The following is a 125,340-nucleotide window of genomic DNA, read 5'->3' as shown; positions in this document are numbered from 1 at the left end:
TTTCCTGCCCACAAGGAACTTTACAGTCTACAGACGATGGGTGCTCACTGGTCACTGACCTGAACGATTCTGTCCCTGACTGTATTCCTCTAATGGTGGACAGGACCTCATGGTATGAAGTCCAGAGGGGGCCGTGACCAGGAGTGTGATCTTTTGTCCAGGTTTATTTTGGACAGTCTGGTTTTCTGCCGATGTGTCAAAGCAGCATGACCTCGTGGAAAAAGAAAGGGCCCGGAAGTCTGAGGACGTGGGTTCTAATCCTGGCTCCACCGTATATTTGTTGCGTGGTCTTGGGCAAAGTCACTGAACTTCTCTGTGCCTCAGTGATCTCATCTGTAAAATGGCGATTAAGATTGTGAACCCCATGTGGGACAGGGACCCAGTGACCTTAATAATAATAATAATAATGATGATGGCATTTATTAAGTGCTTACTATGTGTAAAGCACTGTTCTAAGCACCAGGGGGGTTACAAGGTGATCAGGTTGTCCCATGGAGGGTTCACGGTTTTAATCCCCATTTTACAGATGAGGTAACTGAGGCCCAGAGAAGTGAAGTGACTTGCCCAAAATCTCATGGCTGACAGTTGGCAGAGCCGGGATTTGAACCCATGATCTCTGACTCCAAAGCCCAGGCTCTTTCCACTAAGCCACGCTACTTTTCGTATCTTGACCTTGTATCCTTGTATCCACCGTGCTTCTTGACCTTGTATCCATCCTAATGCTTAGATCAGTGCTTGGCAAATAGTAAGCGCTTAACAAATACCACAATTACTACTGGCTGGGATCGATGTGACACAGGGTTCTTTGACACCTGATGTTCCTACTTTAAGTGCTCAGCCTCCCTCTACCTCGGCTTCCATCATCAAGTTGCCCGCTGTTGGGTAGGGACCGTCTCTATGTGTTGCCAATTTGTACTTCCCAAGTGCTTAGTACAGTGCTCTGCACACAGTAAGCACTCAATAAATACTACTGAATGAATGAATGAAAAGTTGCACAGTGGGGAAACAGTTCTGGTGTTCAGAGAGAGCGGGGAGCTCGGGTTGGGGGCATGTCAGGGATCTCCTGGGAGAAACACTCTAGGTTCAGGTGGACTTCCACCAAGTTTTCCAGAGAATGTCGTGTCATTATCCAGTATGCCCGATGTCATGTCATGTTCAATGCTTAGAACAGTGCTTTGCACATAGTAAGCGCTTAATAAATACCATCATTATTATTATGTAGGGAACACCATATGTGTCAGTATGTCTGCTCCTCAGTTTCCTCATCTGGAAAATGGCGATTCAATAACTGTTCTCCCTCCTTCTCTACTCTGAACCTCATGCGGAACAGGGGCTGTGTCTGATCTGATTAACTTGTATCTACCTCAGTGCTTAGAGCAGTGCTAGATACAGACTAAGCGCTGAACAAATATACTAAAAATGATAGTATATAATGAGTGACCCCTGGATGCTATGCTTTGTACTAAGGTGCTTGGGAAAGTATAACCAAAGCACACTACATTCCCTGTCCACAGAGTGCTAATGGTGACTTCCCAAGTGCTTAGTACAGTGCTCTGCACAAAGTAAACACTCAATAAATACCATCTCAGTGGAAAGAGCATGGGCTTTGGCGTCAGAGGTCATGGGTTCAAATCCTGGCTCCTCCAATTGCCAGCTGTGTGACGTTGGACAAGTCACTTCACTTCTCTGTGCCTCAGTTACCTCATCTGTAAAACTTGTACTTCACAAGCGCTTAGTACAGTGCTCTGCACACTGTAAGCACTCAATAAATATGATTGAATGAATGAATGTAAAATGGGGATGAAGACTGGGAGCCCCACGTGGGACAACCTGATCACCTTGTAACCTCCCTAGTGCTTAGAACAGTGCTTTGCACATAGTAAGCACTTAATAAATGCTATCATTATTATTACTGAGTGAATGAATGAATGAATAATGCTTTTGGTTCTGATCACTTTGAGCCATCCCTCAAGGTTCAGTTCTGCATCCTCTCCTATTCTCCAATGACATGCACTCCCTTGAAGCGCTCATTTACTCCCACATCTTCAATCACCACCTCTATGTGGATGATTCCCCCCTCCTTCCCCTCCCCATCCCCCACTGCCTTACCTCCTTCCCCTCCCCACAGCACCTGTATACATGTTTGTACGTATTTATTACTCTATTTTATTTGTACATATTTATTCTATTTATTTTATTTTGTTAGTATGTTTTGTTCTCTGTCTCCCCCTTCTAGACTGTGAGCCCACTGTTGGGTAGGGACCGTCTCTATATGTTGCCAACTTGTACTTCCCAAGCGCTTAGTACAGTGCTCCGCACACAGTAAGCGCTCAATAAATACGATTGAATGAATGAATGATTCCAGTCATGACCACTCTGCTTATCTACACTTTTGCATTTTCCTCCTGCCTTTAGGACATCTCTACTGGGATGCCCTGCTGCCACCCCAAACTTGCATGTCCAGAACTGAACTTCTCATCTGCCCACCCAAAGAATGTCCTCCCCAAGACTTTCCCATCACCATAGACAACACCACTATCCTCCCGGTCTCACAAGTCTGTAACCTTGACATTAACTTCAACTCATCTTTCTCCTTCAACTCAAGTATTCAGCCTGTCACCAAATCCTACCAGTTCTACCTTCTCAGCATCTGTAGAATCTGCTCCTTCCTCTCTCTCCCAACTGCTACCAACTTGATTCTAGCACCTCTCGTTTTCTGCCTTGACTACTGCATTAGCCTCCTCTCTGATCTCCCTCTCCCCTCTCCAGAGCTCACCTCCTCCAGGAAGCCTTCTCAGACTGAGCCCCCTTTTTTCTCTCCTCCGCCCCATCCCCCCTGCCCTACCTCCTTCCCCTCCCCACAGCACCTGTATATATGTTTGTATAGATTTATTACTTTATTCATTTTACTTGTACATATTTACTATTCTATTTATTTTGGTAATGATGTGCATCTAGCTTTATTTCTATTTATTTTGATGACTTGGCACCTGTCCATATGTTTTGTTTTGTTGTCTGTCTCCCCCTTCTAGACTGTGAGCTCGTTGTTGGGTAGGGACCGTCTCTATATGTTGCCGACTTGTACTTCCCAAGTGCTCTGCACACAGTAAGTGCTCAATAAATATGATTGAATGAATGAATGAATGCATACCCCTCTTCGTATATGTCAGACCACCATTCTCTCCACCTTCAAAGTCTTATTAAGGTTATATCCCCTCCAAGATGCCTTCCCCAACTAAACCATCTTTTCCCCTACTCCTCCTCACCACCTGTGTTGCCTATATACTTGGATCTCTGTCCCTTTCAAACACTTGATATTCACCCCACACTCAGACTCACAGCACTTATGTACAAATCCATTTGTACTTCCCAAGTGCTTAGTACAGTGCTCTGCACACGGTAAGTGCTCAATAAATACGATTGAGTGAATGAATGAATGAATGAATGAATGAATATCCAACTGTACTTTATTTTAATGTCTATCTCAGTGTTAAGATCATTGTTGGCAGGGATCTTTAATACTGATAATGAAACTTGTTAAGTGCTTAATATGTATGGAGCACTGTTTTAAGCACTGGGGTAGATACAAGTTAATAGGTTGGACCCAGTCCCTGTCCCCCGTGGGGCTTACAGTCTTAATCCCCATTTTACAGATGAGGTAACTGAGGCCCTAAGAAGTGAAGTGACTTGCCCAAGGTCACGCAACTGACACGTGGACGATCCGGGACTAGAACCCAGGTCCTTCTAACTCCCAGGCCCGTGCTCTAAGCACTAAGCCACGTTACTTCCCCAACTTTCCCAATTTGATTATAGTATACTCTCTTAAACACTGATTACAGTCCTCTGCACAATGTTGGTGCTCCACAAATACCATTGATTGATTGATTGATTGATTGGTCGATCCAGACCTCATTCAGTGTTTTGGTGTCCTGACCATATCTTGCCCAGTAGTTTCACCCATCACCCTTCCTTGCATTGATCTTCCAAGAAGCTCAGCCCCCAGGGAAAAGATGTTCTCTAGGGTGCATGCAGAAGTTTCACCGAAATGTTTCTCATTTCCCTTCCTCGGAGAATTAAGGAAGACTTCTCCTTCACTTAGCCTCCCTCCCACCCTGCCAAAATGTAATAATAATAATGACTAAGGTATCCGTTAAGCGCTTACTATGTGCCGGCCACTGTACTACACGCTGGGGCAGATAGAAACAAATCGGTTGGACAAAGCCCCTGTCCCTGTCTTAATCTCCATTTTACAGATGAGGTAACTGAGGCTCAGAGAAGTTAAGTGACTTGCACAGAGTCACATAACAGACATGTGGCAGAGCCAGGATTAGAACCCAAGTCCTTTTGACTCCCAGGACTGTGCTCTATCTACAAAGCCACACTGCTTCTACTAAACCACATCCTGATGGGATGTGGGGTTCACAATGTCTGTGGTATTGACTCAATTTAAAAGCCAGGTCTAGACAAGCAACGCCAACCCGGGTTCTGAGCAATTATTTGTTGATTATAGACAGTTAAACATCACCCCTGATGGATCAGTGGGTTTATGTTTGAGTCACTGATAAATGCTCTGCCACTTACCTTGCCTAAACAGTAGGATAAGGTAAGTAGTATAAGATAAACTGGGTAAGCAGCGGGCTCTATTGGAAAGAGCATGGGCCCAAGAGTCAGAGGACCTGAGTTCTAATCCCTGCTCTTCCACTTGTCTGTTGTGTGACCTTGTTTCTTCATCTGTAAAATGGGGAGTCAATGTCTGTTCTTCCTCTTATTTAGACTCTGAGCCCCATGTGGCATAGAGATGGTCTGACCCATTTATCTAGCATCTATTCCACCACCTAGTCCACCACTTGGCCCATAGTAAGTGTTTAACACATAGCACAGTTTTATTATTAAGGTTCTGGCTTCTGGGTCTAGCCTTTCTCCACTGTGGAAGGACCAGGGGTACAGCAGAGAAGCAAGTTCATTGTGGGTAGCATATTTGTCCACCGACTTTGTTATATTGTATTCTCCCAAGCTCGTAGTACAACGCTTTGTACACAGTAAGTGCTTAATAATATGATTGATTGATCAATTAGGAGAATAGAGAGAGGAAGAAGGAATCCCACTTAAGGATTTAGTAGTAATAATAATAATAATAGCATTTATTAAGCACTTACTATGTGCAAAGCACTGTTCTAAGTGCTGGGGAGGTTACAAGGTGATCAGGTTGTCCCACGGGGGGCTCACAGTCTTAATCCCCATTTTACAGATGAGGGAACTGAGGCACAGAGAAGTGAAGTGACTTGCCCCAAGTCACATAGCTGGCAATTGGCGGAGGCGGTATTTGAACCCATGACCCCTGACTCCAAAGCCCGGGCTCTTTCCACTGAGCCACGCTGCTCCTTGTGTGAGACTGTGGAAGGAAGCTGGGGTTTCACAGTGAGTTGAAGTATGAAGATGGCCAGAAGAGGCAGCTCTTCACTCCAGGCTGTATTCCAGGGAGTGAAATCTTCTTTACTTCTGCTGGTGCCTCTTACCTCCTGGCCACAAGCTAGGGAGGGGCACAAAAGATCTTATTGTGGCACTCTAAAAGACTCTTTGTCCCTCTCATGTGGCTGGAGGGCTCTTGCCACGTGCTGTTTGAAAATTCCATTTCCTCATCAACTTCCGCTTCTTCCTCCTTTGTGGATTTGTAGCTGGCCAGGTGACTTGGACAGGGGATGCTGTCCAAAACAAACTGCTCTATAGCTGCTCAGAAAGTCCTCTCTTTCTGGGGGGTGCCTCAGGTAGCCTGGTGCACTGATTGGACTCCTCTCAACCCATTACTCCATCAGTCAAAGAATGGCATTTTCTGAGCTCTTCTTGTGTTATTTGGAAGAGTCTTCATTTCCCCCACCCCTTCTCCCTTCTCTGTCCCCCTAAGCACTTGGATCTGTACTATTCCCCCCCATTCTCAGCCCCACAGCATTGATGTACCTGACAATCCATACCCAGAACTATCCCCCTCTAGACTGTACGCTCCTTGTAGGCATGGAATGTGTCTACCAACTCTGGTGTATTTTAATCACCTAAGTGCAGTGCTCTGCACACAGTAAGCGCTCAAAAAATAACACTGATTGACTGATTGAATTGATAGACAAGCCTTCAAATCTTTGCCTTGACGGAGCTAATTCCAGCAACCAAACCTTACTTGGATAAATGGTTTCCCTCCTCTGTGGTCTGGGACTATGAACACCCTCCACAGGAAGTCAAAGACTTCTGGATGGCTGAAATCAGGAATTGGGGCACCCAGACTTGGGATATTTCAGGTATATAGAGAGAGTATCCAATGTTTGGAAAGAGGCAGAGAACTACGGTTAAAACTTGCTGGGAAAGCAGGAGCAAAAAAGCATTCAGAGGCAGGCCAGAGGAGGGATTAACAAGCACGATAATAACGAATGTGATAATACCAATTTTGGTGTTTGTCAAGGTTCCATTTGTTATGCAATTCGTAAAACACTGGAGTAGATGTAAGATACACAGTCTGTAGCCCACCTGGGGCTCACAGACTATGGGAGAAGGAAGGCAGATATTTATTCCCATTTTACAGATGATGAAATTGAGGTACAGAGAAGTTAAGTGACTGGCCGTAATTCATATAGCAGGCAAGTGGTAGATACTATTGGGATGAAGGATGCTGATGGCCAAGTATTCATTCATTCAGTTGTATATATTGAGTGCTCACTGAGTGCGGAGCACTGTACTAACCACTTGGATGAGTACAAAATAATAATAAGAACATTCCCTGCCCACAGTGAGAAAAGGAAGGCAGGAAAAAGAAGGGAAACCTATTTGCTTTTCAAAAATTATCAATGCAACTTTGCTTGCTTGAATGTTTTTAATGGACTATTTTGGTGTTTATCAAATAAAGAAAACCTTCTCTTTGCAACAACCTATTTATGGGAAGCTATTTAGAGCAGACCATGGGAAGCTAGATGCTGTGTGCAGGGCACTGTACTAAGCACTGGGATGGAAATCACCTTGCCCCAATCACTGCCTCCTCCTCCTTTATCTCTCTGATTTTCCACTATCATCCAGTGAAAACACTTCACTTCTCTTAAGCCAACTGTATTCATGGTACAATGATCTTGTCTATCTTGCCTCTGACCCTTCCCCCATTTCCTGCCTCTAGCTATGAGTTCTTTCCCGCTTCATATCTGACAGACCATCATTCTCCCCACTTGAATGTTAACAATTGTTAACATTTAAGTCTGAAAAACCGTGACATAGTGAATTTCTACAACAGCTGTGGACAGGATAAATTCATTTGGAGGCTTTCACACTTTGGGCATTACCAGGTTAATAACAGTGTACTAATAAAAACAAAACAAAACAAACAAACAATCAAAAAGAAACCTAACTTTGCCTCTAGAAAAAAAATCACTGTAAGGCTTAGATAATTTGCTCTAGCTTGCTTGCCAAAAGGTATTTTATCTGTCATTGAGCAATGCAGATACAAGCAGCATAAAACACTTTGCAAAACTCCATGTAAAAAAAGCCCTGAAATTCATTCATTCATTCAATCATATTTATTGAGCGCTTACCATGTGCAGAGCACTGTACTAAGCGCTTAATGCAGAAAAGAGTCATAATGATATTTGGTGTTCTGTGCAAGAGAGACAGATATTATTTTTACAAAACAGGTAAGATAGAAAGCTTTCTAAGGGCAGACACATTTACTTAGCAAATAAACGAGACTATACCATATGGCATTCATTTAGGAGTCTTTCACATGCATACTTCAGATTACTTTCTAAGGATTCCCCTCCATAAGAACTGTCTGACTACTTGCTTTCTTTTTTCTTGACTCTGTTACTTACTGTGGCCTTTCTTTGTATCTGTCTACTTCCATTTAGGTTGAAAGCCAATGTAAGACAGGGGTGCTGTCCTTCGCCTTATATAATTATCTTGTACTTGGGTGATAATAATAATTATGATGGCATTTATTAAGCGCTTACTATGGGCAAAGCACTGTTCTAAGCGCTGGGGAGGTTACAAGGTGATCAGGTTGTCCCACGGGGGGGTCACAGTCTTAATCTTCGGCTTCAAGGCTCTCCTCGGCTTCAAGGCTGTCCATCACCTTGCCCCCTCCTACCTCACCTCCCTTCTCTCCTTCTCCAGCCCAGCCCGCACCCTCCGCTCCTCCACCGCTGATCTCCTCACCGTGCCTCATTCTCGCCTGCCCCGCCGTCGACCCCCGGCCCGCGTCCTCCCCCTGGCCTGGAATGGCCTCCCTCTGAACACGTGCCAAGCTAGCTCTCTTCCTCCCTTCAAGGCCCTACTGAGAGCTCACCTCCTCCAGGAGGCCTTCCCACACTGAGCCCCCTCCTTCCCCTCCCCATCACCCCGCCTTACCTCCTTCCCCTCCCCACAGCACCTGTATATATGTTTGTACATATTTATTACTCTATTTATTTATTTATTTATTTTATTTGTACATATTTATTCTATTTATTTTATTTTGTTAATATGTTTTGTTTTGTTGTCTGTCTCCCCCTTCTAGATCTTGAGCCTGCTGTTGGGTAGGGACCGTCTCTATATGTTGCCAACTTGTACTTCCCATGCGCTTAGTACAGTGCTCTGCACACAGTAAGTGCTCATTAAATATGATTGAATGAATGAATGAATGAATAATCTCTATTTTACAGATGAGGTAACTGAGGCACATAGAAATGAAGCGACTTGCCCAAAGTCGCACAGATGACAAGGGGCAGAGCCTGGATTTGAACCCATGACCTCTGATTCCAAAGCCCATGCTCTTTCCACTGAGCCACGATCCCATGGATTTTCAGATGGGGAAACAGTGGAACGTCTCCAATCCTCAGGGGGCTTTCTCCCACACTCCGAACTTGGTGTTAAATCTCTCCTCTAGACTCTAAATTCACTGTGGGCAAGGAACATGTCTACCAACTCATATTGTACTCTCCCAACCACTTAGTACAGGATATTTACTCAGGGCTAATTGAAAATCTCTCTCCCTTCTACTTCTAGTCATACCGTGAAACTGTTCCAACTAGTTTTCATTGTCACTCCCTTGGATTACCTGTGCTCTCCTGGTCTGTGTCTCTCCATGGCTCCTGCTGGAACTCGGGGTTGGCCTGTTATGGATGAAAGACTCACCATGAGTGGGGATTGGGTACAAACTGAGTTATGTTCTCACTCCATGGTTTCCATAGAGGCCCTTAGCTGTCATCCTTGTCCCTCTCCCAATTTTTCATACCTCTCCCCTGTTCTTTTCCCTGGAGTGGTGGCCTCCTGGCACCTGGAGAAAATTGTATGTAAAAAAAATGCCAGAGACCTGGTGTAATGGTGATTTTTTCATTACAGACAACACGTCATTTTGGGCTGATGATGGAATCTGATGGAGTCTCCCTTTGGAAATGATGGATGAGTCACAGAGACTGTGATGCTGTACATTGACTCCCATTAGATTATAAACTCCATGTGCGCAGGGATCTTGTCTTCTATCTCTAACGTACTCGCTCTAGCACTAAATTCAGTGCTCTGCACTCGGTAGGCACTCAGTAAATTCATTCAATTGTATTTATTGAGCGCTTACTGTGTGCAGAGCACATTCCCTGCCCACAACAAGCTTACTAATGATTGATCGATCATCATCTAGACTAAGCTCATTATGGGCAGGGAATGTGAGTGCTAATCCTGCTGTAATGTCCTCTCCCAAGTGCTTAGTGCAGTACTCTGCACATAGTAAGTGCTCAATAAATGCCAGTGGCCACTGTGTTCAGGAATGGGTGCTTTCTTTTTAACTTTCACACCCACAGCAGGGATTGATTAATTCCTAAAAATTGTCTCATCCTGATGCCCACTAAATATCAGGTGAGAATTCAGTAGGGGGTGATCTCTATTTCCAGTGGGATTTCTCCTACAGACTAGAAGCTCCTTTTGGGCAGAGATTATGTCTACCAAATCTGTCCCTTTGGGCAGAGATTGCATCTACCAACTCCGTCCCTTTGTAATAATAATAATGTTGGTATTTGTTAAGCGCTTACTAATGATGGTATTTGTTAAGCTCTTACTATGTGCAAAACACTGTTCTAAGTGCTGGGGGTATACAAGGTGATCAGGCTGTCTCACGTGGGGCTCACAGTCTTAATCCCCACTTTACAGATGAGGGAACTGAGGCCCAGAGAAGTGACTTTACGAAAGTCACACAATTTTTTCCCAAGCATTTAGTCCAGTGCTCTGCACATAGTAAGAGCTCAGTAAATACCATGGATTGATCGACTGATTCAGTGATTGATCGCTGTGGTAAAGCTTCTAAATAATCATTTTCCTTGGCAGCCGGTTAGCTGAAGGGAGATGAAAGTAGGGAGCCATTTCACCATTTCCCTCTCTGAGGCGGCCACCCCTATAGACATGGTCCCTGGATTGAGAAGATTGGGGAGGTCATAGGTACTAGGCTGCTCTGGATTCATCTCTTTCCCCGAGGTCCCATGTCTCTGTTTTGAGGCCCTGAGGGGTCAAATTTGGCTGAGACCCTCCTGGGAGATAGGTCCAAATTTGCCTGAAAGACTCAGATTCTCCTGGAGAGTTCATAGGTCTGGGCTGACTCAGACCGTCTGGGCCAACAAGTTGGGCCACTGACCCACTGACCTGCTGGTCTTGGTTCATTTTTTTTTAGTGGCTTTTTTTAAGCACTTACTGTGTGTCAGTCACTGTTCTAAGCACTGGGGTTGATACAAGAGAATCTGGATAGATACAGTCCCTGTCCCACATAGGGCTCACAATCTAAATTGGAGGAAGAAGGATTTAATGTCCATTTTGCGGACGAAGTTTATTGAGGCCCAGAGAAGTGAATTCATTCACTCATTCATTCATTCAATTGTATTTATTGAGCGCTTACTGTGTATAGAGCACTGTACTAAGCACTTGGGAAGTACAAGTCAGCAACATATACAGACAGTCCCTACCCAACAACGGGCTCACAGTTTAGAAGGGGGAGACAGAATAATAATTAATAATAACAATAATAATAATAAGAAGAATGCTACTTGTTAGGCACTTTTCATGTGCTAAGCACTGTTCTAAACACTGGAGTAGATACAAGTTAATCTGGTTGGACACAGCCCCTGTCCCTCATGGGGTTCACAGTCTTAATCCCCATTTTACAGGTGAGGTAACTGAGGCCCAGGGAAGTTAAATGACTTGCCCAAGGTCACACAGCAAACAAGCAGCAGAGCTGGGATTAGAACTCAGGACCTCCGACTCCCCAGCCTGTGCTCTTTCCATTAGGCCATGCTGCTCCATTTTGGACAAAGCATTTCCAAGTGGATGAGCTGGGAAATCCTTTTTGACTTCTCGATACCCCCAAATTCCAAGGGTTGAGTTTCTGTTGTAGTTAATACAGGGGAGCTCTGTGATCTTTGGGCTGTGAGATGGGAAGAGTACCGTAAAAAAACAAAAAACAAACTCGCAGTGGTACTTGCTCCTGAGAGAACCTGCTTTCCTGGCTGCTGCTGAGGAGATCTCTCCAGGGGTGAATACACCTATACTGGGTAGAAATGAAGCATCTGATTGGAAAAAGCCAAAAAACCCCCCAAACAAACCAAAAAGCAGATATTTGTATGGGATTAGAAGTAGATTGAGTCAATTTTGTTTGCCGGCCCCATGGAGTCACTGGCCACTTTAGTGCCATCAGTTTTTGGATCAAAGAACTACCTGTATGGGTTCACAGAGTGGAGATCTGTTTGCTTGCTTTGTTTCATCCTATTTGTTAAGTGCTTACTAGGTGTCAAACAAGTTAATTATGTTGGACACAGTTCCTGTCCTGAATGGGGCTCACAGTCTAAGTAGGAGGGAGAACAGGAGAACTGAGGTATAGAAAAGTTTAAGTGACTCCTCAAGGTCACACAGCAAGCATTTGACAGAGCTGGGATAATAGTAATAATAATAATAATAATAATAATAATAATAATAATAATAATAATACTGGCATTTATTAAGCACTTACTATGTGCAAAGCACTGTTCTAAGCACTGGGTAGGTTACAAGGTGATCAGGTTGTCCCATGGGGGGCTCACAGTCTTAATCCCCATTTTACAGATGAGGTAACTGAGGCCCAGAGAAGTGAAGTGACTTGCCCAAAGTCACACAGCTGACAATTGGCCGGGCCAGAATTTGAACCCATGACCTCTGACTCCAAAGCCCATGCTCTTCCCACTGAGCCACACAGCTTCTCTAAAGCAGGAGGATGACTACCTGAATAGCTTAACTAGATAAACATAATTTGAAAGAAACCAATAGAGGCTCAATTCCGTCCATATTGGCTTTCTTACGCAGGTCCTCTGATTCATTCAATCGTATTTATTGAGTGCTTACTGTGTGCTGAGCACTGTACTTAGCGCTTGGGAAGTACAAGTTGGCAATATATAGAGACGGTCCCTACCCAACAGTGGGCTCACAGTCTGGAGTGGCCTGTGCTCTTTCCAGTAGACCACACTGCTTCTCCAGCAGGATTTCTGAAAAAAAAAATAGTTTTTTTTCTCTCTCTCTCTCATTCTCTCTCTCTCTCTCTCATCTTTCCCAGGCTCAAGCTGTATCCAGTAGACCACACCGCTTCTGCATCAGACTGGTATCTGGGTGATATCAGCTTTAATCCATAGTGTAGTGGCATCACCCAGCCCCTTCCAGACCTTGCTCCCATTTCTCCATGCTTGGTTTGGCCCCTAGAGTCACCTAACTGATATAATAGACAGTCAGTCAGTCAGTCAGTCAGTCGCCCTCAGTCAGTCGCCCTTGTCTTAGATAAATGGGGTCGTAAAGAATACCTTATGCAGAAACACAAAATGGCTTTTAACCATTTATGAAAGAAGAGCGTCAGAAATCGAAATAGTTTTTTGAGTCAATAGGAAAACGTTACCGGTAATAATCAAATATGATTTTAATTTACCTGTCCTTGGTCTTGAGGAACCAAGCTAGCTCTCTTCCTCCCTTCATGGCCCTGCTGAGAGCTCACCTCCTCCAGGAGGCCTTCCCAGACTGAGCCCCTTCCTTCCTCTCCCCCTCGTCCCCCTCTCCATCCCCCCCATCTTACCTCCTTCCCTTCCCCACAGCACCTGTATATATGTATATATGTTTGTACATATTTATTACTCTATTTATTTATTTATTTATTTTATTTGCACATATCTATTCTATTTATTTTATTTTGTTAGTATGTTTGGTTTTGTTCTCTGTCTCCCCCTTTTAGACTGTGAGCCCACTGTTGGGTAGGGACTGTCTCTATATGTTGCCAATTTGTACTTCCCAAGCGCTTAGTACAGTGCTCTGCACATAGTAAGCGCTCAATAAATGCGATTGATGATGATGATATAGGAAAATATATAAGGTGACATCTATTGGTAGAATAAGAGGAATGAGATTAAATACAAAATTATGGAACACATCCTTTCTTTTCCTCAAGCTACTGAAAAGGTCATTCAATGTAGCTTGTAGATACATTGGTCATTTAGAGATTTAGAGAAGCAGTGTGGCTCAGTGGAAAGAGCACGGGCTTTGGAGTCAGAGGTCATGGGTTCGAATCCCGGCTCAGCCACATGTGTGCTGTGTGACCTTGGGCAAGCCACTTCACTTCTCTGAGCCTCAGTGATCTCATCTGTAAAATGAGGATTAAGACTGAGCCCCACATGGGACAACCTGATCCCCTTGTATTCCCCCCAGTGCTTAGAACAGTGCTCTGCACATAGTAAGTGCTTAACAAATGCCATTATTATTATTATTATTATTATTTAAAGATAGATGGATAGATGGTGATAGCTATCACCATCTCCTGAGGAATTTTCCAGATCTCTATGAATGTCTTGGAATTGGGACTGTTTCGGACAAACTGGTATGATTCTCTTGTGGTCTTAAATGCTTGGATTGCCACATTTAGTGGAAATATGCTCAGTCTGCGATCAGTTTGGGCCTCATAGTATCCTAGGGCTCAGACCAGTGTCCCATATTGCTGGGGAATGTGAAACGCACTCAAGAGAGAAAGATTTCTCTCTTTCTCAAGAGAGAAAGATTAGATATAGATAGAGGTGATGTCCTGATGTTACAGTTTTCAACAAAAACAAAGCTGTCCACAGTGGTTGGACTTGCATGAAGACGCATTGCGATTTCCTGGACTTCCCACTCCAGAAAGTGAGATGTTATTTCTTTTCATTCATTCAAACGTATTTACTGAGTGCTTACTGCGTGCAGAGCACTGTACTATTTCTTTTCTGCCATATATCCCAGAACACAGCTGCACCACACTTCTAAAACTCCTTCATCTTGTGTCTCTGGTCTGCTAGTATGGATTGAAGATTTTTTTGTGTCAGGAAAGAGACAAAGATCTTGGCTTTAGAAGAGTGTCAGTAATAATAAAGCACATTTATTGAGCTTTCACTGTGTGCAATGCAGTGTGCTGCGTCTTGGGAAAGTACAGTAGAAATATGACACATTTCCTGCCCCAAAGGAGCTTACAATCTAATGGGGCATCTTCTATGATGAGCAGCAGTGAACCACAATAATAATAATACCAGTGATTCCCATTGACCCTGATTTAGCATTTCCACTCAAACATAATTAAAAAGCAAGTCTTACTTGGTGAAGGTCTTAATAATTTTCTTGAGGTGGCTGATGTTGGAAGGGCTCTTGCTGAACTTTGTGAGTTCCCTGGATCACCTTAACCTTTCCTGGATTAGGTGCTGAATTTGGAAATCATCCTTTAAAGAGATCTAGAGCTGCAAATGGAATGAGAGGAAGTTCGGGCAGCTGAAACATTCATTCATTCATTCAATCATGTTTATTGAGCACTTACTGTGTGCAGAGCACTGTACTAAGCGCTTGGGAAGTACAAGTCGGCAACATATAGAGACGGTCTCTACCCAGCAACGGGCTAACACGTTGTGGCTGTTGCAGGGCTACAGAAAGAGAAGAAATCAACTGATTAATGGCACCCTACGAAAATGAAATGACGAGAAGAAGAAATCAGGGCTAACTTCTCTGTGCCTCAGTTACCACATCTGTAAAATGGGGATTAAGACTTTAAGCCCCCCTGTGGGACAACCTGATCACCTTGTAACCTTCCCAGGGCTTAGAACAGTGCTTTGCACATAGTAAGTGCTTAATAAATGCCATTAAGAAACAAAAAGGGCTGTTAAGTCAAACAGAGAACAGAGAATCACCAAGGACAATTTAGGAGAGTACAGTAAGGTTGATACAGAACAACTGCATATCTTGACCCGTGCCAAATGCTCAAACACTTTTTCTTTCACCTTCAATTGATCACTAATGCTTATGTAATAATAATAATAATAATAATGGTATTTGTTAAGCACTTACTATGTGCCAAACACTGTTCTAAGTGCCGGGGGGGATACAAGGCCATCAGGTTGTCCCACAATGGGCTCACAGTCTGAATCCCCATTTTTCAGATGAGGTCACTGAGGCGCAGAGAAGTCAAGTGACTTGTCCAAAATCACACAGCTGATAAGTGGTGAAGCTGGGATTAGAACCCACAACCTCTGACTCCCAAGCCCGGGCTCTTTCCACTGAGCCACGCTACTTCTCTATGTAGACATCCTTTGTACTTTCCCATTTCCCCACCTGTAATTTTTTCAATGTCTGTCTTCCCCTGTAGGATGAAAGCTCCCTGTGGGCAAGGATTGTGACTACCAACTCTATTGTAATGAACTCTTCCAAGCACTTAGTATAGTGCTCTAGACACAGTAAATGCTCAGTACATACCATCCACTGATTGAGCATCAGTGCTCTGCACACCATAAGCGCTCAATAAATATGACTGAATGAATGAATACTGAATGCGGAGCACCACGTTATACACTTGAGCAAGTACAGTACATAGACAAGGTCCCTGCCTTCAAAGAATTATAATCTCACAGGATTAAATAAATTGAGGTGTCAAATTATGCCAAACTGTGGATCTTGTCAAGCCCAGAAGAGAATTCCCAAATTATTCCATCATGTTCTATCCAAATCGTGTAATGAGAACACATAGCAAAAAGGGGTGTATTTCAATCAATCACTGGTTATTTATTGAGCACTTCTTGTGTACTAAGCGCTTGGGGAAGTACGATACAATAGTGTAGGTGGACACAATCCCTGCCTGTAAGGAATTTACAGATAGAGGGAGAGACAGACGTAAAACTGAATTACAGATATATCTGTATATAAGTACTGTGGGGCTTTGGGAGGAGTGAGTATCAGACTTCTTAAGGGGAACAGACTCAAGTGTATAAAGTGACCAAATAGGGAGGGCTAAGCCAGGGGAATGAGGACTTGGTTAGGGAAAGAATCTCAGGAGAGATATTATTTTGGTAGTCCTTTAAAGATAGGGAATTTGGTGGTCTAATAGATAATAATAATAATAATAATAATAATAATGATTATGGTATTTAAGTGCTTACTATGTGCCAAGCACTGTTTTCTAATCACCGGGGTAGTTACACAATAATCAGGTCATCCCACGTGGGGCTCACAGTCTTAAACCCCATTTTACAGATGAGGCTACTGAGGCCCAGAGAAGTGAAGTGGCTTGCCCAAGGTCACACAGCAGGCGAGTGGCAGAGCTGGGATTAGAACTCATGTCCTCTGACTCCCAAGCCCGGGTTCTTTCCACTAAGCAACGCTGGGGAAGAAGTTTCGGATTGGAAGGAGGATGTGGGCAAGGAGTAGGGGAGTGAAAGATGAGAGTGAGGTACCGTGAGGAGGTTGGAATTAGAGGAACAAAGTGTGTAAAGTGGGTTTTTTTATAGCATTTATTAAGCGCTTACTATGTGCAAAGCACTGTTCTAAGCGCAGGGGAGGTTACAAGGTGATCAGGTTGTGCCACGGGGGGCTCCCAGTCTTAACCCCCATTTTCCAGATGAGGGAACTGAGGCCCTCACTTCAATCAATCAATCATATTTATTGAGCGCTTACTGTGCAGAGCGCACACTTCACTTCCCTGAGCCTCAGTTCCCTCATCTGTAAAATGGGGATTAAGTCTGTGAGCCCCACGTGGGACAACCTGATTACCTTGTATCTACCCCAGCGCTTAGAACAGTGCTTTGCACATAGTAAGCACTTAACAAAACAGTGCTTTGCACATAGTAAGCGCTTAACAAATGCCATTCTTCTTCTTCTTCTTCTTCTTCTTCTTCTTCTTCTTCTTCTTCTTCTTCTTCTTCTTATTATTATATGCCTCCCGGATGAGGTGAATCATGCAGATGGTGGATTTGAAGAGGGCAGGAGTTTCAGACAGCAGAAAGATGGTGAGCAAGATGATATTGACTCCCTATTCAAATCCAGAAGTTATTTCCACCTCACTGATGGGGAACTTTGAACAATTCAATCTTATATACCAAGCTAAATCCCGCACAGCTATTGACTCCCTATTCAAATCCAGAAGTTATTTCCACCTCACTGATGGGGAACTTTGAACAATTCAATCTTATATACCAAGCTAAATCCCGCACAGCCTCAGCCCCTGTTTTATTCCTTTGTGGGGATGATACGTCACCATTTCCTTTCCATTTGCCCCATCATTCACCAAGAGATAAGCAAAAGCTGTCCAAATGTTCTGGCTTCAGCCAAAATATCGGAGTCAGTTTGCTTACTATGACAGAGGAATGAAATATCAGAAGAAAATCTCCCCCTCGAAGACTTTCTAAGACTCTCTGTACCAGAGGCTGAAATGGCAGAAGATCAGCACTGGTCAGGCCCAAGAGTAAATAGCTACCGCTGGAAAGAAAATTGGAAAATCAATTTGTCAAAATTCAGCATACTTTCTTGACCACAATTTGATGTTCAAATTATGGTAGTTCTCCATCTCAGTCAACCTTTATCTACCAGTAATTAGAGACCTAAGCCAGTCCCCTGTCCACGCAACCCACTCCCAATCAGGAGTTCACACTTTTCCCAAGGAATGGAGTTCTAATAATGTCTTTTCTTAGAATGTTTCACAATCTACTAGAACTAATAGAACTTCCTTTTCTGAAAGAGAAGGAGAGAATACCACTCTTCAATACTGAAAGGGAAGCAACGTGACTTAGCCGAAAGAGTGCGGGCCTCAGGTATCAGGTATCAGACGATCTGGATTCTACTCTTGGTTCTGCCACTTGCTGGCTGTGTGACCTTGGGCAAGTTACATAACTTCTCTGTGCCTCAGTTTCTGCATCTACTAAATGAGGATAAATGACCTCTCCTCCCTTCCCCTTTAAATTGTGAGCTCTGTGTTTCTAAACTGGTTACCTTGTTATCTTCCCCAGCACTTAGTACAGTGCGTAGCCCATAGGAAGTGCTTCGCAAATATTATTATTATTGTTAATTATAGTAATGATCATTTGTCTCTCCCACGTAAAATTCAAAGGACTACTGGTATCAATCAATCAGTCAATGGTATTTATTGAGTGCTTACTACATGCAGAGCACTGTTCTTAGCCCTATGGAGAGTACAAGAAGCAGCATGGCTCAGTGGAAAGAGCCCGGGCTTTGGAGTCAGAGGTCGGGGTTCAAATCCCGAATCCGCCACCTGTCAGCTGTGTGACTTTGGGCAAGTCACTTCACTTCTCTGTGCCTCAGTTACCTCATGTGTAAAATGGGGATGAAGACCGTGAGCCCCCCATGGGACAACCTGATCACCTTGTATCCCCCCAGGGCTTAGAACAGTGCTTTGCACATAGTAAGCACTTAACAAATACCATTATTATTATTATTACAAGAAATTTAGCAGACAAGTTCCCTGTCCATAATGAGTTTACAGACTGTGAGCCCACTGTTGGGTAGGGACTATCTCTATATGTTGCCAATTTGTACTTCCCAAGCGCTTAGTACAGTGCTCTGCACATAGTAAGCGCTCAATAAATACGATTGATGATGGAGGGGTGCAAGGACTCAGATCAATTGGTGGCGCATTGTGGTGATAGTGCCTGCACCAGGGAACCAATTGAGAAGTAAGATGCTGGGTCTCAGTGTAAATGTTGAACGAAGCTCTGAATCCCTCTTGTGTCTCCCTTATCACATCTGTGAAAGGGGAATATCCCGACTTCTCCTCAAGAGGATTCCACACGGTGACACAGGAAGCCATTTGAAAAGCAGCATGGCCTAGTGGAAAGAGCACAGGCTGGGAGTTAGAGGACCTGGCTTCTAGTCCTGGCTCTGCCACTTACCTGCTGTGTCGCTTTGGGCAAGTCATTCCACTTCTCTATGCCTCATTTCCCTCATCTATAAACTGGGGATTAAGACTGCGAGCCCCATTTGGGACATGAACTGTGTCCAACATGCTTATCTTGTATCTACCCCAGTGCTTAGGTCACTGCCTGGCATGTAGTAAGCACACAACAAATGCCATGAAAAAAACCCAAACAAAATAAGCCATTTATGGGAACTGCTTGGCATTCTTTAGCAAAAGGAACTCAGCAAAGCTGAAGTAGGATTTTCCTTTTCACTCAGCCGTGTCTAGCACATTTTTGTTGTTCCGCAAGCAGGTGAGTTATAGGATTTACAGAGTTTTGTCATTTCTATCTCTATGACTTTGAACCCTCAACCTGTTTGGGCCTGGACAATACCCTGTGTGATTGTATATAACCTGGCAATTGCAGTCATAATGGAGAACTTCTGGTTAGTTTTAATCCAAAGGAGATTACACGTGGTCTGTTGCGAAGATCAAGAGAAATGAAACCGTTTTCTTAGGCTGTTTAGTTTGTGGTTTATCATAAAAAGCATGTTACTCTTCAGGGCTGATAGACCAACCAGGAGATGCAAACAGCAATGTCAGCGAACAAGGGGCAGTTTAGTTTTTGTGTGTGAATAATAATAATAATAGTGAGCAAGCAAGGTAGAATATAGAGGGAGAAGAGTGTATAAACAGAAGGAAGAAAGACCTCAAAGCTGATGGTCAGGAGTTTCTGCTTGGTGCAGAAAAGAACTGGGGAAACTGGAGGTTTTTGAGACATGAGGAGACATGGAGAGAATGATGTTTTAGAAAACTGATCAGGGCAGCGGAGTGATGTATGGACTGGAGAAGGGAGAGACTGGGAGGCAAGAGAGATCAGTGAGGAGGCTGACATAGTAATAGCAATAATGGCATTTATTAAGCACTTACTATGTGCAGAGCACTGTTCTCAGGGCTGGGGAGGTTACAAGGTGATCAGGTTGTCCCACAGCAGGCTCACAGTCTTAATCCCCATTTTACAGATGAGGTAACTGAAGCCCAGAGAAGTGAAGTGGGTGCCCAAAGTCACACAGCTGACAAGTGACGGAGCCGGGATTTGAACCCCTGACCTCTGACTCCAAAGCCCGGGCTTTTTCCACTGAGCCACGCTGCTTCTCAGTAGTTAAGCTGTGAGAGGGCAAGTGCCTGGACCAGCGTCGCGGCTTTTAGGGTGGAAAGAAAAGAGCAGATCCTGGAAGCATGGAGAAAGAACTGCAGGAGAGGAGTCTCGTGTTAAGAGTACCAAAATTTTTCTAGGATTCCTAAAGAAATGAAGGAACCCTTTGCATACTCACTGTTGGGGAGTGAAAACAAGCAAACAAAAAATAAAACACAAATTTTAAAGGTGGAGGATAAATTTGAGCATTTAATTGTGTTAGAAAGGTGTTATCATCTACAAGTGCTGCAGTAGAGCATCCATGGAGGTGAAACCTTCTGAGCAATTTACTTCCATTTTCCTTGTGGCTCTTTAAGTACCGCATGTGGAGGATAAATTTGAGCGTTTAATTGTGTTAGAAAGGTGTTATCATCTACAAGTGCTGCAGTAGAGCATCCATGGAGGTGAAACTTTCAGAGCAATTTACTTCCATCTTCCTTGTGGCTCTTTTAGTACCGCATGTGGAGGATAAATTTGAGCGCTTAATTGTGTTAGAAAGGTGTTATCATCTACAAGTACTGCAGTAGAGCATCCATGGAGGTGAAACTTTCAGAGCAATTTACTTCCATCTTCCTTGTGGCTTTTTTAATACCGCATGCGGAGATAAATTTGAGCATTTAATTGTGCTACAAAGGTGCTATCATCTACAAGTGCTGCAGTAGAGCATCCATGGAGGTGAAACTTTCAGAGCAATTTACTTCCATCTTCCTTGTGGCTCTTTTAGTACCGCATGTGGAGGATAAATTTGAGCGTTTAATTGTGTTAGAAAGGTGTTATCATCTACAAGTGCTGCAGTAGAGCATCCATGGAGGTGAAACGTTCAGAGCAATTTATTTCCATCTTCCTTGTGGCTCTTTTAGTACCGCATGTGCTGAAACAGCGCCCTCTTCTGTCTGCAATTGTACCTGGCACATTGTTGGTCAAAGATCGCTGGTTAAAATGATGATGATGATAATAATAATAATGACATTTATTAAGTGCTTACTATGTGCCAGAACACTCTACTAAGCGCTGGGGGTGGATACACGCAAATAGAGTTGGACTCAGTCCCTGTCCCATGTGGGGCTCACAGCCTCAATCCCTGTTTTCCAGAGGAGGTAACTAAGGCCCAGAGAAGTTAAGTGACTTGCCCAAGGTCACACAGAAGACAAGTGGTGGAGCCGGGATTAGAATCCTTGACCTTCAGACTCCAGGGCCCAGGCTGTAGCCACTATGCCGTGCTGCTTCTAATCTGGAGGTGAGGACTTGACACTGATGACTTGACACCTGTCCACATGTTTTGTTTTGTTGTCTGCCTCCCCCTTCTAGACTGCGAGCCCGTTGTTGGGTAGGGACCATCTCTATATGTTGCCGACTTACTTTCCAAGCGCTTAGTACAGTGCTCTGCACACAGTAAGCGCTCAACAAATACGATTGAATGAATGAATGAGCATGTTGGAGATACTGGAGATGAGGAGTATGGTACACACTGCATCGCCCAGTGTAACAGAAAATTTTCAACACTAACTGACTTTCCTTGCAACTTGCAGGTTCAGGAAAACTTTATTTCCTCCTCCCTAACCTCCCTGCAAACATTCTTGACTTTTTGTTGTGGTGGTGGTGGCTAGCCCCTCCCACATTAATAATAATAATAGTAATAATGAATTTGTTTTGTTAAGGACTTACCAAGTTTCAGGCACGATACTAAGCACTGGGGTGGATTGGGATGGAAATAGTCCCTGTCCCACAAGGGGCTTACAGTCTTTTCCCCCATTTTACAGATGAGGTAATAGAGCCACAGAGGAAGTGAAGTGACTTGCCCAAGGTCACACAGCAGACAACTGGCAGGGTAGGATTAGAACCCAGGTCCTTCTGACTCCTAGGCCGGTGCTCTATTCACTAGGCCACACCTTTATCCCATAAAGCTCCAGTCCTAGAAACTGCAAGTACTTAATAATAACAATAATAATAATGGTGTTTGTTAAGCACTTACTATTTACCAGCCAGTGTATTAAGCACCAGGGTGGACACAATCAAACAAGCAAACAAGCAAATCAGGTTGGACACAGTCCCTGCCCCACGTGGGGCTCACAGTCCCAATCCCCATTTTAAAGATGAGATAAATGAGGCCCAGAGAAGGGAAGAGACTTCCCCATGGTCACACAGCAGACACGTGGCTGAGCCAGGATTAGAACCCATGACATTCTGCCTCCGAGGCCCACTGTATCCACTAGGCCATGCTGCTACTTGATGGAACCAGAACACTGGTAAGGAAAGCCTGATAATCCATTTGGAAGAATGATACCTTATTTACCCCAAACTCAGGAAGTAGCTAGTCACACTTGCCGAAGAAGTCTCTTTTCTGCCCAGTGACAACATGCCTGCTAAGGGAATTGGATGGTTTTAGGTTTAGCTTGACAAATATCATCATTATTATTATTAGTCGTAGTAGAAGTATTTACTAACTGCCCATTTAGTGCAATGCACTGTATTAGGCATTTGGGAAGTACAGATTGAAGAATGGGATTCCTGCCCGCAAGGAGCTTACAATCTATAGCGGGAGATAAACATTAAAAAAATTCCAATTAGAGTGAGCAAAATAAATAATTGAGGATATATATATATATATATATATATATATATATAAGGGCAGGGGGTGGGTATAATTAAGTTTGTAAGTGTTAGACTAGGCCAGTGGGTTTTTAGGACTCAGGGTGTTGGAGATGGATTGGGGAAGACTTGTTGGAGGAGGTGGAATTTTAAAAAAGTTAAGGATTTAGGGAGAGCGGCCACCTGTCTACCATGAGGATGGAGGGAGAACAAAATGAATGAGTGTGCAAAGGGATTCACGGCTGGAGGGCTGACATCTGGGTGTCTAAAATCAAGGATTAAAAGGTGAGCAAGGAGATGAACCATGGAGTATGTGTGTGTGTAAAACCTCATGATGAGGACATTGACCAGGAGCTCTGAGTCCTTTCATCATATTGGATTTCTGTCATATTGGAACCCAGGATCCATGGTAGGATGGTTATTTGCTTTTATACCAGACAACCTGGTTTTAATCTATTTTTCCACCATCCAGTATGGATACGACACTGCATGTCTTTATGTCCTGTATTTTGATTTTCAATGCTCAGCCAAGGGAGACCATATCTATCTATCTGTCTGTCTGTCTGTCTGACTGTCTGTCTGTCTGTCTGATTGTCTGTCTATCTATCTATCTATCTATCTATCTATCTATCTATCTATCTCATCTATATCTATCTCTATCATCTATCTATCTATCTATCTATCTATCTATCTATCTATCGCCGACTTGCACTTCCCAAGTGTACAGTGCTCTGCAGACAGTAAGTGCTCAATAAATACAATTGAACGAATCTATCTATCTAGCATATATTTATCTGAATATAGTTATATGTAGGTTAATGTAACAGACAGGGAGACAGAGATGATGGAAAAGGAAGAGAGAGAGAAGGAGAGGGAGTGGGGGAGAAAGTCAGAAATAAAGAGAGGATGAGAGAAAGAAATGAAAAGAGAGAGAGAGAGAGAAGAGAGAAAGAGAAAGAGAAGAGAGAGAAGAGAGAGAGAGAGAGAGTTGCAAATGGTGAAATCCTATCAGTGCGCAGGTGAAGGTGGTTGAAAAGATGGGACATGTGACTGACACTCCCTTCTGCATTACGTGCTCTTAAAGTTCACTGGTTTGTTTGTTTTTTTATAATGGTATTTGTTAAGTGATTACTACCTTTCATGCACTATTCTAAGTCCTGGGCTAGATACAAGTTTATCAGATTGGACACAGTCCCTGTCCCACATGGGGCTCACAGTCCAAATAGGATATGTATTAAGCACTTACTATGTGTTAAACCTAGATTCAATATAATGAGATTGGACACAGTTCCCGCTCCCCCCGGAACTCGCAACTGAAGATGTGTTTCCTTGAAACACAGTCTATCTCTGTTTATTCATTCACTCAATCGTATTTATTGAGCGCTTTCTGTGTGCAGAGCACTGTACTAAGTGCTTGGGAAGTACAAGTTGGCAACATATAGAGATGGTCCCTACCCAACCGTGGGCTCACAGTCTAGAAGACTCTGTTGTCAAGGCATTCTTTTTTAAGCTACTCTTCTTTTTGTCCCCAAGGGACAAATGTTTCACTGGCTAGGGAGGGGTGTCGTACAGCCATCTGATGCTGGGCTGAAGGGGTTGGGGCCCTGAGAAGGGGTCTGGCGTGCTTGGGGTAGGAGTGAGGTCAGGAAAGGTAGGGAGAAGTTTCTCTCCACTTCTGTACTGATGTGCAAAGACTATGAACAAGAGCCTCAAGGTGAGGTTATCTACAGAGGCAGTGTGGCTCAGTGGAAAGAGCCCGGGCTTTGGAGTCAGAGGTCATGAGTTCAAGTCCTGGCTCCTCCAATTGTCAGCTGTGTGACTTTGGACTCGTCACTTAACTTCTCTGTGCCTCAGTTACCTCATCGGGGATGAAGACTGTGAGCCCCCCGTGGGGCAACCTGATCACCTTGTAACCTCCCCAGTGCTTAGAACAGTGCTTTGCACATAGTAAGTGCTTAATAAATTCCATCGTTATTATTATGCCAGAGATGCCAGTCAATCTATCTATGATATTTTTTGAGCACTTACTGAATGCAGAGCACTATACTAAGCACCTGGGAGAGTACAATATAGCAATATCACAGACATGTTCCCCGCCTGCAATGAGCTTATGCTGCAGAAATTTAGAAAGGAAGTGTAGGTTTCAGCATGAGGGGCTTCAGCTATGGTCACATGGAACTATGAATCTGCCTCTGCCTTAGACTCTTGATTAATCATATTTAATAATAATAATAATAATAATGGCATTTATAAAGTGCTTACAATGTGTAAAGCACTGTTTTAAGTGCTGAATAATAATAATAATGATGATGGCATTTGTTAAGCACTTACTATGTGCAAAGCACTGTTCTAAGCGCTGGGGGGATATAAGGTGATCAGGTTGTCCCACGTGGGGCTCACAGTCTTCATCCCCATTTTACAGATGAGGGAACTGAGGCTCAGAGAAGTTAAGTGACTTGCCCAAGGTCACACAGCAGACATGTGGTGGAGCCACGATTCAAACCCATGACCTGTGACTCCAAAGCCCATTCTCTTTCCAATAAGCCACGCAGGTGCTATTTCTTAAAAGTTTACTATGTGCCAAGCGCTGTTCTATTTATTCATTCTTTCAATTGTATTGATTGAGCACTTACTGTGTGCAGAGCACTGAACTAAGCACTTGGAAAGGACAATCCAGCAACAGATAGAGACAATCCCTCCCCATTTATGTAAGTCCTTCATCCTTCATCAGCCCGTGACCCACATAGAGCTCCCAATCTAAGCCATAGGAAGAGAGGGGGGATCTTATCCCCATTTTACAGATGAGGAAACCGGTTCAGAGAGGTTAAGTGATGATGATGATGATGACGATTGTGGGATTTAAGCCCTTACTGTGTTCCCAGCACTTGCCCAAGGTCACACGCCAGAGATGGGTTTAGAACCTAGGTTGTCCCTCTCCCAACCTTGCGTTCTTTCCACTAGCCACATCGCCCGGGCACCGATAAACTGCCATTTGCCAAAACAAAGACAGGAGGTAACGTTTAACATTTAGTGAGGAGGACGAGACCCTCCAAAGCACACATAGACAAAGCAAGTTACAAAGGAGGAAAAGAGCCAGAGGAAACAGAGACATGGGCTGCAGGGCAGCATTAAGGTAAGCTCCGTTCACCCAAAATAAACCCAGATCGGTTGATGCAATGCCTTGCTCAACTTGAGCAGGTGCTGAGAGAGAGAACTTTAAAGTCAAAGAAGATAGAAGCCCTCAACTCTCTCTCCCCACCAAACACCACATGCTCAATCTATTTCCCCATGCTTCCACAGCTGTTTATATTCTTCTATTTCCCCTATATATAATTTATTTTAATGTCTGCCCTTCCCCACCCATAGACTGTGATCTCTTTGAGGGATCATATCTACCAACTCTATTGTATTATACTCTCCCAAGTGCTTAGTACAGTGTTCTACCCACAATAAGCACTGAATAACTGCCATCGGTCGACTGATTCGCCGATTGTTTCTTGTCGCAAGTCTGCAGTGTTGGGGGAGCAAGCTGAAATTCCCTCCAGACCCCCTTGAGAGATACTTCAGCACCCAAGAGCCAATCAAAACATGGATTTATACTCACCCTGACACTGGTGGATACGTATATGGAACCAGTAGGTCAGGAAGAAAAACGAGTAATTCAGAATAAATAATTGAATGAACAAGATGATTATTCACCCAGACAAGTTCATTCTACTCTCTATCTTATCCTGTTCTTCCCACTGCTTTCACTATTTGTAAATAGTTTTGTCTGTCTCGTCCATAAAAGTGTGAGCTCCTTGGGAGTAGGGAACATGCCTTTTCTGTGGTACTTTCCAAAGAACCTAATAATTCATTCTTTCATTCAATCACCTTCCGGGAGCACTTACTGTGTACAGGGCACTGTACTAAGCGCTTGGGAGAGAACAATACAATAGTAAACAGACACATTCCTCACCACAACAAGCTTACAGTCTATGGGAATGAGTTTACAGTCTAGAGGGATAATAATATTGATAATGATTATGTTACTTGTTAAGTGCTTACTATGTGCCAAGATACAAGATAATCACTTCCTGTCCATATAATAATAATAATAATAATAATAATAATTTTGGTATTTGTTAAGCTCTTACTATGTGCAAAGCACTGCTTTAAGCGCTGGGGAGGATACAAGGTGACCAGGTTGTCCTGTGTGAGACTCACAATCTTAATCCCCATTTTACAGATGAGGTACCTGAGGCCCAGAGAAGTGAAGTGACTTGCCCTAAGTCACATAGCTGACAAGGGGCGGAGCCGGGATTTGAACCCATGACCTCTGACTTCAAAGCCCGGGCTCTTTCCACTGAGCCACGCTGCTCACAGTCTAACTAGGAGGGAGTAGGAGCTAATTCCCATTTTACAGACAAGGTAACTGAGGTACAGAGATGGAAAGTGACTTGCCCAAGAGCAGAGAACAAATGAGCAGTGGAACCGGGATTAGAACTCAGGTCCATTGACTCCCAGACCTGGACTCTTTCCACAAGAACACACTGCTTCCACATAGTGCCTGTGGTTTGCTGCACTCAGAGCTAACTAATTACTCTCATTAAAATAAATACTATTATTAGAACTATTTCTACTGCTGCTGCTCCTCCTCCTCCTCCTCCTCATCTCTACCTTTTAACCCACATACTCAGTTTGTCACCAAATACCGTCAGTTCTACTTTTACAACAGCTCTCGACTCTGCCCCTTTCTCTTCATCCAAAAAAACTACCACGTTGATCCAAACTCTAATCATATCCCGCTTTTACTACTGCATCAGCCTCCTCACTGACCATCCTGCCTCCTATCTCTCCCCACTCCAGCCAATACTTCACGCTGCTGTCCAGATCATTTTACTAAAGAAAAATATTCTATCTACGCCTACCTAGTCCTCAAAAACCTCCATCCATCGCCACATCAAACAGAAACTCCTCACCGTCGGCTATAATCAATCAATCAATCATATTTATTGAGTGCTTACTGTGTGCAGAGCACTGTACTAAGCTATAAGGTAGTCAAGCAGCTCTCCCCCTCCTACCTTATCGCTCTGATCTCCTACTAGTGACAATAATAATAATGATGGCGTTTGTTAATAATAATAATAATGATGGCATTTGTTAAGCGCTTACTATGTGCAGAGCACTGTTCTAAGCGCTGGGGGGAGATACAAGGTGATCAAGTTGTCCCACGGGGGGCTCACAGTCTTAACCCTCACTTTACAGATGAGGTAACTGAGGCTCAGAGAAGTTAAATGACTTGCCCAAGGTCACACAGCAGACATGTGGTGGAGCCGGAATTCAAACCCATGACCTCTGACTCCAAAGCCCAGGCTCTTTCCACTGAGCCACACTGCTTCCCCATGCATTTGTTAAGCACTTACTATGTGCAAAGCACTGTTCTCAGCACTGGGGAGGATACAAGGTAATCAGGTTGTCCCACGTGGGGCTCACAGTCTTCATCCCCATTTTACAGATGAGGTAACCGAGGCACAGAGAAGTTAAACGACTTGCCCAAAGTCACACAGCTGACAATTGGCGGAGCTGGGATTTGAACCCATGACCTCTGGCTCCCAAGCCCGGGATCTTTCCACTGAGCCATGGTGCTTCTCCACCCCACAGGGCACACTTTACTCTTCTAATCTTGCCACCAACCCGTTGCCTACGTCCTGGAATTCCAAACCCCTTCATATCTTACAGATAGTCATTCTCCCTATCTTCAAACTCCTACTAATCAATCAATCAATCAATCAATTGTATTTATTGAGCGCTTACTGTGTGCAGAGCACTGTACTAAGCGCTTGGGAAGTACAAGTTGGAACGCTCAGTCTAAAATCACATCTCCTCCTAGGCCTACTAAGCACTGCAGAAGATTTAAGGTAATCCGGTGCAGGGGACCTCAGGGGTGTTGCACCCCCTCAGCTGCTCTATAGGACAGATGGGGAGGTGGGGAAGGGGAAACTGAGTCATTGCAGAAGTAAGGGAGCTGGGGAGGAGCGTGGATCCCAAAATGGCCCTCTTCCCTTGTCCCCAGCCTGGCCTCTTGGCTAGGCCAGTGACTACAAAGTTTAAACCAATTAGTCAGTCCATGAGGTGCTGACATCTGGAGACCGATTATCGGGTCTGGGTCCTGTTGAAGGACTTTACCTGATAAGCAGGTTGAAGTTGAAAATGACACAAGTCCTTCAAGCAACCAACAGAAGGTTTAATTTGATGCCAACAGTTCCTGAAAGTCTCCGAAGACTAATTCTATTTATTTTATATTCTATTTATTTTATTCTGTTACTATGTTTTGCTTTGTTCTCTGTCTCCCCCTTCTAGACTGTGAGCCCGCTGTTGGGTAGGGACTGTCTCTATATGTTGCCAACTTGGACTTCCCAAGTGCTTAGTACAGTGCTCTGCACACATTAAGCGCTCAATAAATACGATTGAATGAATGAATGAATGAGGGACAGCGTTGGACTGTTGCTTGCTGAAGGGCTCGTGCAACTTCGTGTGAGATCAGTTGCATTTCTCTGCCCGTTTCCCTGTTTAAAATGTTAGCCTCCTGTGTGCCGGGAACTTATATCTCTCACTGGACTCAGTAGATGCACAATTAACAAGGTTATCAATCAATATGTCAATGGTCTCTATTGAGTTCTGTGTGCAGAGCACTGTACCGGGTGCTTAGAACATAATATATTTAGTAGACTCTGACTGACTGATTGATTGATTTATAAACAGGATTTATGTCCTCAAGGAGATTTCATTACTCTTATTAAAATGCCCAAGAAAAAAATCCCTACTAGAAATAACAGCTTTTTATTTCTCAAGTCTCTCTGATACATATTTTTGAAGCCGAGAATTATATTTCTCATCGACATCCTCAATATTTTTGTGGTATTTGTTACCATGTCACCAGCTCAACATATTCTTTTCACTGAACGAATAACTCAGTATTTTGGAAAATGCCGTTCACGATCCAAGCTGTGGCTTTTTGCACTCTGTTGGATTGCTGAGTTTTGTTTTCTAGCATTTCATATTGGAATAGTAGCTGATCTCAACTGTTGGCTCAGTAATTGCAGGATGCCAACTCCTTTCTGGATGGTAATCAATTGATGAAAAAAGGAGAATAAGTTGAGGAAATGATTTGAGGGATTTAGTGTTCTCTGAGATGGTGGTTTGCTTCTGAGTCCTAGACTGAGATCAGCTGTCTCCAAAGGCTTAGGCACATTTTTGCCTGAAGGAAGACATGTGGACCAGGAAATCTGCAGAATCCTTGTCCATATTTATATTTATGTTTTCTACTCTGGGTTTGTGAAATTCAAAGCCTCTCTTCAACCAGTGATTGCTGTGAGAAGAAACAGACACGCAAAGCCAGCGTATGGAAGCAGAGAGGATTTACTCAAAAGCCACCAAAGTGTAAAATTTTAATGACAAAGCAGGTTTTCCAGCTTTATTTGTGAAGAAAAAGAAGAAAGTGTTAAGTTATTGTTTTAAAGGGATAAAAAGCCTTTTTCCTTTGTCCCTTTCGTGGCCGGGGATGTGTTAGTTGCTAACTATTTTCAGTAGCAGAATTGGAGACAAAGGTTAGAAATCGTTCATCTTTCATGGTTCTCCGTGCAGTTTGTGTTCACGAGTGGAATTTTCCTGTCATTTCTGTCTTTGTTTTTTTGTGAATGCAGTCAGGTGCAAGGTATCTAGGTGTGCATTTGGAGTGCTGCAGTATATGAAAGTCACTGGGCTCAGTCCCTGGTCCCCAACACCTCAAGAAGGGCCACCCTGCTCCTGCCCTCATTTTTTCCCCTCTCCCCCGGGGACAAATCTACCATGACTGGCCTTAATCTCCGTGATAGCAGGAAAATCTGCCATCAATCAATCATCAATCCTATTTATTGAGAGCTTACTGTGGGCAGAGCACTGTACTAGATGTGTGGGAGAGTTCAAAACAATATAACAGACACATTCCTTCTATTCATGGACCTTCCCATTCTTTGGAGGAGTTTAAAGCATTTCACCTTCCCTGGGGTTTTGGTGGGGGTTAGGTTGTCTCTGCACGGGGGAGAAGATTGGAGGCAGTTTCAGGAATTCCTTGCCGAATGGAGAGGGTTTCAGAATAATCCTGCGCAGCAGGAACTGATGCAACTTCCGTCATTGCTTCAACCCAGGATCCCACGTGTGCCTGAGAAGTTCCCCCAGTGTGGTCTAGTGGATAGAGGCCCGGATGTCAGAAGGACTGGGTTTTAATTCCAGCTCCACCACTTGTCTGCTGTGCAACTTTGGGCAAGTCATTTAACTTCTCTGTGCCTCAGTCCCCTCGTCTGTAAAATGGGGATTATGACTGTGAGCCTTATGTGGGACAGGGACTATGTCCAACACGATGATCTCATATCTAGCGTGGCTCAGTGGAAACAGTACAGGCTTTGGAGTCAGAGGTCATGGGTTCAAACCCCCGCTCTGCCAATTGTCAGCTGTGTGGCTTTGGGCAAGTCATTTAACGTCTCTGTGCCTCAGTTACCTCATCTGTAAAAATGAGGATGAAGACTGTGAGCCCCCCGTGGGACAACCTGATCACTTTGTAACCTCCCCAGCGCTTAGAATGGTTCTTTGCACATAGTAAGGGCTTAATAAATGCCATTATCATTATTATTATATCTACCTCAGCACTTAGAACAGTGCCTGGCACATAGGAAGCACTTAATGAATATGATTATTATCATTATTAGTTTTCTTTTATGGAGATGCCACTTACCCAACCATGGTAACGTCACTATGCTGTGGGGGCTGCTGGGGCTGGATTAGTGGGGGGTACGTTTGGTGCTGGGTCTAGTGGGTGCATTCCAGGGGCTGGAGGGGCAGGGGATGCCCCGAGTCCTGGGATGGCAGGGGGTTCTGGGGGGGCAGGGGGAGTCGGAGGGGCAGGGGGCAGTGGAGGGGGAGGGGGAACCGCTGGACAGGGGGCCTAGGATGGAAGGGGGGTTTATGATGCGATCCAGAAGGCCCCGGTGGTGGTGGTGGTCGTCTGTGGCCATGGTCCTAAGGGAAAAGCCAATAGAACAATGATGAAATATGACTTTTACCACAACTCCCCTGCTCTTATCATTCTATGTGGACACGAGCACAGACCTCAATGCATAATTCCAATTGCTGATGAACACGGCCTATTTGTAAAAAGATTCTGTCTCTCAGGGTTCCGTTCATTGCCGTGATCAATATTTGGAGCCAGAATTCAAAGGAAACTCAACAGAACCAACACCACCATTCTTATCATTATATTCTCCCAGACCTAGAGAAAAGTGATCTAGCAGTACTGGGAGAATATAATGATAAGAATGGTGGCATTTGTAAGGTGCTTACTAGGTGCCATTCACTGTATTAAGCACTGGGGTCAGTACAAGATAATTGGCTTGGACAAAATCCCTTTTTCCCATGGGGCTAGAGGTCCAAAAGTGAGGGAAAACAGGTATCTTAACCCCAATTTACAGATGAGGAAACTGAGTCATGGATATGTTAAGTGACTTATCCAGGGTTGCCCACCAGGCATGTGGCAGAGCAGAGATTAGAAACTGGGTCTCCTGACTCCCAGTTCTGTGTCCTTTCTGCTAGGCCATGCTACCTCCCCCAAAAAATGAGAAGTGCCAATCTGAATCAGATAAAGGTAAACCACCATCCAGTCCAGGATTCTGGGTTTGAATTTACCAGTTTCAGCTTTTCTCAATTATCACTGTTTGATTTCTCCTCGATGGTTCTCTTCAAGATCATGAATGGACACCCTAATCTTCCTACAGGAACTTGTTACTGTCTCCTCTTCTCCACTTATTCCAGAACCACTGATTCTCTTCCCAGGTTCCTCTGAAGGTGGGCATCATTTCTGAGTAGAATTCAGCTTCCCTGAAGCATAAAGAAGGGGCTAGGCCAAGGAAAAACGCTGGGGAAGGCAGTAGCGATGGCTGAGTTCAAGGCTGATAGTATAACATGCTGAGTCAAGCCAAGGGAAGGGAAATATTATGTTCTTTCCATTAGGCTATTCTGCTTCCATGGTCTAATGGAAATAGCACAGGCCTGGGAGTTAGGCGACCTGAATTCTAATCCCTTCTCTGCCACTTCATCATCATCATCATCATCAATTGTATTTATTGAGTGCTTACTGTGTGCAGAGCACTGTAGTAAGCGCTTGGGAAGTACAAGTTGGCAACACATAGAGACAGTCCCTACCCAACAGTGGGCTCACAGTCTAAAAGGGGGAGACAGAGAACATAACCAAACATACTAACAAAATAAAATAAATAGAATAGATATGTACAAGTAAAATAAATAAGTAAATAAATAGAGTAACAAATATGTACAAACATATATACATATATACAGGTGCTGTGGGGAAGGGAAGGAGGTAAGATGGGGGGATGGAGAGGGGGATGAGGGGGAGAGAAAGGAAGGGGCTCAGTCTAGGAAGGCCTCCTGGAGGAGGTGAGCTCTCAGTAGGGCCTTGAAGGGAGGAAGAGAGGCCAGGGAGGCCACTTTGCCTGCTATGTGAACTTGGGCAACCTACTTGACTTCTCTGGGCCTCAGTTTTCTCAACTGTGTTGAGGATTTCATCCTGTTTTTCCTCCTGGGACAGGGACTGTGTTTGACCTGATTAAGTTGTATCTACCCCAGTGCTTAGAACAGGACACGACACACAACAGGAAAACTGTTTTCCCACTTAAATACCATAATCACCATTTTTTAGAGAAAATTTAATCTGTATAAGAAATCATCATTTTTAGACCATTTCTTAAGCTATCAAAAGGAAATTAATGATTTGGGGATATTGGTATTCTTAAAAGGTGAAGAAAATGCTTATGAAAGGAAGGTCATCTATTTTAAATATTTAAAACACATTTCATGGGATTGGAAGATAAAATGATAATGGCTTCTTCACTGGAGGAAGAATGTTTCTTCTAAAGCAAAGAGAAAGAACGACAAGTTTGCTTTTCAAATGTGAATTTGCTTCAGGAACCAGAATGGGCTGGATCTCTGAAGCCAAGGGGGTGAATGACATAAGGAACTGAATAATCCAGGTCCTAAAATCGTAATGATGTACACTATTCAGTGGACAGTTGGGGTTTTGCACGAATGATCAATCATTCGATGATATTTTTTGAGCACTTTGTGCAGAGCACGGTTCTAAGCACTTTGGTATTTCTGTACATATCTTTCATTAGTACTTGAATACTACATCTTATCTATATCTCCTTTTCATTCTTCATTTTGTCTATCATTTATTTTACTGCCTGCCTTCTGTGCTATATCGTAAGCTCTTTGAGGGCAGGGATCATGTCTTCTAATTCTATCCCCCTTCTAAACTGCAAAGTCCATCTTCCCTGAAAACCATTAGCGGCCTTGCCATTTCCTCAAAGCCTGGTTTTGGTCTGTGTGATTGAGTGGGGGTCTGGGGAGACTGAAGGGGGTGTCTTTGCAGCCCCATTGCCTGGCCTCCTTTGGGGAGAGATAACTTTTTCTCCTTCGTTCTTCATCAGAGTGAGAGGAAGCTGTGACTTCATTCAATCCATTTGGTTCAGAGGCAAATAACTGGCACGGGAGTCCGCAGGAGCCTTCACGGTGAGCATACAGGGCTGTTATCTGGAGCAGCTACAAGCCCTGTTCTGGTTGTGTGTGTGTGTCAGGGGGTGCGGGGATGTCACTCCACTGTGGGCTGTGTCACACTGGACACTCTGAGGGAAAGATTGCTTGAAATCCAGGTCTGGATGAGATGATCCCAGTACGAAAGACTGTGGATTGTAATTCACAGCTGGAACAGGGAGCTTGGGGTTTTCTCCTGGCCTGAAGGAATAATCTTTGGTCTATTGCTCTCTGGCCTCAGGGAGAGGATTAATTTGGAAAAAAATCCAGGGAATACAATGACATAGGTTTCCAGAAATACCAGGGAAGATGATCTTCTGGATAGACTCTGGTTTCAGGGGCTTTTGTAAATTTAATTCTTTATTCCCTTGGAGCCACAATCTGCATGTAACAGCATCTCTACAAAAGCCAGAGTTGCTGTTAAGATTTTCTCTCTGCTCCATGACTTACGTTCTTGGCCAAAACAATGCACACGAGGCAGGCCCAAAGAAGGAGCTTCATTTTGTGGGTATCTATCAGAAGACAAGGAATGGGAAAAAAAGAGTTGAGCTGGCATAATATTTACCCAATTTTATTGAATCCCTCAATTTGATCACTGAATTGATCAATTAATCAATTAAAGTTACTGATTGAGCACTTGATACTAATGGCATTTGTTAAGCACTTACTATGTGCCAGGCACTGCATTGAGCACTGGGACAGAGGCAAGATAACTGTGTCAGACACAGTTCCTTTCCCACATAGAGAAGCAGTGTGGCTCAATGGAAAGAGCCCGGGCTTTGGAGTCAGAGGTCATAGGTTCCAATCCCTACTCCGCCAATTGCCAGCTGTGTGACTTTGGGCAAGTCCCCAGTGCTTAGAACAGTGCTTTGCACATAGTAAGTGCTTAATAAATGCAATCATTATTATTATTATTATTATTACTTAACTTCTCTGTGCCTCAGTTACCTCATCTGTAAAATGGGGATTAACACTGTGAGCTCCCCGTGGGACAACCTGATCCCCTTGTAACCTCCCCAGCACTTAGGACAGTGCTTTGCACATAGTAAGCGCTTAATAAATGCCATTATTATTATTATTGTTATTATTACATAGGGCTCATGGTCTCCATCTCCATTTTACAGATGAGGTAACTGAGGCACAGAGAAGTGAAGTGATTTGCTCAAGTGGCAGACAGAGCTGGGATTAGAACCTAGGTCCTCTGTCTCCCAAGTCTGTGCTCTTTCCACTAGGCTTTGCTGCTTCTCATGGCTTAACTGAGTATTCCCTCCTACTGAGACTGTCAGCCCCATGTGGGACAGGGGCTGGTTCCAAACTGATTACCTTGCATCTCTTCCAGTGCTTAATACTCAGTCCTTGGTACATAGTGAGAGCTTAATGAATATTATTATTATTACTCTATGCAAAGTACTGTACTAAAAGTTTGAGAGTACAATAGAGTAAGAAGACCTGATCACTGCCCTCAAGGAGCCTGAAAAGTCATAAAGCCCTTGGATTAGAGTGGCTATTTATGGTACTGAAGACCAGTGGACATCCCTTGACCCACCTGGAAGCAACGGACAGGTTTACCATTGAGTTGCTAAAGAATATTGTACCATGATGCAATGGTGCCACGGGGATACACCCAAGGATCTTTGTGGATTCCCCCTGATCTAAAGTCCTGGATCATTTCCCTTTCTCCTGAGTTCATTCATTTTTTCATTCAATCGTATTTATTGAGTGCTTACTGTGTGCAGAGCATTGTACCAAGCATTTGGGAAGTACAAGTTGGCTGTGAGCCCCCTTCTAGACTGTGAGCCCACCGTTGGGTAGGGACCGTCTCTGTATGTTGCCAACTTGTACTTCCCAAGCACTTAGTACAGTGCTCTGCACACAGTAAGCACTCAATAAATACGATTGAATGAATGAATGAACATATAGAGACGGTCCCTACCCAATAGTGGGCTCACAGTCTAGAAGGGCGAGACAGAGAACAAAACAAAACATATTAACAAAATAAAATAAATAGAATAAATATGTACAAATAAATAAATAAATAAGTTGTTGCATTTCCTTTCCAGGTCCCAATGGGGGAAGTGGTGGGAGTCTGGAGTGCTCAGAATCAATCCTGGCTGGAAATTGGGCTGTCCAGTTGGAAGGTGCCATGTAAGCTGTAAAAGCATCACTCAATACCTAGGCGATTCAATCCACGGACACCCAGAGGCAGGTCCAGGAGACGTAGACTTTAGAGCAGTAAACGAGCTTTTATTCTAGTGTCTTGGGGTATGAGGGATCAATGGGGTCCCGAGCGGGGGTCACCTCAGAAACAGAGGGTCTCTGAGCTTTGCTGACAGGGATTGGGACTCTGTGACCATGACAGAGGAGCAGGTGGTCACCTCCCCAAACTGCCCACTGTCCCCTCCCCCCATACCTCCACCCGTGTTCAACTCCTACGAGAGACGTTTTGCTCACCAGAATGTCCTATAACAAACCTCACTGCCCACCTATCTACAGAGCGACAAAGAGAAGAATATATTGACATCCAAAAAAGAAGGTACCTTTTTTTCCCCTGATGGGAGATGAACAACACAAAAGAACTCCTTGGAGCCAGGCAGTGGGTCTCTCACCTGTTTCCCAGCTATTTATACCCTCTACCTAATTGGGTGACTATTCCAGAGTTAGTGATAATATCTGCTGGTTGTAAGGGCCTCCTGCTGTGATGGACAGGCTTCTTACCTGCTTGTCTCTACAAGACTTCATTTCCAGGAACTTGCCACCACCTGCCCATGGAAGCCAAATGGGGTATTCGACTAGACTCCCTCCTAATCTGAACATGGCTGACATCCACCCCTTGAGAGGACCTTGGCAATCCCTGCGAGGCAGGGTTTTGGTAGGATTATTCCAAGCCTTTTGACTCTTACAGTCTAGCATATTTTCGTTTTCCGGTCAACCGGCATGGAAGTAGCATAAACAGAGATCAGATCCAGCATCCTGATCGGTTGCGTGGTCTTCCACCCATTGCACAAGAACGATCGAGAAGTTCTGCCAAAATCAGAATTTTTAAGGAAGATACCCTTAGGTTGTATTGCCATAAAGTAAAAGTCATCACAACAGTCAAGACTCAGTAGAACGATGAACATGTCCATTGTTCATCGGTAGAGGAGCAGTGCGGTCTAGTGGCTGGAGCCTGAGAGTCAGAAGGACCTGCGTTCAATTCCCCGCTCTGCCTCAAGTCTGCTGTGCGACCTTGGACAAGTCACTTCCCTTCTCTGTGCCTCAATTTCCTCAACTGTAAAATAGGGATTCAGTACCTGTTCTGTCTCCTACTTAGAATAATAATGATGGCATTTGTTAAGAGCTTACTATGTGCAAAGCACTGTTCTAAGCACTGGGGGGATACAAGGTGATCAGGTTGTCCCACATGGGGCTCCCAGTCTTAATCCCCATTTTACAGATGAGGATACTGAGGCACAGAGAAGTGAAGTGACTTGCCCAAAGTCACCCAGCTGACAAGTGGCAGAGCAGGATTAGAACCCATGACCTCTGGCTCCCAAGCCTGGGCTCTTTCCCGAGCCACGCTGCTTTTCCAGCAGCGTTTTTCACATTTTAGAATAGTTTTCACATTTAGCATTTTTTCACATTTTAGAATGTGAGGAACTGTATCTGACCTGATTAACTTATGTCTCCCTCAGTGCTTACAGAAGTGCTTGACATGTAGTGAAAGCGCTTAACGAGAACCATGTTTTTAAAAAAATACTGCAACAGACTAAATGCCAGTCAATCAGTCAGTCAAACATATTCATTTAGAGCTTACTGTATGCAGAGCACTATACTAAGCTCTTGGGAGAGCACAATATAACAATCCACAGACACATTCCCTGCCCACAACGAGCTTACAGTCTGGAGGGTCCCAGAGTTTGACAAAGCTGAAGGGGCACATGGAGCTCATTATAAACCATCCATTTTAATTGGACAAATTCATGTCAGACATCCACCGTGTTGCCAACTTCATCAATAGCTTTACTACACCTCTGAAATCCAGAGATTACTAACACAGGACATGAATTCCGAAGGGGCAGGGAAGGAATGCCCTGCTTGTGTTGTCTTCACCAAGAATTCATTTCACTCCCAACAAGTGCGCTTTAAAAATTAAATAGCAGTGATAATGATGATGATGATGATGATTCCAAAATGGAAAATGGATGTTCTGCTGGATTGGGTGAAATTCTTGGAAAACATGCTTCAGGATGAAAATTAAGCACTCAGATCCTCCTATTCTTTGTAGTCATTACTGTTCCAGAAATGTTTTTCCTGTCCATGTTCATCAGCAAATTATGAGTTTGGGGCTCCCGACTCTTGTTAGGGGAATTGGAAATGTTCTACTAGCACTACATTCTTTCAGCCAGAAAATCCAGTTCTCAATGTGACCTTTACTTTGGTCAATGAGTTTTGAGGTGTAAACTTCATGTGCGACTGTGTCCGAGCTGATTATCCCAACTCTACCTCAGTATAAAGCAGTGTGGCCTAGTGGAAAGAGCTCGGGCCTGAGAGTCAGAGGACTTGGGTTCTAACCCTGTATCTTCCAATTGCTTGTTGTGTGACCTTGGGCAAGTCATTTCACTTGTCTGGGCCTCAGTTTCCTCAAATGTAAAATGGAATTAATCATCAGTCACCCTCTTACTTAGACTGTGAGCCCCACGCTCACAGTCTAAGTAGGAGGGAGATACCATCCTCTCTAAAGTCCTTGAGCGAGTTGTCTACACCTGCAGTCTCAAATTCCTCTCCTTCAATTCTCTCCTTAACAATAAACAGACACATTCCCTGCCCACAATGAAGATATTCAGCTGAACTTACCAGAGGAAGAGGGACGAGGGACATGGAATTCATTTGGGAGTCTGGCAAGAAGAAGGGAGAGACACTGAAGAGGGACTTGGTGGTTAGGAATGAGTCTAAGGGGTCAGAGATTCTAAAAGGAAAAAAAAGCTGTTTTTCAATTATGCAGTCATTTAGGCCATTATGACTCACTTGGGGCAGTGTGAACCTCCTTGGATTTTTCTGAGATCATCGTTGGATTTACACACGCAATCTATCTGGATAATTCAGGCCACTGAAATACACTTTCGGCTGGTAATCCTGGTGACTGAGGCCAGGCTGAGAAGCTGAAACTGAATGGTCACATTGATTTTCTAGTCTGATGGTGAGCTGGCACTGGGGCATAATGATTGAAAGGGAAAACAATGGTCATTCTCAGGGCAAATCACCGTCTGTTCTGGAAATAAACTGATCCCTTCCAGGAGGTGAATGGCCCTTCCTAAAACATGGTTGAGTAAGCACTTAGGACAGAGCTGGCACAAAGTAAACACTCAAGAAATACTACTGACTGATTGAATGAATGAGTAAACAAATGAGTTGAGGGATTTTAGGTCAAGTGACAGAGGTTCTCAAGCCCATAGTCAGATGTGGTATATAAGACAGGGCTGTGAATTGTGTGACGTTTCAGGGAGTATCGGAGTATCAGGGCACCCCTAACTAATCATCCTTCACCTGATTGAAGGGGTTGATTTGCAGTCTGCTAATGAACTGCGTCCTCATCAATCATATTTATTGAGCACTTACTATGTGCAGAGCACTGTACTAAGCGCTTGACCAGTCCTCTGACTGGTTCCTGCAGAAAGACTCCGATTTATTTGCAACAACTGCCAATTATATGACAATCTGATGCAGATAGAGGAGGTAGGGAATGGAGAAATTTCTTCATGAGGCTTACATCTCCTTCACGAGGCTCACTACACTGTATCCCTGCTCCTCTGCCCGTTGTTGGGTAGGGACCATCTCTATCTGTTGCCGATTTGAACTTCCCAAGGGCTCAGTATGGTGCTCTGCACACAGTAAGCGCTCAATAAATATCATTGAATGAATGAATGGAGTCATGTTTGTCTCCATGACCCCCGGACTCTGCAGCCCCCTGCCCATCAGAAGGGGTCCTCAGGGGTGTTGTGCCCCCTCGGTCGCTCTGTAGGACAGAGGGGAAGGTGGGGAAGGGGAAACTGAGTCTCTGCAGAATTAAAGGAGTTATTCAGGAGCGTGGATCCCAAAATGGCCCTCTTCCCTCTTCCCCAGCCTGGCCTCCTTGGGACTAGACCAGTGACTACAAGGTTTAAACCAATTAGCCGATCTGCGAGGCGCTGACATTTGCAGACTGATTATCTGGTCTGGGTGTTCTTGAAGGACTTTGCCTGATAAGTGTGTTGACGTTGAAAATGACATAAATCCTTCATGCAACCACCAGAAGGTTTAATTTGATGCCAACAGTTCCTGGAAGTCTCTGTAGACTTCTGAGGAGAGGAGGGACAGTGTTGAAACGTTGCTTGCTGAAGAATTCATGCAACTGTGTGTTAGATCAATTGTATTTCTGCTACCTGGTTCCCTGTTAAGAATGTTAGCCTCCTGTATACAGGGAACTTGTATCAAGTGCTTAGTACGCAGAAATGTATTCAGTTGGTGCACAATTAACAGTGTTACCAATCAATTTGTCAGTGGTATCTACTGGGCTCTGTGTGCAGAGTCCTATACCAGTTGCTTAGGACAATGCCGGAGGTAAAACATCCCTAAGAGAAATAGCAGCTATTTATTTCTGAAGTCTCTCTGATACATATTTTTAAAGCTGAGAACTATATTTAACATCAAAATCATCAATATTTTTAATGGTATTTACCATATCACCACCTCAACGTAGAACAGTGCTTCGCACATAGTAAGCGCTTAACAAATGCCATCATTATTTTTCCAAGTAGGAGAGAGAACAGGTACTGAATCCTTATTTTACAGTTGAGGAAATTGAGGCACAGAGAAGGGAAGTGACTTGCCCAAGGTCACACAGCAGACTAGAGGCAGAGCGGGGAATTGAACGCAGGTCCTTCTGACTCACAGGCTCCAGCCACTAGACCACACTGCTCCTCTACCGATGAACAATGGACATGTTCATCATTCTACTGAGTCTTGACTGTTGTGATGACTTTTACTTTATGGCAATACAACCTAAGGGTATCTTCCTTAAAAATTCTGATTTTGGCAGAACTTCTCGATCGTTCTTGCTCAATAGGTGGAAGACCACGCAACCGATCAGGACGCTGGATCTGATCTCTGTTTATGCTGCTTCCATGCCAGTTGACCAGAAAACAAAAATATACTAGACTGTAAGAGTCGAAAGGCTCGGAATAATCCTACCAAAACCCTGCCTCGCAGGGATTGCCAAAGTCCTCTCAAGGGGTGGATGTCAGCCGTGTTCAGGTTAGAAGGGAGTCTAGTTGAATACCCCACTTGGCTTCAATCAATCAATCAATCAATCATATTTATTGAGTTCTTACTGTGTGCAGAGCACTGTACTAAGCGCTTGGGAAGTACAAGTTGGCAACATATAGAGACAGTCCCTACCCAACAGTGGGCGGGCAGGTGGCGGCAAGTTCCTGGAAATGAACTCTTGTGGAGACAAACAGGTAAGAAGCCTGTCCATCACAGTGGAAGGCCCTTATATCTAGCAGATATTACCACTAACTCTGGAACCTTCACCCAATTAGGTCGAAGGTATAAATAGCTGAGAAACAGGTGAGAGACCCACTGCCTAATTCCTAGAAGTTCTTTTGTGTGTTCATTTCCCATCAGGGAAAAAAGGTACATTCTTTTTTGGACGTCAATATATTTTTCTTTGTCACTATGTAGATAGGTGGGCAGTGAGGTTTGTTATAGAACATTCTGGTGGGCAGAGTGTCTCTCATAGCGTTTAATAAGTTGTTGAACCATGATGGAGGGAGAGGACGGTAGGCAGTTTTGGGGAGGTGACCACCTCCTCCTCTGTTGGGGTCACAGAGTCCCAGTCCCTGTCAGCACAGAGACCCTCTGCTTTTGAGGTGACCCCTGCTCGGGGTCCTATTGATTCACTCATATCTCAAGTACCCAAAATAAAAGCTCATTTTCTGTTCTAAAGTCTACATCTCCTGGACCGGCCTTCGGGTGTCTGTGGACAGAATTGTCTAATTACTGGGTGATGCTTCCCCCAGTGCTTAGAACAGTGCTTGGATGTCAATATATTTTTCTCCCCGGTCCAGTGGTCAAAGACAAAGACAAAGACAAAGGCATATGATGAATGAAAATGGAAGATTGGAATAGAAGAAACTACGACTACATGGTGCCTGAAGAGATCGTTTATTGGAAAGAGAAGCATGCTTACTGTATACAACTGTGAGAAATGGTAGTGTAAACAGCTCAAATAGTCTCAGCGTTTTCACATGAAATTCCTACTGGGTTGGGACTGACATTTCACGACAGTACATCAAGTATGAATGAAAAGAAAGGATGTTGAATAATACATAGTAAAAAGCGCAAAGAAGCATGGCTTTCTTTCCCATCCATGTTACCACCTAAAGTCTTTTGGAGACGTTTGCAGGTAACATGCTGCTACATCTTGAACGCAGATAGACAGATGAGAGATCGCATAAACCGAATGGAGCTATCAATTGAATCTAGGAATAAAAAGAAAAAGCTTGATTAGTGTTTTGAAATGATCAGATGTCTACAGTTTCAGCTAATAAGGGTCTACAATCCATGGATTATAGTGTTTTTGACTGGTTGCCAAATTCAAATGGTTAAGATCCATTTTCAACCATAGTGACCATTCCATTTTTAGGTAGCTCTCTGCGATGTTAGCTCTGTGCTCGTTCCTGCTTCGACTGTGAGCCTCAAGTGGAGCTGGGATTGTGGTTAATGATCTTGAAATTACCCCCATTGTTTAGTGCAGTGGTAGGTATAAAGTAAGCACTCAACAAATATTATTATTATTAGTGGATCTAATCAATCAGAAAATGATATCCATTCATGGGCACCACTGATTTCCCTGTGCCATCCGAACTTCCATGATCTAAACTGTTTGATCACCTCCAGATTATGTTTCTATACGAGGTGGCCTTAACCTATCTGGACCTGTGGAGAGCAGATTCAGGTACAGGGATAGGGATGAGGACAGCATGAAAAATGGAAAATTCCAAGAAGGAAAAATATTTTATGCATGGAGCTGGAGCGGAATACTCTTCACAAATTCCCCCTCAATCACACTTTTTGTGGTTCCAGATTTTTTCCTGCTTTCTATGTGACTGAGGAAGCTCAATGATAAAAGGATGTAGGCTACCTCAGTAGGCTTAGTTCTTAAGGTGAAGTGGCTTCATGCATGACATGCTTTGTGCAATGAGATTGATTCTGTATCTTTGTCTCAGATAAGCACTTTCATAAATGGAGGTTAAAGTCATCATGGGGAGAAGCCACCCAAATGAGAAAAACACCTTAAAAGGCCTCTGTTCTGGGAAGCTGACCCTGTTCGTGTTTGTGTCTATGAATATATATATATATATATATATATATGTATATATAATATATGTGTTTTTGTCCGAGTATATCAATATTCATTCATTCAGTCGTATTTATTGAGCGCTTACTGTGTGCAGAGCACTGTACTAAGCGCTTGGGAAGTGCAAGTTGGCAACATATAGAGACGGTCCCTACCCAACAGTGGGCTCACAGTCTAGAATATATAATACATTCACATATATGTTCATAACACACACACACACACACACACACACACACACACACACACACACACTCACACACATATATATTCATAGACGCAAATTTAAATACACACACCTCACACACCTTCCCATCTCCACACACAAATCAACACACACATAAGTGCATATAAAATCACATATAAGGATTTCAAAACCCGAAAGCCGGTGGAGACTTACCAAAGGCTAAAAGTGGGAGTTTAATTCATTACACAACCTGTAATTTCAAAAGGAAAAGCAGTTTGGAAACAGATGAAATAATAACAAAAATGATAACAATGATGAAAAAACAGCGAGTGTCATGTAGGAACATGTCTCTTGCATTTATCCTACAACTTAAGTACTGGAGATCTCCGTTGCCTCAAAAGCTATGGCACATCCTAAAAATGGGAGTGAACCTCCGTGGTTTTCAGTCAGTTACATATTGAGCTGCAGTACATGGGAGACTACAAAATAACAGTCGGTAGAAAAGTTCCCTGCCCACTAGAAGCTTATAGTCACAACTAATAGTGATAAGAAATTCATTTTCCCTCTATTTAACTGCTTGTTTTTGCATATGAGGAGGAGGAAGAATGGTTAGAAAAGGGCTGATGCAATTAAATAATACAATTTGTTTTATGTCATTCATTCACTCATATTTATTGAGCACTTACTGTGTGCAGAGCACTGTACTAAGCGCTTGGGAAATGCAAGTCAGCAACAGATAGAGATGGTCCCTACCCAATGGGTCCCAGGCAGAATAACATGGTGGGTAGAAATTTAGACCACTAGATGTATTTATAGAGGTAAAATGAATTGGGGATGTGAGTTATCATCTGGTAAATTCATTCATTTCAACAGTGTTTACTGAACACTTAGTGTGGCTTAGTGGAAAGCACACAGATTTAGTGGAAGTCAGAAGACCTGTGTTCTAATCCCAGCTCCACCATTCATTCATTCATTTACATTTATTATTAATAATAATAATGATAGCATTTATTAAGCACTTGCTATGTGCAAAGCACTGTTCTAAGCCCTGGGGAGGTTAGAAGGTGATCAGGTTGTCCCACGGGGGCTCACAGTCTTAATCCCCATTTTACAGATGAGGGAACTGAGGCCCAGAGAAGTGAAGTGACTTGCCCAAAGTCACATAGCTGACAATTGGCAGAGCCGAGATTTGAACCCATGACCTCTGACTCCAAAACCCATGCTCTTTCCACTGAGCCACATTGCTTCTCTTATTTATTGAGCAGTTACTGTGTGCTGAGCACTGTACTAAGCGCTTAGCCTGTTGTTGGGTAGGGACCATCTCTATATGTTGCCAACTTGTACTTCCCAAGCGCTTAGTACAGTACCCTGCACACAGTAAGCGCTCAATAAATACGATTGAATGAATATAGAGACGGTCCCTATCCAACAACAGGCTCACAGTCTAGAAGGGGTTTGCTGTGTGACCTTGGACAAGGCAGTTAACTTCTCTGTTCTGCAGTATCCTTATATGCAAAATGAGGATTAAATACCTGTCCTCTCTCACTTAGACAATGAGACCTGTAGGTGACAGGGATTGTGTCCAATCTTTTTTTTTTTTTAATGGTATTTGTTAAGCTCTTTGCCAGGCACTCTACTAAGCACTCTAGTAGATACAAGCTAATTAGGTCCCATACGAGGCTCATGATCAATCCCCATTATATAGATTAGATGACTGAGGCCCAGAGAATTGAAGTGACTTGCTCAAGGTCACCCAGCTGACAAGTGGCTAGGCTGGGATTAGAACCCAGGTCTATCCACTAGGCGATGTTGCTTCTCAAAATGTATTATATCTGCCCAGTGCTTAGTACAGTGCTTGGACCATTGTAAGCTAAGCCCCTAACAAATTCCGTGATTTTTGTTTGTGTGTACAGTGGTAGTATGTGCTAAGCACTTAGGGAACATATAAAAGAAATAAAAGACGTGATGCCCCAAGCATTTTATAATCTTCTAGACTGTGAGCCCACTGTTGGGTAGGGACGGTCTCTATATGTTGCCAACTTGTACTTCCCAAGCTCTTTGTACAGTGCTCTGCACACAGTAAGCACTCAATAAATACAATTGAATGAATGAATGAATAATGGAGTAGATTGTAGACCCAAATTGATTAAATCAAGGTATGCAGTTAATCCACAAAATTTCTCAAAGAAGACAGTTTTCCTTATTAGAAATATTTCTGTCAGAAGTTGTTAATTACCTCTACTTTCCTGACAGGTACATAAGTAATTGCCTCTAGTTTTTCTGACATAGGTACAGCCCAAACAGAGGAGATAATTTCATGTCCCTATAATGATAATAATAATAATAACATTTATTTAGCGCTTACTCCGTGCAAAGCTTTGTTCTAAGCACTGAGGAGGTTACAAGGTGATCTGGTTGTCCCACGGGGGGCTCACAGTCTTACCCCCCATTTTACAGATGAGGGAACTGAGGCGCAGAGAAGTTAAGTGACTTGCCCAAAGTCACACAGCTAAGTGGCAGAGCGGGAATTTGAACCCATGACCTCTGACTCCAAAGCCCGTGCTCTTTCCACTGAGCCACTCTGCTTCTCCTGTAGTCAGAACCTCTCCCAAAACCAGTCCTTGTTCATCATCTAAGTTTGTTTGTTCATCATCTAAGTTGTTTGTTTGCTTCCGAGGTGGAAATGAGAACATTGTCCCTCTAACTGCCAGGGGAGATTGGCCCCCTTGGATGCTGAGAAAAATCAATTGGTCTGCAAAGGCCTGGTGGACCTTTGTAGCTGCATCTTGCTCCGAGCAGCTTCTTTCCTACCCAGAGCTGGGAGCAAACTCAGAGCTACTTATCCAGTGAGGAGAGCTGGAAATGGAAGCAAAATAAATTCCTCTCCTGAACCCCACCTCTGTAGGTTTCTATCACTCAACATAATGGCCTACAACCCCACTGGAGAGGAGGAAAGCCTAGAAAAGAATTAATTTCCAAGCTCTTGAGCATTTCCTTTTCCCAAACCAGAATTAGTGCCACTGTTGGGAACACAATGAAGTACCAGGATTCTTGGGGCTGCTGCCCAAGGCTGGGAGCACCCATGTTTTCACTCTGATCTTGGCGGGGGATGCTTTGCCCCAGGGAAAACTTGGGACAGTTCCTCTTGCTCACCTTCCCCTTTCCCAGTCTACTGAACCCTGATCTCTGTAAACTCCTGCCGCAAACCTAGGATTCAACGAAAGCCTAGGAGCTGCCGACTTGCTGGCATTTAGGGGTAATCTGTGCCTCCATTTGCCATCTCAATTGTTTTTGTTATCATAGACACCCCTCCTCCAACACTGGTTGTTTCTAGAGTTCGAGGGCAAGGATTGTGGCTTCTACTTCTCATCATCATCAATCGTATTTATTGAGTGCTTACTATGTGCAGAGCACTGTACTAAGCGCTTGGGAAGTACAAATTGGCAACATATAGAGACAGTCCCTACCCAACAGTGGGCTCACAGTCTAAAAAAGTCTACTTCTCCTCTTCCCCTCCTCCTGCTGCAACTGCTACTACTATTAATAATAATAACTGTGGCATTTATTAAGTGCTTTCTATGTGCCAAGAACTGTAGCAAACACTGGATTCAAGATAAGCAGGTCTGACAGTCTCTGTCTCCCATGGGATCCCCAGCCTAAGTAGGATGGAGAACACTTATTGAATCCCCACTTTATAGATGATAAATCTGAGGCCCTGAGAAGTTCAGCAACTTGTCCAAGGCCTGGAATTAGAACCCAGTTCCTCTTATTCCCAGATCCATGCTCTTTCCACTAGGTAACACTGCTTTTCTATTGTACATTTGGGCTCTGCACAGAGTAAGAGCTTATTAAATACAACTGATTGATGGATGTGATTATTAATCCCAAAGGCAAATTTAGGTTGTTTGCTAATTCCCTTTGACTGACTGACTGATTGGTTGATTACCCACATAGGTCCGGTACTTATATGTAAGTAATTCAGCTGAACTTACCTGAGGAAGAGGGAAGGGTAATTCCACTGGATGAGGGGCCTGGAAGACATTTGGGAGTCTGACAAAAGGGAGGGGGTGTCGTTGAAGTGGAACTTGGTAGTTAGGAAGGTGTCTAAGGGGTTGGAGGTTCTGAAAGGAAAGAAAGCCATCTTTCAATCGTCTGGTCATTGAAGCCATTCTGATTCCCTTGGGGCTGGGTGAACTCCTTTGAATTCTCTGAGATCATCGTTGGATTTACACATACAAACTATCTGGATAATTCAGGCCACTGAAATTCACTTTCATCTGGCATTTTCTGGTGACTGAGGCCAAAAATGTTCTTATGAAATCTGAATGATCACATTGATTTTCCAGCCTGGACACGAGTAGGCGTTGGCGCTGAATGACTGAAAGGGAAGACACGGTCACCCCAGGGTAAATCACCATCTACTCTGGAAGTAAACTGATTCCTTTCAGGAGGTGAACGGTCCTTTCCAAGGCTCCGATAGTCCCAGTAGCACAAGGGTCTCAACAAATCAAGAGTCCCAGCAGCCCAAGCCCAAGGGTTACCCCACTTGGGAGTGATAAAGGGCTTTGATCACAGATGATGCCATGATCATTCATTCATTCAATCGTATTTATTGAGCACTTACTATGTGCATAGCTCTGTACTAAGTGCGTGGGAGAGTACAACACAAAAATAAACAGACACATTCCCTGCCCACAATGAGCTTACAGTCTAGAGGGGTCCTTTGACTGAAAGTTCTCACGAGAGAGGAGGACCTCAAGAGCCCCCAGACAAGCAACTAAACACGGCCCAACCTCGACAGTTTGGCAGTGAATCAGACCAGCCCAGCCTACAGGTTTGGGACTAGTGGCCTGGTCCATATGGGATTGTGCTTTCCAAGCGTTTAGTACAGTGCTCTGCACACAGTAGGTGCTCGATAAATACGATTGAATGATTGTACTGCACAATACCACAGCAAATGGCAAAACAGTTACTCGCCCTGGGAATATGGGAGAGAAGATTAAGACTAGATATGGGCATGGAAAACACGTGACTTCTTTTTATTTCTGTATCCTAAATCATCACTTCTAATTCCTTAAAGAAAGTGTACCTGGAGCACCTGGAGTTTCTTCAGTCTCAGAACATGGTTCTGCTAAAGAAAAAACACATAGTGTAAAAGTAGGGAAGGTACTGCAAAGAGTGGAAAGAGTTTCATTGAAGAGAAAAGTTCTTACTTCAGCGGGAACTTCGACAGGTTCCTTTAGTCAAAACAAAAAGGAACCGATTAGATGCACAAACTGTACAAGTTGCTTTGTTCATTCAGTCAGTTGTATTTATTGAGCACTTACTGTGTGCAGAGCACTGTACTAAGCGCTTGGGAAGTACAAGCTTTGTCAACATAGGCACTTATATTAATGTCTGGCTCCTCTTCTAGACTGTGAACTCGTTGTAGGCTAGGAACATTCCTAACAACTCCTGTACTTTACTCTTCCAAGTGTGTAGTACAGTGCCCTGCCCATGGTAAATGCTCAATAGATACCATCGATTGATTGATAGGCAAATTGTGATGAACGTATGAGGTGAATAATTTCGGTGTCAAAACTTTGTCTCTGAGAAAGAAAAGGGTATATTGTTTTTAGGCTGAAGCAATCGAATGGGCTGTCCAGATAGAAGAGATTCACCTGATAATTTTTCAGTTTCCCCATGGGCCCAAGGAAAAGAGAAAAACAATTCAGCCCAGAGGCTTAGTCTCCACTGCCAAAGGGAACTTGGACAGAATGCCCAAAGCCTGCCCCAATAATATAGAAAAATGGATGCCAGAGCAGAACTCTGGAGTGGTGAGGGGGCATAGGGAATTGACTGGGGTTATCCAGCTAATCTCTGAGCCTCTATTCCATATCTCATGGAAGACTTCAGATCTGGGAGTAAATGATGGGGGAATAATGTGATATATTCCCTCTAGACTGTAAGCTTGTTTGGGGCAGGGAATGTATCTGTTTATTGTTACACTGTACTCTCCCAAGAGCTTAGTACAGTGTTCTGCAATCACTAAGTGCTCAAAAAAAGGATTGAAGGAATGAATGAATGAATGATTTAGGCTAGAGAAATGACAAGTTAGATCACTAGTTGTGTAGTGAAATTGTGGGAATGAAAGGACCTGGGTTCTAACCCTGGTCTCGCCACCTATCTTCTCTGTCACCATGGGCAAGTCACTTAACTTCTCTGTGCCTCAGTTACCTCAACTATAAAATGGGAATTAAAACTGTAAGCCCCACGTGGGACATAGCTCTGTACAAACTGATTACCTCGTATCTGCCTGAGCACTTAGTACAATGTCTGGTGCATAGTAAGTGCTTACCAAATATCATTTTTTTAAAAGAAGTAAAAAACTAAAAGAGTTATCTGGCTAATGTTCAGACCAAAAAAAAAGGTATTTTGTCTGTATGAGCCAGGAATTGAAACAAATTGGATCTTTGGGGGCTGTAATATCCAGAGAGTAGATGTAGTTCTCTGCATTGTTGTGATTTTGAGCGACTAGCAGTAATCTGTAGTACAGTGCTCTGCACACAAGAAGCCCTCAGATATTTCCCCTGATTGATGATCACTGTGAACAGGTGCCATTTCAGGCCAGGAGACTCCAGGAATTGAGGAAAATCAGAAGAGAAGGAAGAACTCTCTGGGTCCAGGATTGTTAGACTATAAACTCTCTCTGTGCCCTCTCATTCTCTCATACTCTCCAAGGTGCTTAGCACAGTGGTCTGCCTTTAGTAGGTGCTCAATAAATACTGTTGAGTGATTGGGTAATGTCAATTCATTGGATTTCCACTTTCATTCCAGTGTCTGGCTGCTCATGGGAGAGAGAACTCCAGGTCTGAGTATAAGCCTCAGGGAAAGTGGAGCGAGGGAGTTGAGGAAGATGAGTGAAAATAGTATTTATGAAGTGCTTATTGTGTACAGAGCACTGTTCTTAGTGCTGGGAAAATTACACAAGGGGGAATTAGACTCCAACCCTTTCCTTCAGGGTCTCACAATCTAAAGAAAGGAATTACAGATTGAAGCAAACAAGATTAAACTCTCTTTAGGCCATCTTGATTGCCCAATGTTGTCGCGTGTCTCTTTTCCACTCACTTCCTTGCTGACCCACTGATTCACTAACCTGCTGACTTGCTGATCTGTTGACTGGACCCTTTGAATCGGAGAGTTAAAGTCCCAGACTGAACAGTTACAGTAGTACAAAGTCTCTTACCTCACTGGAGGAGCTGCTGTCTTCATTCTGCAAGGGAAAAGGCAATCGATTGAAGTTTCATCGGTTAATCATGTTGGGAAGGTGCATCTCCAGTCCCTCCCCCTTCAGTGTCAAGGAGATTCTTGGTGAATTGAGATCCGAAAACTGATCATGTTGGATTTCTTTTTTTGGTGGTATTTGTTGATTCTGACAGTCACTGTTCCTCTTTGTTAAAGATGGGGCAGCCACCCAAGCAAAGAGGGTAAGACATTGACTAGCCCATTATTTTTCTCAATTTGCCCCACCCACACGCAGCATTAGCCTAGTCAAGTCACTTCCAACATCTCTCCCTAGGAATGATCACAGCACAGTCCTTGCTCACTGGGAGTAAGGAAACAAGTGGCTTTTGATGAAGCTAGAGAAACAATAAAGAGAATAAATATACTTTTTAAATATACATTTTCGCTTATCCTTTTTCCTGAAAAATTAAAAATATTACCTGGATAGGTTGATAGACCTTAGGCGGTTCTTCAGAAAAAAAAATGTATTTCAAGGGGCGTCTCTGATAACAGAAAAGGTAGGCATTGTCATAAAATACACCATGAATGAAACACTGAAAGACTGAAATACTTCCTGTGAAAGGAAAGAGGCAGTCTTAACTCTTATGGGAAAGAAAACTAAATTGGTGTTAGTGATTCTCCTCCTTCACATTAGCTAAAGGTCTTTGGAGTGGGAGGGTGAAAGCCAAAGGAAATATTTTTCTCCCATTGCTTGTGGCAAGCAAAAGCAATTTATTCCCACAGGAAATTGGGGAAGTAGAAGATATCAACAGGTGCATGGAGGGTTTGGATAAATTCATGGAGAAATCTAAAGTGGGTCATTAATTTAGGCCTAAAACAAGTTTAGATGGATATGTGGATGATTTCTGATGGCTGATTAGAGAGAAAGTAGAGGTGCAATAGGGCAACTCTGTTATACTGTTATGGTACTCTCCCAAGTGCTTAGTACAGTGCTCTGCACACCGTAAGTGCTCAATGAATGCCACTGATTGATAAAATATGGGGAACAATTAAACCATTACACAGTTTCTCCAGGAATCAGACATAGAATTCCAGGCTGCAGAAACTTCAGGGGGGTGTTTTTTATCTCCAGTGAGCACTTACCTGGCTGGAAGGGGAGAACACTGTTGTACTCTCCCCAGCGCTTAATTTGGTGCTCTGCACACAGTAAATTCTCAATAAATATGATTGATTATTGGTTAACACTGAGGATGTTTCAGAACCAATTGCTGAAACTAGATGTGAGAGACTACACTTCCTCCAAGCCAGGCAGAGTACTTCACCAGAGTGCATCATTGCTGCTAATGCACTCAAAAAACACTGAAACAATTTGCTCAGCCATTGCTTCCTCTCACTACAGCTAGGCTCTCTACATTGAAATATAGCTTTTTAAAATAATATATAACTGAGCTTGTTTGATTAACTTGTAGGTGTCTTTCAGAAATAAAAAGAGCCAGCTCAGGTCAGAGAGGGAGCAGGGTTTGGTGGCAAGAATTTTATTCTGAGAGTCAGAGGGTTTGGGTTTTAGTCCCAGATGTACCCCTGGCCTGCTAGGTGACTTTGGGTAAGTCACTCGACCCCCTAAAGTCCCAGCACCCTCTGTTAAAATGGGGATGATAATGTCTGCCTTGCTGTACCTCACAGGGATGGTGTGGAGACCAAAATTGATATCAGTAATGTGAAAGTGATTTGGAAAAAAAAAATCTATACAAAGTGAAAGTAATATTGAGTCAGACTCCAGGGAGGTGGGAATCAAAATTGAAGTCTAATTCCATGACTTGTGACACAGTAATGCACTCTGGAGAACTTTTTAAAAGAGAACGATGTCTTAGCTTAAATGACACACTGCAGTGGACATGTGAGGGACAGGGAAGAGAGATTTTTTTTTTTTGCAGTTTCCATCCCAAATACTTCTCAACTAAAAATCCGTTTGCTTTTTAATGTCAAAAGAGAAGTTGTACCAGATGGGTAGGCTTGAACGGTCTCAGTCCCTGTTGATATATCTATGAAAGATAGGTAAAACAAAGGTTATAAAATCACCCAGTGCTCAAGAAGATAAAAAATGTGATCACTTAATGAAAGACTTTTCTCAGTTCAGTACACGGCTTGACATGTTCTTTATAGGGAAAAAACTTAAGTTGTTTGCCAAAATGTGAGTGAAGAATACTGAGAGAAAAATAGTTAATCAGAGAAGTAGCACAGTTTAGTTAAAGAGCACAGGCCTGGAAATCAGGAGGCCTGGGTTCTAATTCTGTCTCAGCCACTTGCCTGTGTGTGACCTTGGATAAGTAACTTAACTTCTCTGTGCCTCAGTTATCTCATCTGTAAAATGGGAATTAAGACTGCAAGCCCCATGTAGGACATGGACTGTGTCCAATCTGATTGGCTTATACCTACCCCAGCTCTTCGCATAGTGCCTGGCACATAGTAAGTGCTTACCAAATACCACTGAAAAAGTGTCTCGGTACCTCATTTGCCTCATCTGTAAAATGGGAATTAAATCCTCCTTCCCTCAATTTAGACTGTGAGCCCCATGTGGGACGGGGCAATCTGATTATCTTGTATCTACCTCAGTGGTTAGTACACTGTCAGGTATATAGAAAGTGCTTAACAAGTACCAGGAAAAAAAGAGGAAAGATATTTCTAAAATATCATTTTTACTGTCACAACATATTAAGAGATTTCACTATCACAACACATTAGGAGAATTACCTCAAAGGGCTCGTAAACCATTGGCTGTCTCAGAAGCTGTTCCCACTAAAAAAGAAAATGTTCACTGTGAAATCACTGTAAAATCACCACACACATATTAGAAGATGAATATATATAGGAAAGTGCCTCACCTGTTTTTCATAGTTGATATTTTCCTTAAGGGAAGCAAAATATAAAGAGTTTTACTTTTATGGAGGGAAAAAACTGATTCACTCATTCATTCATTCATTCAATCGTATTTATTCACCATCAATCATATTTATTGAGCACTTATTGTGTGCACAGCACTGTACTAAGCGCTTGGGAAGTACAAGTTGGCAACATATAGAGATAGTCCCTACCCAACAGTGGGCTCACAGTCTAAAAGGGGGAGACAGAGGACAAAACCAAACACACTAACAAAATAAAATAAATAGAATAAATATGTACAAATAAAATAAATAAATAAATAAATACACATATACAGGTGCTGTGGGGAGGGGAAGGAGGTAAGGTGGGGGGATGGGGAGGGGGAGGAGGAGGAGAGGAAGGAGGGGGCTCAGTGTGGGACGGCCTCCTGGAGGAGGTGAGCTCTCAGTAGGGCCTTGAAGGGAGGAAGAGAGCTAGCTTGGTGGATGGGCAGAGGGAGGACATTCCAGGCCCGGGGCATGACGTGGGCCGGGGGTCGATGGCGGGACAGGCGAGAACAAGGTACGTTGAGGAGATTAGCAGCAGAGGAGCGGAGGGTGCGGGGTGGGCTGTGCACTTACTGTGTGCAGAGCACTGTACTAAGCACTTGGAAAGTACAGTTTGGCAACAGATACTGAGAATTCTCCCATGACCAAGAGTAATGGAAAACTGATGCAAATACTTGAACAGTTTAGTCTACAAAGTCAGTTTGGGTGGGTCTAAAATACTCGCGTAGCCTCAATTATCCAGCTAATCTTCCTCGTTTCCATTTTACACAGTGCTGTTTCTGTCAGGTCTGTGAAGGGAAGTTACAAGGGAGCAATATGAGTGGGAGAGTCAGGGTTCCCACTGGCAAATTGAAAGAAAAAAGTTAAAACCATTTTCTGTAGGATTTTTATAATGGTATTTGTTAAGCACTTACTATGTGCCAGACACTGTACTAAGTGCTGGGGAAGAAACAAGACAATCAGGTTGTACACAGTCCCTGTCCCACATAGGATTCACAGTCTTAATCCCCATTTTACAGTTAAAGTAACTGAGGCACAGAGAAGTTAAATGACTAGCCCAAGGTCACACAGCAGACAAGTGGCTGAGTTGGAATTGCATTGGAGACCCCTCTAAAACTGAAGGGAAAGTCATATTTCCAGTTGGGATTGCCAGTGTATTGAGGATTGAAGGGAGAAGCCAGCTGGGCCTCAGACGCTGGGGATCACAAATTCAGCTTGCAGTTGTCTATTCTTACTATTCCTGGAAAATTCCTCCCTCCTCCCTTTCTTCCGGGGGAGAAAATAGTGGCACAGAATAGGGCATCCCAGCAGCAGGAGAAAGGTCATTGCTCTTTCCTGCTCCAAGCTGGAGCACTGGCTGTCTAGTGACTTACCTCGCTAGAGAAGGTGGTAGGAATGTCCTTCTAGGAAAAGGAAAACCCATTTCAGTGGAAGGACTGTCTCAGGGGGAAGTCGACCCCCAGCCCACATCATCCCACTGGCCTGGAATGCCCTCCCTCTGAACATCCACCAAGCTAGCTCTCTTCCTCCCTTCAAAGCCCTACTGAGAGCTCACCTCCTCCAGGAGGCCTTCCCACACTGAGCCCCCTCCTTCCTCTTCCCCTCCTCCCCCTCCCCATCCCCCCTGCCTTACCTCCTTCCCCTTCCCACAGCACCTGTATACATGTATATATGTTTGTACTTATTTATTACTCTATTTTATTTGTACATGTTCATTATATTTATTTTATTTTGCTAATATGTTTTGTTTTGTTGTCTGTCTCCCCCTTCTAGACTGTGAGCCCACTGTTGGGTAGGGACCATCTCTATATGTTGCCAACTTGTACTTCCCAAGGGCTTAGTCCAGTGCTCTGCACACAGTAAGCGTTCAATAAATACGATTGAATGAATGAATGAATGAAGTGGTTCTCCTCCCCCAAACCGGCCCTTCTCCTTGGTTTGGGCAGGCTTTTATAGGGCTGCCAGCCAAGACTCATCACTTGAGGAGCCAGGAAAAACCAGGCCAAAGATGGAAGATGGTCCCACATTAGGAGATTGTAAAGGGAAGGGAAGACTAGAGTTTCTGGTTGTGGGCACTCCAACTGACTAATGGTGAATAGTGTGGTGTCCAAAATCAGCAAGGATGAAGGAAAGCATTTTCCCATCTCCACTTGGATCACTTCTTGTCAGGTTATACCACCCAGTTTAGTGAATAAAGTCAGTGGCAAACAAACTTCCACCCTTGGTCTGGCTATTTGACTTGGAAAGGTGGGTAAAATGCATTGTGAAGCTTAAGTCCCTCGAATTCAATGCAGGAAATAATGATTATGAATATCTTAAAAGAAAATTTACCACAAGAGCTCTGTGTTTCAGGAGGTTCTCCTAAAGAAAAAATATAGAGTGGAAAAGAAAAATCAGTCAATCAGTTAATGGTATTCACTGAGTGCTTATGCTGAGCAAAGAACATTGTTCTAAACTTTGGGGAATACAACAGAGTAGGTAGACAGGATCCCTGCCTTCATGGAGTTTACAACCTCATTTGGGGAGGCAGACACTAAAATAAATGATCAATCAATCATATATATTGAGCAGTTGAGCACTTCTTGTGTGCAGAATACTGTGCTAAGCACTGCCTGTAATTTAGTCTGAAATTACTGGTGTGGGAGGCCCCAGGGTTCAAAATATAGACAAATGAACTACTGATAATGGAGGATTGAGTACTCAAGAAACTTTCAAGAAAGTATCTTACCATAACCAACTGTTTGTCAGTTTCCTAGGGAAGGAAAAAGATAAACAGTTCATGTGCATGTCATAGCAAGGTGGAAACATTGACTGACAAAGTCAGAACAGTTAAAGTGAAGTCGAGAACTGAAGACTTTATCTGTAAAGCTGCCCTGGTGGACTCAATTGACTTGGTCCATCAGTGGGGTGGGAGAAAAGTGGAGGAAGAAGCCCTGGGCTTGAAGAAGAGAATGGAAGAAAAGAGAAGAGAAGAGAACAGAAGGGAATGAAAAAGGAGAGAAGAGAAAAGAAGGGAATGAAAGAGAAGAGAACAGAGAGAAGGTGAGACTATGGGGGACTGAATCATAGAAGTAGCACAGTGAGGGGCCCCTTCCTGGTTTGGGAGAGGGGCAGATCCAGGTTCCATTCATTCATTCATTCAATCATTCATTCATTCATTCATCCATTCGTATTTACTGAGCACTTCCTGTGTGCAGAGCACTGTACCAAGTGCTTAGAAAGTACAATTCAGCAATGAAGAGAGACAATCCCTGCCCACACCGGGCTTACAATCTAGAAGTGGGGAGACAAACATGAAAACAAGTAAATAGGCATCAATATAAATAAATAGAATTATTCCTATATACACATCAAAACAGACTGTGTCCCCCAGGGGATAGGGTGGGCTCAGTGCCACTGGACTAAATGGTCAGAGACCCCAATGAACCATGCTGACCATAAATTCACTTGGTTGTTGTCTCCAGTGCTGCTGGATAACTGCTCCCTCCCCCAACACCTGCATTTGGTGTGTTTGTGTGGACTAAGCCCACTGCTTGAGGTAAGAGGACAAGGGAGCCCGGCCTGGACTGTAGCTGGGTCAGCCAAAGCTGCCCAGGCCCAGGCTCTGGCCCTTCACTGAAGGACTCACCTCACTGGATGAGCTGCTGCTCTGTTGTTTCTGCAGAGGAGAGACAAACTGTTCAGTGTCAGGGCTGATGCAGGGGAGGACACCATATTTCCCCTATTCCCCTTCCCCCGTCCTGCCTGGGAAGGGTCCTCCACTTGGGGATTGAAGGCCTGGGCAGCCAGGGGCCATCACTGCTCAACTCTAAGTAGATCATTTTGTGGCTGAGGGGCAGGATGGGGAGGGGACCTCATAACAAGGATTTCCAGCAGGAAAATCTCCCTGTCCAGGCGTCACTGGCATTATCAGGGGCAAACCTGATGCTGAGGGAAACGAGGCCTTTGTGGAAGCATGAATCAGGGCACTCCTGATCCCCAGCCAGCCTTCAGGAGGCTTCTGGTCCTCATATCTCCGGGGCTGGTCCACACACATGGGTAATTGCCGGAGCTTTGATGCCAGACTATTTCTAGTCCCAACTACAATTTTTGACCACCTCCATTCTTTTTTCCTATTTCACTCTGCTTCTTTCCATCTATTGGTCTCTCTCTCTGTCCTTGGAGGATTGTTCGGGACTTGGGGTAAGCCCTGTATGTGGCTGAGTCTCTCCTCTGTCCATCTGGGGCTAGGACACTGGTTCTGTCCTCTCCAGGGTTCCACAGCCCTAACTCCCAGGCAGTCACTTGCCAATTACCTCAGCCTCCAATATAATGAATGGAGAGTGAGTCTGAGAGCTCTTTTTCCATTTGGGAATCCTAGTCCCTTTCTCAGCTCTGGGAATAGTAATATTAATAGTATATGATAATAATAATAATGTTATTTGTTAAGTGCTTTCTATGTGTCAAGCACAGTTCTAAGTGTTGAGGTAGATACAAGTTAATCAGGTGGGACACGATCTCTTTCCCAAATGGAGCTTATCATCTAAGTAGGAGGGAGAACTGGTATTGAGTCTCCATTTTAATAATGATAATACTAGTTATTATTACTATGGTATCTTTAAGTGCTTACTATGTGCCAAGCACTGTTCTAAGCACTGGGGTAGGTACAAGGTAAGCAGGTTGTCCCATGTGGGGCTAAAACTCTTAATCCCCACTTTACAGATGAGGGAACTGAGGCCCAGAGAAGTTAAGTAGCTTGCTCAAGGTCACGCAGCAGACAAGTGACAGAGCCAGGATTAGACTAGTGACTAGATCCTCTGACTTCCAGCCCTGTTTTGTTTTTCCCCTAGGCCACGCTGCTTTCCCTCCGGCCCACTGTACTCACGGGAACTGCCATGGCAACAGCTACCAGGCAGGCAAAGATAAAGACCTTCATGGTGATGGAGTCCTGCAAAGAGAGGTGAGAGAGATGAAAGATACATTTCCCTTTTCCTGCCAAGAATCTAAGGGGTTGCAGATGTAGGGGTACAGAGCAGAGGATCACTTAGGAAGCAACCAGCTTGGAGGGCCAAAGCAGAGTCATTGCAATTACAGCATTGTTGTTACAGCATTGGAATTGCCCACTAAGAGATACAATAAGTCTTCCCTTTTCTAGTTCCATCAAGACCTAGATCCAAGGTCATAATAATAATCATATATTTTAAGTAATCCATTTATGTTAATGCCTGCCTCCCCTTCTAGACTGTAAGCTCACCGTGGCCAAAGAACATATCTACCAAGTCTGTTGTGCTGTACTTGCTCAAGTGCTTAATAAAGTGCTCTGCACACCATAAATGCTCAATAAATATCATTAATAATAACAATAGTGATGACATTTATTAAGCACTTACTATGTGCAAAGCACTGTTCTAAGCGCTGGGGAGGTTACAAGGTGATCAGGTTGTCCCACGGGGGACTCACAGTCTTCATCCCCATTTTACAGATGAGGGAACTGAGGCCCAGAGGAGTTAAGTGACTTGCCCGAAGTCACACAGCTGACAATTGGCGGATGCGGGTTTTGAACCCATGACCTCTGACTCTAAAGCCCGTGCTCTTTCCACTGAGCCACACTGCTTCTAGGTTGATAGAGGTAATCGACTTCAGAATTTCATATTGAGGGAGGAATTCCTTCAAATGAAAGTTCCTCTTTCCGAGCTGTGAATCCAGTAATAACTTACCAATGAGTAATATGCTATATCAGCTGTTTCTCCATGTTTTTTTTAAAAAACCCTTCTCTGTCCTAATGCTTGATAACTCTGCAAGAATTCCCGAATCTGAACAGGAGATTTTTCAGCTGCTTTCCTCATGGTAGGGATTCCCAAAACAGCTGTATCTGTTTTACTCTCTTCCTCTTCAAAGAGACATCACAGTCCACAGATGTCACAGATATCAGGGGGAAGGTAGCAGAAATCTCTATGGGCCCCACCTACCCACCTCTCCTCCTCAGCAACTCAATTGAATTTCCCTATTCTAGAATGACAAGAAGAAATAGGAGTATTTTAGACTAAGTAGCATTGCTTTCTGTCTGCTAGGCCTATAGTAATTTGAACGCTTTCTCAGGTTAACAATTTAAGCACTTTTATGGCCTAATTATTTTAAATTTTTGTTTAGGTTAATACTACCCCAATTCTCTGAATAAATACTCCATCATCTGTTCTAGTAGGGCTGTATTGACCTGGCTTGCACATTCAAAATCAAGTCGAATTTCACCCTCATAGTATAATTCTTTCTGTTTTGAAGGCTAGTCTCCCCAAAATAAAGCTATTTGATTCATTCTTGGGTTCAGATCATTCTTAAAGATGCAGATTTTTCAGAAGGAAGCCATCTTTAAATCCTTCTTTTTTTCAGTTATCCTATTGTTCATACCCTACCCAGGGAGAATCTGAAGTCTTGAAAGGAGGATAAACTAGTTGAAATTGCTAAGTGAGTTACTAGTAGAGAGGAAAGAACACCCAGGATATCAGATCCTGTACATCCAAAAGGCCAGTAGCTAATTCAAATAGCAACTTGAAAAATATCAACAATTCTCCTTTACCTATTAGAAAATTCCCTAGAGAATAATGAGAGTTTCTTTGATTTAGAGGTTAACTCCTTAAAGCACTTACAATAACCAGGTATCGGTCTCACCTAGACTGTGAGCCCATTGTTGGGTAGGGACCGTCTCTATATGTTGCCAACTTGTACTTCCCAAGCGCTTAGTACAGTGCTCTGCACACAGTAAGCGCTCAATAAATACGATTGATTGAAAATCTCAAAAATGATTACCAGTAGTACCTTAAATTCATTTTTTTCAGAAAGCCATTATAAATATAACCTATATAGTTTTATAGAAGAGCTAACAGAAAAACCTCCCAAAGAAAATGAGGTAGGATAATCAGTATACTGAAATGATAAAAAGAAGTTAATACCTTGTTTCCGAAATGGGAGCAGGAACAGGAGGGAAATCTGTAATCAAGTTGATGTGTTTTGCTCTGTTTCACAGCTATTTAAACTCTGGCCTTAATCGTATGCAAATTCTGTGGTTTTTCATTATTCCAATAGGGGATAGAATTCTAAGAATTAGCTCTGATTGGAATTACCGTACTGCACATTTTTGGTCCATAGAAATTCTAAGGAATATTGAAACACCAGAGTGATTTACAGGAGGGTAAGAGGAAATTGTACAGGAAATGAAGAGGTCTGTTTCCCATTTGAATGGATTCTTTCTCTGTGGGAGTATGGGTCTCCTTTGGTCATGTCAGTGAAAATATCATTTTAGTAAGAATTGGTGCTCAAATCCACGGAAAGGACAATTATGCCTCTGTTAATATCCAGCGTGGCCCAATGGAAATAATAATAATAATTGGCATTTGTTAAGCGCTTACTATGTGCAAAGCACTGTTCTAAGCACTGGGGAGGATACAGGGTGATCAGGTTGTCCCACGTGGGGCTCACAGTCTTAATCCCCATTTTACAGATGAGGTAACTGAGGCCCAGAGAAGTTAAGTGACTTGCCCAAAATCACACAGCAGACATTTGGCAGAGTCAGAATTCGAATCCATGACCTCTGACTCCAAAGCCTGGGCTCTTTCCACTGAGCCACGCTGCTTCTCTGTAAGGGCAGGGAACTAAAAGTTTAGAGAAGCCGGTTCAAATTTCTCTTGCCTTCATTGTGATCTTGAACCAATCACTTGACCTCTGTAGGTCTCAGTTTCCTCATCTGTGAAATGGGGATAAGGCCCTTGCTCTCTCTCCTGTTTAGAATGTGAGCCCCATTTGGGCAGGGACTTAATATGATTCGATCATCCAGTTTCTATCCCAGTGCTTAGACACATAGTTGTCCCTTAATTGATACCATGAAATAATCTTTATGACGTACCAGGCACTGTACGATAAATACGATTGATTGACTGTAGTAAGCACTGGGTTATGTACAAATTAGTCAGGTTGGGCACAGCCCCTGTCCCACATGGTGTTCACAGTCTTCATCCCCATTTTGCAGATGAAGTAACAGAGGTGCAGAGAAGCTAAGTGACTTGCCCAAAGTCACACAGCAGACAAGTGACGGAGCCAGGATTAGATCTCATGGCCTTATGACTCCCAGGATTGTGCTCTATACTGCTTCTCTTAATTATTACCGAAAAGTGAAGGACGGCATTTAGTCTGTCTGGCCTGGGCCCAGGATTTGAAGAGGATTTTTCTGTTTGGGGTCTGAATGGACGTGATACCAAGCTAAGGGAGATTATCAAGCATAACATCAGTGGGGATTGCAGGGTTTCAGCTCGAATGAAGGCCTGGAATTCTCCCTCTTCATAGCTGACTGTTCACCACTCTTCCTACCTTCAAAGTCATATTAAAATTGATCTCCTCTCAGAAGCTTTCTGGGAAGTTTTCTCCAGCTAAGCCCTCATTTTTGGTATTCCTTCTCCCTTCTGCTTCACCTATGCCTTTAGATCTGAGAAGCAGCGTGGCTGAGTGGGAAGAGCCCAGGCTATGGAGTCAGGGGTCCTGGGTTCGAATCCCAGCTCTGCCAATTGTCAGCTGTGTGACTTTGGGCAAGTCACTTTACTTCTCTGGGCCTCAGTTCCCTCATCTGTAAAACGGGGATGAATACTGTGAGATCAGGAGGACAGCCTGATCTCCTTGTAGCCTCCCCAGAGCTTAGAACAGTGCTTTGCACATAGTAAGGGCTTAATAAATGCCATTATTATTATTATTATTATTATTACCCTTTAGGCATTTGATATTCATCCACCCTCAGCACTTATGCCTCAGCTCTCTCAGCACTTGTAATAATAATAATAATCATAATCATAATATTGGCATTTGTTAAGCGCTTACTGTGTGCAAAGCACAGTTCTAAGCGCTGGGGGGGATACAAAATGATCAGGTTGTCCCATGGGGGGTTCACAGTCTTAATCCCCATTTTACAGATGAGGTAACTGAGGCTCAGAGAAGTTAAGTGACTTGCCCAAGGTCACACAGCAGACATGTGGCAGAGCTGGGATTCAAACCCATGACCTCTGACTCCAAAGCCCGGGCTCTTTCCGCTGAGCCATGCTGCTTCATTTCTGTACATAACTGTAATTTATTTTAACAACTATCTCCACCTCTAGACTGTAACTTCTTGTGGGCAGGGAATGTGTCTCCCTACTCTGTTGTATGGTACTCTTTGAAGTGCTTAGTACAGTGCTCTGCACACAGTAAGCACTCATTAAATGCCATTTGTTGATGGACTGATTGATTGATTCTGATGCTCATTACTGAGGGCTTAGTACAGTGTTCTGTACTCAGAAGCATTAACCCAACAGCCACCTCCAACACCTATGTATTATTAATACTCATTCTCACCACCTATGGATTTATGCATTCTCAGGTGTTCATTCAATTATTTATTCTGGTTCCACTATCTGTAAATATTTTAGGTCTGCCTTCCTGAATAGAGTGTAAGCTTCTTGTGAACAGGGAACGTGTCTTGTGCTTCTGTTAAATTTCCCCAAGCACATGATACAATGTAATGCATTCAATAGCTCTCAAGAAATACCATTATTATCACTGCTACCCAACTAATGGGCAGCAAAGAGTTAGTAATACTAATGACTGCATTGTTTGTTAAGCGCTTGCTATGTATCCGTCACTGTTCTAAGTGCTAGGGTAGACACAAGATAATCGGGTTGGAGACAGTCCCTGTCCCACATAAGGCCCACAGTCTTAATCCACATTTTACAGATGAGGGAACTGAGGCACGGAGAAGTTAAGTGACTTGTCCAAGGTCACAAAGCAGACAAGTGGCACAGCCGGGATTAGAACCCAGATCCTTCTGACTCTCAGACTTGGGTTTGATTTTGCCAGACCCCAGCCCTAACCTGCTCACTGAGGGGAGTCTGCGGAGCCAACCCCAGAGCCTGTGATCGCCCGATGAAAGATTAGCCTGAGATAACAGCATCTTTGGTTACCATGTGGGAGGAAGCCCAGGATAAGCAGGCATATCCAAAGGAGCGATCTCACGGAAAAAAAAAAAAAGAAGTGTTGTCTCTTTCACTGTCTCCTGGGGCTTTGAGGGCTTTGGGGACTGAACTATGACCAAATAAAGCTTGTGTCAACTCTTTATTTGTGGGGTTACCAATCCAGCCAGTACTACCTCTTAGATGCAGGTGGATTTTGGGAAATTTGTGCTGTCATTGGATTTTCCCCAAAGAGACCCAGTTTTTGTTTCATAAGTAGTAGTAGTAATAATAGTAATAGAGGTAGTAATAGCGGTAATAGTAATTTTGTTTCATAAGTAGTAGTAGTAATAGTAGTAATAGAGGTAGTAGTAGTAACAGCAGAAGAAGTAGACTGTGAGCCCCCTGTTGGGTAGGGACTGTCTCTATATGTTGCCAACTTGTACTTCCCAAGCGCTTAGTACAGTGCTCTGCACACAGTAAGCGCTCAATAAATACGATTGAATGAAAGTAGAAGAAAAGCAGCATGGCTTAGTGGAAAGAGCACAGGCTTGGGAGTGAGAGGACATGGGTTCTAATTCCAGCTCTGCCACTTGTCTGCTGTGTGACGTTGGTCGTCACTGTGCCTCAGTTACCTCATCTGTAAAATGGGGATTAAAAGTGTGAGCCCCACCTGGGACAACCTGATCACCCTGTATTTACCCCAGCACTTAGAACAGTGCTTTGCACATAGTAAGCGCTTAACAAATGCCATTATTATTATTATGATTATTATATCCAACAGAAAATCACTCTCAAAGCCTTATCGAAGGCATATCTCCTCTAAGAAGCCTTCCCTGACTAGGCCCTCATTTCCTCTTCTCCCACTCATTCATTCATTTATTCAATCATATTTATTGAGCGCTTACTGTGTGCAGAGTACTTTACTAAGTGCTTGAATTTGCAACCTGTATTCACCCCTCCTTCTGCCCTGCAGCACTTATGTACATGTCCGTGATTTTTTTAAATGTCTATTAATATCTGTCTCCTCCTCTAGGCTGTAAGATCACTGTGGAAAGGGAATGGGCTTACCAACTCTGTTGCATTTTACTCTCCCAAATGCTTAGCACAGTGCTCTGCACAGATTAAGTGCTCAGTGAATACTATTTATTGATATGAGCAGCAGCATGGCCTAGTGAAAGGAGCATGTGCTTGGGAATCAGAGGATGTGGTTTCTAATCCGGGCTCTGCCACTTGTTTGCTTTGTGACTTTGGGCAGGTCACTTAACTTCTCTGTGCCTCAGTTACCTCATCTGTAAAATGGGGATTAAGACTGTGAGCCCCACATGGGACAACCTGATTACCTTGTATCTACGCCAGCACTTAGAGTAGTGCTTGACACATGGTAAGCGCTTAACAAATACCATAATTATTATTATTGTTATTATTATTATTGATTGATTCCGGCCCTCAAGGAGCTTTCTATCTCTCTCCAGCTCCAACACAGATAATCTGATCCCAAAATGGAACCAACTCAAGTCTCATCCTCCCCCTTGCTTTCCATCTTTCCTCCTTCCCTGGCCTTTCAGATAACACTTGGGAAGACTGACCCACCCTGACCTCTGTGTCACATCCCATAAATCTATCACCCATCTTTTTTCACCTGGAGACCAAGTCCTGATAAGAAGCAACATGGCCTAAGGGAAAGAGCACAGCCCTGGGAATCAGAGGACCTGGGTTCTAATCCCAGCTCTGCCACTTGTCTGCTATGAGTCCTTGGGCAAGCCACTTAACTTCTCTGTGCCTCAGTTCTCTCATCTGTCTAATGGGAATTAAGGCTGTGAGCACCACGAGGGACAGGGACTATGTCCAGCCTGGCAACATTGTATCTAACCCAGCGCTTAATACAGTGCCTGGTGTATAGTAAGCACTTAACAAATACTACAAAAAATGGAAGTAGGAGCTGTCTGGTGAATCTGTATCTTTAGAATCCACTCGAAATTTGGAACCAGGAAGACTGAACCTTGATGCTGGAGGCCAGGCCTGGAGGGGATGGTGTGGTTTCTAAGAAAAAAGCAACTTTCACATTCGGCCAACAAGTTCCTTGCTGATTGCGATTAAGGGAGGGTGAGAACTAATTCAGGAAAGAACCCTGCGGGGGAAGAAAACCATCAATAGGGAATAAAGCATTCTCTCATAAGTAGGCAGGCAGGACCCAATGGGGAGTAAAGTCAATGAAGTGGGAGGGTTTGGTGAGGTGTAACTGATCAGTCCCTGACTCAAGTTCCCTCTCTGGCCCAGGAGCCAATTCATCCCTGGGCAAATCAGATGATTTCCCCCTGCAGAGGGTCCCCTGTTGCCCCTGATGAGTCCAGTGCCTTTGGGCATCTCCTCTCCCTTTTCCAACAACATTCTCTTAGTCAGTCATTCATATTTATTGAACACTTACTAAGCATAGAGCACTGTACTAAGCTCTTGGGAAAGTACAATTCATCTCTATGCCAGTGATTTCCAAATCAACATCTCCAGTTCTATCTCATTTTCTGCAGTCTCGTATTTCCTTCTGCCTTCAGGATATCTCTACTTGGATGTTCCACCAGCACCTCAAACTTTACATGACCAAAACAGAACTCCTTATCTTCCCATCCAAACCCTGTTCTCCCTTGTGCCTTTCCCATCACTGTAGACAGCACCACAACCATCCTGTTTCACAAGCCCTGAACCTTGGCATTATCCTTGACTCATCTCTCTTATCCAACCCTGGCTCCGCCAATTGTCAGCTGTGTGACTTTGGGCAGGTCACTTAACTTCTCTGTGCCTCAGCTACCTCATCTGTAAAATGGGGATTTAGACTGTGAGCCCCCTGAGGGACAACCTGATCCTCTTGTAACCTCTCCAGCGCTTAGAACAGTGCTTTGCATGTAGTAAGTGCTTAATAAATGCCATAAACCCCCCACATATTCAATCTGTCACCACATCCTGTTGGTTCAACCTTTACAACACCACTAAAATCCACCCTTTCCCCTCCAACCAAGCTGCTATCACTTATCTTATCCCACCCGGATTACTGCATCAGCCTCCCTGCTGACCTCCCGGCTTCCTGTTTCTCCTTGCTGTAGTCCATACAGAATGAAGTATGCCCAGATCAGTTTCCTACAAAATGATCCAATTCATGCTTCCCCACTCCTCAAGAACCTCAAATGATTTCCCATCTAATGATGATGATGGCATTTATTAAGCATTTACTATGTGCAGAGCACTGTTGTAAACACTGGGGAGGTTACAAGGTGAGCAGGTTGTCCCATGGGAGGCTCACAGTCTACATCCCCCTTTTACAGATGAGGGAACTGAAGCACAGAGAAGTTAAGTGACTTGACCAAAGTCACACAGCTGACAATTGGCAGAGCCGGGATTTGAACCCATGACCTCTGACTCCAAAGCCCGGGCTCTTTTCCACTGAGCCACACTACTACCTCCTCATCAAACAGAAACTTCCTACCAAAAGCTTTAAAGCACTCAAACACTTTGCCCCCTCTTACCTTATCTCACTGTCCTCTTACTACAATCCAGCTCACACATTTCACTCCTCTAATGTCAATTCCAAAGTATGCTCCAACCCCACCTAGACCCCCTCAAACCTGTATCCACCTGTTGAAACTCTAAAACAGTTTCATTGCCTTAAGGTAACCCCAGTTTTTTTAAAAAATTGTATCTGCTAAATGCTTACTATGTACCAGGCACTGTACTAAGCACTGGGTAGATGCAAGATAATCAGGTGGACAAAGTCCCAGTCCCACACAAGGCTCTCAGTCTTAATCCCCATTTTAAAGATGAGGTAACCGAGGCACAGAGAATTTAAGTGACTTTCCCAAGGTCTCACAGCAGACAAGTGATGGAGCTGGGATTTGAAGCCAAGGGATGATGATGGTGGTATTTGTAAAGCACTTACTATGTGCCAAGCACCATTCTAAGCTCTGGGGTAGATACAAGGTAATCAGGTTGTCCCACATGGGGCTCACAGCCTTAATCCCCATTTTCCAGATGAGGTAACTGAGGAACAGAGAAGTTAAGAGACCTGCCCAAAGTCACCCAGCTGGTAAGTGGCAGAGCCAGGGTTAGAATTCATGACCTCCGACTCCCAAGCCTGTGCTCTATCCACTAAGCCACGCTGCTTCTCCAGTTGTGTAGGAAGTGTAAAAGGGGCAGGATGGGGAGAAGGGAGACCCTGGGTCTGTAACATGAGTTTGGGGCACAGCAGTAGGGAATCGTCACTGTCAGGAGCATGCTAGAAGCGAGGGGTTGGAGCAGGGATGAGTATAGCACACAGTCAGTGGGCCAAGTAAGGTTGAATGCAGTAAAGGGGCTAGTAGTTTGGGGCAAGCAGGAGTCATTTTGGAGGAACTGCAGGGAAGCAAGCTGACAGGACTAGGAAAGAGTGTGGGGCATAATAATAATAATAATAATAATTGTGGTATTTGTTAAGCATTTACTATGTGCCAGGCACTGAACTAAGCACTGGGGTAGATACAAGGCAACTGGGTTGGACACAGTCCCTGTCCCACAGTGGAGGCACATTCTGTAAAATTCCCATTTTAATGAGGAAACTGAGGCCCAGAGAAGTGAAGTGATTTGCCCAAGGTCACACAGCAGGCAGGTGGCAGAGCCAGGATTAGAACCCAGGTCCTCCTGACTCCCAAGCCTGTGCTCTATCCATTGGGCTGTGCTGCTTCTGAAGAGCTGCTTGGGGCAGGAATGAGGGCGCAGGAGGGCTTTGGAAATTCGTGGCATGATAGTGAAGTTTTCAGGTATAACAGAGAGGGCCAGAGTGCGAGGTACAGAGCAGATGATGGCTTGACATATTGTTTTTCGCTGTTGGCGAAGCGTGTTGCTCTACTGATGAAATCCCATCCTTTCATTGGCCCAGCAGGTAGGAAAGTGAATGAAGCCATTTTTCCTAGTTCACTAGGCTAAGGTCACTGATCTCCTCCCCCCGCCCACACTTGGCAGTGCCTGGATTTACGACCGTCACGACCTTAACATTTCTCAGCAAGATTCTTTCCCAGAACCCTCAGCACGGTGAACCCCGTCCCCTCCCGGAGACCTTGCCCACCGGTGTTGAAGTGTGACCCGCTCACCTGGATTGGCGAAACGTTGAGTCGCCGTTAATGACTCTACTTTTGGCTCCACTTCCTGGGCCACCCTGATTGAGGAAGTCGATGTCCTTGAAACTGAAGATCCCTGGACCTTTTCCCCATAACTGGAGTCAATGCCTGGGTGGGGTGGAGCGGAGGAGGGCGTCCTGTGTTGGGCACAGAGACAGACACACACAATCACCTGAGATTTCTTCCCCAGTGGAAAGACCTGGTGGGTGGAATTTGAGCAGAAGTCCTCCGCTCTCTTCTCATCCTTCCACTCCAGATTCCTGAGCACATACTGTGTGCGGAACATTGTACTAAGCGCTTGGTATTCACCCCACCCTCAGCCCTGCGGGACTTGTGTATGTATCCTTAATTGATTTATTTATATTAATTTCTGTATCCTCCTTTAGACTGTAAACTCCTGGTGACCAGATATCCCGTATACCAATTCTGTTGTACCATACTCCCCCAAGGGCTTGGCACACTGCTCTGCTCAAACAATAGCTAGAAGCAGCGTGGCTCAGTGGAAAGAACACAGGTTTGGGAGTCAGAGGTCATGGGCTTTAATCCCGGCTCCGCCACTTGTCAGCTGTGTGACTTTGGGCAAGTCACTTCACTTCTCTGGGCCTCAGTTACCTCATCTGTAAAACGGGGATTAAGACTGTGAGCCCCATGTGGGACAACCTGATTACTTTGTATCCCCCAGCACTTAGAACAGTGCTTGGTACATAGTAAGCACTTAACAAATGCTATTATTATTATTATTATTATTATTATTATTGGTTGATCAGGAAAATATAAAAATGGATTTGGTAGATGAAATAGTTGTCCACAAGATCTTAAGGGAAGAGTTCACAATCCCTATGAGTCATTCATTCATTCATTCATTCAATCGTATTTATTGAGCGCTAACTGTGTGCAGAGCACTGTACTAAGCGCTTGGGAAGTACAAGTTGGAAGCATATAGAGACGGTCCCTACCCAACAGTGGGCTCACAGTCTAGAAGAGTCATGTGTCCCATATGCTATGTTACTCTAGCAAAGTGAAGCAGGGAATGGAAGCAAAACCATTTTTCCTCTTCGTTATCCAGGTAACTCAAGCAAAGTTAGGAAAGCAGGATAGCCTAATGGAAAGCACATAGGCCTGGGAGTTAGAGGACCTGGGTTCTAATCCCAGCCCTGCCACCTGCCTGATGTGTGTCCTTGGGCAAGTCACTTAACTTTTCTGTGCCTTGGCCACCTCATCTGTGAAATGGTGATTAAATCCTCCTCCCTCTGATTTAAATGCTGAGCTCCTTGTGAGACTGACTGTGTCCAACCTGATTATCCTGTAAATAGCTCAGTACGTAGAAGAGTGCTTGACATACAGTAAGCCCTTAACAAATATTATAAAAAAGGCAGCATGGCCTAGTAGACAGAGCATGGGACTTGGAGTCAGGAGATATGGGTTCCAGTCCTAGCTCTGCCACCTGCCTCATGTGTGACCTTGAGCAAGTCACTTTTCATTCATTCAATCGTATTTATTGAGCGCTTACTGTGTGCAGAGCACTGTAATAAGCACTTGGGAAGTACAAGTTGGCAACATATAGAGACGGTCCCTACCCAACAGCGGGCTCACAGTCTAGAAGGGGGGGACAGAGAACAAAACAAAACATATTAACAAAATAAAATAAATAGAATAAATATGAACCAATAAAATAAATAACAAATAAATAACTTAATAATTAAAATAGATAACTTAACCTCCTTGGGCCTAAGTTTCCTTGAACTGTACAATGGGGAAAAGATAAGCACCTCTGCCTGCCTTTTAGATCATAAGCCCATGAAGGCAGGGGCTGTTTCTACTATCATTATCTGGCACCAAGCTCATCACTAACCAAAATGCTTATCACATGGTAAGTGCTTTATAACTCTCATCATTCAAAGGAGGAAACCTGCCCAAATTACCAAGATAACTGTGGCGATTCTTAGCTTTGCTTTCCCACCTGGACACTCAGGGTACCAGAGAGTGACCAAACTAAAATCAAATTGATGGTATTTATTGCGTGCTTACTGTGCACTCTTGGGAGAGCACAGTACAACAGATTTGGTAGACATTTTTCCTGCCCACAAGAGCTTACAGTGATCTCCAAGAGGCAGGAAAATCATAGCAGTACTGCTATGCTGATCGATTATCAATACTTGGCAGCATCAGTAATTCTTGGACCTCCAAGCGTTACCCTAAGGCCGGATCTACCAGCACAGAGTAAAATGATGAATTGTGCAATTATCAGGATAAATTGGGGAAAAATCCACTTTAGGCCTAGGAAACTCTGAAACATAGGAAAGTTGAGTGTCCTAATGGAAAGAGCACAGGCCCGGAAATCAGAGGATCTGGATTCTACTCCTGTCTCTAGACTGTAAACTCATTGTGGACAGGGAATGTGCCTGCTTACACTGTTATATTGTATTCTCCCAAGTGTTTAGTATAGTGCTCTGTACATAGTAAGCATTCAATAAATATCATTTATTGATTGATTGATTGATTGATTGACTCCACCATTTATTCTCTGCATGATCTTGGTCAAGTCACTTAATTTCTCTGTGTCTCAATTTCCTCATCTGTCAATTAAATGGGGATTCATACCTGTTCTCCCTCCTACTTAGACTTAGAGCCCCCGGGGGACAAGAACTGTGGCCAACCCGATGGTCTTGTGCGCATAGGAAGTACATGATAAATGCTATCACTACTACTCGAGAAAACAGTATGGCCTAGTGGAAAGAGCATGGGTTTGGGAGTCAGGAGAGCTGGGGTTCTAATCCCACTTGTCTGCTGTGTGACCTTGGACAAGTCATTTAACTTCTCTGTGCCTCAATTACTTTATCTATAAAATGGAAATTAAATCCTACTCCCTCCTGCTGAGTCTGTGAACCCCATATGAGACTGGGACTATGTCGAACCTGGCTGCTTGTATTTACCCCAGAGCTTAGTATAATGCTTGGCACACAGTAAATGCTTAACATATACCACTGAAAGGGAAATGCACATACTCCATAGAAATTTTCTGAGACTCACGGGGGATTTTCTGCTCCTACTTTCCATAGGTACTAAATGAACTGAAATGCAATATTTTAAACTCCTTCCCATGCTTAAAGAGGCCAGGTAAAAAATTGGATAATTATCTGGTCAATTGGATCAATGTAGATATTTATTCCAAATCATCTAGTTTGGGGAGTGGGGGGCTTAATTATCTAAGGTACAGGTCTATCCTAGTCCAGTTTACTATATTGTCAATAAACTCTCTGCTCTGTTGAAACCTAACCTTTGAAAGGGTATGTCTGCTTTATGACTTACAAGGATCTGGGCACAATGTAGACATCCCCCAGATTGCTTCCCAAAAATATTCCAAAGAGAAAAGTATCGTTTAGAGATTCAAAGGGTCTAATTAGGGTGTCATGCTTTCATCTCAAGGTGAGCATTTCCTGAATTGGGAAGGTCGGTGAAACAGTCGATGATGTTCCAGTCTTCTTCACGTCGAGGCTGCTATGATTTAAGCAAACGAGAGATGAAGTCACCCTGTCACTGGATTTATCCTCCAGGGAGGAAGCATTTCTCACTGAAATGGCCAACATATGCATGAACCTTCAATCAATCAATCAATCAATTGTATTTATTGAGCACTTACCATGTGCAAAGCACCACACTAAGCACCCGGGAGAGTACAATATAATAGAGTTAATAGATAGATTCCCTGCCCACAATGAAGGTGAGCTTACAGTCTAGAGGAACCCCATGACAGCAGGAATATATTAGCTTTATCTATAGTTCACTCTCCAACGGAATGGAATGATATTTATTGAGTACCCATTAGGCACAATGCATTATCCTGAATGCTTGGGCAAGTAAAGCAGAATCACAAAACATCCTTCCTGCCCACAAGAAGCTTGTACTCTAACCTAAGTCCCTGAACTCTGACCTTTGACCCCAGGGCTATGGAGAAACCACAGTATGGCTCCAAGACAGTTGGGATCTTGAGTCCTTCCAGATACCAGCTCAGAGAGCCCCACAAAGCCCCGCACTCTCCGTCCAGGATCCTGGAAGTTGCATATCACTGGGACAGATTGAGAGGGTGAGATTCACCTCAGGAACCCCCTGTAGGGTGAGGGGCAGGACCACCATTCCTCCTCAACCCACCCTAAGAGGACAGGTTGGAGTGTCTCAGTGTACAGAGGGTTCTGTGTGCTCTCGGGGACTTTGGCGTGAGTCTGGGGGGCTGCAACTATGGCCACAGGGTTAGGTTGCCAAATTCCAATGTAACCCAAGCCCTTGCACTTCCCCCAGACTTCTGCTGATGCGTTGTCAGTCACACTGTTGTTCAACAGTCCTTGGAATTTCTTGGGACATAAATTGGGCAGAAAAACGATTTCCTATCAGAGGGAGTTCTGAGAATTCAAGCTCTCAATTGGCCTTTCATAAAACCACAGAATTAGCATAGCATGAAGTTAAGGTTTAAATAGCCCTGAGACAGGCAGAACGCATCTTCTTGGAGATCACCACCTTCCCCACCTCCAACTTCGGACACCAGGTAAAGATCTCTAGACCCAGTTAATCTGCACTCTTTTTGTCTTACTTCAGAGCTAGGCTCTACAGAAATGCATTTATTATCATACACGCTAGTTTTCCTCTTTTGGGCTGAAAAGGGGCAGAGTAGGGGCTGAGTATGGGCTGGAAAGAGGGCAGAGCTTTTTTTGTGGTGGAGACAATTGGGTGGGGCAGAGACGATTACAAGAACTAAAATAACTGATTTGGGGTCTTTCTAACTCCATTTGGAAACTCATTTCTTTTCAGGTTTCCTTGGGAGGGCTCAGATATTTTGGAGGTCTGGAATAACCAAGACCGAGAGGTCAACCCAAATGGGTGTGGGTGAAAACAAGGATTTCACCCCAAATCTGGAAATCCATTGCCATAATGGACAGTCCTTCTCTCTCTGTCAACCCCAACCTCCCATCATGGAGTTAGGATCCATGATTAGTTCAACAGAATGTTCTTCTGAGATATTAAATGCAAGGTCATTCTGATAAGTCCTTTAAAAGCTAGGCTTCCCAGGAGCAAGAATATAATGGTGTATTGGGTAAAAATCATTGTCTTTAGGAAGAACAAATTCTGTCAGACTAATTTAGTTTCCTTCCACCGGAAAGTGGTGAACTTGAAAAGTGGTGAACTTGAAAAGTGGTAAACTTGAAAGGTCAGAGACCGCGATGTAATAATTGTTGGTGGTAGAGTATTTGTTTCTGAATGATTGAAGATGGGGGCTGAGGATGCAGTTGTTTTAGGGGTTGTAGCCAAAAAGTAATTTTCATTTCCATGGTTTTCATGATTCACTATATGACTATTCATGATTTTCATGGTTTACTATCAGCCTAGGGGAGCATACTGAATGGAATTCTTGAGGTGGGTCTGGAGCCAGGAGCTTCAGGATGTTTTTATTATTAACTTGGAAATTAGACAATATCCATTGCTCATTGAATTTACCAGTGATTGCCAGAACTGGATAATATTTCACAGAGTCTTGATGAGTTGGGAAAACTGGGTAATTTAGCTACAGAGGAAACAGGAGCTACATAAATTTAAGATGGGGAAGTGAGGGCTGTTATTTTAGGAGAAATAAGTATCTGGGGATCATGGTGGACCCCAGCCTTAACACGATACATTAAATACCAAGCTTAAAACAAAGACATGCATCTGGGAGGTCCAGAGAGATCGTGAGCTAATCATTATAGGATTGAAAGCTGAGAAATCACATAGCTAAGAGCCTTCAAATGATTAAGGAAGAGAGTTTGGCTAGCAGGGAAGGACTTCACTGTGTCTCCTAAGGTCTGGTGGAAAGCAAAAGGCTTCCATTTCACCAGCTGGCTAGTTTAGGTTAGACCCAAGCCTGTTGTTGGGTAGGGACCATCTCTATGTGTTGCTGATTTGTGCTTCCCAAGCGCTTAGTACAGTGCTCTGCACACAGTAAGCTCTCAATAAATACGATTGAATGAATGAATGAATGAATGAATGAATGACTGTCTGACTTACAAGCATTCAAATTCATCGGGAAGGGCAACTTCAGAACCTTTCCTGAGAAGCTAGTTGAGGAAAGGGTGAACAGCTATCCCTTGAGAAAGCCTAGCTGACTCCATTCTAGAAACAGGAGAATCGGTTTGATAACTTTGAAATCCTTTACCCACCTTTGATTCTACCTGGGTTAACAGACCCAAAGCATGAGTATTGAATTTGCTTACAAGAATCCCTCTTAATGATCCCAAATTTCTTGTTTAGAGGAACAGTGACCTCATCTTCTGGAGATGATTTCTAAAGACAATAGACATTTGGAGTCTTTGAGCAGTTTTTACTGTTTTAAAATGCCTTGTGACTAAGGTTGCAGCTACTTGCAAGCATTTTTTGGATGGCTGAGGTCAAAAAACATCTTTTTGATTTTGACATGCTGGAAACCTTTGACTGAATAACTCCAAAAATTGAGGGCAATGTTTATTTTAAGTCTCAATTCTTGCAATAGTAATTGAAGATGTAAGCCCAGCTCTAATGATGAGGAATTTTTGTCTAGCAAGAGCCCCATCAATCAATCAATTAAGCATATTTATTAAGTGTTTCTATGTGCAGAGCACTGTACTAAGCACTTGGGGGAGAACATTAGGCTGTGAGCCCATTGTTGGGTAGGGACCGTCTCTATATTTTGCCAACTTGTACTTCTCAAGTGCTTAGTACAGTGCTCTGCACACAGTAAGTATTCAATAAATATGATTGAATGAATGAATGAAATAAGAAATGATCCCAGTCCCCAAATACACAGAAGATAGTAGATTCAGGATGTAATTCGTATTATCATCTGCTCTAGATGATTGCTGTATTTACTGCTTTATTGTACTTTCCCAAACACTTAGTACAGTGCTCTGCACACAGTAAGCACTCAATAAATATGATTGAATGAATGAATGAATGAATAAATAATATAATAGCTTTTTCATTGTGAAACTAGCCATCGGAACAGTTCACAATGTATGCTTGAATTATGATATTGCAGACATCCATACAATTCAGAAATGTGCATTTCCATTGAAATGGGATGATCAATTTTAACACTAAACTAGCTATAGAAAGAAGAGCGCAGAGAATGGATGCCCATGCTGAATATCACAGACTTGCAAACTCCCTTCTACAGTGGATTTCATTGTGTGTTATTAATAATAATAATAATAATTGTGGTATTTGTTTAGCTCTTACTGTGTGCCAGGCACTGCACTAAACATTGGGGTGGATACAGGCAAATCTGGTTGGACGTAGTCTCTGTCCCACATGAGGCTCACAGTGTCACAATCCTGCCTAAATAGTCCGTTTTGTAAAATTAACGATCTTGGCCCGAATTCAACTCTCATCGTTCCCTTCTGCCTTTGCAGGACTCAATCACCATGAAGGTCTTCATCCTCGCCTGCCTAGTGGCTGTTGCCATGGCATTGCCTGTGAGTACGGTGGGCTCGGAGAGTGGGTTTTTTCCAGTGATGAGGGTACGTCCGGGAGTTCTTAATGGAAACTGAGTTCTCAGCCTCTCTCTCCACTCATTATATTGGAGGCTGAGGTTACTGGGAAGAGATTGCCTGGGAAATATGGCTGAGAACCCCAGGAAAGGAAATGGAGAGCCAGTGTCCTAGCCCAAAGTCAACTGAAGAGAGACCCAGCCACATCTAAGACTTATCCCAGGTCTCCAACAGCTCTTGAAAGGGCAGAGAAAGAAAGAGATAAGTAAATGAAAAAAAGCAGAGTCTGAAGGGAAAAAAGGAAGAAGGAAGCAAAAAGTTGCAGCTGTGACTAGAAATACGCCAACATCGAAGTTCTGGCCATCATCTAAGAGTGCAGGCTGGTCCTGGAGAGACAAAGACCATAAGTCTTGGGCAGGTTAGCTGGGGGTCACGAGTTTCATGATTCACACTTTTTTTTAAATGGCATTTATTAAGCGCTTACTATGTGCAAAGCACTATTCTAAGCGCTGGGAGATTGCAAGGCAATCAGATTGTCCCATGGGGGGCTCACAGTCTTAATCCCCATTTTACAGATGAGGTCACTGAGGCACAGAGAAGTTAAGTGACTTGCTCAAAGTCACACAGCTGACAATTGGCAGAGCCGGGATTTGAACCCATGACATCTGACTCCAAAGCCCGTGCTCTTTCCACTGAGCCACGCTCCTTCTCAAAGCACACTTCCACAAAGGCCTCTTCTTCCTCAGGAGCAGGCCTACCCTCAATGAAGCCAATCATACCCGAAAAGGGGGGATTTCCTGCTGGAAATCCTTGTAACATGGTCCCCTCCCTACCCTGCCCTGTGACCACAGACTGGTCTACCTACAGTTGAGCAGTGGTGGCCTCTGGCTGCCCAGGCCTTCCACTTCCCAATTTAAGGGGAATAGTGTATCTTTCCCTGCATCAGCTCTGACACTGAACGGATTGTCTCTCCTCTGCAGAAACAACACAGCAGCAGCTCTTCCAGTGAGGTGAGTCCTTCACCGACGTGAGTTCTTCACCGAGGGGCTCAGCTTTGGCTGACCCAGCTAACGTCCAGTCTGGGCTCCCCTGTCCTCTCACCTCTGAGTTCAGTCCACACAGCCACACCCAAGAGGGCATGCAGGGGGAGGGAGTGATTATCCAGCACTGTAGACAAAAACCAAGTGAATTTGTAGTCTGTGTGGTTCACTGGGGTCTTGGACTATTTAGCTTCCTTAACCAGTGGCATCGAGCCCACCCTGTTCCCTGGGAGACACAGTCTGTGGGGAGTCTGGTTCTGCCTGACTCCCAAATCAGTCCCCCATAGTCTCACCTTCTCTTCTGTTCTCTTTTCTTCTGTTTACTTCTCTTCCATTTCCTTTTCTTTTGTTCTCTTCTCTTCCATTCCCTTGTCTTCTTTTATCTTCTGTTCTCCTGTTCTCATTTCTTCTCTACCATTCCCTTCTCTTCTGCTCTGTTCTCTTCCATTCCCTTCTTCAAGCCCAGGACCACCTCCTCTTCCTCCCTCTCACCCCATTAATGGACTTCTAGACTGTGAGCCCACCGTTGGGTAGGGACCGTCTCTATATGTTGCCAACTTGTACTTCCCAAGTGCTTAGTACAGTGCTCTGCACACAGTAAGCGCTCAATAAATACAATTGATTGATTGATTGACCCACAAGCCTTTCCCCAGAGTCAACTGAGTCCAATTTACCGATGAAGGCTTCAGTTCTCAGCTTCACTTTAGCTGTGGAGGCCTCCTCAATCATTGTTTCCACCATGCTGTGTCATAAACCTAAATTGCTTATCTTTGTCTTTCCCTAGGAATCTGACAGACTGCTGGTTAAGGTAAGATACTTTTTCAAAACTTTCTTGAATACTCAATCCTTCATTCCTAGTAGCACTTTTGTTTTTATTTTGAAATCTGTTGCTTCCTTTAACTCTAAGTGATTTTAGTCAACTGAGATGGTAAGCCTCATGAGGGCAGAGATAGTGTCTACCTACTCTGTTGTATTCTTCCAAGTACTTAGAACAAAGCTCTCTACTCAGAGTAAGCGCTCAATGAATACCCGTAAGAAACTGATTGATTTCTCTTTTATACTCTATGTATTTTCTTTAGGAGAAACTCATGAGACGCAGAAAACTTATGGTAAAATTTTATTTTAAGACATTAATCTCAATTATTTCCCATGTTGAATTAGGGGAAGTTGTTTTGTAATGTGTTTCGTCCCATGACTCTTTACCCATTCTTCCAAGTCAGATAACCAGTCCCAGTGTAGGTTTATTCATTTATTTCTACTCAAGCTGCTAAGGTGTTATTTACCCCCTCTAGCCTGTAAACTCATTGTGGGCAGGGAATATATCTGTACGTTAATTCATTCATTCATTCAATCGTATTTATTGAGCGCTTACTGTGTGCAGGGCACCGTACTAAGCGCTTGGGAAGTACAAGTTGGAAACATACAGAGACGGTCCCTACCCAACAACGGGCTCACAGTCTAGAAGGGGAAGACAGACAACAAAACAAAAAAAGTGTACAGGTGTCAAGACATCAGAATAAATAGAATTAAAGCTAAATGCACACCATTAACAAAATAGATTATATTACACTCTCCCCAGAGCTTAGTACAGTGCTCTGCGTACAGTAAATGGTCAATAAATATGATTGATTGATTGACTGAGATGGGAACCTGCTTTGTCCTTGATGCTGAGGTGATTTTGAACTGTCTACCATGAGTCAGTTGGAGCACCAGCGGCCTGAAACTCTAGTCTTCCCATCCATCCCTTTACAGTTTCCTAATGTGGGACCTCTTTTGGCCAGGTTTTTCCTGACTCCTCATGGTGATTTTTGGCTGGCAGGCCTCTCAAAGCCCCCACAAACCAAGGAGAAGGGCTGGCTCTCGGGAGGAGAACCACTTCCCCCTGAGTCAGTCCTTCCACTGAAACGGGTTTTCCTTTTCCTAACAGGACATTCCTACTGCCTTCTCCAGCGAGGTAAGTTACCAGATGGCCAGTGCCACATCTTGGAGCAGGAAAGAGAAATGATCTTCCTCCTGCTGCTGGAATGCCATTTCCTGTGTTGCCATTTTCTGACTCGATGTCCAAATCTACAGTTCGTGGGAAGGGAGGAGGAAGCAGTTTTCCACGAAATTTGGATATGCAGGGTAGCTAACCACAAAATCAATTAGTTGGCTTGCATAGAGAAGCAGCGTGGCTCAGTGGAAAGAGCACAGGCTTTGGAGTTAGAGGTCATGGATTCAAATCACGGCTCTGCCACTTGTCAGCTGGGTGACTTTGGGCAAGTCACTTCACTTCTCCGGGCCTCAGTTCCCTCATCTGTAAAATGGGGATGAAGATTGTGAGCTCCCTGTGGGACAACCTGATCACTTTGTAACCTCCCCAGTGCTTAGAACAGTGCTTTGCACTTAGTAAGCACTTAATAAATGCCATTATTATTATTATTATTATGACAATGTCGAAGCTCTCCATTCCCTCTGGATGCGTAGGCTAGAAATCTCGTGCATCCAACAGTTTTTTTTTTTCCCAAAGTGGAATTACCTGGCCCATGGCTGGCCCACTGGTTTGAGATCTATGATGACCAGCCTTCAGAGCAGTGTCCTCCAGTCCAGGGTTCACATCAGCTTCTAGAGGAGGTCCACAGCAGCCTCAAGAACAGGGTTCCTCCAACCACTCAGTCATATAAACCGGAACTGACCTGCAATGGAGTTTGTACCTGGCAGTAATTTGCAAATGTACACGCCAAAGGAGAGGGAAGAATTGAAACTGATAAAAAAAAAAAAAAAAAACATTTCCTAAATTACCTTGGGCTGAATCTCAGTCTCTGCTTTGTTTTGCCAGTGAGTGCCTGGAAAAACAGAGATTATTTCACAAGATTATACAGTGAAGCTTGCTTTATGAAATGATTTACTCCATTTTCGATTTTACACAGTTCTCCATATTTTTTTGCAGGAACACTCTGTGGACCCGAAGGAACTCTACGAGCCCCGTCAGGTAAACTTTCTCTTCTCTCAGAAAAAAATGATATTATCACTGTAGATTTAAGAAGAGGGTAGTTGAAGAAAACATTTTCTTCCAGAATATTTCCCCTACATTGTCCCCCCATTGCACTAAAAGATGTGATTGGGGCTTTTAGGGGCACCATTTTCTCCGAACAAATCAGGAAATCAAATGAGTAGTTTTACTTTAAATAATAATAATAATAATGGTATTTGTTAAATGCTTACTATGTGTGAAGCACTGTTCTAAGTGCTAGGAGGGGTACAAGGTGATTAGGTTGTCCCTCATAGGGCTCACAGTCTTAATTCCCATTTTCCAGATGAGGGAACTGAGGCACAGATAATAACAATAATAATAATAATGGCATTTATTAAGCGCTTACTATGTGCAAAGCACTTTTGTAAGCACTGGGAAGGTTACAAGGTGATCAAGTTGTCCCACGTGGGGCTCACAGTCTTAATCCCCATTTCACAGATGAGGTAACTGAGGCGCAGAGAAGTTAAGTGCCTTGCCCAATGTCATACAGCTGACAATTGGCGTAGCTGGGATTTGAACCCACGACCTCTGACTCCAAAGCCCGGGCTCTTTCCACTGAACCACGCTGTTTCTCTTCTCTTTAAAGAGAGCTCTTGCCTCAGCCCATCTATTGCCAGATCTTCACAGCCAGAGCCAAGGGGAGAATTGAATCACATTACGTGATAATCTAAATCCAAAATCTTCCTTTACCTGTATTAGCAGCAGAATGCACAGACTCGACCATTTAGGGATCCAGTGTAAATCAACACCTCTATGGCCCGGCTACTCAAGCCCAATTACCCCAGTCATCTGTAAAATGGGGATTAAACTGTGAGCTCCCGTGGGACAATCTGATCACCTTGTAACGGCCCCAGTGCTTAGAACACAGTAAGTGCTTAATAAATGCCATCATTATTATTATTATTTGAAATTCAGAAAAAGAGGAAGATAATGGACCAGCCCTCCTCTTGGTTCTACGCTGTGCCAATCAGAACTGTGTGAAGTGATGAGCGTCTCTGAGGATGTGGGGAGGGACTCTGGTAGTAGGAGAAGCATTTTCCTAAAGGCTGCTAGCGTGTCCTGGAAAAGCACATTTACTTCATTCCAGAGAGCAGTTCTTTGGCCAGGATTCATCATAAGAAAGATTTGGTTTATCATTCAGCACAAGAGGAATCTAAAATAATCTGGGCCAAACCGATGCTGTCTTCTCTCAGACTGGTGGTTTTCTTTGTCCATCTCCATGGTTGCGGATGGACCATGGGAAATGGCAACTCTTCTCTCTAGTGACCCTTCATCAACTTCTCATCTATGAGTTTATCCCAACTCTTCCTGAGCCCGTTGATATTTTCTGCATCCTCTTGTTCCGGGGGAACAAGTGTAAAAGGGTCATCCTTTTACACAGCACGGAAGTTTGATCCATAGAAGCATCATGGCGTAGCGAGCAGAGCTTGGGTCTTGGAGTCAGAATAATAATAATAATGATAATAATGATGGCATTTATTAAGCGCTTACTATGTGCAAAGCACTGTCCTAAGCACTGGGGAGGTTACAAGGTGATCAGGTTGTCCCACGGGGGCTCACAGTCTTAATCCCCATTTTACAGATGAGGTAACTGAGGCTCAGAGAAGTTAAGTGACTTGCCTGAAGTCACACAGCTGACAATTGGCGGAGCCGGGATTTGAACCCATGACCTCTGCTCTTTCCACTGAGCCATGCTGCTTCTCATGGATCATGGGTTCTCTCCCGGCTCTGCCACTTGTCTGCTGTGTGACCTCAGGCAAGTCACTTCCCTTCTCCGGGCCTCAGTTCCCTCTTCTGTAAAATGGGGATTAAGCCTGTGAGCCCCCTGTGGGAAAGGGACTGGGTCCAACCCGATTTGCTTGTATCCACTCCAGTGCTTAGTACAGTGCTATACTAATAATACTAATACTTATTATTATTAGACCATCCTAGAAAGATTTTGATATTCATACAATAATAATAATAAAAATAAAAGTATTTGTTAAATAATAATAATAATAATGATGGCATTTTTTAAGCACTTACTATGTGCAAAGCACTGTTCTAAGCGCTGGGTGATTACTGTGTGCCAAGCACTGTTCTAAACGCTAGAGTAGATACAAGGTAATCAGGTAGTCCCACTTGGGGCTCACAGTCTTAATCCCCATTTTACAGATGAGGTAACTGAGGCACAGAGAAGTTAAGCAGCTTGCCCAAGGTCACACAGCAGACAAGTGGTGGAGCCAAGATGAGAACCCACGACCACTGACTCCTAAGGCCGTGCTCTTCCCACTAAGCAACACTCATTCTTGTATGTGGATTTGATATGTGGATTTGACTCAAGTTTGGTTTGATTGGCGTTTTCTCTCTTTTTTTTTCTTTCAGAGCTATTCCTACCCATGGCAATCAGTCCGTCCCATCAACACCTACACTTATCCTCGCGCTTACCAAATTCCGGCTGTCCTCCCCATGACTCATCCTCAGACCCTGACTTATCTCCAGCCTCAATTCAAGCCCGAAGACATGTCTATTTCTCAGAAACAAATCCCGCCCTACGTCCAGGCTGTAGTCATGCCCTACCCCCAGGTTGAAGCCATTCCTTTCCCCGGGGCTGAATTCATGCCCTACGCTCAACCCATCACCACGCCTCTACTTCAGCCTGAGGTCTTCTCCGCCCCATTCTACAGAGAGGCCGTCTTCAAGCCAGTGATCTACGGCCTTCCTCAATCTCAACCAGTTCAGGTGAGTTCAGATTCATTCAATTGTATTTATTGAGCGCTTACTGTGTGCAGAGCACTGGACTAAGCGCTTGGGAAGTCCAAGTTGGCAACATCTAGAGACGGTCCCTACCCAACAGCGGGCTCACAGTCTAGAAGGGGGAGACAGACAACAAAATGAAACATATTAACAAAATAAAATAGAATAAATACGTACAAGTAAAATATGTACAAATAGAATAGAATAAATATGTACAAATAGAATAAATATTCTAGTGGAGGTTGAAGAGAGTAGCGGAGTGCCTTAATAAACAAACACAGCAGCCCTGGGAGTCTCAATCTTGAGAAGCAGCATGGCCTAGTGATAGACCCTGGCCTAGGAGTCAGAAGGACCTGGGTTCTAATCCCACCCCCGCCACTTATCTGCCGTGGGATCTTGGGCAAATCACTTCAGTTCTTTGTGCTGCAGTTATCTCATCTGGAAAATGGGGATTAAGACTACCCAGAGGAGATGTTTTTAATCCATAATAATAATAATAATAATAATAATAATAATGATGGCATTTAAGCGCTTACTATGTGCCAGGCACTGGGGCAGTGCAGAACTGCTGACTAGAATTACCCTCACATCCTGGCTGAGAAGGAGAGAGAGACAGAGAGAGAAAGAGAAAGAGAGAGAGGCAGAGAGAGATGGATAGACAGAGAGACAGACAGAGAGAGAGCGTGCTACAGAGAGCTTGGTAGTCAGGTAGTATTTCCAGTTCACTCAGGCAGCCAATCCGGGACAACTGAAAATGGGTTCCCTTATTTTGTGTCATGATTTGATTTCATGGAAATGTTTTCTTTTAGAAGATCCCAGAAACCGACTGAAGTAATGCAGTCCTAGGGTTCTGGTAAGTCATCCCCTTCTCAATTCCCACTCCCTACTTCACTCAACACACCACAGCTCTCCCTGCCTTCAAAGACCCCTAAAATCCCACTTTTTCCAATCTGCCTTCCCCGATTAACTCACCCAAACCAAGACCCACCAATTCATCAGCCACCTCGAGTAACTTAGAGGTGTATATATTCATACTCTGCCTCAGCATTTGTGATTATGGATATGATTTATTTTACTTATTCTTTTTCCTAATTTGTAGATATTTTTCTGTCTGCCTCCCCCATTAGAGTTTGAGCTTCTAGTGGGCAGGGAACATTCCTCATCTTAATAATAATAATAATAATGATGGCATTTATTAAGTGCTTACTATGTTGAAAGCACTGTTCTAAGTGCTGGGGAGGTTACGAGATGATCAGGTTGTCCCACGGAAGGCTCACAGTCTTCATCCCCATTTTACAGATGAGAGGTAACTGAGGCTCAGAGAAGTGAAGTGACTTGCCCAAAGTCACACAGCTGACAAGTGGCGGAGCCGGGATTTGAAACCCTGACCTCTGACTTCAAAGCCCGTGCCCTTTCCACTGAGCCACGCTTCTTCTCTAATATGTTAGTATATTAAATACATAGTATGTTAAGTACATAGTATGTGTCAGAGTGCTGGGGTGGATTCAAAATAATTACATTGGAAAAAGTCTCTGGCCCACATTGGGCTCATAGTCTAAGTAGGAAGGAGAAGAGGTATTGAATCCCCACTTTACAGATGAGGAAACTGACACCTAGAGAAGTGAAGTGACTTGTCCAACACAGCAGGCAAGTGGCAGAGTCAGGATTGGAATCCAGGGCCTCTGGCTCACAAGCCTGTGCTCTTTCCACTTGGCCACATGGCTTCTCCTGTTCTAGTATGGTGATCCATACCCTCTTCTACTATTTACTAAAGCTTATGAAAGCTCACGAAACACACACACAAGCACAAACATATACACACAGCTCTATATATACATATACCCCTACACAAATATAGTAGAATAATAAGCATTCATTGTCTGTAATTATTAATCCAAAATGAAAGAAATAACTAATCCATTATTGTCTATTTATCCACAGATATGCCTGGAGATTCCAACCTCTTTAAATGATCTCTCTTCTCTCTTTGCTAAATATGCTCTTTTAGAAAAAAACAATTCTGAATAGGAGGAAAACCTTGTTCTTTGTATTCTCTGCTATATACTGATTTCAAAACAGTTTACAGTATCCAAATCTCAGGTTTGGCATGTCAACAGCAAGATGTTTTAGAGTGGCAACGTTGTCATCAGGAATTTTTCCATGTCTCTACGAGAGGTTCCTTGGATTATTTAATTTATTAGCGTCGCCACTTCTAAAAGGGGTGAACATGAACTGTTTTTTTCCTTTCTTGCCAATAAAATGACTCTTCATTCACATTTTAGTTTTCTTGTCTTTATTCTCATTGTCTTGAGCCAATTCTGCTGAAACCTCTATCGCATATCAATTCAAATTCCAAATCCCCAGACACCTGAACAGAAACTGGATTATTATAAAAAGGAGTTTTTTAGTTAATACCCCTGTACTCTCTGTAGCGTGCTGTTCTTTCAAGCTGCAGACACCCAACAATTAACTGATCGATAATATCTATTTGAGCAATTACTGTGTGCAGAGCACTGTACTAAGTGCTTGGGAGAGTACAAGATAGCAGAGTTGGTAGACACATTCCCTGCCCACAGTGAGTTTACAGTCTAGAAGGGGAGATTAACCCATCGATCGGCAGACTGCAAACGTGTGAACAGCCAACTCCCAAGGTATTTAAAATTCCAACCCTGATTCCCAGGTCCAGATCCTGGAGGATTCTCCAGAGTGTGTGCGTGGACTTGTGGAGACAGTTGAATTTCTCCAGGACCTAATGTGAGGTGTAATTAATGAGAAGCAATGCAGTAGATGCTTAAGGAATTTCACTGTTTGAAAAGAAAGACCCCAGAGATGTCCAAAAGCACCCTTCCCAGATCACTATAGTGGTCAAATGTCTGGTGTATTTTGCAGTTAAGAACTCTATTAATATAGGTTCAGGGAGGAAGAAATCATCAGTAACAGTGACAGTGAAATGTGTGCTCCACGAGCTAAGGAATTTCCAACTCTGAGTTAAGAAATTCATTCATTCATTCATTCAATCGTGTTTATTGAGCACTTACTGTGTGCAGAGCACTGTACTAAGCACTTGGGAAGTACAAGTTGGCAACATTTAGAGACAGTCCCTACCCAACAACTGGCTCACAGTCTAGAAATAGAGCCCACACCCTCCTTCCAGAGCCATTTAGACTCTATGACTCGGAAGACATAATGCCATTATTATTATTATTATTATTAAGACTGATGTCAATGGGCACAGAAAACTCTGCTTGGGCCTACGATTCTGTCACTCTGCCCTGGGTAGGTAGGCCAGGAAATGTTCTGGATGGCAGTGCTGTTGTAGCACTGCACTAAAATCCAGGACTCTAGGATCAGTCTCCATCCTTTAATAACCCAAACCTGAAAACATGTTACTGCATTCAGCAATGACTTACTTTCCCCCTTAGGTGCCAACATTTCCCTTTTTAATGCAGGTGCAAAATGAGGTATAGGGATCGTAGATGAGTGTGGGAACTGGGAAGTCAGCCAGTCAGTTGGATTTATTGAGCATCTACTGTGTGCAGAGCACTGTACTAAGCACTTGAGAGGGTACGGTATAACAATATTCAGACACGTTCCCTGACCACAGTGAGTTTGTGGTTTATAGTCCCACATTTGAGTTTGACCGCCATGACTGGAAATTCTCAAGGCCTGTCAGCCCCTTGCTCTGACACCTAGGCCGAAAGCCCAGCTCGAAAAGTTGTGTAGGAGGGAGCGGTGTCGATCACAGGGACTTGGCTAAGGAGAGGAGCAAGCTGGAGAGGGGAGCTGATTATCTGTCCAGGTGCGTTCTCCCATTATTAGAGAACTGAGTTCTGTTTTATGACTTTTAGATTTTTCAAGTTCATTATTATCTCTTTCTTTCTTTCAGACCCATTAAGCCCCGCAACGAAATCATGATCATTTATTAAGATCAAGATCAAGATAGCTCTTAAGCATGTATTCGACATCAAAGCATTGTGCTAAGCACTGGGGTAAATACAAAGTAATCAGATTGGACACAGTGTCTGTCCCACATGGAGCCCGTGATCACAGAGGAAGGGGTAGTAGGGATCTACTTCCCATTTCATAGACGAGGAAACTGAGGTCCAGTTAAGTTCAGTGACTTGCCCAAGGTCTCACAGTGGACCAGGAGAAGAGCTGAAGCTAAAAGCAGAGTCTCCTGCCTCCCAGTCCCCTGTTCATTTTGCTGCGACATGATCAAAACTTTCCGTTAGTATGTTTTCGGGGTCTACCTCAGTGCCCAATACAGTCCTTGGCACATAGTAAATTGCTTAATGAATGCCATCATTAATTTAAGTGGAGAGACTCACTTCATTCCTCTTGTTTCGTTCGACAGGTCAGCAGCTCCACCTGCCCAGGAACCTCAACTACATCCCCCTCAGAGAAGCAGCGTGGCTTAGTGGGAAGAGCCCGGGCGTGGGAGTCAGAGGTCATGGGTTCTAATCCTGGCTCCACCATTTGTCTGCTGTGTGACCTTGAGCAAGCCGCTGAACTTCTGTGTGTTTCAGTTACCTCATCTGGAAAATGGGGATTAAGACTGTGAGCCCCATGTGACACAGGCTGATAACCTTGTATCTCCCCCAGTGCTTAGAACAGTGCTTGGCACATAGTAAGTGCTTAACAAATACCATTACTATTATTATTATTATTATTATTAATACACCACCTGCACTAGCAGTCCTTTCTATACTACCAGAACCAGCAACCCAGAAGCAGCGTGGCTCAGTGGAAAGAGTACAGGCTTTGGAGTCAGAGGTCATGGGTTCTAATCCCGCCTCCGCCACTTGTCTGCTGTGTGACTTTGGGCAAATCACTTCACTTCTCTGGGCCTCAGTTCCCTCATCTGTCAAATGGGGATGAAGACTGTGAGCCCCACATGGGACAACTTGATCTCCTTGTATCCTCCCCGGAGTTTAGAACAGTGTTTTGCACATAGTAAGCACTTAACAAATGCCATTATTATTATTCATTAATTCATTCAATCGTATTTATTGAGAGCTTACTGTGTGCAGAGCACTGTACTAAGCGCTTGGGAAGTCCAAGTTGGCAACAAATAGAGACGATCCCTACCCAACAGCAGGCTCACAGTCTAGAAGGGGGAGACAGACAACAAAACAAAACATTATAACAAAATAAAATAAATAGAATAAATATGTACAAATAAAGTAGATAAATAAATAGAGTAATAAATACATACAAACATATATACATATATACAGGTGCTGTGGGGAGGGGAAGGAGGTAAGGCGGGGGGTGATGGGAACGGGGAGGAGGGGGAAAGGCACCAGTAGCCTTTTCTACACCACTGAAACCAGAAGCCTTTCCCATCTAAACCACCTGCGCCTGTCAGCCCCAACCCCATTTATACCATTAGCACCAGTAGCTATAGGTTATTCTTACTGGTAAGACCGATAGCTTTAGGGGTCCTTTGTCAGGGTACTGGAAGGGCAAGGAGGCATTCCTGGAGATGGGGAGGGTGAATTCGCTGGGCTAAGGCTGTTCAAAACAATAATAATAATAATAATAATGGCATTTATTGAGCGCTTACTATGTGCAAAGCACTGTTCTAAGCGCTGGGAAGGTTACAAGGTGATCAGGTTGTCCCACAGAGGGCTCACAATCTTCATCCTCATTTTACAGATGAGGTCACTGAGGCCCAGAGAAGTGAAGTGACTTGCCCAAAGTCACACAGCTGACAAAGTAGTGGAGGCAGGATTTGAACCCATGACCTCTTACTCCAAAGCCCGTGCTCTTTCCACTGAGCCACACTGCTTCTCAACAGGCAGCCAGCCACTGACCCCAGGCCTGGCAAAGTCACTGATGCTGGCATCTCCTCTTTGAGATTCCCTCCTGCTCCTGCCCTGATGAGGAGGCTCTGTGGGGTCAGCTCAGCTCTTTTCCAATCCAAGAGTGTGATTATGTTGAAGAGCAGGGTTGACAACTCTGCCAAAGTGACGTATCTCCTTTCACCAGAAAGATCCTGACCGCAATGGGGAAAGACATACCTCTCAGCCTTCCAAGTCCTCATCTCAATGATCCGCGGCAAAGACTCCAATCACCCATGCCCTTTCAGAACGACTAAGAGGCCAGAGAGTAAAGGGAGGAAAGTTCCTGCCCTTGAACGGCATTTGAGGAGCCCGATTCCTAATGAGGAAGCATTACATCAGGAGCTCCTAAGCTTATTGTGGGCAGGGAAAGCGTCTGTTATATTGTCGTATTGCACTCTCCCAAGCACTTAGTACATCATCATCATCATCAATCGTATTTATTGAGCGCTTACTGTGTGCAGAGCACTGTACTAAGCACTTGGGAAGTACAAGTTGGCAACATATAGAGACAGTCCCTACCCAGCAGTGGGCTCACAGTCTAAAAGTCTAAAGTACAGTGATCCGCACACAGTAAGTGACCAATAAATACGATTCATTCATTCAGGCTGACTGACTGACTGACTGACTCCCGGAAGCCTTCACTCCACCCAGGAGGTATATGAAGTAGAAGCAGGGTGGTCTGGTGAAAAGAGCATGGATCTCGGAGTCAGAAGACCTGGGTTCTAATCCTAACTCTACCACTTGATGATGATGATGGCATTTGTTAAGCTCTTACTATGTGCAAAGCACTGTTCTAAGCCTGCGGGGGATGCAAGGTGATCAGGTTGTCCCACATGGGGCTCACAGTCTTAATCCCCCTTTTACAGATGAGGTAACTGAGGCCCAGAGAAGTGAAGTGACTCGCCCAAAGTCACACAGCTGACAACTGGCGGAGCCGGGATTTGAACCCATGACCTCTGACTCCAAAGCCCGGGCTCTTTCCACTGAGCCACGCTGCTTCTCTAAATAATGGTATTTATTAAGCACTTAATATGTGCAAAGCACTGTTCTAAGTGCTGGGGAGGTTACAAGGTGATCAGGTTGTCCCACAGTCACAATCCCCATTTTACAGATGAGGTAACTGAGGCACAGAGAAGTTAAGTGACATGCCCAAAGTCACACAGCTGACAAGTGGTGGAGCTGGGATTTGAACCCATGACCTCTGACTCCAAAGCCTGGGCTCTTTCCACTGAGCCACGCTGTTCTCTGTGTGACCTTGGGCAAATTAATTCACTTTTCTGGGTCTCAGTTACCTCATCTGTAAAACGGGGATTAAGATTGTGAGCTCCATGTGGGACATGGACTGTGTACAACCTGATTACCTCCCCAGCTCTTACACATCAATCAATCAATCAATCAATCAGTCATATTTATTGAGGGCTTATTGTGTTAGAGCACTGTACTAAACATTTGGGAAAGCACAATATAATAGAGTTGGCAGACATGTTCCGTGCCCACAACAAGCTTACAGTTTAGACTGGGAGGCAGACGTTAAATATAAATGAAAATGGATATGTACGTAAGTGCTGTGGGGCTGAAGGAGGGGTGAGTAAAGAGTACAAGCAAACACTTCACAAATAACATTAAAGAAAAAAGTTTTAACATGGCCCTGGGCCAGATCCCTCATAATAATAATAATAATAATAATAATTATTATTATTATTATTATGGCATTTATTAAGTGCTTACTATGTGCAAAGCACTGTTCTAAGCACTGGGGAGGTTACAAGGTGATCAGGTTGTCCCACGGGGGGCTCACAGTCTTAATCCCCATTTTACAGATGAGGTCACTGAGGCACAGAGAAGTGAAGTGACTTGGCCAAAGTCACACAACTGACAATTAGTGGAGCGGGGATTTGAACCCATGACCTCCACTCCAAAGCCTGTGCTCTTTCCACAGAGCCACGCTGCTTCTAATAAAGCTGCCTCCATTCTCATAATGGCTTCTACATCAGCTTCACCCTAAATCGTTCCTGTATTCCAAGGACTCGGAATTCCATGGAGACCCCTTTCCATTTCTCCATTACCTCTTTCAGTTTACTGTCACTGCTGGTGATGGGTAATGAGGAGAGCTGATGTGATCTTGTAACTGAGAAATGGTCATTTGTCAAAGCTTTCCTGGGCTTTTCAAGTTTGCAATTCCTCGGGATGTATTAGAAGCATTTATTGATACTGTAAAATCCATTTAGATTCCTAAATAGAATTGGTCTGCAATTTACACATTACTCTCCCATTTTATTCCTTATTATTTTGAAAGTCGACAGGTGCAAATCCCTAAATGAGGATAGTGCATTACAAGATTGGAACAGCAACTTACTGACCCAGATGTTGGGCATGTTCAGTTCTCAACAGAAAAGCCTAGAGTTGATACTCAATAAATGTCAATAATCATCTCCATCAGGAAGGATATTAAAAAAACCTAACCTAGGCAAAAATCACATGGAGGCAGGAAGTTTTATTAGAGAAGGGAAGCAGTGTGGCCTAGTGGAAATAACACAGGTCTGGGAATCAGAGGACCTGAGCTCTATTCCTAGCTCTGCCACTGCTGTGTAGTCTTGGGCTAGTTGCTGTGTGGCCTTGGGCAAATTGTTTCACTTCTCTGGGCCTCAGTTACTTCATCTGTAAAATGGGGATTCAATCCTATTTCCTCCTACTTAGACTGTAAGCCTTGGGTGGCTCAGGGGCAGTGTCCAATCTTTTTGCCCTGTATCTACACTGTGCTTGGCACATAAGTACTTAAATAGTACAGTTAATTAAAAAAAGCTTCCCTGTCTCTTCCAGAATTTCCAATTTCAGGCTCTGCACCCAATATTCTTGGGGAACTCATTCACCCCTCTACCCAAACCCCTGCTCGGTTCCTCGCAGATTTAGTGATGGATGGTTAGTAACCTCTCTTTGTAGAGAAAATGAACCTTAGAAAGGTCTAGCTTCAGACATTCTTGATTTTACTCTGAAGACTATTTCATAAAAACTGACAAAATTCTAGTGTCCTTTATGCAGGTTCACACATCTTCAGGACACAGATTAAGGGTGAAGAATGATAATAAAAACAGGAATAGCGTAATGGATGAAAATTCAATTTATTGAAAAGATAGGAAAGAAAACAACATGGTTACTGTACACAGCTACTAGAAATGGTGGCATTAGTAACTTCAATAATTTAAAATTTCCATGGCAGAAGCAGGGCCTACATCCTCTGGTCCCTGAAGATACTGGAGCTCCCCATAGCCCTGAGATTTAGAGACAGCAAACTGTTTGGAGTAGGATAGGAAGAACAGCAAAACGATTCTCCTGATCAGTACTGTGTCATTCTAAATTAACAACTTGCTCAAGGTTTTCAGAAATATGGTGCTATATCTTAAACACAGATAGATGAGAGATCACACACAGAGAATGGGATTTTCATTCAAATCTGCAGAGGAAAAGGAAATGTACGGTTAGTTTTTTTTTAAAAAAAGTCATCTGGAATGATTTCTTTGCAGGTCCTATTATTCAATTGGAGAAAATCAATCTCTACAGTTCCCTTGGTTAGTTATGTCCTGTTGCAGATATATCTAGATCAGTAGTTGTAAACTAGATTGTAAACTCCCCAAGGGCAGGGAACATGCCTATTCATTCTATTATACTCTCCCAAGTGTTTAGTGAAATGCCCTCTGTACCCAGTAGATGCTCAGTAAATATTGCTGATAGACTGATTCGAGACTTTGTTAGGTGGCTAAAAGAAAGGATGAAGTGTCAAGTTTCCTCTACGTAGGTTCACAGTTTAAAAATCTCATACGTAACTGGGAGTTGATGATAAGGATATAGGAATTAAGCAGTAATTTGGGGCACCATGAGATTTCAGTATCCATCAGGATTTCCAATATGGCATCCTTTTCCAGGGATTGAAAGAAAATGTTATTTTTAAAAATTATTATTTAAGGTCAGTATTGAGTGTCTGGAGAGATGGAACCATCCAGAGGAAAACCAAACTAACCACTACCCCAGCTGCTTTTCCAAATCGTAATCTGGCTCTAGATTTCTTTATGGATTTTGCCCGTGGAAGACAACTCAATAATTCAAGGAAACTAGTTGTTTACATTTGTTAGTTTGGGATGGTGTCCTGGCTGTTTGGGGACTAGATAACAATGATTTCTAAGGTTTGGCTTTCATGAGTTTTCCAACTGTGGGGAAATTCTTGCTGAGAAAATGCTCCAGTTGGGATCCTGTTTGAAACAAGGAGACCTCCCCAAAGGATCTTCATTCATTCAATCATATTTATTGAGAGCTTACTGTGTGCAGAGCACTGTATGACCTTTGCTTTGCCCTGGAACCAATTTTAGTTGAAGACCAGTTTCATCTCTTTGCATTTCCCCACTATTTGGGCATCAAAACCATCAATACCAAACTTCAACTATGTCCTCAACCATCCAAGGTCCAAGTGAAATAAATTCTGATAAAGAATATGGTGCAATTTGCTTCAGCATATTTTTCAATGGTATTTGTTAAGTGCTTACTAAGTGTCAGGCATTGTACTATGCTCTGGGTTAGATTCAAATTAATTAGGGTGGACTCAGTCCATGACCTGCATGGAGCTCACAGTCTTAATCTCCTTTTTTACAGATGAGGAAACTGAGGCACAGAGAAGTTAAGTGACTTGCCCAAGGTTACCCAGCAGACACGTGACAGAGCTAGGATTAGAATCAAGTTCTTCTGATTCCCAGCCCTTATACCCTATCTTATAAGCTATATTCTTTCTGTTTCTTTTCGTACCATGTCTCAGAGAGAAATAGCTTTAGATGGACAATGCTTAGCTTCTATACCCAATGAAGCAGGGACTTACCAAAGTCTTGGGGCTTGTAGGTATCCCTGAGAAGTCTTCTTACTTCCTCTGAAAGAGAAAGAGTTAGAAAGAAAAAAAATGTTAATGGCTCTCTTCAAAGGAGAAGCATTTTCTCTATAATTATGGCATTTGCCAGGAAACAGAGAACTCAGTTTTCTGTCTGGGGAACCTTGAAACAGGAAGCTCATCGATGTGCTAGGCTGTGCTTACAGTAAATTAGTAATAGTAGTAGTAGTAGTAGCAGCATTTGTTGAGTACCTACTTAGTGTGGCACACTCCAGTATTTATTTGTGGGCAATACAGAATAATGAAATGACACATTCCCTACCCACAAGTAGCTCACATTTTAATGGGGAAGAGTGCCAGAATCTGAACTATTGTATTGGTCTGGCTTGGTTTTACCCATACACTAGACAGTAATCAATCAATCAATCGTATTTATTGAGTGCTTACTGTGTGCAGAGCACTGTACTAAGCACTTGGGAAGTACAAGTTGGCAACATATAGAGACAGTCCCTACCCAACAGTGGGCTCACTGTAAGCTCCCTGTGGACAGTGTTCACATCTACCAGCTCTGTTTTATTATATGTTCTCAAGCTCTTTGTACAGTGCTCTGCCCACAGTAAGTGCTCAGTTTGTTTATGGTATTCTTTAAGCACTTACTATGTGTCCAGAACTAAGTGCTGGAGTAGATACAAGTTAATTATGTCACAGTCTCTGTCCTACATTGAGCTCACAGATTAAGGAGGAAAGAGAACAGAGGTTTTGAATCCCAATTTTACAGTTGGGAAATAAGGTGACTTGCCCGCGGTCACACAGCAGACACGTGGCAGAGCTGGGATTAGAACCCAGCTCCTCAGGCCTTTGATCTTTCCATTAGGCCCTGCTGCTTCCCAAATAACATCGATTGATTGATACCAAATGCTTTGTCTTCTTTACCTATGCAATTCCTTTAATTGTTGTTTTCTCTCATTTCTACGTTACTCATTTCTTCTGACCAGCCCCCGAAACCACAGTCCCAGCCCTGGAACTGAGCTCACCTCAATGGGGAGGGTTGACTGAGGAAAAGCGTAGCGGAAATGGAGAAGACTGGGGAAGGTTACCTCTTGAGGAACCCTATATACTGGTTGGGGGATGCTGTACACTTCTGGTTGAGGAACAAAGTATTCCAGCTGGTAGGGCATGACTTCTTTTTTCTGATAAGCCACAGGGTAGAAGTAGGGTTCAAACTGACGAAAATATTCTTTGAGTTCATCCTAAAAGGAAAGAAAGTAGCACACTCCTAATCAGTTTAGTAGGGTTCCAGTTGACGATAACAGTCATTGAGTTCATCCTAAAAGGAAAGAAAATAACACGCTCATAATTAGCAGTTTGCCAAACAGTTCACTACCGTGTTTTGCACATAGTAGGTGCTCAATAAATACGATCGAATGACTGAATGAATAGTAATATACCGATACGTTAATTCACTCTAATTCATTAGTGACACGAGGGTGCTAGTCAGTGTAGAGTGGAGTGACCAGGACCAGAGGCTAAAGTTGATGAGGGAGGGATGGGAGAGAGAGAGGTAATTAGGGTGGTCACTTGGGTTATTAGAGGAAAACTGATCCTTTGGCCAATCTGGAAGCAATAACCATGTTATGTGACTAGCACTATATGGTAAAGTATGTAATGATGTGCTTAAATCCCCAGAATTGAGAGAGTGACCCTGAGGGGGGCTTTAACCCTCAGTGATTTGCTCCATACCCACTACACTCTCCTTCCAGGTCCATAAACACGGGTGCTGCTTCTGAGCTCTCTCCAGGTGCCCACACAAGGGAGAGGGAACCTGAACGTTTGCAACAAAAATGCCAGACATCAAGATGTCCAGTGTCTTACCAGTGAGGGACTGAAAGCAAGGATTGATTCTGAGTTTTCGACGGGCCAGTTGAAAACCTGTCAAATGCCCCCGGACAAGACTGTGAGGCAAGTTGCCACCCTGATCCGGGCTTGGGACCACAACTGACCATCACGACGGGACTGCTGGGGTCGGGGGGAGAGGATGATGAAGGCTGTGGCAGATGTCTATCATAAACGGAAGTGAGAGGAAGCAATTTCTTTCCTGAGGTGAATCCTGGCTAGGGAACTTCTCTTTGGCAGGATCCTGCTCACTTTGTGAAGTAAATGGGCTTCTCCAGGTCACGTAAGAAGCATTTAGAATAGCTTAATGAATGCACCCCACCATCCCCCCAAGAAGTTCATCACCTCACACAGTTCTGATTGGTACAGCGCAGCCGCAAAGGGAAGGTTTGCAATTATCTCCCTCTATTCAGGCAGGGAGATAAATTCCTAAATTTTCAGGGTAACTGGGCTTAAGTAGCCCGGCCTTAGAGCTGTTGATTCCCACTAGATCACAGATGGTAAGGTTCATGCATTCTGCTGCTAATTCAGGCTCAAGGGGGGTTTTCTGACTAGACTATCAGGATAATTATTTAATTTTTGTCTTGATTCTGGCTGTAAAAACCTGGTTACAGACGAATAGAGGCAGAAACAGAACAGGAGGATAGTTCGGAGTTTCTTGACTGATTCAGAACAGGGTAAAGGAGTGGGAGGGTCAGAGAGGTAGGAAAACTGTGCAGAAAATGTTTTCCTGAACTCTTCTCCTATCCCGACTGAAGTCACAATCCACTGTCATTAGGTTACAGGGGAATCTTTACCAGCTTCTGTTGATAGTACTGTCTCTCCCTCAGAATACGCTTCTGAAAAAAACGGACAAATCATTGGTTATAAAACAGAACACCTAGTGGAGGGCATTAAAGGGTTTTCAAAGATAATAAAAGCTCCTTACTTCAATAGCACTGTCAGATTCCTTGGGTTGAGAAAAAAGATAAAACAGTTTTAGTTTCATGATTTGCAAGCATAAAGCAGTCACTAGTTGTCCAGAGAATTGAATCCAATACTTGAATTATTCAGGGAAAATATATGAGTAACAAGCTACCCAGAATCCATTGGAAAAGATGGCCCAGGACCGGTTAACATCTATCTAGTACAATGCTTTCCTCATGGAGAAACTCAGGTGGGTTTGAGATTAATTAAGTTGGAACTGCCATGACTTTGGTTTTACTGTTCACTCTGGCTGTTGGAAACCATGATCTGACTAAGTTCTGGCCTGTGAACCCCATTTCCTTGAAGACATGATTGATTTGCACCAGGGGATTTTACAGGGAATAACTATCTAGGATTGAAGTTGGCTCCAGTGTCACCGACTGTAATGTACCAAAAGTCCGCACTCAATTAGAGAAGCTGCATGTTCTCGTGTATAGAGCACGGGACTGGGGGTCAGGAGAACGTTGGTTTAATCCTGGGGGATGAGTGGCTGCGTGACCTCGGAAAAGTCACTTCACTTCTCTGTGCCTCAGTTCCCTCATCTGTAAAGTGGGGGTTTAGACGGAAAGCCTCATGTGGGACAAGGACTATGTTCAATTTAATTAGCACGTTACTACCCCAGCACGTAGTACAGTGCCTGGTATATAGTAAGCACTTAACAAATATCATTAAAAAAATCTGGGTCCTTTAGAGATTACCAAATTTATTGTCATGTACCCAAATTTAGATGTTCAGTGAGAGGTTAGCCGGTCTGAAAGGGATATGCCTAGCAAGCCAACATTTTTCTGGTACCCAAAAAGGCAGACAGACAGACAAACAGTCTAAGACAGGAGCTTGTGTCAAGGATAAACTCTCAGTAGAGGAGTCCAATCCAGCCCAGAGAGACTGTCTTGCCTATTCCTACCTCCCACTGAAGCTATGACTTATTCATTCATTCAATCACATTTTTGAGCGGTCATTGTGTGCAGAGCACTGTATTAGGCACTTGGGAGAGTATAATGCAACAATACACCGACACAATCCCTCCCTGCCCACAACTTTGACTCAAAATCTTACCTCACTTGAAGAGCTCTCTGTAGCCTTCTGTAAAGAGAAATACAGCACCAATTTTATTCTGTGCCCTTAGAAAGAGGAAGTGTTTAGGAGGAAGGAGAAAGAGAAGTGTTGTAATCTTGTGATACTTCTGCCTCAGGTTTAAGTAGAGAAGAAGGTGGAGAATTATTCTTCCCTCACTTTGCTAGATTTGGAAAAATTCTCTCTGTGAGTCAGAACCACCTCCCAATGTATCCCTGGATTATCCCTAGGTCGTGCAGGAACCTTCCCATAATGTAAATGAGAAGCAGCATGGCCTAATGGATAGAGCTCTGGTTTGGGAATCAGAAGGACCTGGATTCTAATGCTGACTCTGCCACTTAATAATAATAATAATAATAATGGCATTTATTAAATGCTTACTATGTGCAAAGCACTGTTCTAAGTGCTGAGGAGGTTACAAGGTGATCAGGTTGTCCCACGGGGGGCTCACAGTCTTAATCCCCATTTTACAGATGCGGTCACTGAGGCACAGAGAAGTGAAGTGACTTGAGCTTAAGTGACAAGCTGCCACTTGTCTGCTGGGTGGCCTTGGACAAGTCACTTCACTTCTCTGGGTCTCAGTGACCTCATCTGTAAAATGGGGAGTAAGACTGTGAGCCCTATGTGGGACAGAGCCTGTGTCCAACCTGATTACCTTGCATCTATCCTAGTGCTTAGTACAGTGCCTGGCAGATAGAAAGAGCCCAACAAATACCATAAAAAATACAGTAATAATAATAATGATGGCATTTGTTAAGTGCTTACTATGTGCAAAGCACTGTTCTAAGCGCTGGGGAGGATACAAGGTGAGCAGGCTGTCCCACGTGGGGCTCACAGTCTTAATCCACATTTTACAGATGAGGTAACTGAGGCACAGAATAGTGAAGTGACTTGCCCAAAGTCACACAGCTGACAATTGGTGGATCAGGATTCGAACCCAAGACCTCTGACTCCCAGGCCTGGGCTCTTCCCACTGAGCCAAGCTAAAGCTTCAGGGGAAAGGTGGTGGAATCTACTAATCATCTAATCATCTATTAATCATGGGTTCAAAACCCGGCTCTGCCACCTGTTAGCTGGGTGACTTTGGGCAAGTCACTTCACTTCTCTGTGCCTCAGTTCCCTCATCTGTAAAATGGGGATGAAGACTGTGAGCCCCCCTTGGGACAACCTGATCGCCTTGTAACCTCGCCAACGCTTAGAACAGTGCTTTGCACATAGTAAGCACTTAATAAATGCCAACATTATTATTATTATTATTATTACTAGTGATAAGGACTCAATCCCCAGCTAACAAAGTGGTTCACAGGGAGAATCTAAGAGGCAGGTTTTAAGGCACTCCATCATTTCTTCCCTTACTTCCTAACCTCACTGTTCTCTGACCATGCTCACTTGATCTCTCATGTATCTCACCGACAACCCCTTGCTCATTCATTCAATCATATTTATTGAGCACTTACTGTGTGCAGAGCACTGTACTAAGCACTTGGGAAGTACAAGTTGGCAACATATAGAGACAGTCCCTACCCAACAGTGGGCTTATGTCTTTCCTCTGGTTTAGCACTCTCTCCCACTTCATTTCTGACGGACTGCTAACAATATCCCCGACCTCAAAGACTTATTAAAGCAGATCTCCTCCACGTGGTCTTCCCTGATGGATTGATCGATAGGCTGATTGAGAATACAGTAGGATAGAGTAGGTAGACATGACTCCTGCCCATAAGGTGCTTACAGATTAGGAGAGGAGCTTACTTGATGGATTGATTTATTAAGCTACTGACTAATTGATGGAACAACTTTTCTTTGCAACTTGAGACAGCCAGTTCTTCCGAGCTGAGCCAGTTTCTGGTTTAGTTGCTGACTTAGGGAAAATGTGCTACCTACTGAACCCCCACCCCCAATCCCTGAACATTATTGAACACTCCCTGCCTCTCCACTCTCTCTTTTAGGGTGAAATGCACTCTGGAACCCTTCACCCAAGAATCAAACCAAAAAGAACGATCTTACATGGAATTTATTTAAGAATCTGTCTCTCTCACTAGACTGACAGGGATCATCATATTTTTCAACTCTTTTGTACTCTCTCAAGTGCTCAGTCCAGATCTCTGTACACAATAGTTGCTCAATCATTGTTATTGATTGATTAACTGGCTGGAGGAAGAAGAGGAAGGATGTAAGGGAGACAGGCCAGAACAAGAGTTTCTTGCATTAAGCCACTGCTGCATCGAGCACGAATCGTGTTATGGTCAGTGCAATTCTTTAAATCAACTCTACAAGCTCGTCGTCCTGTTGATACACCTGGTCTTTCACCCTACTCTCTCCATAAGCAGTATTCAGTTAGTAAAATCAATTTAATAAGACTTTATAGGACTCAGTGTAAATCGTTACCCCCTTGGGGTGAGGGTGCAGATAAGATAGAAGGGTAAAGGTTTCTGGGAGAATGTTCTAATATTGTCCTACAGTCTGGTCAGTCATTTGCAAATGAATCATTGGAAGCATTACCAGGAGACGGAAGATGGGTTTGTCTTTCAGGAGACGTCTCTGTTGGAAAATAGGTAACAGAGCAAATGTTATACAAATACAGAACACACTGGCAAATATTAGAACAGAATAATTTAGACTGTGAGCCCACTGTTGGGTAGGGACCGTCTCTATATGTTGTAAACTTGTACTTCCCAAGCTCTTAGTACAGTGCTCTGCACACAGTAAGCATTCAATAAAGACGATTGAACAAATGAATGAATAGAACGATAATGTCTTACTTTGAGTCGATCGGTCGATTCCTTAGGAGAAGAAAAAATATGAAAGTTGGCAAGTGTATAGAATTTGTTTCAACAGGAAGTTGGGCAGACTGAAAGCATAGATAGGTGCAAGTAAGCCTGGTATGGGAAGGGATTGTCTCTCTTTATTGCTGAATTGTACTTCCCAAGTGCTTAGTACAGAGCTCTGCACACAGTAGCTGATCAATGAATACGACTGAATGACTGAATGAATGAAAAGTGGCAGAGCTGGGATTAGAACCCATAACCTTCTGACTCTGAGTCCCATGGGGAATTCAGGGAATGTCTCAATCTTCTCCCAACCTTTCTTGCAATACCTCCCTCCCAACCCTTCCTCCAGCACACTCACACCCGCCAAGCATAGCCGTGACCTGAATGATCTCCAAAAAGGAGACTAGATTAGTTTTGTGCATTATTGGAACATGTGATTGGTTTGATTCTCCCTTGGGCTTGGGAGGGAAGGCCTAACCAGGCAGACAGAAAAAAACTTAGAGAGGCAATGTGGCTCAATGGAAAGAGCCCAGACTTTGGAGTCAGAGGCCATGGATTCAAATCCCAGCTTCGCCACTTCATCATCATCATCAATCGTATTTATTGAGCGCTTACTGTGTGCAGAACACTGTACTAAGCGTTTGGGAAGTACAATTTGGCAACATATAGAGACAGTCCCTACCCAACAGTGGGCTCGGGCAAGTCACTTCACTTCTCTGTGCCTCAGTTCCCTCATCTGTAAAATGGGGATGAAGATTGTGAGCCCCCTGTGGGACAATCTGATCACCTTGTAACGTCCCCAGTGCTTAGAACAGTGCTTTGCACATAGTAAGTGCTTAATAAATGCTAGTATTATTATTATTGGAGTCAAGAACAAGAACTTTGTCCTATTGAACAAATCCCATTGCCTTTGAAATGCCGATCGCCATCGGAACTCCTCTCAAGAGAGGGTGATGGAGAGGCCTGAGGATCTGGACCTCATGGGTTGCTAAGTGTACCCGTATGGAATGGATTGATAGAAAAAGCAGCTGAGGGGACATCCTCTGACAGCCCCTAGACCATATCTACACTGCTAAAACAAAGGAAAGGGGGATCAGTGACCTGGAAAATACAAAAAAGCAGAGTAGACACCCAAGGAGGCCAAATGTTCACACTGCGAGTGCCTTTTCTACCCCAAACTCCTAAACAGCCTGGCCTAGAGGATAGACCAGAGGCCTCAGAGTCAGAAGGACATGGGTTCTAATCCCGGCTCTGCCATTTGACTGCTGTGTAACCTTGGGCAAGTCGCGTCACTTCTCTGGGCCTCAGCTACCTCATCTGTAAAATGGAGATTAAGAGCATGGGAAAAGGACTGTGTCCATTCTGATTTGCTTTCATTCAGGCATAGTACAGTCCTGACATGTAGTAAGTGCTTAACAAATTTCATCACCCCTCGCTTCCAATATCTTTTAACCCCCCTATGGAAGCAGCCCAACCCTATTCTCCTCTGTGCTGGAGCATTGCTTTTCCATTAGTGCCTTACCTCACTGGATGAGCTGCTTACGGATTCCTCCTGCAGAAGAAAAGTGGATGGATTTCAGACAGCTAACTCTAGTGTCAGGAATCCCCATCTGATAAGTTGCCAACTTGTACTTCCGAAGCGCTTAGTACAGTGCTCTGCATGCAGTAAGCGCTCAATAAATACAATTGAATGAATGAATCACTTCTAGACTGTAGGCTCCTTGTTGGCAGGGAATGTGACTATGGACTCTATGTTGCACTCTCCCAAGTGCTTAGTACAGTGCTCTGCACACATTAAGCACTCAATAAATAGCACTGATTGATAGATTGATTTAATCTCCTCATTCTGGATCTCTGCCAGCTCAGAATCAGCCAGGGGGAGGAACCAAATTTGAAGCCTAAACACTTCTTCAATAGAGGAGCAGTGTTGTCTAGTAGAAAGAGCACTGTCCTGGGAGTCAGAGGACCTGGGTTCTAATCCAGGCTCCATCACTTGTCATTCATCCATTCACTCATTCAATCTTATTTACTGAGCACTTACTCTGGGCAGAGCACTGTACTAAGTGCTTGGGAGGGTACAATATAACAACCAGCTTTGTGACAACATCTCTGTGTCTCAGTTTCCTCAACTGTAAAATGGGGATTCAATACCTGTTCTCCCTCCTAGTTCGATTATGAGCCCCATGTGGGATGGGGACTTCATCCGACCTAATTACCTTGTACTCACCCCAGCATTTAGAACAGTGTTTGGCACATAGTAAGAGCTTAACAAATACCATGAGGAGATGAATAACCCTTAGTGGGAGGAGGGAGAAGCAGGGCTGGACTAGAAGCAGCGTGGCTCAGTGGAAAGAGAATGGGCTTGGGAGTCAGAGGTTATGGGTTCTAATTCTGACTCCACTACTTCTTAGAGGTGTGACTTTGGGCAAGTCACAACTTCTCTGGGCCTCAGTTACCTCCTCTGTAAGATGGGGATTAAGACTGTGAGCCCCATGTGGGACAACCTGAATACCTTGTATCTACCCCAGTGCTTGGAACAGTGCTTGGCATATAGTAAGCACTTAACAAATACCATCATTGTTATTATTATTATTATTATTAGAAAGCAGAGCTAGCACTTCGGCGGGAAGGGGGAAGAGGAAGGAGAAACTGGGTGAGGGCAAAATAGTAACAATGAGAATCTGCAAACATAAGAAGCAGCATGACAATGGAAAGAGCACGGGATTGGGAGTCAGAGGACATGGCTTCTTATCCCATCTCTGTCACATATCTGCTGTGTGTCCTTGGGCAAGTCACTTAATTCTCTGGGCCTCAGTTCCCTCATTTGCAAAATGAGGATTCAATGCCTGCCCTACTTAGACTGTGAGTCCCATGGGAGACCTGATTATCTTGTATCTACCCTAGAGCTTGTATCTTGTAGCAGAGTGCTTAGCACACAGTAGGCACTTAACAAGTACCATTATTATTAACAACAATATTTTGAAAGTGTTTTTTACCTGATGGGGAAGGTAGTATTCTGGGTCTCTCTGGACACGCTTCTGTTAAAGAAAAAAAGCACAGTTGTCATAAACGTACAGTATATGGTCAAGGCTTTACCATATTTAAAGAAAAAATACCTTACTTTTGTCAGAATTTTGGAAGCTTCCTTAAAGAAAGAAAAGGAGAATTTATGTGAGTGTTATCATTGTCATTATCCTTACCCATATTGTGTGCTCACAACGTGGAAAGCACTGTACTAAACTGAAGGCGGATTACACAAAATCAATTCAAATGAGATCGCTGGCTGGTAAGGAGCTCCTTATAGAAAGGGGGAGGGGGCAGATATGGGGAACAGCAAGAATATAATCCCACTATCAGTGAAAACTGGTGAAAATACAGGAATTCAATCAATTTTACTTCCCAAATCACTACTCTGTGCAAGGCACTGTACTAAGCATGGTGAGGGAGAATAGCAGTAGTAGATGAAAAGTCCCTACCTTCCAGTTGTATACAATTTAAGATGGAAAGCTAAGCACTATAAGGCAGTGGAAGGGATTCTCACCCCTTGGGCAAAATTGTCTGGCAAAGAAATCACAGCACAAGACCTAATCCACTAAACCCTGTAGCTCCCATTCCCTCAGGGGTCTAGCTGGAGGGTATTAATAGTAGTAGTTGTAATAAAAGTAGTAATAACAATAATAATGGAATTTGTTAAGCACTTTCTATGTGCCAAGCACTGTTCTAAACACTGGGGGCATACAAGGTAATCAGGGTGTCCAAAGTGGGGCTCACAGTCTTAATCCCCATTTTCCAGATGAAGGAACTGAGGCACAGAGAATTTAAGTGACTTGCCCAAAGTCACACGTCTGAGAAGTGGTGGAGTCGGGATTAGAACCCATGACCTCTGACTCCGAAGCCCGTGCTCTTTCCTCTGAGCCACGCTGCTTCTCCAGTGTAGTAGTAATAATAATGATGGCATTTAGTAGTAGTAGTAGAGGAAGTAGTAGCAGTGCTTCTACTACTAATATTCATTCATTCAATCACATTTATTGAGTGCTTACTGTGTACAGAGCGCTGTACTAAGTGTTTGGAGTATACAATACAGCAATAAAGAGAGACAATCCTTGCCCACAGCGGGCTCACAGTCTTGCGGGGTTGGGGGGTGGGGGGCATAGTACTACAAGTAATAGTAGTAGTTGTAGTAGAAGAGGTAGAAGAAGTAATAGTAGTGGTAGCAGCAGCAGTAGTGGCACTTATTAAGCTCCTGCTATGTTGAGAGCACTGTACTAAGTGCTAGGAAAAAGTACACAGGTGAGAAGTAGACACCGACCCTTTCCCCCCGAGGGAGTCCCAATATTACTCCCTCCATGGACTGAGATATGGTTAATTGATAATATTTGCCATGGCTAACAGAATACAGATCAACCGCCCCAATAAATTCACTCTGAGGCTGCCTTCACAGACCAAAGGTGATGTCCATTGTCCCCCTCCTCTAGAGTGACTAGCAGTTGCTGGAGACTGGATGAGGATGATAATGGTACTTGTTAAGCGTGGCTCAGTGGAAAGAGCCCGTGCTTGGGAGTCAGAGGTCATGGGTTCTAATCCCGGCTCTGCCACTTGTCAGCTGGCTGACCTTGGGTAAGTCACTTCACTTTTCTGGACCTCAGTTCCCTCATCTTTAAAATGGGGATTAAGATTGTGAGCCCCACGTGGGACAACCTGATCACCTATCCCCCCAGCACGTAGAACAGTGCTTTGCACGTAGTAAACACTTAACAAATACTACTATTATTATTATTATTATTTTGAGCCAAGCACTGTACTATGCACTGGGGAGGAGACAACATAATCAGGTTGGACACGGTCCTTGCTCTTCCTGGGGTTCACAGTCTAAAGAGTAGGGAGAATGGACTTTGAATCGCCCTTTTTCAAATGAGGAAACAAGCACAGCAACTCACCTCGCTGGATGAACTGCTGCTGGGTGACTCCTGCAAGGAAAAGAGAAAACGGTTTATGCTTCATGAGTGACCCCACTGTGTGTGTGTGTGTGTGTGTGTGTGTGTGTGTGTGTTTGTGTGAATGCGTATATGAGTGTAGGTGCAGGATGTGGAGGGGGTAGTTGACTGCCTGAGAAGCAGCATGGCCTAGCAGCACATCCTGGGAGTCAGAAGGACCTGGGTTCTAATCCTGACTCCACCACTTAATAATAATAATAATGATGATGACATTTATTAAGCGCTTAATATGTGCAAAGCACTGTTCTAATAATAATAATGGTATTTAAGTGCTTACTATGTGCAAAGCACTGTTCTAATAATAATAATGGTATTTGTTAAGCACTTACTATGTGCAAATCACTGTTCTAAGTGCTGGGGAGGTTACAAGGTGACCAGGTTGTCCCACGTGGGCCTCACATCTTTAATCCCCATTTTACAAATGAGGTAACTGAGGCACAGAGAAGTTAAGTGACTTGCCCAAAGTCACACAGTTGACAATTGGTGGAGCAGGGATTTGAACCCATGAACTCTGACTTCAAAGTCCGTGCTCTTTCTACTGAGCCATGCTGAACTTGTCTGCGGTGTGATCTTTGGCAAGTCACTTAAATTCTCTGCCTCAGTTGCTTCATCTGTAAAATGAGGATTAATACTGTGAGCCTCATGTGGGACATAGACTGTGTCCAACCTGATTAACTCGTGTATTAACCCCAGCGCTTAATACAGTGCCTGGCACATAATGAGCACTTAACAAATACAGTAAAAAAAAACAAACCCTCCCACATCTCTCCTTGAAGAAAGAAGCGCTTGAAGGGCTCTCACCCAAGTGTGTATCTGAGGAATGATGCACAGGTTTTAAGCAAATTGAGCTACGAGGAATGTAGAGGCAAGGACCCCAGCAAGCGCTGCTTGTGACAGCGTTCAGCACATTGAACTTTGATGTTTCAATGGTCAAACACTTACATCTGGAGCTGAGGCAGAACCGCTTTCAAAAAAATTACCCAAATTGGCGGCCCTGAGAGAATACCTGCCCAACTCTCCTCCACCTCAACTGTGCACATTGTGTGTAGACCAATTCAGGGGTTCAGCTAGGGTCACGGGAGTTGGCGAGATGCCAGCTTGGCATTCAGAAAAGTGACTAGGCTTGAGGTGCTAAGCGACATCCATTTGCCGTTCGGCCTGTTTTTTTATCCCTTTTCCAGTTTCTACCCTGTGTCTGCCCTCCTTCCTTCCCAAGATGTTCCCTGCCTTTTCCAGAGTTCAGCATATGCTAAACCATCACCCAGCCTGCCTTAGCCCCTGATCCGAGTGCGGCTCAAGGTGTGAGCTATTCTCCCTATCTCCAGTTTCTAACGACAGACCCATCCTCCTTCTGAAACCCAGGGGAAAATAGAGAGATTTAAAGAACCGACCTTCCAGTTCTCCATACTCACAGGCATTGCCACGACAAAGGCCACCAGGCAGGCCAGGATGAGGACCTTCATGGTGATTGAGGCCTGCAAAGGCAGAAGGGAAAGATGAGTGATGAATCTAGTCAATTTGCCTTGTAGCCCTTTCTTCTTCAAGAGCACTGTTTTTCTTTTCCAGAGGAAACTGAGAGAAGGCAGTTGATGAATGTTGGTGCGTTGAGAAGCAGTGTTAATGTTGTAGACCCGTAATAATCAGGATTAGATCCCAAATGGCAGGGACTATTTGAGTACGCGAATCGGGCATTCCACAAGGGTTTTTTTTTATGAGTTTTCATCCTTATCCTGCATTATTTCCAAAAAAACTTCTTCACTCATCCCAGTTTTACTGCTGACATCTTGCGTGATCTACCAACTATGTTGTATTGGACTCCCCCAAGCACTTAGCATAGTGAACACAAGAAGCACTCAATAAATACCACTCGTGAAAATGATGATGATGGTAATTAAGGGCAAGACTCCTAACCTCTCTGGACTTCAGTTTCCTCAACTAAAAAAGAGAGAGAGGGCATCAGTTCTCCCTATCTTTCAGTCAGACAAACCATTGGTATTTATTGAGTAGTTACTGTGTGTAGAACATTGTACTAAGCACTAACAATACAACTGACACATTCCCTGCCCACCACGAGCTTACAGTCTAGAAGGGGGAGACAAACATTAATATAAATGTATAAATTATAAATCTAATTATAAATTAGATTGCTAGCCCTACGTGGGTCAGGGACTGAGTCTCATCCAATCACCTTCTACCATCCCCAGGAATTAGTCTGGCACTTTGTACAAAGTAAGCACTTAATAAATACCAAAATTATGATTGATTATAGTTATAAATGTTCCTTAATGCCTCAGGATATGCCTCCTATATATAGTTGTCCTTTGTTTTGGTAGAAGATTCCACTATTGGTGAGGTTCCCTTATGAGCACGTGGGGGCTGAAAAGCCTTCGTTCCAGACACGTTGGGTGCAGAGAAAGTAGTATTGCCCTAATGTTATATATTTGACAATCCTTCTAATGCCTAAGTGAAACCAGTCCTTGTTCAATTAAGGCCCTTTCCCATTGGCCTGGCCTTAGAAGACATAGAAATCTTGTAGAGAAGTTTGTCATTTGGGAACATTTGGCTCTCCTCCTATCTGAGGCCCCTCTCAGGGTCACACCTGGAGAGTTTCCAGTTCTCTATCAGTCTCGACTAGGGGAGGAAGAGTCAAGTAGAGGCCTATCCATTCCATTCCTAGTTTGGACAATGGATAGCAAGTGGAAAGCAATATGCTACCAGTCAAAACTCACCTGTGCTGGGCAGCAGACACATGGGAGAGAGTTGGAGGTGGAGACTCAAGTTTACTGCGTGGAAGGAGGAAGAAGTAAACCACTTCCAGATTTTGACCAAGAAAACTCCATGGGTACACTACCAGAATGATTGCAGATGGAGGTGGGATGTTCTGGGAGAGATGTGTCTGTGACATCGCTATGGGTCGGAGACGACTCGACAGCATAAGGCAACACCTATCTGAGGGAGGTGGTTGGGCCCTGATGCTGTCGCAGCCAATCAATCAATTAATCAATTCATTCATTCATTCAATCATATCTGTTGAGTGCTTACTGTGTGCAAAGCACTGTAGTAAGCACTCAGGAGAGTACACTATAACAATAAACAGTCCCATTCTTTGCCCACGATGAGCTTACAATCAATAACATTGGTAGTAAGCACTCCGGGAGAGTACACTGTAACAATAAACAGTCCCATTCTTTGCCCACGATGAGCTTGCAATCAATGACATTAACTGAGCACTTACTTTATGTAGAGTACTACACTAAATGCTTGGCAAGTACAATACAGAGAAGTTGGTAGACATGATCCCTGTCCACAAGGAGCTTACAGTCTACAGCACGACACCTTTAAGATAAATTAATGAGAGGAGAAACAGGAAAGTTTCTTTGGGGAGGAGAGTCCCAGGAAACATGACTAACTTTGTAGTAATCTCCCTGCCAGCCAAACTCCTCCTCTAGACTCTAAGCTCCTTGAGGGCAGGAAAAGTGTCTACCAACTCTGTTGTATTGTACTCTGTCAGGCTCTGGGAACAGGGCTCTGCATGCAGTAAGTTTTCAACAAATGCCTCTGATTGATTGATTGATTAATTGATTGATTCCTCCTCACTTCCCCTTGGGGATTACTGACCAGCATAACGTCCCTGCCCCATTCACTCTCAAACTAGCTTCTACCCTCCCCTCCGTCCCTCACCATTATCAATCAATCGGTGATATTTACTGAGCACCTACTGTTGTGCAGAGCACTGTACTGAGCACTTGGTTGCTCCAATAGAGTTGGAGTCTCTGCGAGAAGAGGTGGGGGGTGCAGGGAAAAGAGATGTTTACATTGTTTCCTCAGTAAGCCTGCTCCTTGTACCTTCTCACAGAATCACCACATATTCAAACTCTAAGGTCCCTAAAGATGACCTTTTACTTCTCTCAGGCTCTTTGAATAGGGCCATCACAGATGCTGGCAAAGATTGATTTGTACATTTTTTGGAAAACAATAGCAGCAGCATTTCAGGTTGTTTTCTCAGAAAAGAGTCAATTATACAATTTTCAAACCTAAGAAGGTTGGAAAATAATGGGGAAAGAGAAAACGATAAAAGGCCTGCACCTACACAGGTATTACCTTGTTTCCAAGATGGGAGAAGAGTAGCAGGCTCAGTTGAGGTGATCTAGATGATGAGAGCTACCCTATCTCTTGGCTATTTAAACCCTGCGCTTCATGAAATGCTAATTCTGTGGTTTTTAGGGAGACCAATGGGGAATTCCAGTTCTAAGAATTGGCTCTGCCTAGAAATGGCTCTTCCACCTATTTCCTTCCCAAGAATTTCTAGAGGTGCTAACAAGGGAGCGATAGATCACATGATATCGGACCAGCTCCTCAGGATATGGTGATGCCATATTCTACGATGACCTGGAGCCGGACCCATGCCCTACATTGGATTGGACACAAGGTAAACTGGTCAAAGAGAATGCCACCTTTGGAACAAAATTGGGAATCAATCAGTCAGTTCATCGGTGACATTTATTGGTCATTACTGTGTGCACAGCACTGTACTAATTGCTTGAGAAGGTACAATACACGTTGGTAGATACTATTCCCCAAAGGAGATTTACAATCTATAATCAATCAATCAAAGCAGCGTGGCTCAGTGGAAAGAGCACGGGCTTGGGAGTCAGAGGTCATGGGTTCTAATCCCAGCTCTGCCGCTTGCCAGTTGTGTAACTTAGGGCAAGTCACTTCGCTTCTCTGTGCCTCAGTTACCTCATCTGTAAAATGAGGATTAAGATTGTGAGTTCCATGTGGGACAACCTAATCACCTTGTCTCCCCCCAGCGCTTAGAACAGTGCTTTTCACATAGTAAGTGCCTAACAAATACCATTATTCTTATTCTTATTATTATTTATTGAGTGCATATGGTATGTAGAGCTCTGTACTAAGCACTCACTACTAGAATCAGGAGATATGAATGGGAGGCAGCATGGTCTAGTGGAAAGATCGTGAGATTGGGAGCCAGGAGTGTGAATGCCATCTCCATAGCTGGCCTACTGTGTGAACTTGGTCAAGTCATTTAACCTCTCTGGGCCTCAATTTCCTCCTCTGTAAAATGGAGATGATATACGGTGAGCCCCTTGTAGGACAGAAACTGTATCTGATCTTGTAACCTTGATTCTACCCCAACATTTAGCTTGTAGTTAACCCTTAAAGAATTCCACAATAATTGCAATCCTTTTCCTCAATGAGTTTAAAATCTAATAGGGGGGACATATTAACTCTAAAATACATTACTTGAAGGAGGAAATCATTCCTTCTATGGCCCAACAATCTTGGTACAGCATTCCCAAAAACTTTCCTCCATGACTCCAGAATGATTTCGGCAATGCTTTGAGGCTCCCTCACTGCTTTACAATCAACTTCAAAGCATCAAATTAGATGACTGACTTTTCTTTGAATTGTGAGGTGAATTCTGGTTCTGCCACTTGTCTACTATGTGACCTTGGGCAAATCACTTAGCTTCTCTGTGACTCAATTTACTCTTCTGCAAAATGGAAATTGAATCCTACTCCTTCTTGGACTGCAAGAAACTTACCAAGTTTCTAAAACTTTGTAAGTTGTGAAAGCATCTGTGAATGTGTAACTCAGAAGACTCAGGAGAAAGCGGATTTTAGTTCCTGAATCACTTCTCTGGTTGTCTCATTTCCCCACTCCCCAAATCTGTGCAAAGGGAGGGAAAATAATAATCATGGCAACTGATAACCACTTACTCTGTCAAGCATTGTACCAGTGATGGCATTTGCTAAGTGCTTACTATGTGCAAGGCACTGTTCTAAACACTGGGGAGGTTACAAGGTGATCAGGTTGTCCCACGGGGGGCTCACAGTCTTCATCCCCATTTTACAGATGAGGGAACTGAGGCCCAGAGAAGTGAAGTCTTTTAGACTGTGAGCCCACTGTTGGGGTAGGGACTGTCTCTATATGTTGCCAATTTGTACTTCCCAAGCGCTTAGTACAGTGCTCTGCACATAGTAAACGCTCAATAAATACGATTGATGATGATGATGATGATGAAGTGACTTGCCCAAAGTCTCACAGCTGACAATTGGCAGAGGTGGGATTTGAACCCATGATCTCTGACTCCAAAGCCCGTGCTCTTTCCACTGAGCCACGCTGCTCCTCTCCATGTGTGGGAGTGTGGTTTTAAAGACCTTTAATAGGATGATGATGATAATGATAATAATAATAATAATGGCATTTATTAAGTGCTTACCATGTGCAAAGCACTGTTCTAAGCGCTGGGGAGGTTACAAGGTGATCAAGTTGTCCCATGGGGGGCTCACAGTCTTCACCCCCATTTTACAGATGAGGGAACTGAGGCCCAGAGAAGCCAAGTGCCCCGCCCACAGTCACACAGCTGACAAGTGGCAGAGCAGGGATTTGAACCCATGATCTCTGACTCCCAAGCCCGTGCTCTTTCCATTGAGCCATGTGAAGCTGTCACCCATTAGTAATCTGGAATTAGGGTGGCCTAGTGGATAGAGCACGGATATGGGAGCCAGAAGGACCTGGGTTCCAAGCCCAGCCCCTCCGCTTGTCTGCTATGTGGCCTTGGACAAGGACCTTAACGTCTCTGGCCTCAGCTACCTCATCTGTAAAATGGGGATTAAGACTATGAGCCTCATGTGGGACAATGGACGGTGTCCAACTTGATTAGCTTGTATCTACCCCAGTGCTTGGAACGGTGGCGGGCACGTAGCACGCACTTCACAAATACCATAAAAATTTTAAAAAATGGTGGAAAGAACAGTGCATGACTGACATAGCTCTCCAGTTGTATGCGCTTAAGCGTGGATCTCTGCGGTGTTAATGGCTTTGTCCACACACGATCTGCCTCTGTTGTTAATCTAGACATTGGGTCTCCCAGCTTTCTCTCTGCCCTCACTCAAGAACAACTCCTCTCATGAATTTACTAGGCTTCTTCTGGCCTAAAAGAGCTGAGGTGCTTCAGGGGGCTCATTGACTCCCAGAATGTGAGCTGGACACTGGGGAAAGAAAGAATCTAGATCTAAATGACTGAAATGCCTCCTTGGTTTCATTAGTAAATCATATTTCCCATTGTTTTTAGTCAACCAACCAAATCAATCAATCAACAATGTTCATTGAGTATCAGCTCTCTAATTGATTTTAGTATTGGTCTCCCCCGTAGATCGGTATCCCCCTGGGGATAAGGATCATGTCTACCAACTCTACTGTACTGTACTTTCTCAAGTGATCTGTACATAGCAAGTGTTCACTCAGTACCACTGGTTGAAGGATTGGCTTGGACCTCTGTGCAGAGGACTGTACTAAGTGCTTATTTATTTATTTATTTATTTATTTGTACATATTTATTCTATTTATTTTATTTTGTTAGTATGTTTGGTTTTGTTCTCTGTCTCCCCGTTTTAGACTGTGAGCCCACTGTTGGGTAGGGACTGTCTGTATATGTTGCCAATTTGTACTTCCCAAGCGGTTAGTACAGTGCTCTGCACATAGTAAGCGCTCAATAAATACGATTGATGATGATGATGATGATGAAGTGCTTGGGAGAATACACTAAAGTCAGAAGGTGCAATCCCTGATTTAAAGGAGCTTATAGTCTAGGAGGGTTCTTGCCTCCTATTTTGTTCTTTTCAAGGTCTCTGTCATCTGAAAATATAGAAGTAGCATGGCGTGGTGGATAGAGCATGGGCCTGGGAGTTGAAATCATGGCTCTAATCCTGGCTCTGCCATTTGTCTGCTGTGTGACCTTGGGTAAGTCATTTCACTCCTCTGGGCCTCAGTTACCTCATCTGTAAAATAAGAATTGAGACTGAGTCCCACATGGGACTCATCCAATTTGCTTATATCCACACCAGTGCTTAGTACAGTGCCTGGTTTAACAAATACCGTGGTTATCATTATTACTATTATAATTAACTAATGGTCAGGATGAGGATTAGAGTTGGGTCCAGGCTGCAGTGATCTGTTCTGTGGAGTCCCGGTTCTGAAAGAGTTAATGCACCTTCTTTACATCACTAGAGACAGAGCTGGACCCTGAGATTCCTGGCTTGTCGTCTCCCAGAATTTTTCTCGTGAATGAATTCCAGCTGGAATGGACAGAAAACTTGGCAGGACAGGGAAACAAGGACAAGGATAAATACAGTAAGCAAAAGGTCACACTTCCCAGTTTTCTCAGAAAAGGTGCTTGGACCATATTCAACAGGATCCTTTTGGGATACGGGACGTGCTAGGAATAGGGTGAGAGTTAGTTTGTATGACAGACCAGAACAGCAGTAAAACACTTCCAGTAAAATCAGCCACTCAGTGCAAAACATTACTTTATTCAGCAGTTAAGTGGCAAAATCACTACCTTCCTAGTTTCTATCCAAACAGCCATAGATGCAGTCCTTCAGAGATTCAAATGACAAGAAAATAGTTTATAGGGTGAGGGAATAATGGAGAGGATATGATGTTTACCTCTGCACAGGCCTGGAGTCAGAGGACCTGAGTTCTAATCCCAGCTCTTCCATCCGTTGCCTAATTGTACTTTCCAATTAATTAATTAATGATGGCATTTTTTAAGTGCTTACTATGCACAAAGCACTGTTCTAAGCACTGGGGAGGTTACAAGGAGATCAGGTTGCCCCACGGGGGGTTCGCAGTCTTAATCTCTATTTTACAGAAGAGGTAACTGAGGCACAGAGAAGTTAAGTGACTTGCCCAAAGTCACGCAGCTGACAATTGGCAGAGCCAGGATTTGAGCCCCTGACCTCTGACTCCAAAGCCCATGCTCTTTGCAATGAGCCACGCTGCTGCCTTAACTGCTTCCAAGCACTTAGTACAGTGCTCTGCACACAAGTGCTCAATAAATACAACTGAATGAATGAATGAACTTGTCTGCTGTGTGACCCTGGGCAAGTCACTTCACTTCTCTGGGCCTCAGTTTCCTCTGTTGTAAAAATGGGTATTAAATCCTACACCCTCCTGCCTAGACTGTGAGCCCCATGTGAGAAAGGGACTGTGTCCGAACTGATATCTTCTCCAGCACTTAATAATGGTACTTGTTAAGTGTTTCCTATGTGCCAAACACTTTTCTAAGCCCTGGAGTAAATACAAGATGATCAGGTTGGATACAGTCCCTGTCCCACATTGGGCTCACACTCTTAATCCCCATTTTTTACAGATGAGGCCCAGAGAAATGAAATGACTTGCCCAAGGTCACTCAGCAGACATGTGGCAGAGCCGGGATTAGGACCCATGTCCTTCTGAGAAGGACCCACGTCCTTCTGAGCCACACAGAGAAGCAGCGTGGCTCAGTGGAAAGAGCCCGGGCTTTGGAGTCAGAGGTCATGGGTTCAAATCCCAGCTCCGCCAACAGTCAGCTGTGTGACTTTGGGCAAGTCACTTGACTTCTCTGGGCCTCAGTTCCCTCATCTGTAAAATGGGGCTGAAGACTGTGAGCCTCCCGTGGGACAACCTGATCACCTTGTAACCTCCCCAGTGCTTAGAACAGTGTTTTGCATATAGGAAGCGCTTAATAAATGCCATTATTATTATTATTATTATTATTATTCTGATTCCTGGGCCCAGGCTCTATCCACTAAGCCATGCTGCTTTTCACTTAGAAAGGTGGTGCTTGAAGCAGAGTAAATGCTTAACATATATAATAATAATTATCCAAGGAGGAATGTGAAGGCGATGGATAGCGAAGCAGAAGTGAAGGTCACAGTGTCTGAGGGGCAGTGGAAGAGGCAGCCAGGGACAACTGATGCATGGCAGAGGAGAGATAAGAGGGGAGGGGAGAGGCCAGATATGCAATGCCAAGTTTTGCCAGTCAGAAGCTTGATAACCTCACTTTGCCCAGCCCAGAGGCCAATTAGGTTGGATAATTAGTGTTTTCACTTGGGTCCAGAAGAGGGACGGGTAAACTGCGGTTACCCACTTTAGAGTCAGCCACTATCAGCTTCCAACTCTCTACAACCGAATAAAAACAAAAACCAAAGAAAAGCCAGCTGGAGTGCTGAAATTCCTCCCGGTTTGAAACATTAATAATAATAATAATAATAATAATAATAATAATAATAATAATAATGATCATATTTGCTAAGTGCTTACTATGTGCCAGACACTGTTCTACTGGGGTAAATTCATTCATTCAATCGTATTTATTGAGCGCTTACTGTGTGCAGAGCATGGTACTAAGTGCTTGGGAAGTACAAGTTGGCAACATATAGAGATGGTCCCTACCCCAACAGTGGGCTCACAGCCTAGCAATACAAGGTAAATACAAGGTAATCGGGTTGGACACAGTCCCTGTTTCCCACAGGGCTCAGAGTCTTAATCCCCATTTTCCTAATGAGGGAACTGAGGCCCAGAGAAGAGAAGTGACTTGCACAAGGTCACACAGCAGACAAGTGGGGGAGCCAGCATTAATAATAATAATGGCATTTATTAAGTGCTTACTATGTGCAAAGCACTGTTCTAAGCACTGGGGAGGTTACAAGGTGATCAGGTTGTCCCACGGGGGGCTCACAGTCTTCATCCTCATTTTTACAGATGAGGGAACTGAGGCCCAGAGAAGTGAAGTGACTTGCCCAAAGTCACCCAGCTGACAATTGGTGGAGGCGGAATTTGAACCCATGACCTCTGACTCCAAAGCCCAGACTCTTTCCACTGAGCCACGCTGCATTAGAAAACAGATCCTTCTGACTCTCAGGCCCATGCTCTATCCAGTAAGCAATGCTTCTTTTCCTTCTTGTGGTTATGGTAGGGAACCTGGAAATTTCCTTTCTGGGTTTAAACTTTGACAACATTCATTTCTTTCTAATCTTGAAGTGTGATAGGTTGAAACTTCCTCAGACAGAGACTCAGTGGCCCCTTTTCCTTCAGCTTTCTCCATTCCCTGTAGTAGTAATCGTAATAATATTTATTAAAGAAGCCAGGCACAGGCATGTTTTCCGCCCCTGGGAACTTCCAATTCAATGAGGGAGATGGGCGGTTATCTAGCGTCCTTACAGAAAGAAAGATGTTAAGGTCAAAAGGCTTTAGTGAAAAATGGAAACTAACGACACAGAAGTTTCTCTCTCAACCTCTCAGGGCCTCAGGGGCTGTCCTTGCCAGGTTCTTGTCGATTCCGTGGTGTGTAGGACGGTGTTTGTTCATTTCAGCGAAGTCTGCGAGACTTTCCCCTAGTTCTGAATTCATGAGGAAGGTTCAAAACATGAGGAAGGAGAGGAGCAGGGTCACCATGGGGAAGAAGGTGAAGGTTGTGGCCGAAGAGTGGTTCTGAAGTGGAAGAGACAAAAGATTAGATTGTGAGCTTCTCGAGGGCAGGACACTGACTTCTACTCTTATTGTACTCTCCCAACTCCCTAGTGTAAGCTTTGCGAATCCTGATGAAAGTAAATTGAAAGGAGCGATGTTACTCTACCCCTCTATTCATTTATGCAGTCAGTTGTATTTACTGAGCACTTACAGTGTGCAGAGCACTGTACTTAATGCTTGGGAGAGTACAGTCCAATAAAAGGACACATTCCCTGCTCACAGTGGGCTTACAGTTTGGTGGGGGAAGACAGCAATACAAATAAATAAATTACAGATACGTAAACTCGTGTGCAGGGTTTGTGCCTATTTATTCTACTGTAATAACCTCTCACTATTGGCTTCAAAGCTCTCCATCACCTTGCCCCTTCTTACCTCACCTCTCTTCTCTTCTTCTACATATTTACAATTATAATTCTATTTATTTTTATTAATGATGTGTATATATCTATAATTCTATTTATTTGTAATGATACTACTGATGACTGTTTACTTGCTTTGATGTCTGTCTCTCCCCTTCTAGACTGTGAACCCATTGTGGGTAGGAATTGTCTCTGTTGCTGAATTGTATACTTTCCAAGTGCATAGTACAGTGTACTGCACACCGTAAGTGCTGAATAAATATGATTGAATAAATGAATGAAGCACTTAGTACAGTATAGAGAAGCAGCGTGGCTCAGTGGAAAGAGCCTGGGCTTTGGAGTCAGGGGTCATGGGTTCAAATCCCGGCTCCGCCAATTGTCAGCTGGGTGACTTTGGGCAAGTCACTTCACTTCTCTGTGCCTCAGTTACCTCATCTGTAAAATGGGGATTAAGACTGTGAGCCCCACATGGGGCAACCCAATCACCTTGTATCAATCCCAGCGCTTAGAACAGTGCTTTGCACATAGTAAGTGCTTAATAAATGCCATTATTATTATTAGTACAGAGTGGAGTTTGTCCAGAAGATGTGCTGGACTCCTAAAGTTCATCCTCACACAGAGTCCAGTGAGGAAAATTTGGAGATTGAGAGTGTCTTTAAAATGTTCTGGATTCAAATTGCCTCTGTCAATCAATCAATCCGTCATATTTATTGAGCATTTATTCTGAGTATAGCACTGTACTAAGTGCTCAGGAGAGTACACTAGTGCGAATAATTATGATCCCTGCCCTCAAGGAGTTTACAGTCTAGTTGGGGAGACAGACACTAAAATAAATTACAAGACGGTGGGGTGGCGGGGGAGGGTGTTTAAAACACAGTTTAAAGGTATGGATATAATTTCTACAGGGGGCTGGTGAGGAGGGGTGTGACTACCCAAGTCATCAGTCAGCCAATTGTATTTACTGTGTGCAGAGCACTGTACTAAGCGCTTGGGAGAGTACAATATAACAATATAACAGACACATTTCCTGCCCTCAATAACCTTACAGTCTAGAGTTTACCGTCTACCCTAGTGATGAGGACACCTTGGAGTTAACCACTCAGGAATCAACTCTTCGAGCCCACGGAGCGGATCTTCTATATTCCCTGCACTTAAATGCATTTAAGGGATAAGTACAATCCCAGCACTTATTTCACTGCTCTGCAACTGCAGGTGCTCAGTGCATGCCTTGCAATGAATACTCATGCCATCTTTCTCCTCAAGAGAGCCTTCCGTATTGATTGTCACTGAATAGGAAGGGTAGTTTTTTGCTCACACCAATATGTCCACATAGAAGGAATAAAGAAATATTAGGAGGTGTTAATAAAGAACATTAGGGAAGATGGAATAGGAAGGAGACAGTGGGCAGAAGAGTGCAGAGAAGTCACGTATGGTGTTACCTTAGTGAAACTGCTCTTGCCCTTTGGTGCCTGCCAGTTATTTTTGGTTTTCCAAAGACGTCTGGCTCCTTTATGGTCTTCCTTGGCCCCTTGGCCCCCAGATTGGACTTCATCATTGCTCGGATTTTTTCCATCCTTTAAGACTTTGTCAGTTTCGACATCTATGCTGATATTTGGGAGCTCACTTTCTTTAGTGTCTTCTCTGACCTTTAAATCTCCTTTGTCTTTGGTGTCTTTTACAAGCTTTAGGCCTTCGTGATTTCTTGTATCTGTGGTGACCTTCATGCTTTGGACTTCTTTCGGATCAGTGCAGACTCGTGAACTATGTCTGACGGTTGTGTCCATGCCAGTCCTCAGGTCTTGGTTATCTTTTGTACCTATGTCAATCTTCACATCTCCATTCTCTTTTACATCTCTGGTGAACTTTTTGCCTTCATTATATTTGGCATCCTTACTGACCACGTCCTTTTCGTTGTTCTTTGTTACCACAATGACATGTGATTTTTTGTTTACTTGGGTTACACTGCTACTTGTGACAGGAGACTTTGGATGGAGAGGTCTAGAAGGATAAAATATTTCTGAAGCTATGATTGACACAGTAAACAAACAAGAAGGGCTTTTTTTGTGGGGGGGTTTCTTTTTTGCTTTTACAAAATGGTATTTATTAAGTACTTACTTTGTGCCGAGCCCTGTGCTAAAACCTTCTTGTAGATGCGGGACAACTAGTTCAGCCGTGATTCCTGTCTCCCACTCTAAGATTTAGAGGGAACATGTTTTCTATTCCCGTTTTATAAAACTGGCACATAAACAGGTTGAATGTCTTTCTCAAGGTCATGCAACAGCCGGAGGCAGACACGGATAAGAAACCAGGTTTCCTGACTGGTCTTTCCATTAGACAAATTTGCAAATTCGTGGAGCATTCCATATTTTTTTCCCTATCTAGACCATGAACTCACTGTGGGCAGGAAATGTGCCTACCAACTCTGTTGTATTGTACTCACCCAAGTACTTAGTACAAGGCTTTGCACCCAGTAAGCATTTAATAAATACCACTGGTTGATGGATTGATGATTGATAGGCCACACTGCCTCCCAATAAGGTTGAAAGTGAACACCAGGATGACTTCTCTTAAAGCCCAGTTGGGTATTTGGGGCATGGTGGGGGTCAGTATCAATCAATCAATCAATGGTATTTATTGAGTGTTTACTGTGTGCAGAACACTGTACTAAGCACTGGAGAGAGTACAATGTGGCAGTATGGGTTCTCTGTCATCTGCTTCTCCCTCAATAGAATCTGAGACCACCTGCAGGGGTTTTTCACTTACTGTACCGTCGATCCTTGGGCTTGTGTCTTAATCAACTTCAATGGCCTCAAACTTTGGACGATTACAGTTTAAGAGTATAATTTAATGCCCAAATCCATGCCCTACAGAATCTGGAATACTGATGACTACTCTAATCCTCATTCCCTAAAATTCCACAGTCTCCCAAGCTCTTAATACACTGCCCTCCACATAGTAAGTGCACAATAAATTTTGATTGATTGATTGTTTGGTGGAGGTCCCAGTAGGATTGTGGGACTTAGGTTATGAAAGTCCCAGAATGCTGAGACTAAAATAATAATAGAATAACAAATAATAGAATATTTATTCTATTTATTTTATTTTGTTAACATGTTTTGTTTCGTTGTCTGTCTCCCCCTTCTACACTGTGAGCCCGCTGTTGGGTAGGGACCGTCTCTATATGTTGCCAACTTGTACTTCCCAAGCGCTTAGTACAGTGCTCTGCACACAGTAATTACTCAATAAATACGATCGATGATGATGATGAACAAATACGACTGAATGAATGAATGACTTTAACCCTGCCCACCTACTTAATAATAATAATAATGATGATATTTGTTAAGCACTTACTACGTACAAAGCACTGTTCTAAGTGCTGGGGGGTTAAGGGTGATCAGGTTGTCCCACGTGGGGCTCACAATCTTAATCCCCATTTTACAGATAAGGGAACTGAGGCGCAGAGAAGTGAAGTGACTTGCCCAAAGTCACACAGCTGACAATTGGTAGAGCTGGGATTTGAACCCATGACTAAGAAGAATACTTCCATGTTCTTATGGAACCGAAAGACAAGGGAAGGCCCTCTGACTGAGGATGGTATCTCCCTGTCCCTGTTCTAAACAAAAATATTAATTTGCTCAGTGTGGGGGAAAAGGATGAGAAGATGATTCTTAGGAGACTTACAGCATTTGGCAGAAGAATGTTTTGTTCTCGTCACAGTTGGCATTGTTCCATTTCAGGAGTTCTGTAAGGATGTAAATTCTGTTCATTCTGTAAGCTCGGCTGAGGGGGCCAGTGGCAGGGGGCATGGGAGAAAGGATCGGAAAACGTGGAAGAAAGAAAGCTAGTGGCACGTATTAAGCCCCTTGGGTTGGCTCAATCTCAACTGCAGGTGATTCCATTTATTCTTACGAGGGCCAGAGTGGAAAGCTAGCTTGCTCTGAAACTGGCTAAAATGACAGGTGGTAGCAGTCTCCATTCCCCTCTGCTGATCATGCCCACATGTCCGCAGAGCCCCTGGGCTTCTGACTTTGAAAACTGCCCATCTATTAAGTCAAGGTGGTCTAACCCCACTTCCAGCTTCAAGAATCAACAAGTTAAAAAGAAACCAGATTTGATCCCTGGGCATCCAATCCCCAGATTCCAATGGAACCACCAATCTTGGGGAAATGATTTAAAGTTGGGAAAGCTTCCGCAAGAAGAATTTGCTGATCTATCCCCAGATGGAGTCCCAGCCATTACCTTGAGAGACTATGAGCTCCACACATGTCTCACTCCCTTGGGCAAATGCCTTCTCGTCCAGTACTAGAGAGCGTCGTCTGCTTATAGGAGCTTCTTGACTTTTCCATTGCTCATTCTGAAACAGGATCAATCGATCAAGCAATCAGTGGTATTTACTGAGCATTCACTATGGGCAGAGCACAGTTGTAAGCACATAGAAGAGTACAATATGACAGAATTAGCTGACACATTCCCTGCCAATAATTAGTTTACAGTCTAGAAGGAATTTCCAGCCTAGTTTACAGTCTCACCTACCTAACAAAGCCTATGTTGTCACCAGTTTTAGGAGAGCAGTGTAGCCCCGGTGGCTGGATCATGGGCTTGGAAGTCGAAAGGACCTGGGTTCTAATCCTGCCACGCCACTTGTCTGCTCTGTGATTCATTCATTCATTCACTCATATTTATTGAGCACTTACTGTGTGCAGAGCACTGTACTAAGCGCTTGGGAAGTACAAGTTGGCAACATATAGAGACAGTCCCTACCCAACAGTGGGCTCACAGTCTAGAAGATCAGGAGCAAGTCAATTTTCTGTGTCTCTGTTACCTCTTTTGTAAAATGGGGATTAAAATTGTGAATCCCATCTGGGACATGGACTGTGTCCAACCTTATTGGCTTGCATCTTAATCTACCTCAGTGCTTAGTACAGTGCCTGGCACATAGTAAGTACTAAACAAAAACCATAAAAAAATCACAAAATAAAGCCCAAGATGTTGGATACTGTGCTTTTTGATGCTGTAGGTACACATGCTTATATGCGTCTATAAATATGTTTGCAATATGGCCTGGACACAATGTCTGAGGTAATTACAATTCTAGAAGGACCATTCAATAGAGCTGCGGGGGACCCTGCAGTATTTTTTTGAGCAGTAGAAACTCCTGGGCTCAGAGAGGACTGAGATTAAGAGGAGCAAGGATTAAGGGATTAGGATTAAGAGGAGAAAGGTGACTTTGTCTGGGAATCATGGCCCAAGAAGAAGACACTGAGCTGCTAAGATTGGAGACCAAAAGATCCTCTGACACTCCAGGATCCCAAGACTCTCTAGTATCCTCTGGATTTAGGGCCCATGCTAAGGAAATGGTAAATCACCACACGATAGTAGAATTGACACTGTTTTGTGATGTGCTGAAGACGTGAAGCAGCATAGCCTACTGGATAGAGCTTGGTGCTGGGAGTCAGAAGAACCTAGGTTCCAATCCTGGCTCCCCTCCTTGCCTGTTGTGTGGCCTTGGGCAAGTCACTTCACTTCCCTGTGCCTCAATTACCTCATTTGTAAAATGGGAATTGAGACTGGGAGCCCCAAGTGGAATACGGACCGTGTCCAATCTGATTAGCTTGTATCTACCCCGGGGCTTAGAATAGTGTTTGACACACAGTAAGCACTTAACAAATACCATGAAAATAAAAAATGTCAGGCTACCTCAGGGTGCTGCCCTTCACTGACTCCTCTGTTGTGTTAATGCAAACCAAAGAGCCTGGCAGGAATGACAGGCTCACTGGGTGCCAATTCTCCTGAAACTTGTGCCCAGAAATTGGCTCACAATGGGGATTATTGTTTAGGAATCATCATTTCTAAGAAATTAACAATGCAGCTTTCTAGGTTGACTGAGGTGACATGTACAGGAAGCTGAGCCACAAACGTGGTCTAAATGCCAGTCCCATAAATATCCTAAAGGAATCCCAGAAAAGGATTTAGGACTTTTTGGGAGCAATTTGCAAGAAGAGAGATTGGTTGGAGGAATATCAGATATAAGGTCCAACCTTGACCAGCGCGTCTTTATTGCTTTCTGCTCTACTGAACAATCCTCATTCCACAAATGCATCCAGCCTTGGGAAAGGAGTTTTAGACAATACCTGAGTGAGGTTGTTTGGTCTAATCCAGATGCTTTTGATGCCCGGCAGGTACTGTCTAATCACCTTGACCACCTCTAAAGCTTCCCGGTCATTCTGGACAGAGGCCAAGTCAGAGTCTTCTTGCTGGCAATTATCCTTTGGGGGTGGGAAAAGGTGACCATGTCATTCTGGGTGGACCCAAGCTTTGGGGGCAGATTCAATCAATTGATTGTATTTATTGAGCACCTAATAGGTGCAGAGCATTGTACAAAACACTTGAGAGAGCACAATACAACGGAGTCAGCAGATACCCCAAAGGAGCTTACAGTCTAGAGGGGGTGACAACAATTAAGAGAAGCAGCATGGCTCAGTGGAAAGAGCACGGGCTTTGGAGTCAGAGGTCATGGGTTCAAATCCCTACTCTGCCAATTGTCAGCTGTGTGACTTTGGGCAAGTCACTTCACTTCTCTGGGCCTCAGTTACCTCATCTGTAAAATGGGGATAAAGACTGTGAGTCCCCTGTGGGACAACCTGATCACCTTGTAACCTCCCCAGCAAATAGAACAGTGCTTTGCACATGGTAAGCGCTTAATAAATGCCATCATTATTATTATTATATGATTCCAGAGACACAGAGTGGGGTATTACATGGTGGTGACAAGTTCCTAAAGCAGGGAAAGCCCCGCTCTCCTTGCCCCCCACCTACTTTCTCCATGTGAAGTCCCTTCCCAGAGATGTCCTAATCCTGGCTCCAACAGGGCCGTTCACCCATTGTCACTATTGAACCTTTTGGGGCCTATTCCAATGTGCGAAACTGTTTGACTGATTGAACTGTGTTGGTTTCTGGGAAGAACTCCCCAGAAGTGGACCTGAAGAGTCCAAACTTTTACGGATGACAAGGTAATGAGTCAACTCCAGAAAGAGCCCATGGTAACTAGAACAAGGGACCCAGTGATTTCGGTCAAGAACACATACCCGCGCCTGAAACCAGCTCAGGTTCTGGTTCATGTAGATCACACAACTGGATAAGTATGCAGATGAGCCGGAGGGGCAGATTGAATCATGCTGGGGAAGGCCAAGCACCATGTTGATAAGCAGTAGTAGAGAAACCGCCAAGAGCACCATCTTGAATCGTCGAAGACTCTCGGGAAACCTGGAGAACACATTCAGTGTGAGGTAGATGAGGAGATCCGTTCACAAGCCAGGCCAACCTGTGAAGCAGCGTGTGTATCGGCACGGTTCCGACACTCAACCATCTGACAGAAGTGATTTTAAAGAAAGGTTGAATGTATACTCTTGGTAGGTGGCCAGGGTACAGAATAGGATAATATGTCAGGGATATTAAACCCCTTCTAGAGGCGTGAAATAGTGACTCAAATAATTGGCCTGGCCTTGACCGGTTAGCGGTAATGGCAGAACACAGGCCTGTGTTTGAAATGGGGGGACTGTCTTTGAGCATTCACCTGATCATCCACACCCA

General features: G+C 43.7%; 4 protein-coding genes and 1 long non-coding RNA gene across 10 annotated transcripts; 1 reads left to right on the top strand and 4 right to left on the bottom strand.

Moving 5' to 3' along the window:
- Positions 1–20,642: 20,642 nt before the first annotated feature.
- Positions 20,643–39,502, bottom strand: LOC119939709. Its single transcript, XR_005454692.1, has 4 exons — positions 39,420–39,502; positions 35,037–35,098; positions 31,717–32,000; positions 20,643–21,280 (listed from the first exon to the last, which is right to left on the bottom strand). It is a non-coding gene; the product is annotated as an uncharacterized LOC119939709 (long non-coding RNA).
- A 3,249-nt stretch (positions 39,503–42,751) lies between these two features.
- On the bottom strand, positions 42,752–61,273 carry LOC119939628 (alpha-S2-casein-like). 3 transcript variants are annotated; one of them, XM_038759754.1, is made up of 16 exons: positions 61,227–61,273; positions 59,165–59,227; positions 57,929–57,958; positions 57,029–57,052; positions 56,632–56,661; positions 55,674–55,703; positions 54,256–54,279; positions 54,125–54,169; positions 53,374–53,415; positions 51,853–51,915; positions 51,375–51,401; positions 49,363–49,386; positions 49,239–49,280; positions 48,142–48,270; positions 44,363–44,399; positions 42,833–43,084 (listed from the first exon to the last, which is right to left on the bottom strand). In XM_038759754.1, exons 2-15 carry the CDS (start codon positions 59,213–59,215, stop codon positions 44,391–44,393), a joined length of 570 nt encoding a protein of 189 aa, XP_038615682.1. In that variant the 5' UTR covers positions 59,216–59,227; positions 61,227–61,273; the 3' UTR covers positions 42,833–43,084; positions 44,363–44,390. The 3 variants fall into 3 exon arrangements, with proteins under 3 accessions (XP_038615684.1, XP_038615682.1, XP_038615683.1); XM_038759755.1 differs by lacking the exon at positions 53,374–53,415 and having other exon boundaries at positions 42,907–43,084; XM_038759756.1 differs by lacking the exons at positions 53,374–53,415; positions 55,674–55,703 and having other exon boundaries at positions 42,752–43,084.
- A 12,607-nt stretch (positions 61,274–73,880) lies between these two features.
- On the top strand, positions 73,881–85,937 carry LOC119939641 (beta-casein-like). Of its 3 annotated transcripts, none has more exons than XM_038759778.1 (10): positions 73,881–73,922; positions 76,795–76,857; positions 77,853–77,882; positions 78,697–78,720; positions 79,840–79,866; positions 80,842–80,883; positions 83,290–83,413; positions 83,474–83,646; positions 84,471–84,514; positions 85,603–85,937. In XM_038759778.1, exons 2-9 carry the CDS (start codon positions 76,807–76,809, stop codon positions 84,489–84,491), a joined length of 492 nt encoding a protein of 163 aa, XP_038615706.1. In that variant the 5' UTR covers positions 73,881–73,922; positions 76,795–76,806; the 3' UTR covers positions 84,492–84,514; positions 85,603–85,937. The 3 variants fall into 3 exon arrangements, with proteins under 3 accessions (XP_038615706.1, XP_038615704.1, XP_038615705.1); XM_038759776.1 differs by adding an exon at positions 78,992–79,021 and having other exon boundaries at positions 83,290–83,646; positions 85,603–85,668; XM_038759777.1 differs by having other exon boundaries at positions 83,290–83,646; positions 85,603–85,935.
- A 6,673-nt stretch (positions 85,938–92,610) lies between these two features.
- Positions 92,611–110,219, bottom strand: LOC119939645 (alpha-S1-casein-like). Of its 2 annotated transcripts, none has more exons than XM_038759799.1 (14): positions 110,171–110,219; positions 107,482–107,544; positions 106,013–106,042; positions 104,197–104,220; positions 104,072–104,113; positions 102,598–102,627; positions 101,067–101,087; positions 100,807–100,845; positions 98,290–98,316; positions 97,196–97,216; positions 97,065–97,106; positions 95,472–95,624; positions 94,369–94,416; positions 92,611–92,958 (listed from the first exon to the last, which is right to left on the bottom strand). In XM_038759799.1, exons 2-13 carry the CDS (start codon positions 107,530–107,532, stop codon positions 94,408–94,410), a joined length of 489 nt encoding a protein of 162 aa, XP_038615727.1. In that variant the 5' UTR covers positions 107,533–107,544; positions 110,171–110,219; the 3' UTR covers positions 92,611–92,958; positions 94,369–94,407. The 2 variants fall into 2 exon arrangements, with proteins under 2 accessions (XP_038615727.1, XP_038615726.1); XM_038759798.1 differs by having other exon boundaries at positions 92,632–92,958; positions 95,409–95,624.
- Positions 110,220–116,981: 6,762 nt separating this feature from the next.
- On the bottom strand, positions 116,982–124,868 carry LOC119938993. Its single transcript, XM_038758777.1, has 6 exons — positions 124,836–124,868; positions 123,882–124,016; positions 121,990–122,104; positions 121,432–121,492; positions 119,187–119,745; positions 116,982–117,349 (listed from the first exon to the last, which is right to left on the bottom strand). The coding sequence occupies exons 1-6, from the start codon at positions 124,866–124,868 to the stop codon at positions 117,278–117,280; spliced, it is 975 nt and encodes a 324-aa protein (XP_038614705.1). The 3' UTR covers positions 116,982–117,277.
- Positions 124,869–125,340: the final 472 nt, after the last annotated feature.

This window comes from Tachyglossus aculeatus, chromosome 17 (genome assembly GCF_015852505.1).
Source record: "Tachyglossus aculeatus isolate mTacAcu1 chromosome 17, mTacAcu1.pri, whole genome shotgun sequence".
NCBI lineage: Eukaryota > Metazoa > Chordata > Mammalia > Monotremata > Tachyglossidae > Tachyglossus > Tachyglossus aculeatus.
This window is presented reverse-complemented; position numbering and strand designations above follow the sequence as displayed.

Bases quoted from the DNA above. Each gene is read 5' to 3' on its own strand.
- LOC119939628 (XM_038759754.1), bottom strand. From the start codon at position 59,215: ATGAAGGTCTTTATCTTTGCCTGCCTGGTAGCTGTTGCCATGGCAGTT. The intron at 56,662-57,028 runs GTAAGATACTTT...TTTTTTCTTTAG, and splicing joins CTGACAAACAGTTGGTTATG to GAGAACCTCCTGAAACACAG. The intron at 49,281-49,362 runs GTAAGAACTTTT...TTTTTTCTTTAG, and splicing joins CTGTCGAAGTTCCCGCTGAA to CAGAACCATGTTCTGAGACT.
- LOC119939641 (XM_038759776.1), top strand. From the start codon at position 76,807: ATGAAGGTCTTCATCCTCGCCTGCCTAGTGGCTGTTGCCATGGCATTG. The intron at 76,858-77,852 runs GTGAGTACGGTG...TCTCCTCTGCAG, and splicing joins CTGTTGCCATGGCATTGCCT to AAACAACACAGCAGCAGCTC. The intron at 80,884-83,289 runs GTAAACTTTCTC...TTTTTCTTTCAG, and splicing joins AACTCTACGAGCCCCGTCAG to AGCTATTCCTACCCATGGCA.
- LOC119939645 (XM_038759798.1), bottom strand. From the start codon at position 107,532: ATGAAGGTCCTCATCCTGGCCTGCCTGGTGGCCTTTGTCGTGGCAATG. The intron at 101,088-102,597 runs GTAAGGCACTAA...TCTTCTCCTAAG, and splicing joins TAAGCAGCTCATCCAGTGAG to GAATCGACCGATCGACTCAA. The intron at 97,217-98,289 runs GTAAGATTTTGA...TCTCAACCCAAG, and splicing joins CAGAGAGCTCTTCAAGTGAG to GAATCTGACAGTGCTATTGA.
- LOC119938993 (XM_038758777.1), bottom strand. From the start codon at position 124,868: ATGAACCAGAACCTGAGCTGGTTTCAGGCGCGG. The intron at 124,017-124,835 runs GTATGTGTTCTT...CCACCCCCAAAG, and splicing joins TGAGCTGGTTTCAGGCGCGG to GATAATTGCCAGCAAGAAGA. The intron at 119,746-121,431 runs GTAAGTCTCCTA...TTATCCTTCTAG, and splicing joins ACATTCTTCTGCCAAATGCT to ACCTCTCCATCCAAAGTCTC.